Below are 144,179 nucleotides of genomic sequence, written 5' to 3' on the forward strand. Positions count from 1 at the left end.
AGGCATGAACAGGCGCCTCGGCAGTGGGATCCCAGTCTGCTGGGCCTGCCAGGGCCATTGGGTCCCCTTGGGCTTCTGGGCTGAGGGGCAGTAGCAGGACAGCCTGCCAGGTGCTCAACAGCCCCAGGGTGCCTGACCTGTTGCTGCCTGGGATGTTCAAGCCAGACCCCAGGGAGAGAGTGGCACAAGGCACAAATGGTAACTTGGAACACGTTGGTTTCAATTTCAGTGAAGAGGAGGGAGGGAGACATGTGGGGGCACGGAAGGGGCTGTTGAGTGGAGAGGTCTCTGCTGAGCTCCACGGCCAGCTTCCTTGCTAGATGACCCGGCTTGGATAAACGCTTTCATTTCCATCTCCCAACTCGGAATCTACAAAACAAGAAGATCTCTCAGGCCATAGGCCACAGCAGACTGTGGAATCTGCCCTGAAAGGGCATGGCATTGCTGCCCTTCATTCTTTCACACACATGGCTACCATGCCTGGAACAGTCTGGGGACAGACATCTGTAGTCTGGGGCTGGGGAATCCCCAGTCTGACCTATAGGGCTTCCAGCTGGACCAAGGGCAAGCTGCACTGTAAGCCACTCAATGAATGCAACTCAGTCATCCCTGCATCCCGGCACTGCTTGGTACACTAACGTGTGCAGGCCAAATAGCTGGAAGAGACTTTGCCTCCTCTCAGAATAATGTCCCCACATCAATCTCTATTGCCTAGCAGTGGAGGTGACAGGGAGGTGGAGAGATTGAGTTGGGCTTCTAAGATGTCTTTTTGGGTCAATGGCGAGGCAGAAGAACACATAACAGGAGGGTGGAAGGCACAGAGGCATTGGGGTGGCAGTAGAGTCCCAGAGGAGCAGGAAGAGTGAGGGGCTCTCCTTATTATTGGGGAAATCTTGTTCTCAGTGTATTTCTTTTCACCTTGAAAAACACTATTGAGAAAGGTTTCTGACTGATGAAGAAGGGAAGGGAGTTGGGGGCAAGTGACATCCCCCATCCTTACCAGGACCCTCTCAGTGCTACATTTCACCTAATGGAAGCCCCCACTCCACAAGGTGCCCAGTTCCTCACCCATTCTGTGCTTCTTGGCTTGTGTTTGGGGGAGAGCAAGAGGGAGGGTGCTCTGGCCCAGCCGTTGGCCTCATGCCTGTCCCAGTCCTGTCCTCACCTGTCTGGATATCAACAGGTAGTCTTTGTTCCCCTCCAGGGCCTTGGTCTTGGCTATGGTGACAGTCATTTTTGCCAGCTAGAAAGTGTTGTTAGGGGGATGGGTCACAAAGTTGTGTGACAAGTTGGCATGCATATCCAGGGACTCTCTCCAGGGACTCTCTCTTACCTTGGTGCCATTTAGGGCTTTGGTTCCCAAGTTCAGCAAAGGGTGCCCAGTAGGCACCACAGAGCCACCAGGAAGCTGGCACTTGTTGTGCCACCTGGTGTGCCCTGATGTTTTGCCTTTCCCTCCCTGTTTACCTGAACTGAGCTGGGGTGGCAGGTCACAGCTGTGACTCAGTGCTGGCAGCCCATATTAACAAAGTGCCCGTGACCAGGTGAGTCATGCCAGCTTTGGGTGGGGGTGGGGGGGACAGGGAAAAAAAAAAGGTGGCCCAGAAGGACGGCTGGAGGCCTCTGGCTCTGTCTCAGGCTGTCTGGGTTTTTGTCTTGATAATGGCTCTGGTGTGAAGCCAGGCAAAGGCAGCCACTGGCCAGCTTGCCAGGGTCCCTCTCAGTGCAGGGCTTTTTTCTCTGCCTGCACTGTGCCCGGAGACACTGCAGCACTGGGGCAGGTGGGGAGGACAGGGCAGGTGGGGAGGACCAGAATCTGTTTCCAGGGGATAACTGGCTGCCCCTACATTGGGGATAGGACCGGCGGGAAGTGATGGTGGGGATCCTAAAGCTGCTTCTAGTTCACAGAAAAAGATGGCAAGAGTTGTGGCTGATCAGTGGGACCATCTGCCTCAGAGCAGCAGGGAGGATAGAAGGGGGCCCTCCTTCCGCTCCTTGGAGACGGCCTTTCCAGCAGCGCCTACTAAGGATGCTCTTCTGCCCTCCAGAAACGGTAGCCTCCGTGAGGCCTGGCCTTCGAGGCCAGGGTGCCACTTCCCGGTCCCCAAGCCCCGGCCAGGATGGCTGGAGGAGCAGACTGGGCGGCTCCGCGGCTGCCAGGGCGGCAGGTTGCCGCAGCCCGCGCGGGGCACTAGAGGGCGCCCCTGCCCACCCGAACCCTCCGGGGCGCGCCCCGCGCCGCAGGTTCCCGGAGCCGGGAAGAGCCGCGGGCGCCTCCGGGCGGGGCTGGGGAGGGGGCGCAGCTGGGCGCGGCGCCGGGGCCTGCGGTCCTCCCTGCCCGCTGCGCTGGGGCTCGGTGGCTCTCGCCTGGGCCAAGCTGAGCACCCGCGGGGCGACCAGCCGAGGCGCAGAGGCGTTTTCCCCCGGAGGTGGTGCGTGCTGCGGCGACACAAAGGTCCTTGAAAGACCTCACCGCTCCCTTCCTGGCTGCCCGCCCAGGCGACCAGGCCGGGTCTGAGGGCGGCCCCCCGGAGCGTCCCCCGGACCTCGCGAGCTGGAGGGGGCGCTGGGCCCCGGGCCGGCTCGCGGGACTCCGCGGACGCGCGGGGACTCTGGCTCGGTGGGCTCCTTTTGTGAATGCAAGGAAGGGCCCTCCCCGGCCTCGGGAAACGGTCAGCTCGGCTCCCCGGGACTGCGTGCCCCGAATGACAAATTGGCTCTTTCGGGTCGCAGGCTGGGTCCCACCCTGGGGAGAGCTGAGCTGCCTGGGAGGGTCTTGTGGGGTTATCTAAAACATCCCCGTGGCCAGCTGCATCAGAGTCACCGGGGTCTGTGCCTGAAAGAGACATTGCAGGGCCCCGCCCCATCGCCGGAGGGCCCGGGGGATCTGTGTTTTGGGTAAGTGCCCCGGTGATTCTGATGGGAAAGCCAGCAGAGGAGCCACTGTTCTAAACCTTTCCAGGCAGGTCGTTTTAAGATTTCACACCCAGAGAACCTCCTGGGGATCCAATAGTCACACCCACCTCAATTCACTGCAGTGTTTATTCTCCCTCCTGATAGAGAAGTTCTTCCTGAGTCTGACTTTGAGCCCCCCCTGCTTTAATTAAGCACATTTTCTCCAGTCCAGAATGAAATAAGGAACAGTGAGGAGACTTTTCTGGACATGCTTGGAGATCTCTGCCTTTCAGAGACTTTTCTCAGACGTGTTTGCTTTGTTCTGAATCCAGCAGACCCACTGAATTGGGCCGAATGGTGAGAGAATCCAATCAAGCCCTTGCTTGTTTTGAATGCAGTTCCTTTTGGTAACGGCCAAACAGTCCCCACTTCAGGGTTTGGGAAGGAAAATTCCAGACAGGATCCTGAGAGACCCCCCCCCCCCCAGCTCACCAAGTGCTGGATGCTGGAGAATCCCAGCAAGGAAAAGGAAAAAAAAAAAAAAAAACCTTATCTTCCGCCTGCTGATACCCTCTGCCCCTTTGTTGACCCTTCTCCTTGCTTTCAGGATGAATTAAAATTCTTATCTGCTCTGCATCCAGCATACTTGGACTCGCCTTCCTGTTAGCTGCAGTGACTTTCCCAAGCTTTACAGTGTTATTTTTGCCTCTGGGTGGTGGTCATGACTTCCTTCCATAGGATTACGTTCCACACAGTAACAGAAAAGGAGTAATTTAGCAAACACCCTCAAAATGGCAGGACTGACCCCCAAACCTACTTTCATTTTCTTCCGGTCTGGGTTGTGGGTAATTTCTTGTCAACTACGAGAAAGAAGACAATGAGAAATGAATTGTTTTTCTAATGCAATTGTGAACAGATGTACAGTTCCCTAATCTCGAGAATGTCTAGAAACCTCTTACATCACCTTAAAGGGGCACGGAACGGGCAGAGGTACTGAGGGCAGTGTCCATACTCAGCATAGCGAGTCCCATAGCTGCAGCAATAACCTGAGTCACCTTTGCTGTTTCAGGGCTTCTAAATTTGGCGGTGTGGCCAGACTTGCTTCCTTTCAGTGATTGATCTGAATAGCAGAATCCCTCCCTGATGGGCCGAATAGGCTGTGGGGGTGAAGGCTGTACTCACTGGCCACTTGCCTCACCACTAGCTTTTAAACAATCGGTTGTATTATCTGCTCACAGGAAGCAGCAGACCCATCAAGGCCCTGGGCTCTCTCTTTGTTCTGACTTTATGGCATTTTATGCCACAATAAGAAACACTGTTTACTCCGTGGGAGCCCATTGTGCCAGCCTGCAGGGATGTGGGCTCCAAGGCAGAAGGGGCTGGTGCTCTTCCCCTGGAAGAAGAGGGGCTTTGTGACAGGCTGGGGACAAAACAAGGGGTGCTGGACACTGTTACTGGGCAACTGCGTGGCCAGTGTTGAGGCAGCCCTAGTCCCTGTGCCCATGCAGGGGGGGAGGGGCAGGAGAAGGATGGAATTTCATCCAGGGTAATGGGTCCTGGTTACCTGGTAAATTATACACCAGGATCGTGCTGACCTTGGCCTCCATCTTCTGGTTGCCTTCGCCAGGTGAATGTGTCTAGCTAACCAACCCTCACGCTCCACCACAAAAGTTCATCTTGGTGAGCAGGAAGATTTCCTGACTGTGGGCCAAACCTGGGCTTCTCATATTCTGGGTAGATTTGGTCCCTTAGGGTAAGAGTTTCTGGTTTTGTAGAAACTGTGGGAATGGGGAAGGGCCATGAATGGACCAGTGGGATCTGAGGGTTATTTCCACACCCTACCTGCCTCCCAGGCACCATGCTCCCCTCCCCTGCCACCTAGCCTGGCTTTGTCACCATTAACAGAAGACGAAGGGATGTGCTTTCTTCAGAAGACACTGGAATAATCAGATGGAGATGAGACCCAGGCAAGGAGGAAGCCCCAACAGGGATCTCTAAGGGAGCAGGCCCTGAATACTGGGAGGCTCCATGTGGGTGTGGAAGGGAAAGAGGCTGCTAGGCACTTGTGTATCCTGGCAGTGCTCCTTCCAGGACATCCCAAGTGAGGAAAGGCCAGCCTCCCACTGGGCATGTGCAGAGAATAACATCAGTGCCTTCAGCCTCCCCTCTCCCCATACCCCCCCCCCAAGCCCTTCTCCCATACCCCCCATGTGGCCCTCCAATCCCCTGTGCCATTGCAACAGCTGCCCAGGTGGTCTCTTCCCCCACCATCCTGCCCACCCTCCATGTGGCTCCTGCAGTTATCAAACATCCCTGTCTCCTGGCCTGTCAGTCCCAGGCTGGGAACTGTTCCGTAGCCGCCAGAGCCATACCCAGACTCTTCCTGACAGGCTCTCTGCCCACACCTTGGGCCACTTTCTGCCTGCCCTGGCCACACAACTCCTTGACTTTTCTTTGCCTTGGCATATTCCTTGGCACAGAGTACCCTCTCCTTCCTCACCCATTGTCCATCTGCCATCCGTGCAAAGATTTAGTCTATATATTGATCAGTTGACTCGAGAAGTAACAGAAGCAGCATTGCCACCAGGCTCCCAGAGCAGGGCAGACTGCTGGCAGAGGCTGTGACCTGAAGGATTAGAAATAAGGCCTCTGAAACACTGGCTGGTGTCCCTGAAGAGCCTGGCTGGAGACTCTGTCTCAGAGAAAAGGTGGAAGGAGGTGGGTGGAGATGACAGCCCTTCACTGCAGCTAACTCTGCTCTGCACTGAGTTCCTCCTCCTCCAGCTCAGTCTTCTATCATGAGCCAGGCACAGTTTGAGGTGTGTTTCTCTGTCTTTAGACGCTGAGTGCCTTATAGGCAAGGAGGGTCTTATCTCTGTATTCTCAGCATCTAATTTAGAACCAGGCATAGAGTAAGTATGCAGAATTAATGAATATACCTTGATATTGGAGTGTTCCTTTACCTAGAGTACTATTCTCTCTAGGAATTTGTATTATCACTTTCTCTAAAAATATGATTCTGGACTCGCTCCCTGGAAGAAGTAGGTTCTGATTCATTGTGCATTAAAAAGTTATTGAGCGCTGGGCACAGTGGTGCATGCCTATAATCCCAATGGCTCAGGAGGCTGAGGCAGGAGGATCATGAGTTCAAAGCCAGCCTCAGCAACTTAGCAAGGCACTAAGCAACTCAGAGAGACCCTGTCTCTAAATTTAAAAAAAAAAAAAAGTGCAGGGAATGTGGCACTCAGTGGTTGAGTGCCCCTGGGTTCATTTTTTTTTTTTTAGAACCTATCATGTACCAGGCATTTTCTAAGCACTTCTGTGGGATATAGAAGACATAAGAGACTGTGCCCAAGTGGTCAATGAGACCCCAACCGAAACACACCCCTTCTTTCTTTGGCACATTTGTAATCACCCAGTGTTCCTGGAATCCATAGTGTTGTGGACATGGTCAGCAGTCAACTGTGACAAAGCCTGTACTCAGCAAGAGAGACAGGTGTAGAAGTCCTGGCTTTGTCTTCAAATATCTCACATCCTCATTGAGAAGAGAGATGATTAACAGAATTGTTGGATGCCGAGGAAGCCCCAGCCAGAGAGATGCTGTCTTGTCAACTTTACAGCCTCTAGGAATTCGCTGGGCCCCTGGTTCTCTTGCTCAGTTACTCCTTTTCAGTTATTTTATGTCTTTATAAACATGTGAGTCTTGTCTCCTGGCTTGTTCATAAACTCCTCAAAGAAAGGAACGGTTCTGGCATCATGGCTGCCAGCCTTATTCTCTGAGCCCATATTCTCCCCTGGTGCAGGGCAGGGCATGTCAGAGCATGGAAAGAGCCATCGCTACAATTAACACTCAGGTCACCAGGACTCTTAATGAGATAGTCAAGAAGCCCAATTCTCTGGTTCTGGCAGGTAAAAGAACAGGCAGGAGGGTTTCTCTCCCGGCTTTGTACCTCTCTTTTCCTAAATGTTACCCTTGGATTCTGAGTATCTTCTACAGGAAAATACCAAGGCCAAAATTCAAAAGAGTGTGGTGAATATGACAAAATCCACTGGTTTCTTGCTTCCTTGCGGATGCCTCCTAATGGGTGGTTCATACCAGTTCTTGCTGGATGATTGAAGGGGGGGTCTGTCTCAGGGTTTCTCAGGTTAACCGTGAGCTGGTGGTGAGAGGGGAGTGCTGCCTGGCTCTTTCTGCTTCTTTATACCCTGGTCCCTCCTTGCTCCTGGGGTAACGAGGGCCTTCCACAGAATGGCTTTAATGGAAGATTCCTTAGCATCAGTGCTCTTGGGCCTTGGTGTTCATCTGTTGGGTGGTACCATTTGACTTCGTGTTTTGCTTTGGCGCAGTTGGGTGGCTGATGTCCACCACTTTGGCTCACTGATGCAGGGACCGTCTATGACCTATGACAACCCTGGCTGCCTCGAAGCTCAGTGTGCAATAAAAAGTTCATTAAAAAGATGTGGAATCACGAAAATGAGGTTACAGAAATGTTAACAAAGGATCGTTTCCTGCTTCCTGTACTTTCCTTTTCTAAAAAAATGTATTTCTCTGAGGAATTTATGTTACCGTTAAAACCATGGAAGGGTTAAGGAAGGACAGGCCTGGGTCAAAAAGAGGGTGAGATTCCTGAGAAGATATGTTGGCAGAGACCCAGCCTGTTTGCTTACTTGAGAGCTCAGTGTTTAAAGCAGGAACGAATCTAGAATGTGTATGACGGATGGCTTGAATCTGGTATTTTTAATAGGGGTGACTCCCAACAGATCACAGTAGCCCACACCTGAGGTCATGTAAGCCACACCTGGGATCACAGGGCTTGGGTCTCTAGGCATAACTGGTGTGGCAGATGCCTCCTGTCCACTTGAGAAAGAAGGATGAGGAGGAGGAGAGAGGAAGAAAAATAAAGAAAGAAAGAAGGAAAAGAAATTAAGGAGGAAGAGAGGCACATGGGATAGATGGGAGAGCACTAAGTTGGCCTCATGGCACTGTCTGTGCCTTGTCCACTGCCACTCTGGCTGACCTTCTTATCATGACCTTCTGACGTGAGCAGAGGTCAGGATCCGAGCTTCAAGGGTTGTCCTGGGAATCCAAAACACTTAGAACACAGCCACCCTCTGGCATGACCTAAGGAAAGGATGGTGCCCCTGGCCTGTCTCCTGCCTGGCCTGGCCACAGCCAGCCATTTGATGAAGAGGGCAGGCTCCTGGGACCCAAGGTGCTGACCTGACAATGACTAAGTGTTCTAGGACACTTCAGAGGTCAGCCCGTGGTTGACTTTGCAAAGGCCAAGCCACAGAGTTAGTAGTAGAGCAGGCCTCTCCCTCCATATCACCTGGCCACCTAGAGGACCCTGGGCTTCTTGTTAAAGGAAGGGCGGCCACAGATGACCATGCCTGGTAAATACATGGCCATGCCTCTGATAGAGTCACACCAGCATCTTTATTTCTTGGTATCCTTTCTCCTTCAGCAGGTGCCTGCAGGTACACACACACACACACACACACACACACACACGTGCTGGTATAATGTACCCAGGGATCCAAAGCAAATCAGGAAGTGAGGTCCTCTTACAGTCTATGGCTAACCAGATCTCCTGTGGGGAAGAGCCCTCTTTTTCACAGGTCCTCCGTGCTCGGGCAGTGGGCACGCTCACACAGTGCACACCCAGCCCCCACATCATTGCTGGCCTCTATTTTGGGGGACATACTTTCTTATATGATCACTAATGACCACTTAATCACTATATTGTATCACTTTTCATACAGAGGGTCACTGTAGATACACTTAGCAGCTCTAATCTCGGTCCTGACCAGAGTCCCATATCTTACCAAGTGACCGTGAGGACCTCAACAGACGCACATCTAATAAACACATCCCAGAGTTTTTTAGGCCACAGGAGACAGTGCGGGTTTGGGACGAGACTTACCCTCTCCCTTGAGACCCAGCTGTAATTGAGTCTCATGAGTTCTGCAAACCGCTGCTCATACAGGTGAAGCAGCAGCACCAGGTATAAGCCTGAATTCATCAGCTCATTTTGTGCCTAAATATGGAAAAGGAAGCTCGTCAGATCCGTCTACAAGGTATTCATGACCTCAATGGGGGCGGGGGGGGGGAGGAGCAAGACCTAGAGCTGACAAGAAGTGTGACTAGAGCCCAAGTTCCAAAGCAAGGACCACCCTTGGGGAGCAGGGGATGGAGCCGGAGGCAGCCGGGGTGGAGTTCTGTACTACTTCATGGACAAGGTACTGAGAAAGCTCCATTTGGCATTCTTGCTTCCTTGCGGATGCTCCATCCCACCCCATCCCACCCCACAGATACAGGCCGAGCAGTCATGAGCGCAAAGCTTTGTGTCTGGAGTTGTGGGGAGCAGAGGGCAGGAGGTCTCAGAGCTCCCTGCTGGGAGCTGGTCACCTGATGCGGAGGAGAGAGCCTCAGTCACAAACAGCTCTGATAGCAGCCACCCGTGCCTGGTGTCACAATGGAGATGAAAGGAGGAAGAGAGACTGGTGACTGTGAGCTGGGGGAGGGCTTCTTGGAGAAGGTGGCCTTTGACAGTCCTTAAAGGACAAGTGCCGAGGGGGGCTGTTAGGCCTTCTGGACAGAGACCCTGAAGGCCAGCAGAGGAGCGTGTGGTGAGCGAAATTCCCTCCTGTGTAGTGTGGCTGGAGCACATGGGGCGGGCGTCTGCTTTGAAATTTAAAAAAAAAAAAAATTTTTTTGGCACGGGCTGGGAGATGGTGAGGCGTGGACCACACTAGGCAGACGTGAGCAGTGTGGACGTGATGCTGCGTGTGGGGGAACTGCTGGTGTCTTTGAGCACAGGAGTAAACAGGACGAGATGTGTCTTAGAAGTGCCAACTTCACTGCGGGACAATCTGGGACACAGATGCCTCTGGGAAGCTTGGTTTTCCTAGATCCTCTTTTGCCCAGAGAAAGAGCCCCACACCTCAGTTCTGTTCATCTCTCCCTTTACAATCAGGTTGTCTATTTTTTTTTTGCCATGCTAGGGATTGAACTCAGGGCCTTGCACTTGCCACCAAGTGGCATCCCTGGCCACGGTCCCCTTCCGCCAGCTGCTTACCTAATCCCCAGGTGTGTCCAGGCAGGATCTTAGGTAGCATTGGGGACCTCACCTCAGGGCCTTTGCTTGAGCTTTCTTTCGTCGGTCGCTTTCATGTGTCTATTTTGATGCCACTCTCCTGCCTGGCCATGTCTAGAACTTCCTTACACAGCTGTTGCAAATGTCACCTCCTGTGGAAGCTTTCCTGATGAACTTCATTTGTTCCTTTACTCCCTGACTCGTAAACATGTGTCTTTATTCTGGATACCACATCTTGCACTTGTTATTTATTTATTCACTTACTTTGGTCCTGGGATGGAATCCAAGGCCCTGGGCCTATTACACAGTGCTCTACCACGAGCCATGCCCCTTGCCCATTTCTGCTTTTTCCCTGGAGCTTGAAGCAGGTGCTGCCTAGCAAGGTGGAGCCATTAGGCCACAGCGCCCCTGTCCTTGGACCTTCCCCTCGGATAAGTCAGTGGGTCAGTAAGGGAGGATTCCTACTTTGGGAGGAAATGAGGGGAAGGTCCTTTAATCCCTCATCATCCTTATGCCAAGTCCCATGAGTCGGGGGTCTCTGGATGGGCCAGGCTGAGTTCAGGACGTCGCCCAGTCCTGGAGGGCTAAAGTGCCCCACAGGGAGCCAGCCCTTCACGTCACCCTTCAGAACTGTGACTCTGGGTGCGTAGGGTAGCACAGTGTGGACTTGACACATGACCACTGCAGGGTGCCTCCTTCCTGTCACAGCCAGGCCCATCTTCCTGTTCCTATTAGATCAAGGGCGGCTCAGGAAGTTGGGGCAGAACACACCTCTTCCAGGACCAAACAGCGGCCAGAAAAGGTGCGGAAGTTGAGCAAGGATCAATGTGCTCTTCCTTCTGAATCAGGCCAACTCCGGATCTTGGTGCCAACTGGCCTCAAGGTCACTGCCCAAGGCTTCTCCAGCATCCTATGGGCCCGTCTTAAAAGGCTCAAGCCAGCCTGTCCTTAGCAGTTAGACTTCTATTTTTAGCCTTGGTTGTTTTCTGGGCTCTGTTGACCTTGGCCTTGAGTAGGCAGACAGCAAATTGCTTGTTTTCACTTTTCTGTTTCCCATGCCTCCTCCCACCTTCCCTAAGAGCAGGTACCTGCTGCCTCCTTTCAGGATGGTCTCCAAAGCCACCTCCTCTGGGAAGCCTTCCTGCCAGGCCTTTCAGCTCCTTTACCTTGTCCCCTGCTGGCTCTCCTGGCCCTGGCCTCCTGTGAGGGAATGAGGGCTTTCTGTCCAGCCCCGTCTTTGCCAGGGAGCCCTCTGCGTAGAGACACGCCGATGCATAATGGCAAATCAATCAGCTAGAAAATGGCTTGGAAATATCAGGTTTGTCAAAGCATTCAGGGAAATCATTTACTTTTTATGACTCAATAAGGCCTGCAGGCATGCAGATGGGAAAATATCCACTAATGTTTTCTGCAGATAATTTGAAAAGTCACTTCTAGCAGATTGTGTCTCTTCTCTATTCTGTGGGAGGGAACCTGTCGCGTGGTGCCATAAATCTCGCGGCTCCTCTTTACGTGAGCCCTTTGCAGAGCTTTCGATGCTGACACGGCTCGGCCGGCCAATTGGAGCTGGCTTGGTAGGCAACCCAGAGGCATCCTTTCCACTCCCAAGCCACAAGTGGGAGGGACCTGTTGACTGAGAGCTCGGTGGCATTCAATCAGCAAATGAAATAGATTTTGGAACGTAATTTATCGGAACTACTCCTGATCCACTCTCCACTTGACCCAATCACATCGCGCTCTGGTTCCCACGTGGCCTTCCCTTTGTCACCAGCCTGAAGCGTCTGGGAGTGGCAGGAGGGGGTGGGGACATGGGGAAAGGAGAAGGCAGTTGAAGCCGTGGACGCAAGCTCTGGACAGCAAGGCCCACCAAGCAGCTGATTTTCTTTCTTTTCTTCTCTTCCCACCCTTCATTTTCTTTACCCTCCGTTTGGCCAACAGGCTTGCTACCCAGGGGAACTTTCAGTGCCCAGGCAGTGCCCTCGAAGAGCCTGACAGCCTGGCTGGACATTTTGTCAAATCTCCAAATATGTTCTGGAGATGCTCCCAGGTCTAAGGGTGATTAGGTGCCTGCATGTGTCCGAGGACATCTGTCTTTGACTGAGATGGAGCAAGGCCAGGCCTGTGCTTCAAAACAACCACAGCTGGAGGCCCTTGAGACCCTCCTGTGCCGCAGAACAGAGGCAGCGGGGAGCTCATCTCCAGGGCCCAGCGGGCAAGGCCCCGACAGTGCTGCCGGGCAGGTGGGCAGCCTGACGTCACCAAACACTGTGATGCAGGGCAAAGAGTTTTAACTGTGTGAGGCCAGAGTGACTCCACTTATAAGGGGGGACAGTAACCTCTGCCCATTTGCCCTAGGCATTATGTAAATTGAGCTGACACAGGTGGTTGGGGCATTTTACAAAACAAAATATCCCCCAGAGGCAAGAATTCTACATAGGCTTCCCAGGCACGTGGTCTGGGATTGAGGTGTGTGAGGGTGGGGCCCATATCTTGTTGTCACCTCTACTCACAGTGCCTGGTGCGTAGCGTGTGCTCAATAAATACATATGTGGATGGAACGATGGGAGCAAAACCTAGATTTTGCAGGTCCCTTGTTCTGACCCTCCCCTATTGTGTTTATTGCTACTGTGGACTTTCTCATTAGGAAGAAGTGACTGGGTTGGCTTTGGACTGCCCAGTATCTGCAGCCCCATGTTTGACATATAGTAGGTGTTCAATAAATGCCATTTATTTATTTATTGTAGTATTGGGAACTGAACCCAGAGGTACTTAGTGGTAAAGTCGCACTCCCAGCCCTTTCTATTTTTTATTCTGAGATCCCGATCTCACTTAAGTTGCCCAGGCTGGCCCCAGACTTGCAATCCTCCTGCCATGGCTTCCCAAATATCTGGGATTACAGTGAGCACCATTATGTGGGGCTTCAATAAGTGTTTTAAAAGTTGGCTAAAGTCTCATGTTATGTGTATTTTGGCACAATTTAAAAAATTGATACTTGGCCCCATGCCACGTCAATCAAATCAGAATCTTGGGTTGAGCCTGGGCAGTGGCATTTTAATAAGGGGAAAAAAAAAAAAAAGACCTGCAGCTAACAGTTAAAAGCTGTTATCTGGGGAGGTGAACTATGGGAGATTTTTGCATGATTATTATAATCAAAAGCAAAAGAAAACATTTAAATGGGAAATGCATAAGATAAAAGAAGCTCATGGGCTACTTAGTTGAGGTCAAGGGAGAGCCAGGCTGGGCTGAAGCCAGTGGACCTGTTCTGGTTTTGGTTTTGTCCCTATCTTTGTATAGCTAGGTTTGGCACCAGTTACCCCACTTCTTCGGAAGGGAACCTCTTTTCCAAGGAGTGACAAGCATGGAGGGTGGCTGAGAGGCCTGCAGGAGCCATGGCCTGGATGGGAAAAGGAACCAGGCCCTCAGAGGCACAGGAACATGGGGACACAGATCAATCCACGGCCCCCTGGGGGCCACCCCCGCTGGGCTGGTCCCGTCAGAGGGCCTGCCATTTCTGAGGCACAGGCCGAGGTCCGTGGCTCCGTGGGTAGCTGTGTGTTAGACCACAGTCCTGGTCCGGGTGGAGGGTTCTGGACTCTTCTGAGTTGCACTTCGCTTGTGTCTCAAGTTTAGCTCCGACCTGTAGCAAACAGACGCTGTTACCTTCACAACAGGCCACGGGAAGGAACAGGCACAACTGCTGTGAAAGTGTGAGCCCTGCCGTCCTCCGCAGGGTGGGTCTGCAGCACCTTCCCACCGTGATCATAATGGAGGGCGTTTCCAGAAGGCTTTGATGACCTGTCAAGTTCTCACCCAAACTGGTTTTAAAAGCTTTTCTGCTTCCACGTGGAGTAATGACCATGCTGGACGTTTTCCACTCCAGAGCCACTTTCCAGCCGGCACTGTGGCCTGCAGGCTGACCCCGTGGACTGCATGGCTGGGCTCCCTCGCCCTCTGGTTTCCCACTGGGTTTGGCCAGTGGGTTTGGCTGGCAGGAGACCAGGGGGCGGAGGAGCGAGGGCCCGGGGTGTTTTCTCCTCCTGTTCCCTCGCTGTGGGCAGTGGTCTGGCCGCCACCGCTCTCCTCTACTGGACAGCCATCCTGGCCCTGGTAAGCACCCCTCCTCACTTCAGGCCCGGTGGCCTCACTGCTGGTCCTTGTCCCCATTTTTGCCCTTTGTTCAGCTCTCATCACTCAACGCCTTTGAGTGTGCCTGCGTCCCCTCCCTGCCCAGACCCCGCAAAGACAGTTGCTTTCAGATCTTTCTAGAATCTCCACTTGGGGGAAACAGTGAGTTGGAGGGCCTGGGCATGACCCCTGTGTGGGCCAGTAGGTTTGGATTGTTCCATGATGGAGATGGATTCTACTTTAGTCCTTTGTGCCAAAGAAGTTGGGTGTCTCTGTGGCTTTGAGTGGTGGTTCCCATTCCCTTCGAGCCTTCTCTGTGTGGGCACTGCGTCATTCTGTTAGGGGCTCAAGTCTTTTCTTACATCCATCCCTGCAAGGTAGGAATTATCTCCCATTCCCCACAGATGGGCGGGAGAGCTGAGGCCCAGGGAACGGACATAGCTTCCCCAAGTTCACCCAGCACTTTTAGGGAAGGGAATAGGATTCAGGTTCCGATCTTAGTCAGAACTGGCGAGCTTTTCAGCAGGACAGGCTTCCTCAGGCTACATGGGAATGCAAACATTTTTAAGACAACTGGAGAATTTTTCTATTATTGGGTCAATCCTACAAAGATCACTGGTAAGCCAAGGTGGCATGGTAGCAGCAGTTTGGCAGGAAGAACAACGTGAAATGCTTGGGACCCAAAGAGGTCTTTACTAGACAAGGCATTCCCGGGCTACACGGGGTCTGTGATGTCTAGAGAGCATCCTAATAGTGTCCTGGGGGACCAGCCTTACCTGGGCATATCCTCCTTCTCAGGTAGTTCGTGGGGCTTACTTTCTGGAATGATCTACTTTTTGAGAAGAGCCTGTCTACACTCTGGCTGGCGCTCAGCACACCTGGTTCCTTTCAGTGTTCTGACTCAACATTCCAAAGTGTGAGTTACTTTGCTTCTCGTGTCAGACCTTCATGTTTGGGGTTAGGAGTGATGGGAGAGTCTCAGGCCTCAAAATGCTGAATGTATTTTTCAAGAAATTCTTTCTCCTTCCTCCCCGCCTCTGTCCCTCTGATCCTTCCTTCCTTCCCCCCTTTTTCTTTCTGTTCTTCTTTCTCTAAACTTCTGAGGCCCAGTCTTTGCAACGCTGATGTAGCATGACTTATTAAGAGCTTCCAATATCCTTTATTCTTATCAGAATTGTGTTCCTTTGTCTAGCACCTTAGGGTTTAAAAAAAGAAACTGTAGAATTGCCCAGACTCATGCACACTATTTTGATTCAGCTGTCAAAATGTTTGCAGAGGAAGGTCTGGAAGCAGGCTAATAATCTAAAAGCTGAAGTGAGTCCCTCTGAGGGGTGACATTCTGGTTGTTAACAATGGTTTTATAGTTTTAAAATCATGTGCGTTACAGTCATGATTGTTAGTACTTTTTTGGAATCGTGTTATAAGGGGGGCAGTTTTAAGTTATAATGGTAATAGAGGGCTATATTTATTAGATAAATGTTATTGATGGTTATTATGTGCAAGGCACCTTCTGGATCAGAACCATCCAGTACAATACAATGTGAGGCACCAATGCAAACCACATAGGTAATCTGAAAAATTAGAGTAACCACATTAAACAAGTAAAAGGAAATCAGTGAAGTTAATGTTAGCCATGTATTTTATTAACTTAATATATCCAAAATATCATTTCAGTGTATAATTGCAGCTGTGTGTTCCTTAACTTTGGGGATGCATTCTGAGAAATATGTTTGTAGACAATTTTATTGCTGTGTGATGGTCGCAGAGTGGTGTACACAAGCCTAGATGGTACAGCATGCACAGCTGGGCTACGTGGTACGCACCATCACCATATGCTGTTCATCACTGAAAGGTCATTAGGAAGCACGTGACTGTAATCTACAGTTATCTGTGATATTTTACATCCTTTTGGGGTATTAAGTCTTTGAAAAAGTTTTTATTTCTACTTCAATTTTATTTCAAATTTTATTTTATTTTAAAATTTGTTCTAATTGGTTACTCATGACAGTGGAATGCATTTTGACATACTGTGCACAAATAGAGCACAACTTCTCCTTCCTCTGCCTGAACATGGTGCAAAGTCACACCTGTAGTGTAATCACACACACACACACACACACACACACATATATATATATATATATATATATATATATATATATATATATAGTGATAATGTCTACTTTAATTTTGAAGGATAGTTTTGCAGGGTATAGAATTACCACTTGTCCAGCAGGTAAACATCATCCCAGGATAAGCAACCTATGAATTCGAGGTTGGTCAATGTTTTAAATATTTTGCTCTACTTACTTGTTTTCTGGGAAGTTGGATATGAATCTTAACTTTGCTTTATACAGGGGAGGTAGTTTTTCTTCTTAGCTTCTTGCAGGATTTTTTTTCTTTCTCTTTGATTTTTTTCCATCATAAATATGATAAATCACAATTTATTTATTTATTTATTCACAATTATCCTGCTTGGTGTTCTCTGAGACCCTTGGAGTTCTGGTTTGGTGTCTTTTTTTTTAAAGTTATTGGTAGACCTTTATTTATTTATTCATTATTTATTCATACGTGGTGCTGAGAATCGAACCCAGTGCCTCACACATGCCAGGCAAGTGTGCTACTGCTGAGCCCCAGCCCCAGCCCCAGCCCCTGGTTTGATGTCTTGACATTAAGGTGGGAGAAATTCTTAGTTGCTCTTACTTCAGTGATATAATCTATTCCTTTCTCTCTTCTTTTTTGGTATTTCCATTATACATATGTTATCCTACTGTGGTTTGGAGGTAGATTATCCCCAAAAAGTCCATGTGGTCCCCAAGGTGATGCTACTGAGAGGAGATGGAACTTTTAAGAGGTGGGGCCTGGTGAGAGATTCTTTGGTCATCGGGGATCTTCTCTTGAAGGAGACTGTGGGACCCTTGGCTCTTTCTATTTTTTTTTTTGTTTCTTGGTTATGAGGTGAGTAGTTTGCTCCATCAGGTGCTCCTTGCCATTACCATCCAGCACACTTACCAGAGGCCCAGACCAGTGGGTCCACCCTGTTTTGGTCTGGGACCTTCAAAACTATGAGCCAGAATAAGTATTTTTTCTTTATAAGTTAATTATCTCAGGTATTTTGTTATAGTGATGTCAAGCAGACTAAAACATATAACTTTTGTACAATCTGGCGCATACAGACATGGCTACTGCTCCCTCCCACGGCCGGAAGTGTGAAGGGATTTTTTTTTCTGATATTCACTGCAAGAACCTGATTAAGCTCCTGGAGATAAAACTCACAAAAGTGTAGGGACACCCTGATGACTGGTTTTCCTTGGAGTTTCTGACTCTCAGACTGTCCACACTGCATCCGGCATTCACTAATTACAGTTCAGGTCTCTGTGTCCAGCACTGTTCCCACACAGGCTTCTGCTTGTGAGCTTCTGCTCTGGTAAGTTGTGATTCTCTCTCCAATTTTAGGGACAGTGGTTTGTCCTGTGATCTCATTTTTCTTATGTATCTAAGAAGAGTTGTTGATTTTCCAGTTTGTTCAGCTTTTCCTGTCGTCAGGACAGAGCGGTGACTCCTAAGCTTCTTGTATCACGCAAAGTCTTTGAGGTGCGATGTGTGCTGTATTCGGTTAGGGTCTCAGTGTTGCCCCTGAGGATTCACATGTTGAGATCTAGCCCTCAGTGCTGTGGTTTGGATGTGTAAAAGGCTTGCACGGTTGGCAGGTAATAGAACCTTCAGGAGTTAGGTGGGGCCTCGTGGGAGCTCCTCAGGTCACTGGGAGCATCGAAGAGAATTGTGGGACATTAGTGTCATCCTCTTTTTCCCCTCTGCTTCCTGGCTCATGAGGTGAACAGTTTGCTTCACCACATGCTCTTTTCATGTTGTGCTAGAGGCTCAAAGCAATAAGCCACTCAATCTTAAGCTGGAACCTCCAGAACCACATGCCAAAATAGACCTTTTCTCTCTGTAAGTTAATTGCCTCAGGTATTTCATTATCGTGACGGAAAGTTAACTGATACACTGTGAAGCATTAAGAAGATGGACATTTAATCTGACTATATGCTTATGGGTGTGGCCTTTGGGAGGGCATTAGGATTAGATAAGATTGCCAAGATGAAGTCCCCATGATTGAATCCTGTTGGCTTTATAAGAGTAAGAGAGTGCTTCCTGTTACATGATGCAATGTTCTGTGACAGGGATCTGCCAGCAAGGCCATCACCAGATATGGGCCCTTGAACAGTGAGCTAAATAAACCTCTATTCTTTGTTCCCACATGGAAGGGCCATGGCATGCATGGCCTATTTTCTTTTTAAAGTGGTCTAGCCTTGGGCATTTTGTTACAATGTTGAAAAATGTACTAATACAATATACATTTAATATAAAACAACATAATATTTTATATTTTTTGTTACTCTTTGAAATTTGGTGTGTATTTAGCACTTACAAGCATATGTTACAACCACTTTCTCATTAGCCACATGTGGCTTGTGGCTTCTATATTGGAGAGTGTAGTTCTAAATGGGAGGTTGTTTGCTTGAGAACTGGGTGATGATTTTCTTGGGTATAAATTGCCTTCCCACCTGAGGTTAACTTTTGCAGTATTCAAAACACAATCCAAATGCCCCAGAAGTGTTTTCTCCACTCATCCTATTCCCCAAAAGCACACAGTGAGCATTTACTCCGTGCTTAGTAACCTTAGGCGGAGCAGTTCCTTATTGTCCACAGTTACTTGGTATTTAACTGGGGACCATTTCCTCCAACATCCTGATTTTTTTTTCCTTTCTTTTGTTGCTATTAAACTTAAATGACTTCAGCAGATTTGAGCGTGGGGCTTGCCCAGATGTTTTGCTCTTCCTGTGGGTCCACTTGGTCACTAGAGCTGATAGCTTCCTACTTTTGTCCCTGACAGCAGGTGGACATCAACCCAGGATGACCAACACCTCCCAACTCTCCAACGTTCACATGTAGTGACAGACCCTTCTCAGAGAAGTGAGCCAAAGGGACATTCTCAGACTCATGTCACACACAGGCCTTCTACATTCCTTAGATTGGGGAAAGCGGGTCTCTCCCCCTCCTGCACCCCTAACCTGCTGTAGTCTGTGGAGGTAGCGTGGGTGCGTTTCTTACCCGGGATTGCTGATGCTTCTGGTAGAATTCCGTCAGGTTTAAGTCATCCAGGTTGATCAGCAGGCCTTGCTTACACATCTCACAGGTCTTCAAAGCACCCAGATCTGCTCCTTGAATTAGATAAAGAACTCTATGTAAGAGAGTAGATCTTAAGTGTTCTTAACATGCACTCGCGCATGCACGCACACACGTGATCAATTATCTGTCATTCAACCCTGGGTTGGTTTGTGTTGAAAATTTAGACAGCTGATATTTTGAGTTTCAACTTCTGCATGTTATAAATTCTGAGCTTCGGTGACCTTCATTTAAAGTCAGTCATCTTCTCTAGAAAATGACCTTGAATCTGAGATCTGAAAAATTCCCTTTGTAATCATTTATTATGCAAGCTTCATGTAGGTGAAATTCCCATGGCTTTTAAATAACAGGTCTTGTTACTATTTAAATATAAACATAATGGCTCATAAAATTGGAATTGCTACATGGAAGCTAAGAGTCAGGTAAATAAATCAGTGAGGCCCAAATAGATGGCTGAAGCTAGTTGATGGCTTAAAAATCTACCTTTACTGGCACACAGGTGAAAATCCCAACTGAGAAAAGCGAGGGAGTGAGGGGCCATATGTGGGTATTAGTTAAAAGGAGCATCTGGGCCCATCACCAAAGCCTGAGCTCAGCCTCATTTGGAAAAAGAAGAAACATGAGAAGGCTCCTGAATGTCTGTTTTTATAAAAGCATGCAATTTGGGCTGGGTGTGGTGATGCTAGGTTTGTAATCCCAGCAGCTCAGGAGGCTGAGGCAGGAGGATTGCAAGTTCAAAGCCAGCCTCAGCAACTTAGTGAGGCCCTAAGCAATTCAATGAGACCCTATCTCTAGACAAAATATAAAAAGGGGCTGGGGATGTGGCTCAGTGGTTAAGCACCCCTGGATGTAATCCCCAGTATCAAAAAAAAAAAAAAAAAGAAAAAGAAAAAGAAAAAGGAAAAAAAAAAAAAAAAGCCATGAGCATCCCCCAAGCATAGCTGCTGCATTTAGACCGATGATTTACCAGTGTTTATTTTATGCATCAAAAAGCAGAGGACTTACTGGTTATCTGCATGTGTTTACTAATTAGGGCTTGTGCAGGTTTATACCCCAGTTCTATTTCCCCACTGGGGATATAAAGAAATAGTAAATAATAGAGACTTTTAAAGGGTAAGGATGCATAGTAATCCCTTATCTCCATTTTGTTTGCTTGATTTTTCTTTTTTAGCACCATTCAGTGATGCTCTTGGCTACAGAACATCCCATGTGTCTTCCAACCTAATCCTGCTGAACATACTCATACGAGCATCGGCAGTTACGAGCATTTAAGATCATTTTCATAACACATTTCATGGGTCTTTTTTCCCCCTCTCCCTGTGATAGATGTTTAATTGGCTTAAATTTCTAGTAAGATAAAGCATTGTTTGGCCGAGTCATTAGCAACCGAAATCCACTTTTTTTTTTTTTTGCTCTGGACTGAATTCTTTGCTTGCTGCGTGGACATGCGTTTAAGCATCTTGGGAGTGGGCCTGTGTTTCTCATGCGAGGAGGAGAGGCACACATGGAAACAGAGCTGCAGGAAAGAGGCAGTTACTATGATTATCCTGGGTGTTCGCTCTCTAGTTAAATGGTGTGCTGTCCTTGGTGAGGGAGCATGGCAACAGGCCTGGGGCCAGAGCAGAGTGCTAGGTCTCCTCAGTAGCCTGAAATAGTGATCAGAACATGGAAGCAGAGAGCAAAGGGATCTGGCTGTGGAGTAAAGTTTTCAGAGAGGTGAGGGTGAAAGAGCATCTGTTTTCTAATTGAGTTGCTTGCATTGATGCATTGATGAGTCCTTTTGTTTTTTATTTTTTCTTCTTGGTCATTCTTAAAGCCATTTTTAAAGAAACCCATTCTCTGCCAAGAAAAGTAAATCTACTGATGAGGACTGAGATTATAGACCCTCCCCGGGAGTCAAGAGAGGGCTTCAAACTGGATGCGGTGGTGCACTCCTGTAATCCCAGGGGCTCTGGGCGCTGAGGCAGGAGGATTGAGAGTTCAAAGCCAGCCTCAGCAACGGTGAGGCGCTAAGAAACTCAGCGAGACCCTGTCTCTAAATAAAATACAAAATAGGGCTGGGGATGTGGCTCAGTGGTCGAGTGCCCCTGAGTTCAATCCCGACACACACACACCCCTACCCCTCAAAAAACAGAGAGGGCTTCTTACCTGGTTATAAGATCAGACTGACAAAGGCAGCACATGGAGCTCTCTTTATCTGCTATGTTTCTAGAAAATCAGATCAACTCTTTCTCCTTACCCCTGTGGCCAACAGGCAGCTTTGCCTGGTATCTTAGGTGACACCCATCCTCCTTCCCCAAATAAAAGCGTGTGTGTTTGGGGGTCTCTCTCGGGGGACTTTCTGAATTATTGTTGCACACAGCGTCCACTGGTGGACACGGCCACCTTATGCTTGCTGAGCTTCAACCCCTGACCTGATTCTTCTGTCCCCCTCCTCTGGGGAGGCGATCTTAGCATCTCTGCTCAGGTCTCAAGCAGGAGAAGGATTTGGTAAGCAAGTGTTTCCAGGATTCTTCCCTCCCGTAATTTGAAGGCAGCATTTATGAGCAAGAATCCTGGGCCTGGCAATGCTTCCCGGAGAGTGAGCGGTGGGCAAGGCTCTGAGGCCTGCGCGGGGGTGGCTCGGGTTAATTGTATGGGGGCGTCCTCCCCCACCTACCTGATGTTATTTTCACCTTCAGCCACTTCTTCAGGCACTCCTGGTGGACAAACCGCAGGCTTCCCACACAGCCGCAGGGCTCCAGGAGGGGGTTGGCAGGGGAACCCCCGGCTATCTGACAGATGCGACACAAGTCTGCCTCCTCCTCGGAGTCCTCCTCCAGGAGACTAAATGGAAAACACGGCCTCGTGACCAAGAGTCTCCACATTTGCAGTTTCTACAGATACCAGTTCCCAGGGCATTCAGGGGGGAAGGAAGAAGGAACAATCGCCCCACGTCCTGCCTGCCTGCTCCTGGGGCTCACCCTTGGTCACCCTGGGGCTCATTCCTCTGGACGGTGTTATGCATAATCGATGCACAAGTTCTTTTTTTTTTTTTAGAGTGAGAGAGAGAGAATTTTTAATATTTTATTTTTTTTAGTTTTCGGTGGACACAACATCTTTGTTTGTATGTGGTGCTGAGGATCGAACCAGGGCCGCATTGCATGCCAGGCAAGCGCGCTACCACTTGAGCCACATCCCCAGCCCCGCACAAGTTCTTATATTAGGTTTCTTTGTAGTTCTTGAGATTTGTGAGCCCACGGGACCAGCACGGCCAGCACAACCAAGAAGCCGGGGTGTGCTCAGTGGTACAGCCTGCCCCGCATGCCTAAGGCCCCAGATTCCACCCCAGCAGGCAAAACCAAACACCAAAACCAGGAACAAAAACAAAGGAAAGGCCTCAAGAGGGAAGTGCAAATCCAGGAGCCCCTCCCTGCCTCAGTCGCTGTGAGGAGGCTCTGGTGCCCAACATCACGTGCAGGTGTGTAAACTTGTGGGATTCATGCTCAGGGCTTCGGGGCTTGAGGCTGCCTCTGAAATGATGAAGTCATGTGACCTTGGGATGAACTCCTAATTTCCCCAGCATCCCGTTTCCTGTTCTGTAATAGGGGTGAGGGTAGCACTACTGCAGCCGGCTTGGCAGGGTTGGGCAGGCTGGGTGCCTGGTGACGGGGACATTGAACTTCAGGTGCGTCCAGTGCCTGGCAAAACATTTGTGGCCAGAGGTGTTGTGCTCAATAGGTGTTGATTCAGAGAAGTGATGAACCCACAGACCTGGACGTGAGCTCACCAATAACAACTCTTGCCAGCAAGTGAGTCCACATTTCAGAATGTAAGCTGCTGGTGTTTGATAAGATAGAATCAATGGAAATGCAAGCAAAGATATTCAGGCCCCGGAATCTGAATGGTCTGATGGTCACTCAGGTCTGAAGACCACCGATCTAAGGAGTAGGATTCAAGGGCTCTGTGTTTAATTTTTGTGGGGAGGAGGTGGTACTGGGGATTGACTCAAGTGCTTAACCACCGAGCTATATGCGCAGCTCTTTTTATTTTTTCAATATTAAATTTTAAGTCAAGGTTTCACAGAATTGCTCAGGCTAGCCTCCAACTTGTGATCCTCCTACTTTAGCCTCCCGAGTTCCTGGGATTACAGGGGTGCACCACTGCATTTGGCTCTGTGATTAATTTTTCTGTATGTATATAGTTTATAAATGCCTGACTCCTAATGTAAGCTCTCCCATCTTCTCAAAGGTATTAGTGGGAATCCATGGGCTACTACATTTTGAGAAAAATACATACGTTCACAAAAGTGAAGAAGAGAGAGAAAAAGAAAAAGAGGTCAGACATGAAGTCATCACCCCAAAGTGATTGCACACTAATAGTTTGGGGCACTCCCTTCTGTTCGGGGCACACTGTTATTTAGAGAGTTGAGCTTGTTCTTAGGGACAGCAGGCAAAGGACTCCCATGGATCTCCCTTCCCACCCGAATCTCTTAAAAAGATAATTACACAGAACGAATCCACCACAGTGCCGGAAGACCAGCGGGCCAGAAATATTGAAGAATCCTAGGACAATAGATGCAGAGGTGAGGACACTGACCAGACCTGCTTGCAGTAGAAAACCGTGGAGAAGAGCTGACCCAGACAGTCCCCAGCTTGGGGTGCACAAGTTCACGGGCAGGGCAGTTATGAGGGTAACTAGCTCAAGACCTGCTTCAGCACAGAGGGCCGGGTCCTCTGGGCAGCCCAGCAACAGTGCCCGTGCCTGGGCACTCCCGGAGCTGAGTGCTATAGAAAGGGAACTCTCATAAAGCCCTGAGTTTACAGACAAGTTCATGAGCAATCCCGGTCACACAAAGCCTTCCAATCAGGGAAGAGGGCTGCCGAGGAAGCAAGGCACAGCCGCGGGACAACCGAGTTGGCTGCCTCCATGCTGAACCAGCCACTCCTTCCTCCATGGACTGCAGGGATCACCTGTCACATGTGGACCCCAGCAGCACGGAGGAGAGGAGACAAGAAAGAAGAGCCTGCTGACCCTGCAAGAAATGAATGGGTCAGCTAACGGGGGAGTTAGTTCTCAGGAGGATTCCACTGCTCTGGGAAAGGACCAATGAGAGATAAGAAGAATTTCTGAGGAATTAAAAAAATATATATGATTAACAAAATGAAATTCCAGGTGTAGCGATATTGATAGACAAAATGTAACTCAGCTAAAAGTGTAAAGGTAATATTGACCAATCCACCAAGAAAATATGAGCCTTAATGTGCTAAATAAAAGCCAAATTCTTATAAAGATAAAGGAGGATGGGTGAATCTAAATCATATGGGAAGGTTTTAATAAATAACGTTCAGAAATTGACAAATTCAAAAGAACATAATTGACTAGGAAGATTTTTTTTTTTTTTGTACCAGGGATGGAACCCAGGGTTGCTCAGTCAATCACTGAGCCATACCCCAGCCCTTTTTATTTTTTATTTTGAGACAGGGTCTTGCTAAGTTGCTGACAGAAGTAGGAAGAATTTTTGGGGGGAGTGATATCGGGATTGAACTAAGGGACCCTTAACCACTGAGCCAAATCCCCAGCCTTTTCTTGTATTTTATTTAGAGACAGGGGCTCGCTGAGTTATTTAGTGCCTCACCATGGCTGAGGCTGGCTTTGAACTCCTGATCCTCCTGCCTCAGCCTCCCAAACTGCTGGGATTACAGGCGTGCACCACCATGCCCAGCAGGAAGAAGGAAGAATTTTGATGGCAAACTTTTCAAACTGTATTTTACATGTACGTACAGACCATGAGAGAACAGAGGATATGCAACATTCCCTAATGCCATGGCATATTTGTAGATGTTGAATATGTATTGGGGCACAAAAACTGCAGATCACAATGCAATTAAATTAGGATGGATGCTGGGTGCGGTGGTGCACACCTATAATCCCAGCAGCTCAGGAGGCTGAGGCAGAAGGATCGAGAGTTCAAAGCCAGCCCCAGCAAAAATCGAGGCACTAAGCAACTCAGTGAGACCCTGTCTCTAAATAAAATACAAAATAGGGCTGGGGATGTGGCTCAGTGGTTGAGTGCTCCTGAGTTCAATTCCTGGTACTGTCTCCCCACCAAAAAATTAAGATGGGCAATAAAAACTTTTAAAAGAAAGATAACAAAAGGAAATTTACTATAGCAAATATTTTTAAATCCTTAAATTTATAATAAATAAAAAAGTGTATAATTGATGCAGTATTTCAGGCAGATTGACAGAACAGACGTGAAATTGACAGGGATTGTGTGAGCCAAGAAGGCATTTCAGATCAGGAAGGGAAGGATAGAATGAATGGTTGTGGGACAACTGGTTAAATGTAAAAGAAAAACAAAAAAAACAGACATCAGAACCCCACTTCAAATTACACATCAAAATATATTCCATCTGAATTTAAGAATAGCTCTCATGTAGTAGGAGTTTGCTTTGTGCTAGGCACTCTCTGACATAGGTAAGTATCTTAAACCTGCATATTTTGAATTGAACCCAATTCTCAGCACCACATATAAATAAATAAATAAATAAAATAAAGGTCCATCAACAACTAAAAATATGCATATAAAAAAAATCATGGGGCTGGGGATGTGGCTCAAGCGGTAGCGCACTCGCATGGCATGCGCGGGGCACTGGGTTCGATCCTCAGCACCACATAAAAAATAAAATAAAGATGTTGTGTTCACCGAAAACTAAAAAATTTTAAAAAATCATGCACATAAAATATGAAGTAAATAAAATGGAAAAAGTGAAAAAGTATACGCCTGATATTTGGCAGAGCATTACTATTGATTTTCTACAAAGAATGTTGATATATTTTAGGAGGTAAAAACAATATTAACATTCCCCCCAAAATGTAGATAGGAGACAAGATCAGGCAATGACAAATGAAGATATGCAAATTAACAATAAACATGGAAAAAGTTCAACATCACTAATAAGCATAAAATTTGCAAATTAAACTGATTATAATTTTTGGCTAATCATTTGACAAACATAAAAACTAGGGAATTGGCAAGGGTATAGAGAAAAAGGATTTTTTCAAAATGGTGGTTGAAAAAACTCAAAAAAGCTATAGCTATATATTATAATGAATAAGAAAGATTAGCAAAAATACAGAAAATATATGTCAATTGCATTTGTATACACCAACAAAAAGATTTAAAATTATAATTTAAAATATCGTTTTAATAGTAAACAGAAAATAAAAGAACCTAGAGATAAATGAAAAGGCTTTTATCAAGAAAAAAATCACAAAACTACATAAAAGAGGGCTAAGGTTGTAGCTCAGTGGTAGAGTTCTTGCCTAGCATGCATGAGGAACTGGGTATGATTCTCAGCACCACATATAAATAAATAAATAAATGTTCATTGACAACTAAAAAAAATTTTTAAAAACTACATAAAAGACATTAAAGACAAAAGGAGGAACATACCACGTTTACCAAAGAACCAAACAATATCTCAAAGGTGTCAATCTCCCAATAGCCTGTAGATTCAATGTAATTATAATAAAAATCCCAACAAGCAGACTCTTAAGTATATAGTCAAGGAGTCTTTAAAGAATTGCATGGACATGGTGGCTCACACCTGTATTCCCAGCCATACCTGTAATCCCAGCCATACCTGTAATCCCAGCGGCTCTGGAGACTGAGGCAGGATGATCCAAGTTTAAAGCCAGCCTCAGCACTTAGCAAGGCTCTACACAACTTAGCGAGACCTTGTCTCTAAGTAAAATATAAAAAGGGCTGTGGATGTGGATCGGTGGTTAAGTGGCCCTGGGCTGAATCTCTGGTAATGCACCCCCCCACACACCACCAAAAAAAAAAAAAAAAACAAACCCAAAAAACAAGAAACGAAAAAACAAAACAATGTGGAAAGGGAGCCTTTGCACCATCACTCAGCAAAACCAATAAAAACTGTAGATATTAAGACAGTCAGTATTAAATTAGGGAAAGACAAAAAAGACTAATGGAACAAAAAGAAGCTGAATCAGATTCATACGTGTATGGCATGTTGTGCACCACAGAAGAGGCTGTGCAGAGAAAATCCTGGGACGATGGCATGTTCATAGGGCAAAGTATAAAGTTCACCTCACACCACATATTAAAGCCATTTCCCATTTAAATCCACAACCCCATTCACATTGAGTCCTAAATGTATGAAGTGAAACAGATTTCAGAAGAAAATAGGAAGAATGTCATGATGATGTCAGGTTAGGGAAGGATTCCTTCAACAGGACAAGGTACCAATCACAGTCCACAAAGAAGATGGACATATTTGACTACACTAAAATTAGGAATCTCCTTTCATGACGGGCATGGTAATGCACACCTGTAATCCCGCCACTCAGGAAGCTGAGGCAAGAGAAGCGCAAGTCTGAGGTCAGCCTCAGCAATTTAGCAAGACCCTGTCTCCAAATAAAAACTAAAAAGGGAGGGGGGTGGAGATCAGTGGTAGAGCACCCCTGGGTTCAATCCCTGGTACCAAATAAATAAATTTCATTAAAAGACATAATAAGGAAAAAGATGAACTAGAAGGTGGGAGGGGATATTTCCAATATTTAACTTCAAGGGGTTAGATCAGTAGCTAGAATATATAAAGGACTCCTAAAATAAGATACAAATATTCTAAAAAGAAAAATAAAGACTTACAAGTATTTCACAGAAAAGGAAACACAAATGGTCATTTAACATTTAAGAGAGCACATAAAATACCTAACCTCATTAACAGTCATGAAAATGCAAATTGAAGCCACAATATCATTCTATTCCCCTCAGACTGGCAAATTTGAAAAGCTAATCAGCATAAGAATTGTCAAGGATGCATGACTTGGATATTGCGGGTGGAACCATAGATGAGCATTACTTAGTACAGGGGAAGAAGTGCCACCTGCCAGCCCAGAGACTGCATTCCCAGATAAACATCCCAGAGCACTCTTCCCACGTGCACCAGGAGACGTTCACAAGGATGCTCATGCAACGTTGTTTGCAGAAAACAGTAAACAGCCCACATGACTATGGACAGGAGAACAGGTGTATCCACACAACCAAACACTTTGTGCCCCTTGTGGTGAAGGGAACAAACGAAAGCCCCAGATACCAAGGAGGATGCATCTCACTGATGCTGTGAGGGGAAAAGGCAAGTCTCCGAAGAACAGAGATTCCATTTCTACAGAGTTCAAAAAGGGTAGGAATGGTTCTACAGAGTTTAGCAATGCACATACACGTATGGGAAGAGCATGGAGCAAAAAGTCCCAAACAGGATAAGACAGAATCCAAAGGAACCACTAACACAGTGCAGGTGAGGTCAGGGGGTGGGGAGGTGAGGAGGGAGACCAGGAGATCCGGTGGGCGTGGTGCTCTTGAGCACGACAAGAAGGTTCTGTTAGCTGGAGGTGGGCACAGGGATGTCTGGGGCTCTTCTCTCTCTCTCTCTCTCTCTCTCTCTCTCTCTGTGTGTGTGTGTTAAGAAAATTCTCCAAAGTGTATACATATTATATACTTATTTTTATGTATTCATGTAACTAACACTGGAGGAAAACATTTTAACAGTGTTAAGTGCTATTGAGAAATGGCTTAAAATAGCAAAATAAGACATTTTAAAAAACAATATGAACCAATCTTCACTAAAAGTTGCAATTTTCAACAGTGATTATCTCAGCATGATAGGGTTATAGGTGTTTTCCTTTTAAGTCTTTATTCTAAAGTATTTCCTAAAGTGGACACTTTGGAAATAATAAGAAAAATATAAGGTCTGTTCCATGCAGGAAAACAGAACCATCTGATAAAGCAAGTGTCCTGTGAGCAAGAGCTGTTTGATGCATCACCAGGCCTAGAAGTCCATGCATTTAAAATGATTACTTTGAGCCCAAATGCATCGCTTTGGGATGGTGGCATCCAGTGTTCAGACCAGCATGTCTGAAGCTATCGGCTCAGGTAGGTGAGGATGGGTGGGGCGAGGTTTCTTGGCCTTGTTTATCACAGAAAACCGTAAAGCTAGTTCTGGAGTTAAAGAGGCAGAGGAATAGGTATGTGTTCTGTGTTTTGGTTCCCCCTCTTTTTTTCATTTTTAATTCATTGTCAGGCAGTTTTTCTGCTTACAAATGAATATCCAAAGGATAATCAATGGCCCGAATGAGCCAAACCAACAGGCACAAAGAGGGTTCCCATTTCCGAGAATCAATTTCCAGATCTGCAGGCCTAGATTAGGGCACAGTAAACACCTATCATAAATGAAATGGTAGAATTCTGACACACTGTTTAATGATAGCTTTAAAAAGTATCCCATTTCATAGCTGTGAAATATCCCCAAAATCACCTCATGAGAAAGGAAAGATCAAAGGAAAGGGCAGTTCAAAAAAGGTCTTGCTTTTTTCTCTTTTGTGCATAAGAAAGAACACATAAGATGGAGGCAGGGCCTCCCTCAGCCCGGCCCCTCTGAGGACCAAGGTAACTATGGTAACTGTTTGGGAACCATCTTCGGTTTGGAAGGTTCAAATTCTCGAACTGTTGGTTTGATTTGCGATAAGTCCCAACAGGGAGCTGTGAACTTCAAATGCTGAATGGTTCGTTCTCTGGGGAGATAACAACCTTTTCATGAAAAATCCTGGTTCCTAATTGCTGGGGAGACAAGCCAGCCCTACTCCATCAGAATCCATTACATCTAGCCAACTTTCCTTTCTTAAAGTTATGGTGTTCAAGGGAAAAAACACTTTAAGAATACTGAAGATATTGAGCAGAAACACCAAACTTTTCTTTTTTCATACCTATATTCTAAGAGCACCAAAATAGGGACAATTTCCTCAAAGTAAGCAATCATTAATATGTCAAGGAACGGTCTACCTCTGATTTAGATAAAATTCCCATGACACTCTAATGAAAGCAATGTTTATTTCAGCATTGGAAGAAATGGAAAAGAGTATGTGTACTTATATATGTAATTATGAAACTTCCTCACCTTTCTTGCAATTTCTTGAGTTTCTCAGGGTCTGTCTTTATTTCAGTGGCCTCCTTTACATCTGGGAACCTGGATACTGCCATACTGCTGCCATTATCATTTTGATTTGAGAAATCAGACACTGCAAAGAAAGTAAAAGGTATATTTTCTTGCAGGGACCCAGGCACATGCAAGTGACCTTGTAAGTTCCTTCTTGATGGAGAGGAACTAGGAGGATGCACCGGGGACAAACTGCCTTGAGGATCTGAGAAGAGATCTTCTGTGTATAATGGAGCCCCCTGAGGCAGGTTTGTGAAAGTAATGTCCTCGGCTCCCCTGACGTCAAATTCATGTCCAGTGTTTACTGGGTGGTTTTCAGCACTGGCAAATGGATTCCTATTTCTGATAGGGGACAATGGCCGGTGAACATTGAACCTTGAGTTTCCCTCTGAACTTGAGCTGTGACCTAAAGTCGGTGACAGTGACAAGTCTATTGGAACTTCATCTCTCAGAGCAAAATGCATTAATGATCCAGGAGTGTAATAAGATGAATTCATGGAGGATCTCGAAGCTGTTGGTCTAGCAGAAAGTAAGTGGTCAAAAGAATTTCTGGAACTATTTAAATAGTCTTGCCAATCTCTTTCATAATCATGGATACCAGACCTGTTTTCCGCAGAAATGCGATCACTAGGTACATTTTCAGCATTGAGACCACCATCTTGTCTGGGTTCAGAATTGGTGTCCACTGAATGGAAGGGCTTTTGCTCATTTTCACTTCCACCACCGTCACTGTCTTTAACAGACTCCCCATCAGGTAGTTTGGGCTCCTGGAACATCCTTTGCCCTACAGAAAATTGCCTTGTAGGCAATGGCTCCATTAGGTTGCTTATTCTTAATGAGCCATGACTGGGCTCGCTCCTTCTTAAAGAATTACCTCTGCAATGTTCAGGGGTTTCTTCAGAATTTTTATTTTTGGTCTGAGTAACTGATGTCCCAAGAAATCTACTTCTTTTATGGTTGGAGGGAGAACGGGGTGAGCGCATACCAACCAACAGAAGTTCTTCTTCTACACGGATTTCCTCCTCAGTGTCCTCATCTTCTCTTCCAGCATTTAACGATATAACAGAATAGAAATCTTCATCTCGGAACCTAAAGGGTGACCTTCTTGGCCCCCCCATGATGGCGGGCATGAGTGGTGGCCCCAAGGGCTCACTTAGCACTTGAGAACTCTTCATTCCTTGGAAAGTCTGGGTTGGGGTTGAATGTGGCTCATTCTGGGAAAGAGCACTTGGGTCTCCTTTTCTGGCTCTCTCAAGGGTGTTCTCAGCTGTCATCATCAGTGGTGAGGAGGAGACCAAGTTTCTTCTCTCTCGGGTTGGCCTCTTCAGCTTAGTCTCGCCTGCCCATATCAGGGTTTCTTGTTGAACTACGGGATCTGCATGGACAAGAGACAAATTTGTCATGCTGTTAAAAGTGCCCATGCATGAAAGCCCTTTACACCAAGCATGGGGATCCCTTAACCATAAGAAAAAGCCCTGGAGAAGAAAATGTGAATGGCCAAAATGGTAGGAGGTGCAGGAGGAATGCCACACAGCCGGCTTCTTTTGACTGTTGCTGGGTTCTCCTTTGTACCCTTGTGGAGTTCAGGCTGGTTCTGGGGAAATAGGGTGACCCTGAGGATACAGATTCTTTCTGTGGAAACTTCCAGAATAACGATCCAGCTTCAGGCCAGTCAGGGGCGAGGATGGATAAATACTGGTTTTCATTCTGTACATCATGAAGGAAAACCAGCACTCTGGGAGCAACTTCTACAAAAACGACTGATCCTTTCTCATCCAAATTCATCTGACGTACATTTATGACACTCTGGTTTCTCATACAACTTTATAAAAATTTATGAAAAGTATGTTCATTATGGCAGACTCCTTGCGAGGAAGGCTCTAGAATCCAGTGCCCAGATACACTGAATGAAGACTGTGGCCATGCTTATTCCACTTAGTGAAAATTGCAATTTTAAATCTCTCAAGAAATCACAATCTCCTCTCTGTCATTAGCTTCTAGTAAACTCATAAACTCTGGCCATTATAGAATCCCCAACTTCCCCCACCCTCCCGATTTTATAGTAGGAGGAGGAATTTTTATTGGTGAGATCACTTATTCAAAACTTGTTTTATACAAATAATAAATGTTACTTATTGAGGGTGTACTTTGAGTAGAACCATAACTATATATCTCTTTCTCTCTCACACACACTTACAAACATACACATAAGCCTCGCAGCTCTATGAAATACGTTCCATAATCATACCACATTATAACTGAGGACACCAACACACAGGGAGGTCACATAACTTGCCCAAGACATTTCTAATAAGTGATGGAGTGAACATTTGGACCCCAGCCTGTTTGATTTGAGGTTTGTGTTCTTAACCACTATCCTGTATTATCCCTTTAGAAACTGGTTGGACTTCCAATTTCCTTGTGAAAACCAGGATCCAAAGGAATTCATTGTGGTGTGTGTGTGTGTGTGTGTGTGTGTGTGTGTGTGTGTGGTTGAGGGTTATTCACCTTGATGGCATGGGTAGAAACTGAAAGTACTTCTCTGACCCCATTTCTCTTTTTTCCCTCCTGAAGTGAGCCACCCCCGACTCTGCCTGCTCTCTGTTATTCTGTGGATCTGATGAGACTCTGCTGTCCTTATCACTTAGTCTCTAAAGCAGCTCGCCTGCCTGTCGAGTGGACAGGACTTTGCGGGGCCTGGGAAGGTCTGTGATAACAGCTCTGCTGGGGAAATGCAAATCCTTGGAGCAGCCGGCTCAGCCAAGGGCCAAGTCAATACCACTCGCTTTAATTGAGCTGCCTGGCAGGGGAGCCCCGGGCTTCAGAGGCTAACATCCTAACACTGGGTAAGCTTCTTTTATTGTTAACTGCACAGGACACTCACAGACACAGTGCGAATCTTTACTCATCAGCTCTATCAGTTAAACTCTCCTACCAGGCCCCTCATGGGGTTTATAAACCCCAGGAAGAGATTTATCAGCAATTCAAGGACTCCTTGAGCATCTGGCTATGTGTGCACAGGAGTCTGACTTGTTCGCCCACCCCACGGGGCTGATCCCCACTTGGGAGACTCGTGCTTCTACATAACCAGCTGAATTCTTTTTCTTTTTTTTTTTTTTAATTTTTTATTGTTGGTTGTTCAAAACATTACAAATTTCTTGAACCAGCTGAATTCTGATCATTTATTTCTTTCTTTTGAGGAAAAAAGTGATACGAAGGCATCAAAGTCTAGCTCTGATTGATCAGTTTCCATTTTGAATTTGAGGAGGGCCTCAGAAGTTGGCTCACGGTGCTGGAATCCAAGACTTCTGGTCATTTTTAGAACTCACCTCCCTGGCTAGAGGGTGAGGGGCTGCTCCCCATCCCCACCCCCGCTGCCCCTGAGCTCTGAGCAGGGAAGGGGGAGACACCTGGTGGGCTAAAGAATGAGCTGAAAACAGAAATTGGAGACTCAACAGGGGCCATGAGCTCATTTCCTGGAAGCCACTGAGCTGTCATAGGGTGACGGGGGCCTCTGGGGCAGAAGTCCCAGCTACACACAGCACCACACCTTGCTGAGACTCCTGCGGTTCCCAACAAAACACACCGGGGACTGCATCTTCACGTTCCCTGTCACCACAACTGTCTCCTCTTTAAAAATTCAATCAGAGCTTTTCTGGTGTGTATGTGTGTGTGTGTGTGTGTGTGTGTGCATGCGCGCGCATGTGTGTTTCCTAAAGGTGACAGACTGCAGCATTCTATATTTATGCTATTTCAACCCCATTTTTTGGTGTCTATCAAAGAGGGAGCAGACTTCAGGGCTGGGGATGAACACTCCACTTGGTATGCCAGGGACGTGCTATTCATAGTGCAGACACTGGATGCTGCTCTGAGGCCTGCCTGGCCTCCAGCTGTGGCGGGGGGCCTGCCATCGCCAGGAGTTCCAGGCATGTGGAAATGAAACCGGAACAAGCGACTGTCTGCCCTGAGATGATGCCTTTGGTCTGGACTTCCTCGTGTGCTTGACCAAGAGTGTCCTAATTCCAACAGCCATAGACTTTTCATTTTTTCCCCCCTTCTGGTTATAAAAGCGGCCTATGATCACTGGAGAAAATAGAGGAGAGGATGAACTAATCCAAGTCTGCCCATGACTAAGGGCTCAGGTGACCATTGCTCATGTTCTGCGGAGTTGCAGGCTAAAGACCCCTGGTTGTTCCCATCCTGCAGTAATGCTTTGGCTCAGCATTGGAACCATGAATTAAATGCCTTCAGATGGAGGCATTTAATGTGTGGTTTACCTCATAATCCCCGCTATGAATCTCTCCTGTCGTACCCACCTGCTCCCTGAAGGCATTTGAACTTATAACCCAGGCCTCCCTTATTCTAGAGGTTATTCCTTTTAAAAAAAAACAAAATTGGTATGTTTCTGTATATGCAACTGTATGTCCTGCTTTCTTTCTCTAAACATTTCATTGTATGCATTATCTCATGTCATTATTCCTTAATGATAATATGAATGTATCATAATTTGTGAACTCTTCCCCTGTTCCTGGGCATATAGACAGTTTTGGGGTTTTTGCTGTCAACGGATCCCTCTGTGATAAATTTCCTTGCTTGCGCATCATTGACGACACACCTTCTTAGAATAGATTTGTGGGGGTGGAGTTACCAGGTCAAAAGGTATGAACTTTCTAGAAGGTTTTGACACATGTTGCCAAATTTCTTTCCAGTTTGCACCAAATTACCCTCTGGGGGAGGCACAAGAACATGGTTCTCATAACCGTGTCCCCAGCAATCCTTGTCGATAGCATTTGACACAACAGTGCCAGGAAGTATTAGCTCTTAGTTTTACGACCACTATTAAATATTATTTTAAAATCCTTAGCCAAGTTGGCAGGCCACATTTAGCTCACTTGTGAATTTACATTTATTACCTATTAAGGCTGAACTTCTGTTTTAAGTGTTCGCCTATGTGTCTCTGCAAAATTGTTACCCTTCTTCTCCATTTTTCTCTTAGGTATTTTGTGTGTGTGTGTGTGTGTGTGTGCGCACATGTGTGTTTTATTGATTTTTTTCTGTATATTATCTTGGTTACATTTGCTTCAAATCTCTCACTGTTCAAATATCTGACTCTATTCCAATTTATTCAAGCCAAATTAGAACGTGAGGAAAGAAACTAAAGAGAGACTCTAATTGGGGAAAGAGAAGGAGCCCTGGGATAACAACTCAGGGAGTCACAGGAAAATAAAACTTGTCCCCTAGGTGCAGATGGGGGGTTGAATGAGCCCCATGGGTCCAGGAATGTTTCATGTGCAGAGAACGTCAGCTTTCAAATAATATCAGAGTTCACAGAGAGCCACTGGGGAGGTGGCAGGACAGAAACTAACAATGGTTCAGGCCTTCTGTGTGGACCTAATATGTACTGGTGCTGGTCTGTGTATTACTTCACTAAGCCACTTTAACAATAGGGCAAGGTAGATTTTCATTATCCTTGTTTTAAGATAAGGGAACTCTATCCCAGTGTGGCTACATGACCATAAAGGATCCCACTGCCCGGAGGGAGAAGGGGAATTAGAACCCTAGAACTGGGGTCTGCCCTAAAGCTCCTGCCCTTTCTCCTGCCCAAAAGACATTCTGTAACTGGGGACATCTCATTGCTACTGGTTCATGTGTACTTTAATGGCATCTCATTCCAAGCCATCTAAATACTCCATATCTATATCTATATCTATCTATCTATCTATCTCCCATTTAAACACAAAGGCTACCACGTTCATTTAGTATCAAGAAAGTGTGATACTCAGTGGTTTCTCTGAGAGCAAATTTTGGTTATGACACATTGCTTCTCTTGAGTCCTAAGTGAGCTCCTTAGGTGCTGTTCTCTCCTTCCTGTCACTGCAGGGGACTGTGACAGGGTTAGCAGAGTAGATGGCATGAGCCTTTGGGTGCATGCTCAGGACTCAAATTTAGAAAGAGGAGCGTTCCACCAAGCCAGTGTTTGAAATAAAACATATATTCATTTTGATATTTCTTACACACTGAGATCTTGCTGCTATGACTGCCCTGGATCAGAAAGGCCATCTCAGAGATAAACAGTCTGCTATCACGGACATCCATTGTCCTGCTTTTCCATCTTCCCCCAGCTCCTGTCCACTCAAAAACACACCTTGTCATGCTCATGGAGTTATGGGAGATAAAATAAAAGATAAACTCTTCCACTGCTTTTCCCACCAACATCTATTGGAGGAGGGGAAAAAAAAAAACAACCTCAAGATCAAATAGTTTGCTTTTAAAACCTTTTAAGTATTTCACTTTAGGGTATTCTCCATCACACAAAAGCATAAGCATCTACAAACCAGGAAGAATTCATCAGGTGACAGCACAAGTCGGTCCTCTTCCCTGAGGACCAAGGTACGGCAGCCACCGTCCTTACCTGCTCCCCAGAGGGTCTGTGCCTTTGCAGGCAGCTGTGATTTCTGTCTGCTTCTGTCCCCAGATGCTCTTGGGCTGTGCATCTCTGGGCTGACTGTCAATCTCCCCAGGTTTGGCCTCCTCTTCCTTGATAAAATCTTTGGTGCCTGTGCTGCTGAAAGGTGCAAAATCTTTTCAATAATTAATTTTTTACAGGGAAACATCCATATAAAGAATGCTCAAAGGGCCCAACAATGGGGTGTCTGGGGGCGGGTCACAGGAACTCAAGAGATCAGAGTAGCTCTGGGGAAACCTGGTTCCACTCCCTTGTAGTCACATGAGCTTGGGTGAATTTCTTTACCTCTCCAAGCCTCCTCCTGTTACATGGAAATAATACCTACTTTGCAAGACTATGATCACCATTAATGAGCACCCATGACACCTGCAATGCACAGGGGTCTATCCTTTCACTAAGAAGTTTCTAGTTTCCAATTCATGTTTGGATGGGCCTGTCAGCAATATTGTCCAGAAGGCCTCTGGGACACTCAAGGTCCCTTGCTCCCCAAGTGCTCACCCAAATTTGAATCACATATTTTGTACTTGCATATTAATGTCCTTGGGTTGTTTTGTGGCAAACATTACCTTACAGGAAGATTCCAACCTTCGGGGACCATCCACTTTTCCTTGCCCATGTCCTACCCACCAGTGTGCGGGTACAGGAAGCAGTAGCTAGAGTGCTACTGTGGACTGCATTCCCAATGAGCACTTGTTAAAAATTCATATTTGGAATTAGGTTGCTACTTGGTATGAATGTCAAGTTTCTTCTTCACGTGTATTAAGCATCAGTGCACGTGAATATGAGGGAAAGTCGCAGCATTTTCCAGGCACCTCTACAAGTTCTTGGGCTCATAAGGCAGTTAAATTGTGAATATCTGCACTTACTCCCCCAGGAGAATTTGCCTGGCTCATCCCCTTTTAGACAGTTTAGAAGTTTCACAAGTAGATGCAGCCAGCAGGCAACAGGGTAGAGCTGGGACAGGACCTGCTGGCATGTGAGAGCACAGCCCGTCCTGGCATGTGGGGACAACTGGATTCATGTTTCAGTGTGTAGGCTGTGGTTGTGTGAAGTTTCTATCCAGATTCAGGGAAGGGAGGAAAGTTCTCTTTGGCAGACTGTGAAGGCCAGTTTAATACAGGGACTAGGTCCGCTTCCCTCTAACTGGAGGGCAGGCAAAGGGCCCGTGCACCACAGGGAACTTACTAGAGGGGGGGGGGGGCCTCTGGTGGTGTTGAGTCAGCAACAAAGCAAGTTGGTAGGGCCTAGAGAAGTTGTGCCTTGGCCATAAAGGAGGAGGAGAGAGTGGAATTTCTCTGGAAAATGAGAATATATTCTTTGGAGGGAGTGAGGGAAGGAGAGAGAGAGGAAGGGACAGGGCTCTTTGTGGAGGGGGACAGTAGGAGGGGGTCTGGAGGAGGAAAGCATTTTCTCAGCACCCAAAGTTGCAATGCTTGAATCCAGACAGGCCCCATCCCTCAGCTCTCAGAGACCAACAGCGGCTTCTCTCCCCTCACCTGATTGACAGAAGAGGAAGCTGTGGGATTCTCGATGAGGAAGAAACAGAGCAACCAGGGAAGGGATAGGCTCGAGCTCAGGCCAAGTCCTAGCTAGAAGGATTTCACTTTGATTCCCAGCAGAATATTCAAATTCCTCCGCCACACCCACCTCCAGGCAGCAGACCCTTCAACTGCTGGCAGATGGACCCTCTGACTCCGACTCCATCCACACACTTTCAGGAAGTCTCTTTCCCCAGTCTGCACCAGCAAGCAGGTCCTTCAAGGTCTGTTTTTTTTTTTTTTTCTTTGTCCACTGAGTCTGCTTTACTCTGCCTTTTCCAGAGGCCTTGCTTTCAGCCTTTGAAGGCCTTTAGCATTTAAATATTCAAAAATTGCTTAACACTTTTTTTTTTTTTCCTCTCCAAGTAAACTATAAACTCCTTGAGGACAGATACTCTCTCATGGCCAGTCTGTAGGTCGCTTCACACTGTTACACAAGACTAATAACAATGGCTTAGTCTTCGCAGGGCTCCAGAAGATACATTCAATCCCAGCTACGGGGAACTTCAAAACTAGAATCATTTTTTTGATGTGCAAAACACCTAAGAAGGCTTAGGAGAAAAGATTATTTTGTTGTTGTTGCTCAAAAAACTGCTTTCTTTAAAATATCAGATTTCTTAATTTCTAAAATGATTATGTGTCTCCTGTCATTGAGCTCCAGCAAACTGAACTAATAAAGCTGGACACCCAAAGATTATTTTACTAGGTCTGGCAGTGGAGTAGCATTAGGATCCCCTGACCTTTGGCAGTTTGAACCTCAGTTTCTGCAACTGAAAAATGGGAATATTCCTACCTTAAGTTACTGTAAAATTTAGCAATAATATACATACATGACCTAACTTTGTGTCTGGAGCCTATTAGCTGCTAAACCAGTAACTGCTCCTTCTACCATAATGGATACTAATACTTCAAACCGAGGAAAATCTGAAGTCATTCCCATGAGAGAAGTGAATTTGACCAGAAACTTATTGTCATGCAGGCTTTGCAGGTTGAGAATAACTTATTCAGCAGCCTGCAATCCTGTGTCATTCTTATTGATTCTCTCTTCCAAGCCTTCTTTTCTAAAATCCAAAAGGCAAATAGCAATTTTTTTTATTATAATTTGTTCAACAAATACCTGTGTGCCTTTGCTATGCAATGATTGAGGGTTCACAAAGATGAGCAAGACATTTTGGTCATGACCTTAAAGGTTATGATTTAATTTGGCTGCACTGCTCACTTCTTGTCTGAGGTACCCTTTACGTCCATGGAAAGCAAGCTCTTGCAAAACGTTCTTTCTTCTCCATCTACAATCACAGTCACAAATGAGTGACCTTGACTGCATATTTTGCATACATGGATTTAAGAGTTTCAGACATTCAGCAAGCCCACCAAGTTCCTAATCATCTTACCCACATGAATGGTGAACCAAATTTCAGAACTGATCATGGAATGGTGGCAACGCTAATAGTCTGCAGGAAATCTAAGTCATATGTGCCCTAAGAGGTGAACTATAAAATTCCTCTTCAGGTAGCAGGACAAGCCCTCTGCCTTAGAAAAACAGGAAGGAGTTATGTTCAGAAGTTTCATCTCCTGGTAACCCAATATTCTGCATGTCAGTGAATTTGGAGAAGACTGCGTTTTGCTTCAGACAACGTGTAGCCCATACCCTCTTTCAGTATCTGAGCAAAGGGATGCCTCTGATAGCAAAGAAACCAAACAGCTGTTTTGATAAAGGGTATATGCTCCAGTTCTCTTGATAAGCTGGGAAACTGGAATTGATATGCAATAGATCTTAATTGGACCAGGAAAGGAAAAAAAAATGGCAGAAGTCATATATATAATCTCCCTCACAGCTGAGAACCAAGCCATCCAACTGTCTGTGCTCATTCCATGCACTTGATAATGGTTCAGTTCCCTCACACCACTGGGCCCCTACACAGACAGTTCTTGACAGACAAAATTGAAAAGAAAGAGAAAGAGGAAAATACAGTTCCTGCACCTTTATCCTTGTTCAGTGCTACCTTGACTGGCGTCCCTGGTGCTTAGGTGCTGCTGGGATTCCATGTAGGAGATCCTGCTTTGAAAAGGTGATTGCTCCCTTTGGATCATGAGAAGAATTACAGCTTAATTATAAGAGCCAGTGTTGCCTGGTGTAATAGGCAGCTTTCTATATGGCCACAAATAATAGGTCACATCTATTTGCCTATTTGAGTCTGCTGGAAATGTATGTTGTCTCACACACCCAGAGGAGATCTTAATTAAGGCTTCATTATGTACCATAAATATGTTTTATTTTGGAACGCAGGAGGTGGGATTTTTTTTTGGATTTTAGGAAATGCAATGCCTAATAAGTAGGCAGGAAAGGGAATGTCAACACTGACTGAGCCCTTTCATCTGTCCCTCCTCAGCACGGTCTGGATGGGCTTTCAGTTCCAGAGTATGTTTTCACAAGGACCCGCCTGGTGCCAGCCACCCTTTCAGGGCAGCCTCGGTGACTGCTTATTCATATGGCCACGGGTTGAGCAGACACAGAAGAGCCTGCTGGGTTTCTGGCGGTGACGTTCCAGAGAGGGCCAGACACAGGAGTTAAGAAATCAAGAGAGTCTTGAGAGATGATGGGATTTTATTGATCGTTTACTTCTTCTAGGGGAAGCTGAGCCCAAAGCAAGTGGTGGCGCTGTCCAGTCTTCCTGCTGCCCTGCATACCACACCTCCTGGTATTGTTCATGGCATTGTTCTGGCCCCTCTCCTGTCATCTGCCTTCTGGAAGCCTGATGTTCCCCTCTCCCTGACTCCTCTGGGCTGCGTGCCTTGCCAGCGGCGACTTACCATATGAGGTAAATCTTACTGGGCCTTCTGGGGCCCGACACGCACAGCACAGGTGTCTCGGATGGAGTTGGGCAGGAGACAGGGAAGTAGCAGAGGGATGAGGGAGACCCAGGTGTGGGGCTTGAGGTGGTGGGAGTGTAAGTCGAGTAGGTGGGAGGGAGAGCCGGAGGAGTGGAAGAGGAAGAGCACTGGGCTGTTGGGGAGGCTGGTGGCACTAGTGGCAGGAGGAGGCAGCAGTAATTGGTATTGGGCTGCATGGTGGGAGAGAAAGCAAAGACGGAGCAGTAAGGGGAATATTCAACACAGAACAGGGGGTGCTCGCTGCTGTCACCTGCATAAAAGAAAAAGAGCAATCAGGAAGCAGCACCCGCCGGTGGGAAAGGACATTTAAAAAGTCTGAGAATGAATCAAAACTCAAAAATGGTTCTTCGGGGGTAGGAGTGGGGCCTCCAGGTGTCGCAGGCACAGCAGGCCTGGCTCCTGCCCAGGAGCCTCCTCGCCTAGATCTGAGTCACCCAGGAGTTAACCAAGGGAAGTGGCATCACCTTCACACCCCTTTCCGGCCAATAGTCTTGGGCAGACCTGGCAGATGTAGGGAAGTTATTCCCCCAGCAAGTTCCCGAAACATCCTGAGGCAGCCATGTGAAAGGCGCGGTCCTCCCTCGTCCCCCACAGCCAGTCTAACAAGCTGTTCTGGCGGCAGCAGATGGTGGCCTGCAGGGCCTCACTGCCTTCAGGCACTCGCCCCCGGGCTCCAGCTGCCCCCCGCAGGAGGTTGTGGTCATGCCCTGATCTGGCCTTTCTGCTCCAGAGGGGAAGCTTGGGGAAAGAGAAAGCTGCAGAGAGACCCTGGTGGGATCACGGGAGGGGGAGGAATCGAGGAGGGACAGGCAGGTGGACCAGAGAGGTGTCCAAGTGAAATCAATGACTTCAACACTAACCTCACGCTCTACCTGCCAACTTCTCTGGAGGCAGAACGCGGGCGCCTGATGGAGTCATGATTCAGAGCAACTCCCTCATGCCTGCCCCTAGCCAGCTTGGTCACCTTGAGTCCACCGCTTACCTTCTCAGAACCTGTTTCCTCATCTGCAAAATGAGGCGGGTGTTTTCTCTGGCCTCGCTTCTCCTAGGCTGGTGCTTAGACGAGCAGCCATGAACGTCACCTGGGAGCTTCTTAGAAATGCAGAATCTCAGCCCCCCCCCCCCAAACCTACTGTGTCAGAACCTGCATTTTAACAAGGTGTTTCCCATGAACATTAAAGTTTAAGAAGCAAAGCTCTGAGACAGCTGCCCAAACCTCTGGGATGAGCATCTTTGTAGGGCTCCTTCAAAACAGTTTTGCAGAGTCCTGCATGGGAGATTCGATTGCTACTATGGTTAGGATCAGTGCCCTCCAAAGATCCATGTGTTAGAGGTTTGATCCCCAGGTTGACGTAGATAGGTCATTGAGGATGTGTCCACAAAGGGGGTTGTGGGTCCCTGGTCACCTTCCTCTTTCTCTCTTTCACTTTCTAGCCATGAAGTGAGCTTTCTCGCTTCACCACAGGCCCGAAGCAAATCTGTCTACCCCAATCTTGCACTGGAACCTACAAAACTCTGAACAAATATAACCCTTTTCTCCTTATAAGTTAATTATTTCAGGTATTTTGTTAGAGTGTCCTGAAGCTAACTAACACAGAAACTCTGGCTCCGGGATGGAAACAGGAATTTGTGTTTCAGTGAAGCACCTCCTTGGTGACTCTTATTCAGTAGAGAAGTTTGGGAAATGCTGCAGTTAAAATCAGCTTTGATTCTAAAATGAATGGCTGAAATCATTGTAGCCATCCAGTTGAAAACTATTACATGAAGTGGAGGGTCTCAGTCCAATGGAAGGACTCAGGAGTGTCTCTGCCATAGATTCAAGCAGATATAATCTACTTTTCCTTCCTACCTGTCTCCCAGAGTGGTTTACTTCTCAGTCATTTTTCTCTCTGGGCGGTTGTCTTCCTCTATTCTTCCTTTAACTGTTCTTTCCTCCCAAATCTCCTCTGTCACCTGTCTTCTGGCTCCACCCACTCTCACAGGGGAGGAGGCACTCTTGCCATTTCAACCCCCTCTGACTCGCTGAGGCCCTTGGATTCCCTCAAGTGGCAGGAGTGCCCTGATGAACAGCAGACAGGGGACCCGGCATTTCTACCCTCTATCCTTCTTGCTTCTCAAAGACAACACCACAGAAGGGGGCCCACCCTCTTCTTGCTTCCTCAGCCTTGGCAAAGGCAGCCTCCACTGGCTTACTTTTCTGGGTCAGATCCCTGAGATCTCTTTGATTCCTCCTTTTTTTCCCTGATTCCAACTTCCAAGTCACGAGGTTCTGCTAGGCTTCCTTCCTTAACCATCCCTCAAGCCCATGCCCTCTTCTCTATTCTCTCTGCTCTCATTTCTCCCCGGGTCGACTGCAAGGCTGGTCTGGTCTCTTGCAGTCTGGGTCTGGCTGCCCTCACCTTCCCAACTGGTCCCTGCTCCTTGCTATGGCCAGAATCAACATGAAAAATCTGGTCTGGGAGCTGGGGATATAGCTCCGTTGGTAGAGTGCTTGCCTCGCTGGCACAAGGCCCTGGGTTCAATCCCCAGCACTACAAGAAAAGAAAAAAAATCCGGTGTGACTGTATCACTTCCCTGCATAGTCCCCTTTGATAACCAATGCTCCATTGCCTTCAGCATGACATTCAAGGACCTTGGGGACCTGGTCCTATAGAGCCTAAACTTTATATTCTACACTTCCTAATTTGCAGCCTGACTCTATCTATACCAGAGCTTTTCAAACTCACAGGTGCATGTGAATATCCCTGAGATCTTATTAGGTGCAGATTCCTAGTCAGCAAGCCTGGTTGGGGCCTCAGGTTGTGTTTTATTTGTTTGTTTATTCATTTATTGGTACCAGGCATTTAACTCAGGGGTACTTTACCATGAGCCACCTCCCAAGCCCTTTTTATTTTTTAAATTTTGAGACAGGGTCTCAATAAGTTGCCAAGGGCCTTGCTAAGTTGCTGAGGCTGGTCTTTAACTTGTGATCCTTCTGTTTCAGCCTCCCAAATCACTGGGATTGCAGATGTGCGCCACTGTGCCTGGCTTCTGGTTTGCATTTCTAATAAGCTCTCAGGTGATGCTTCTGCTACTGGTCTGGGGTTGTGTGGAGACCCAAGACCCTAGACTATTTGTAGCTCCTTGATGTCTGTCTATCCATCTCTCTCTCCTCTAGGCCTTTGCAAGCTCAGCACCTCCTGCTGGGCACAACTTCCTTGCTCTCCTCGCCTGGTTAGATCTCATCCTTCAGGAGTCTCACCTTGTTCACTCCTTCCCACAGGTTCTCAGGACTTACCTTGGTCAGGGCAAGCACTGCACTGTTTGCCCTGTTGGTGTCCTGGCCGCCCAGGGTCTGTGTGTTTTATCCCCAGAGCCCAGCAGTGAATGAAGGACCAAGTGAATGAGTGATGAGTGGAAAATCCAATTTGCCCTGGTATCATGCACCCTGGGATGGGGAACTGGAGGTGGGGAGCAGCTGAGTGGACCTGTTAACCTCCCCATAGGTACTGAGTAAATGCATGCCTTCTTCTTCAGTGATCAAATACTTTAAGGTTTTTTTATAACTAAGTTATAACACTCTCACATCTCAAACTACTTTGCCCAAGCCTAGCAGGTGGTGTTGGGAGCAGGCTTTGGAAGCAGTGGAAGGACTAGGGCGGGTGGGGGGTTCTACCTTTACCAAAGGCTGATACCCAGGGTCTTAATCTTCTATCTGCCTGGTGAAGTAGCAACACTGTAACTCCATTTTACTGATGAGGAGACTGAGTTGGGAAGTTGCCAGCTCACATTTATAAGGCTATAAAGTGGTAGAGCCAGGATTCTGAGCCAAGATTTCACATTCTGGGCTCCGTGATACCTCCCAGCCCCTCTGTCTCAGAAGCATTTGTAAAAAGGGATTGAGAATCATGAATTTCTGTAAAAAAAATGATTCTCTGTTCTCTCATTTATATTGTTTTGTTGTTTCTGACTTGGGCAGATAGCTTGGACTGTTGTTGGACACCAGTTTGACTTGCTGGGAAACCCATTCATCTTGGCCTTTCAGAGAAAATCTTCAATAGAATTTATTTGCAAGGCAAATTATGAAGATTTCAGGATTTGCCCTCAAATTCCTCTCCCAGGCTGCTCTTTAAATATTTCCCAATCCAAAAGAGACCGCAGTTATTTTAGATTTCTATCTTTTAAAACCCGAATTCACCACTCTCGCTTAGTTTTACAAGAACATGTCTTCAAGATAAGCTACAGTGAGGCAGGATAGGTCTCTCACTCCGCCTGCAAATCTGAATCTGGTTAATGACTGACATTGAACTCAATAATCAGTGAGGATGATTTCAGAACACTTGGCTTTGTTTTAAAGGGCAAGATTTTGGAAGCAGCCTCCCAGGACTCCATCCAGATCCATTTTCCTGAAACATAACTGGGGGTTTCTGCCCAGGCTCCAGGTGAGAGCAGAGAGCAGGAGAGGGCACACTGGCTTCCCATGTGCCTGGCCCTGGGGTCAAGAGCACTGCAGGACTCCAGGAGCCAGAACCCCACAGCACAACGGCCTTTGGATGCCTCTTCCTGTCCTGGAAGGGAAAGAGGAGGCCCCTTTCCAACCCAGGCTGGGGCTGGCAAAGGTCTTCAGAGCAGGAGGGAGTTGGAGACCACCATAGCCTCCCGATCATCCCTGTACCCCTGCATTTGCTGAGCCTGCTGACGGCTCTGCAGCTCGCCAGCCCACATAGAAGCCTGAAATACATGCAACTCTGCGAGGCGTATTTCTCACCCACACCAGTGTTCACTGTGGTTGTGAAGGATCCTGCGTCAGCTACACATCAGACCCAAGTGGGTCTTGACACACTGCCTGAATTTTCCATGTCCTCTTTGGAGACAAAGCATATCTTTGGCTTGGTGAATAACTCCTGATTATTGGTCTTTTTCCATTTTGTGTTATGCTTTGGAAACTCAAAAAGTGTAGTCAAAGTATGTGTACCTGCATTTATGTCAGAGATTTTTAAAAAATACACCTCTGATTTTTGTGAAGAGAAAAAAATAGGGGGGTGGGGTGGGGATAAGCTTTAGACAAGGAAAATAATGTTTTTCTGTACCAAGTGCTGCTTTCACATGGGAGGTATCATAATGCTATAATTTATGTAGTGGTTACAGTGTTGTGTGCTATTCTAATGGCTGAGTGTGCTTATCACTGACTCTTCCTGGCAATCCCAGCAGATGGGATCTCTTTTTATCCCTTCTCCATTTCACAGATGATGAAACTGAGGCACTGAGAAATTACTTGCCAAAAAGTACACAGCAAACATGACATGGGGACCAGAAGGTATCCAAGTATTTAAAAAAAAAATACTGAGGATTGAACTCCAAGCCCTTTTAAATTTTTTGAATACATACACATATATGATTTTTTTGCCATTTTTTTACTAGTACATTATAGTTGTATGTAATAGTGAGATTTGTTGTTAACATATTTGTACGTGCACACAATAAAATAATCTAATTTGGCCAATATCATTCCCCAGTATTAACACTTTCCTTCCCCTTCTGCCTCCCTCTGGTCCCTTTCCTCTACTCCACTGATCTCCCTTCACTTTGCATGAGATCTGCCCCTTTCTTTTTCCTTTCTAGCCCCCACATCTGAGAGAAAACACAGGACCTTTGACTTTCTGAGTTTGGCTCATTTCACTTAACATAATGTTCTCAAGTTCCATCCATTTTCCTGTATATGACATAGTTTTCATTTTTCTTTATGGCTGAATAAAACTTCATTGTGTATATATACCACATTTTCTTTATCCATTCATTTATTGATGGACATGTAGGCTGGTTCCATAGTTTGGCTATTGTGAATTGTGCTGCTATAAACATGGATATGCATGTATACAGTAGGCTGACTTTAATTCTGCCCCCAATTTTTTTATTTTGAGATAGGTCTTGCTAAGTTTCTGAGGCTGACCTCAAACTTGCAATCCTCCTTTCTTAGCTCTAGAGTCAATGGGCTTACAAGTATGCACCACCACCCATCCAGCATTTTAATTAATTAATAAGCATTTTAATTCCAAAGTATTTGCCCATCAACCACTCACCCTGCCGCACAGAGGGAGATAACAAGGAGCATCACAAGTCAACTTATCCAGAAACAGTTCCAGGGAACCATAAACTTAACTTAAACGTGTGACCTCCAATGGACACAAGTGTGAAGAACAGTAAGAATCTGGTGCCTTCTTGGTTATGAATCTGTTTGTGGAGGGCACTCAATGGGCCTGAGTTGCTAGTAGTGATTTCAGGGGTTCTAGAGGGCATGGATTATCATCACAGGTTTATGGTAAGGCAAGCCACACTCCCCAGCTACACTCTTCTTATTTGGGAAGAATCTGGCCTCACACAGTATGGAAGGACAGCTGGCCTGTTAAGTAGATGTCACAAAGGGATTTCACTGTGTTTGATGCTTCAGGTCTGAACTGGAAAGAAGGTTTGGCCTTGCACTGCCAAACTGGGGTGATTCCCGAAATGCCTTAAGAAAAATATTTTTATATGGAAATGAAGAAAAGCAGGCAACTGCATTCAACTAGTGGATCAGCTCAATGTCCAGATAATTCAGGAAACAACTCCTCTTTTTCTGCAACAGCAGAGCATTCACTTCAATTGTCTGCATCGTCACCACGCCCAGCTTAATTTTTCCTGAACAGACTCAGCTTAAATTCTTGCCACAGTAGTGGGCTCTCATTTCCTACGCTAACTGGGAACTCCAAGGGTGGGTCCACACGAGTTAAAGGAATGGACGAGTGGATCGGAACACACTAGCACTTTGCTTTTAGGCAGCTTCTTGATCAATGCAGATCACTGCACACCTGATTTGGCACTGCCATCAATCTCTAGGACTGCTGTGCTGGACAGGCAGCTGGTTCCTGTCTAGCGCATGACTACCGGGTCTTGGATATAGGCTCAGGCCGTGATATGACAGTGAAGCTGGCAGTTTGTAAATACTTCTACTATAAGTGACATTCCTCATTTGATGAAAAAGATGTCTTTTTGCCAATTTGGCTCTCTTGCTTAAACCTTGATGTTTTTCAGTCTGGTAATTCTTCAAATTTGATTTTTCATAGAATGGAAGGTGAATTAATTCACTCTTTTTGTCAGTGCTGTAAGTTCCATATGGAGTTTGCTCAATCTGAAAAAACATCTGTATTAATCAGACACACTAAATCATCAAGTGGGCCTCAGCAGTTCCTTTTAATGTTTTCACTCCCAAGATGACAAAGCAACAGCTACCAGTTTTTAGTAAGAAGGCAAAAAAGTCAAATTGAATGAGTGGAGTCCATATTATTTAAACTTACACTCAAAATTTTGCAATTAAGATATACTCAATTCAATAAATTATAACTTGTATTTTGAAATATTTGCAGCATGACCTCCTCTACTTTATTTTGGCCTTAAGACAGTTGAATTCAGAGCCTAAAGTCTTTAAAGTGAGAAATTAACTGTGGTGTTACTTTTCCCTGATTAAATAAGGAGCAAGAGATGTGGCTTTGCCTGAAAGTACATTGTTATAGAAGTTGAGTTGAGGGCTGGGGGTACAGCTAGGTGGTAGAGTACGTGCTCTGGGTTTGATCCCCAGCACCACAAAAAGAAAAAAAAAAGTCAATTTGGTTTTTACTTCATTATAGCAATAAAATGTGGGTGGTTAATCTGAGTGAAAGCTGACATTTTCTAAAAAATGCATTAAGATTTAACTGGACGGGTGGTTGCATGACAGAAGCTATTTAGGATTAGGAAGTAGCTGTGATTTGGATTTTAATGAATTGCAGTTATTTACGAATTCTTCAGCAGTTAGTTTGGATTCCTTCCCAGAAGGCAGAACTCTCTGCCTAGTTACCCCAACTTATACTGGTTCCCAGAGGGTTCAAGTTTGTCCTATAGATGTTGGCTTTGATGGGAATGAGCCTGAGGGACTCTAATCTTCCCGTTGATTTTAGCACTCCTAGTGCAAAGACCAGTCCGTGATTTGAATCACAGCTAAAGAGTGAATTATTTACCAAACTGCACAAAAAGGAAGGATTTATCAAGTTCCTTTGCTCCCAGAGAGGACAAACACAGGACTGGAGGACTTTATTAGTTTCCCTTTCAGCTATAAATTATGCCATTTGGATGCTTTTGAAAGCTCCTCTGGCCTCAGTCATAACTTAATACCTGGGACCAAATGCCTTTATCCCCCCAAGAAGGGTATAAAGGCAGCAATTCTGGGGACTGCCACACCAAGCAGATAATTGGCTTGAGAAAAGGGCAAGAAGACAGTTTGTTCTGCATAAGTCATGCCTCTTTGACCTGATGGTCACTGCGGAATTTACCATGTGTACAGGATCATTCCCCAAATTGGAATTAGTCACTTGGAAAACACCAGGTTTAACCAATACCACTAATTTGATTGTTGTCATCGTGAAGGCAGGGATTTTTAGATGCTGTGAATTTCAATAAACCAGCCACTCACCTGAAGGGGATTTAGTGGTTTCTGATGATTTCTCAGGTTTCCTTGGAGTCATGGTACTCTTATGTTTTTGCTTGACTGATGTTTGGTCAATTGCTGGAAGTTTGGATTCACACTTAACCCCGCATATCTTGCTAGATGCTCTGGATTCAGCTACAGAATCATCCTCACCAGAACTCTATTGAAAATGAAAGATGTCTGAGTATCAGTGGCCAAGTAGGTCACCTTTGCTAGGTAAAGAAAAAAGAAATGAGGTGAATGTAGGGACCCCCTCCAGCAACGATGCTGAAGCATCTTCCCGTGTTCAATGAGCCCTTTTGTGAGGTTTTTTTCCTTTTTTTTTTTAATGGAATGAGAGTATCAACTTAGAAATAATGGCAAAGTTAATGAGGTTATTTTGTAAAATATTATGAAAAGAAAGAATTCGAGTCTGTTTTGCAACACATCCTGAAAAGAATGCATTTAATAATTCAATGACCAATAAGTAGCTCATGTTAAAAGCTACTATACAAGGAGAGAAAGAAACAAACAAACAGTGCTTTTAAAATTTCTTGAAGTTTGTTATTTGAACTACTTTGGGGGTGGGTGAGGGAAGATGTTCTTTATGTTAATCATATACTTGACGCGGAAAGGAAATCGCGATAGTGTGGTGGAGACTGATTAAATCAAGCCTCCGTTTCAATATTCTGCATTATTGGATGCAGCCTAAGACAGATGAATCTTAAAAAAGTCTCCTCCTTGTCAGTCTTCTATAAAGAAGTCAGCATAAATCTATGCGTGGATAAATCGTGATTCCTGCGGTGTCAGAATATCTCAACACAGCCTGGCAGATGCGATAAAAATTATCCAGGCGTTCAACGGTTTTATACTTTGCCACATTTATACCCACCAAAGAAATGATGGAAAGAATATAAGTGACTATCAAAAACCTGATATTCCAGGGTGATTTAAGTACAGCCTTATGACTTTAGGACCTGGTATTAGCACTGTTTGATGGGCCAGATGCTGTGCACCAGACAAAATCACAAGGGTTCACTCCACCCCCAACTCTAAGGGTGTTCCCCTACATTGCCCATTAGTCCAGTACTGGAAAGCCCTCTGTAAGTGTGGACTTTTGCAGACACAGGCTGCTAAATGAATGTCCCCGGCACCTCCCCAGCGGCTGCAATTTGTATTGATCTTGCTCATTGTCCTCGTGGACAGTCGCGGCATTTTCATTTCACAGGCTCCTGACTCAGGAAAATATTCCAAATAGCTTTGAATTATTGGGTGCAACACAAGACAAACTAAACTCTAAAAAGCCCTCTACTTGTCAGTCTTCCATATGGAAGTCTCTATAAATCCACAGGTAGACAGATCATTATATTTCAAGACAATAAATCATGTTTTTAAATTTAGTGTTTGGATACAGCCTTCAGACAAATAATTATTGTGACTCCATGTATTTTCAGAAAACACACCACCCTCAGATAAAGGGACAGGAAGAGAACAAGACATAATGAATGGATTGTTTTCTGCCTTTTTCCTTTTTGATTGTGTGACTTTAATAGAAATCCTTGAGAACTATTCTGACATGTCTAAGATGAAACATTAGGGTCATTTCTGAGCATGAGATGAGTTCTCTATTCTCAGAAAAGGAAGTGTGGGCAAATTTTAGTTATGATGCCTAAGACTGTCATTGTAAGCGGGTGATGGAAGCCACAGTGCCTGGATTTGGGTCCCAAGCAGAGCAGCAGTGAATATGGGGCAGAATTTCTCCAACACATTTCCCACCCGAACAGCTTGCTTTACTTTAGATGGTCAGGCAGTCTGCTCACCCAGAGGCCTGCACTTCAACCTTTTCTTTCCAGTGGCCAGAAAGGCAGGGCTCCAGGCTAAGAATTTCAACTCCTGCACTAGAGCATCAGGAACAGGAGTCTGCTTGAGTGAGTGGATCCATCCCCATCACCCCCAGCCAGGGCTGGGATTTTTGGCCTGCCCCCAGGCAATGGGGAATTGGGAGGGGTTGGCAAAGAGCCTCTTTATTGGGTGTGTGTTAAGCCTGTGTTTATTCTTCCTTCACCCATTCATTACCTGGAGCCTCCAGAGCACTAAAGAGGTAAAAGAGGGCGTGGCCAATCAAACCAAGCCTGTCAGGGGAGGATGTGCACCTGTTTTCTGTGCACATCCTCCGCCTTCCTGGTTCCAACCACCCTTACTTCCAGGTGGTAATCATTCTTAAGACTCCAGAAATTGCCACCGGAAGTGTGTGATTTGGTCAGATGGAGACAGGAGTCACAGTAGCGAGACCACTAATACTTAGGAATGCACTAATGGATCGTTTGAGGCCTGCCTCATTGAGCAATCTTAAGCAAGGCATTTCAGCTTCTTCTGTCGTCGCTCATGTCCTCGGCCCTCTATCCTTTGGTGAAAACCCACTGTGCTATCTGGGGAGGATGATCCTTGGGTGGGAGAAGTTGTAGTAAACTCATTCCAGCAATAAAATGTGGTATTTAAAACCCAGGCACCTAGCTTCTTAGGAGCGAATCCCACCTTTGGAACATAATAATTGTGTGACTAGTTTTTTTTGTTTTTTCTTCCAAGTCTGATTTTCTCACGTGTGAACAATAATATCTACCTACCTTTTTGTGGTTTCATGAGGATTAACTGAGATAAGATATGCATATAGCACTATGTAATATAACACAGTAAGGGCCATGTAACTGTTGGCTTTTATAATTAGTTATTCACATCCAGCCACCCTTAAAATTAACAAGCTAATTACTAAATACTAACCACCCACGGGTGAAACCAAAGCCAAAGACTTCAGTGAAAAATCCTATTGGAGTTTGCCTCTTCCAAAGAGAGATGGACAGAGAGGTGGGTCAGTTCCTCCACAGCACTCTTGTTTTTCTCTACAGGCCATATATTTATTATAGTCATAAACAGCCAGTTGAAATTCCTTCAGTCTTAAGAAAATATGGTGCATTTTTTTTCAGACAGTAAAGCTCTAAGAGCAAACATTTAATAATATTTAGAAATTATCAAACAAGCAATAATTAAACTTTTTGACTTAAAGTTGATTTTTAAAACCTGTATTTTCCTCTTATAATTTTGAAAATTACAGTTTTCACTTCTTCTCCATATGTTCCTGAGTTGAAATGTCACATGGAGGTGGAGGCAGCAGCACATTGCTATTTCTTTGCGGGGAAGAAAACCAGCTCTATCATTCAGAGTCAAAGCCTAAAACAACGACAACAACAACAAACCCCACCAAATGACAAGTTACAACAAAAACCCAACCTATTAATACATGAATATGTTTAATATTGATAATTTGATAAAAACCTTCATAAAACCATGTTAACTAAAATAATTTATTGATTCAATCCATCCAATTTTTTTCTGGAGTATTGTTATTTTTGTATTTAAGTCTTTCCAAAGATCCCTTACTTTCCCTTCTGGTATGATACATAATAAAGGAAATACATTATTTTGCCCAGGGCTCAGCTCTCTCTCAAAAGTTCAGAGAGCGGGGATGCTAGGTTGTGGCTCACAGTACAGTGCTTGCCTAGCACGTGGGAGGCGCTGGGTTCCATCCTCAGCACTACATAAAAATAAATATAAAGTTATTTTTTAAAAAAAACTTCAGAGAAAGCCAGGTGCAATGGCACACATCTGTAATCCCAGTGGCTTGGGAGGCTGAGGCAGGAGGATTTCAAGTTCAAAGCCAGCCTCAGCAAAAGTGAGGCACTAAGCAACTCAGTGAGACCTTGTGTCTAAATAAAATACAAAACAGGGCTGGGGATGTGGCTCAGTGGTCGAGTGTCCCTGAGTTCAATCCCCAGTACCACCCCCCACCCAAAAGAAAGTTCAGAGAAAGCTGGGGGTGATGGTGCACACCTGTAATGATGGGGCACAGTGGGCGCGAGGCTGAGGCAGGAGGATCACTAGTTCAAAGCCAGCCTCAGCAACTTAGCAAGGCCCTAAGCAATTTAATGAGAATCTGTCTCTAAATAAAATATTTTAAAAAGGGCTGGGTGTGGTTCAATGGTTAAGCGACCCTGGGTTCAATCCCTGGTTAGCTGCCCCCCCCAAAAAAAAAAAGTTCGGAGAGACTTTTAATGGAAAAAGAAGAGGTGTGATTAAGGGACCAGGCAGCAGGAGAGGACTTGGATACGCTGTGATGGTTCAAGTGAGATCTCCTGGAGGGTGGAGAAACAAGGACAGGGGAGTGGGATGCATCTCCTTGGGAATGTGAGGAGCTTTAAAAACTGGGACGTGGCAATATTGAGTGTGAAAGCGTAAGGTGACGATGAACAAGGCTGATCAGAGGATGGGTAGACTGGAGGAGGCGGGGACAGAAAAGACTTGAAGTTATTTTCCAACTCTCTTTGGTGGTTCCTTTCCAAGACCCAGGAAATTGGTTCTGGGCTGGCACGCCCGCTGCCGCCCTCCCCAGGTGTGTGGCTGAGCGCTGACAGACTGACGTGTTTGAAACCCACTTTTGCCGGGTGTCAGCGATGGAAGGCTGAGCTGAGTGGATCATACGATGCAGGGTGGATCAGGGCACGACTGATGAAGAAGAGGGAAGAGGCTAAGGGTAGTGTTAGGCTGGAGCCAGGGAAAGATTGTGTGTTTATTACATTTGAAATAAACTTAGTCCCATGGGATTGTGAAGACCGTGATCAAGGAAGTAAACTTCGGCAGTCAAACTGGGACATGAGACCATGTGACTAGCATTGACTAGGGACCATGTGTGCAAATGAGTATCTTCAGAGTGCTGTCCCCAAAGCCCACATTCAAATTGTGCTGCAAACATAAAAATTGCCTTAGGGAATTAAGGCTAGGATGCATAAATGGCACTCTGGTTAGGATGGATACCTTTACATATCAAAGAAGTTTATATAAAGCATGTTCTACATGGAGCAGTATTGTACATGGAGTGGTTTTAGCACCAAGCAAGTTAAACTTTCTCTTGTCCAGAAAAAAAGTCTAAGAGCAGCAAAAGCCTTCCCATGTTTTGAGGACATTTAGAGGTCACTAGAACTGTAAAATGGAACAATAACAAATAAGAGCAATCAATAGCTTTTTTTTTTTTCCTTCCGGCTTGGGTCTTCCCCCACCTGAGTCCAAATTAAGCTTATTTGTCTTTCCACCTAAGGATGTGGCTGCCAGGGGAGGCTGGTCAATACAGGGTCAACTTGAAAGCTCTTGCTCTTCATTTTGCCACAAGATGCTTTTTGGAGGCAGCTGGGCTGCCGTAGACATAACCATCATGGCATCAGGTTCTCTAGAGAACTCTCTCCTGCTTGCACACTTCTGATTCGCATGCTAGAAGGTTGGAATGATTCATCTGGGGCTCTCTCCTGAGTGGCCTCAGTGATTAAAATCTCCCTAACATTTGGTCACCATTGGGTCTGCTCTTGAAAGTGGAGTATGTGTGGGACTTTAGAACTTGCTTTGCAATTACTATTCATCCCACTATGGAACGCCCAGAGGCAGTGAACTACAGAAATAGCAAGCATGACATACTTTCTGATGCCTGTTAGGTATTTCCTATAATGTACATTAACCATTGGCATGTTGAAGAAGCCACAGTTGACACGGGTACATGCTTTGGGTTTCTCAATACTGGGGACACTTGTGTTCATTGTTCTCCAGATGTCCTAGGAATGGGTTCTGTGTGGTGGGCAGTGGGTAAAGAAGAGTATGTGGGCAGAAAATGGTTGGATTTTAAACATTTGAGCACTAAAAGCTAGTGCTTAGTACCACATCAAAATTTCCCCGGAGTTGGGTATTTTTCAGATATGGTTTTGCTAATATGTATGTTCCCTTCATCTTTATTTGAATTTATAGTCTCCTTTTAAGCTGAGAGGAGACTCTGAGCAACATGAAGGGTTTGGCCTTCCAGTGAAGGTCATCCTTGAAAATGCTGCCAACTCAAAATAAGAGGTCGTGAAACATGGGAGGCAACGAGAAGCACCATATACACCTGCTACGTCTTCAGCTGAGCACCAGGCACTTGCAGGAACATAGAAACCAGAAGCATAAGCTGGGAGACCCAAGTGTAATGCCTTACAAGCCAAACGCAAAACCACACTGAATTAAGTGATAAACTGGGTCAATCCAATGCTCAAGCTATTGAAATGCCTGAGAAAAGATGAGAAGTCAAGAGAGGTTGATGGTATGTGCTGGGAAGTGAAGCATGAGCAGAAACCAGCGATGCCGGAGGTACATGTGAGCCATGTGAACATGGAGTGGAATCACACTGTGACTCCTGGTCAGTCAGTCCAGGGGCCAGAGTAGAGGGGGTGGAGGGAGGGTCTGCTTGCCGGGAGCTCTGAGAATCAATGTGACAGTGAATCAAGTCCATCTAAAGGTTTCTGAGTGAAAAAAAAAATTGCTTAAAGTGGAACCTTAATTTGCTTCTTTTGGAGGAAGAAAACAAAGCATCCTGCAAATTTGCCAGTGAAATAGTCTCTCTGTTGTTTCTTTTCTTTATATATATATATATATATATATATATATATATATATATATATATATATATATATATATATATATATTTGGGCATAATACCTTTATTTTATTTATTTATATATGGTGCTAAGGATCGAACCCAGCACCTCACAAGTGCTAGGAAACGCTCTACTGCTGAGCCACAACCCCAGCCCCATCTCTCTGTTGTTTCAATGGTTTATTTTTTCCATACTTTTTTTTTTTTAAAAAAAAACCTTTGTTTTACTTGTTTATTTTTATGTGGTGCTGAGGATTGAACCCAGGGCCTCACACATGCTAGGTGAACACTTTACCGCTGAGCCACAACTCCAGCCCCTTTCCCATACTTTCTTATTGGTGCATTATAGTTGTAGATGATGATGGGATTTGTTGTTACGTGTTTGCACATGCACATAATACAACCATCTAATTTGGCCAGTACCATTCCCCAGTGCCCTCCTCCCTCTCCCTGATCCCTTTCCTCTACTGATCTCCCTTTGATTTTCATGAGATCTGCTCCCTCTTCTTTTTTTTCTTCCTCTCTAGCTTCCAATCTGAGAGAAAACATAGGACCCTCGAATTTCTGAGTTTGACTTATTTTGCTTAATGTAATTTTCTCTAGTTCCATCCATTTTCCTGCAAATGTCATAATTTCATTCTTCTTTATGGCTGAATAAAACTCCTGATGTATATTTTCCACATTTTTCTTTATCCATTCATTTATTGATGGACATGTAGGCTGGTTCCATAGTTTGGCTACTGTGAATTGTGCTGCTATAAACATGGGTAGGCATGTATTGCCATAGTTCAATGATTTATTTTTTAAAAATCTATTTTTTTTCTTTGTTACCAATGAAATGCATGCTTATAGCAGAAAATTAGAGACAAGCATTAAAAAAAGAAAATTAAGCTGGGGGAAATGGCACATGCCTGTAATCCCAGTGACTTGGGAGGCTGAGACAGGAGGATTCCAAGTTCAAGGCCAGCCTCTGCAATTTAGCAATACCCTGTTTCAAAATAAAAAAAATTAAAAAGGGCCAAGGATGTAGCTCAGTGGTAAAGCACCCTGAGTTCAAGCTCTAGTATCACAATACACCCCAGAAAAGAAAAGAAAGAATATTAAAACACTCAAAAATCTTTTGACCTTGAAATAAAAACTGCAAACGGGTTGGTCTGTATTCTTTAAGACATTTTTTATGACCATGAAGGAGACTACTAGCTTTCTATTGAAATCCCTGCTAAAGCTGCAGGAGTCAAAGCTGCAATGTGGCTGCCCACCTAGCACTGAATTTTTCAGCCTCTTGTGCAGCAGGGCCTCAGGAGGAAGGTCTCACTAGGGGAGCATGGGCGGAAGAGATGTGAGCAGTCTACTTCAGAGAAAATCTCTGGTCTTGGACCTCTGCCTGCCCCCTTCCTGTGAGCTGGAATGGCAGTTTGGAAAGTCACATTCTGAAGACAGCAGCCTCAGTCCCTGGAAGTCTCCATAGAGAAGAGCAGCCTGCCGAGGTCATCCAACCAGGACTGTCATATGCAAGAAATAAACTTCCGTCTTGACTGAGCCAGTGCATTTTTAGTCTCTTTGTTACAGCAGCCAACATTACCTTAACGTGTACTATTATGCGTAGGTATAAAGATGATTTTTTCTTACAAAACAAAATTGCGCCACACATACTGCTTCACTTAGCAATACATTGCAGCAATAGACACCTTTCTATACTTTTTTTCACCCATATTGAGAATTTTCAAATCTATAGAGAAGTTGAAAAAATAGTTTAAATAACCACATTTTTTTTACCTTGTCAATTTGCTCTCTCTCTCTCTCTTTCCTATTCTTTCTCTGAATAATTTCAAAGTGGCCATATTCCAATATACTTTGGCCCTAAATACTTCAGCATGCATTTGCCTACAAAGTCACAATACCATTATCTTACCGAAGAAACTTTAATAGTTTCATAATATTACCTAATATACAGAGCATATTCAAACCCAATTGTCCCCAAGATATCTTTTTTAGCATGCAGTTATTATATCCCTTTCGTCTTCTAATCTAGAATTGTTCTCTGCCCTTTGTTCTTTTTCAGGATTTTTACCATCTAACCAGCTGCCACACAAAATATCTTATGTCCTGAATTTGTTGCCTCTTAATGAAATTCAGGTTAATAATTTTGCATATGAATATTTTATAGATGATGTGGTGTCTTTCTTTTTTTTTTTTAATTTTTGTACCAGAGATTGAACTCAAGGGGTACTTAACCACTGAGCCATAACCCCAGCCCTTTTGAATATCTTATTTAGAGACAGGGCCTTGCTGAGTTGCTAAGGCCCCTGGCTAAGCTACTGAGGGTGGCTTTGAATGCTCAATCCTCCTGCCTCAGCCTCCCGAGCTGCTGGGTTTACAGGCATATGCCACCATGCCAGGCTAGTGTCTTTCTTTGGACAATCACATTGGCAGCCACACTGCTCAGTGGTCCTAATGTTGCTAATGCTGTTTGGGCTCCAGGATAAGGTCAGGATTCTCTAGAACATCCTCCAGTGTAGCCAGCAAGTTGTCTGTGGGTTGATTCTTTGACACTTGCTGAATGGCCTATTTCCAAACAGTTTCTTACCCAATGACTTGAGCATCTTTTGATGTGCTTTGCACTAGGGCAGCCAATGATGATTTTCTAATTCTACGTCTCTTCTACACTTACTAGCTGGCATCCTTCTCTAAAGAAGTTCATTTCCTTCTCCTTTTCCTCTTATTAATTAATTAATTAATTAATAGTGTGGTCTCAAGGATATGCTTCATTTGACTAGCTCATCAAATTTTTTGTTGCTTAGGTTGTGCTAAAACCTAAGGTGAGAGTCTGTTGAAGGTAGCTTTTAGCAAGTCTTTGAGTACTTCTTTGTTTTCTGGTACAATAAAATACCATAGTCTGGGGCTGGGGTTGTGGCTCAGCAGTAGAGCACTTGCCTTGCACCTGTGAGGCATTGGGTTTGATCCTTAGCACCACACAAAAATAAATAAACAAAATAAAGGTATTGTGTCCACTAAAAATATATATATACATCATAGTCTGTCTTGTACTTTATGTGCCTCAGACCTAGAGTCAGTTATTTCTCAAGTTCTGCTTCCTTCTAGTTGAAAGCATTAGGTGTGTTCATTGCCATCGGAGAGGCACTATTTCTAGATCCTTCCACTGGAATGAATTAGAAATATGTATTTAACAAATTATGAATCCACAGCAATATTTCTAATTAAAATTTAACACTACAAGGCTTTCCATTACTTCTGTATTTGTATCTCTTTCATATTTAAAATCTTTACTCCTTAATTATATTTATGTTTATTCGTTTGTTTTACCCTGCAGTAAACATGAAACAATTTCAGAATTATAATGCAAATATGACTGTAGGAATAAATCTGCTAAGTAAGTTTTATTAGTTCTTTGAAGTTCTCTTTGTCTTTAGAATATATTCCTCCTTGTATGAATATCATAATTCTTTTGTTGGTTCCTTCCAACTCTTTGTTATGATAAATACTGTTATGAAGAATATCATTGTAAATTTCAATATATCTCTAGTTATGTCTTTAAGTCTCCAAAGTGGGGATTATATCACTAGATTAAAAGCATCACAAAGATTTGAAATTTTTTTTCTAAATCATCCTCCAAAAATATTGTATCAATTTACATTTAAGATGTATATGAGAATATCAGTTTCTATACAACTTTTCTGTTATCTTTAAAAAAAAAACTTTGTCATGTTTGGAGATGATCGTAATTAAAATTTATTAAACAGATTCGTTCATTTATCTAATTTATTTAAAATGTATATTCTACCTATTTCTAAGAGATGACATAAAGTTGACCTCAAAGAAAATGGCTTTTAAGAACAGAAGGAGAAAAGGCATAAGTCTGTGGTGAAAATACTCAGAACAGTGGTCATCTCCGAGTGGGGACAGGGCATAGCTGGATGGGAGGGGCAGGAATGATCTTCAGAGAGTAGTGGGAACTTGATAGGTGGGGGTTGGTTAGCATGCACATGCATGGTCAGAACTCACCAAGCATTACTCTTTAAGATGTGAATGATTCACTGCAAGTAATTTTTTTTTAACCTCTAAAACAAAACCCGAAAAAACAAAATGAATAATCAAAACCGCAAAACCCATAAACAAACAGGCAACTCTGGTTAATGATGTCCTTGCTGAAGTGTTTAGGGCTGCAGAGTACAGTGGCTTACTATGAAACACACCAAAATACAAGATGGATGAATGGATGAATGGATGGATGGATGTGGAATAAAGCCAATATAGCAAAATGCCAATAATTAATATAGAAACTGGCTGCTAGGTATATAGTTACTGTACAATTCTTTCAATTTTTCTGTGTGTCTGCAGGCTTTCACTGTAAAATTCTGGGGGAAAATGGAACAGAAATATAGATATATAGATATTAGAGATGTAGGATAAACTAGATGCCTTGTGGGAACACTACCAGCATGTGGCTGGGTTATTCAAAAGAATGGTGAAGACATATAGTCCATAATAAACATTTATTACATTAGATTAAAAATTTGTTCCCTTCATGGTATCATGTGGCAACAAGAAACCAACAATCAATACAGGAGTCAATATAAGATAAATTTTGATGCATGCTCAAGACTCTGGGGTTGATTCCCAGCACCACCAAAATCAAAGATAAATTTGAAAGTGGTCTTACACTTGGTGCTTTAGGCTGTTGCACAGAAAAGGAACCTCTCCAAGGAGAAGGCAATGTGTTTTAATCAGCTTCGTTGTCACTGTGACCAAAAGATCTGCCAAGAACAATTAGAGGAGGAAACACTTATTTTACCTCACAGTTTCCGAGGTCTCAGTCCATAGATGGCTGCTCCAAAACTCTGGGCAAAAGGTGAGGCAGAACATCATGGCGCAAGGGTGTGGCAGAGGGAAGTGGCTCAGGACATGGCCACCAGGAAGCAGAGAGAGTGCTCCATTCACCAGGGACAAAATATAAACCCCAAAGACATGCCCCCAGGGACCTGCCTCCTCTAGCCACACCTCAACTGCCTATAGTTACCACCTGTTAATCCATATCAGCTAAACTATAATACAATATAACTTCTCACACTGGGGACGAGAGAATGTGAGTAAAAACAAGATCTTACCCTTTAAGGGCTATATTCTGTGAGTGGAGGTAGATTAAATAATTATTAAATAAGCATAAAATTCCAAGAGTCATAAGTGAAAGGGGGAAAAAAAGAAAATACACAAGACCATGGGAGGAGGGTCCTAATCTAGTTGGGGCAGGGGAGGTTAGGGAAAACCTTCCTGAGGAAGGGACCTCAGCTGAGATCTGAGGCACAGTGAGGAGGCAGGGTGAGGGCTGCAGGAAGCATCTAGAACATAAGAGGATACCAAGCCCGGGTGCTGAGGGAGCACTGTGGAGGGCCCGGGCCCACAGCGCCCTGCTGGTTGCATGATGAGTTTTGGTCCTGGTTCTGAAAGCCACAGAATGGGGCTTCAGCAAGCAAATGAGGTGTAGTGAGCTCCACTTGTTCTCACGGCTGTGCCTGTGGTATGGGAAGGAGACGTGGGGCAGGAGTCAAGCGTGAGGGTTACAATTAGGTTACAATTTACATAATCTAATCTAACCACTGCGGTCACCAAGGGAGCTGGTGCTGCTGGGAAAGATACAGATGGATCAAAAAGACATTGGGAAAGCAAAATTGATAGGAGTTGGTGATGAACCAGAGGGAAGGTGGAGAGGAAATGTCAGATTCCAATGATGCTACATAGAAGGAAGGATGAAGGGTCATGGTGGGAACTTTAGACCTGGGCCTGCTGAGTTTGAGGTGTCTTTGAGGCACCCCAGTAGATATAGAAACAATTAGATCTGGAGATCAAAAATGAACTTTAGGTTGGAAATACAGATTTGGGAAGCACTGGTCATTAACATCTTGACTTTGGCAGTTAAACGTTTATGAGATAACTAGAATACACAGCTTCTTAGGGAAGAAAAGCCTTTGCCATGAAACTGGATGGCAAAAAACAAACAAAAAAATCATATCTTTCTAAAGTTCCACTAACCTGTACCTGAAATCTAAGCAGATCTCTCATCTATGAATGCAGGCAACAAACCACACAAGTAGTATTAGCAGGACCTGTGATTTTTGTCACCAATCACAGATATTTTCGCATCTCATTAAATTCATTGCAGATGTCTCAAAATACCCTTTACGCCCATCACTTGTTATTTAAAGTGTTAATAAGGAAGCACACATATTACTGAATCACAAATTTCTAAAAATATTTTGATGACTATTTCAATAAAAGTGGTTTCCTTTGAAAGCCCGTGTATCTTATTTTATACATTTGGAAATATTATTCTGAGAAAGGGATGCACTCGCGGCCAAGAGGTTTGTGGCACAAAAATAGCCTAAGACCCCTGGTGTAGAGTGGAAGAGAACCGAGCCTCGAGGAATCCCAGGATTCGGAGCCAGCTGGAGGAGGATGAGAAGCAGAGATGAGAGACCGCCTCCAGAGATGAGGGAGGAAGCCAGGGGGAGAGCGGCTTTGCAGATGCTCAGGGGGCAGCATGTGGAGGAGGCAGCAGCCAGCAGAGTCCAAAGCTGCCCCAAGGTCAAGCGCGGTGAGGACGGAAAGAGATCTGCAGCATTCAGGGATGTGGAAGTGGCTCGAGGAAGAGCCATTTCTGTGGAATGAGGAGTGTGAAGCCAGATTGGAGTGGGCTGGGGCGTGAGTAGGAGGTGGGGAAGTGGAGTCAGGCAGTGTAAATGATTCTTCTGGGAACTTTGGCTGTGAAAAAGAAATAAGTGGAGGGGAGTGTGGGATAAGGAAGGGCTGTTCTGTTCTCTCTATCTCTCTCTCTCTCTTTTTTTTTTTTTTGGTGAGAGGCCTTAGATTACGATTACGTGCTGATGGGAACACTCTGGTAACAAGTTGGAGGTACAGGCGGGGAAGGGAGGGACTAAGTAAGGTCCTGAGAAGGGCAAGAGGGTGGATCCTGACACAGGTACAGAGGTTGATTTTAGAATCTGGGTATATGGTGTGGGGTGGAAGAGAAAAGGGATTGAAGACTAGGGAGAAGGAAGGAGGTTTGAGGTGGAAGAGAGTTGGGTAGAGTAACTGGGCAGCATTGAGGAGAGTTCCAGGAGGTTGGTGGCTGTAACCTTTCAGTGACACCATTATTCAAAAAGTGGAGTGATTTTTCTTGAGCAATAGCCAGTGACCAGAATATAGGCCCAGAGCCTGGATATGCAGAGCTTGACGACAGGTGTGAAAAAAGACAAATGAATAAATAGTTACAAAGAGGTAAAGAATTATAGTAGAGGATAGGAAAGGCAGCAGAACACAACAGACACTAGTATGGCAATATGTAAATCAATGGATGTGTAACTGATGTAATTCTGCAATCTGTACATGGGGCAAAAATGGGAGTTCATAACCCACTTGAATCAAAGTGTGAAATATGATATATCAAGAAATTTGTAATGTTTTGAACAACCAACAATAAAAAATTAAAAAAAAAAGAGGTAAAGAATTATGCAAAGAATTCAAACCTAAATTACAGAATTTAGGTTGCTTAGAAAGGAGATACCAGTACAGAGCAGGGTGATCATAGGGCAAAGGGAGAAGAATCCCAATGGAACAGAGATTCCCAAGAGGTCAAAGATGTCACACTAGAAGTGATGGATTCGCAGAGCTGGGAAGTCTAGAGAGCAGTAATGACAGGATCATTTGGGAGTGACATCAGAGGTCAGGGATGTGCCTTGGGGATAGGTGCAGCAGAACAGAATGGAGCAGGGCTCTTGAGAAGCATCAGGAACTGAGGAGCCAGGGTGTGGCTGGGTTATCCAGGTGGTTGCTGAAGTCGGCAAGGAAATCAGGAGATGGGGTGGACAGAGACTGAACTGCTCACCAGAGCCTTTCATTGAATAAAGGAGAGTGGCCAGGAGACTAATGGGGGTGAACAATGGGGGAAGGCCTTGGAGTGAAACAGCATAAACCAACAGAGCAAGGGGAGCCATGGTTTGGGAGCAGCACTGGGGAGCAAGGACTCCCTCCTGCTTCCTGGTGGGGTTGCTGGAGTGGCAAGGAGAGCGCCCCCTGGAGGACAGTTAGGTAGGAACATCATCAGTGAAGAGGCAGCCTTCCCTATGGCAAGGAGTCACAGGGAAGCTCTGGAAAGAGGGCTGACACACATTTCCTGCTGCAGGGAGACTGGACGCTGGCCATTCCCAGATGAGCCTTGATTTAGGCCCTCTTCCTTCCTCCTGGAAAATCCTCCCTGCCTCAGCTCCCCACCTCATACCCAACTCCCCAGATCTTGACCATGAGTTAGGATCAGCTTAAAATCTGCAGGCATTTATTTATATAACATCTTAGTTTACCAACTCTAAACTACCCTAGGGCGAGGCATGGTTTATTCATTACTATATCCCCATAGTACCCAACACAGTGGCTTATACACAGTGATTTATAATTTTTGCATTTTATTTTTTAATTTTGCTTTATTTTTAATTAATAATTGCATTATAAATTTTAATGAATAAAGCAATATAAAACACTGTTTTAGGATGAAATGCCAGGTGTTATAAAATATATTTAGTGCAGGTATGCACCTGAATATTATTATCTCGTAATTGAAACATTTTTAAGTTTTGATATCTGAGTTTTAATTGGTTTTTAACAAGTTTTTTGGTTTTAGAGATTAATTGGAACCATTTTTTAAAAGTACGTAATTTTAATAAAATGTAGTAAACTTGAAATATATGCTATTACATACAAAGAAAAAAAAGATATTTTATCATAATCTTCTCTCATGCAATTTCTGAGCTGCTAAGTCTAATTGACACAGGGAGCTCTTTGGGTCAGAGGCCACCAATTCTTGGCACCAACATTTTCACTGAACAGGGATCACAACTGGTGTTGGTATCAACTCAGCCACATGGCAGAATCACCCTGGTGGAAGGAAGCGGTTGTCTTATCTGTTGAAAGAGGCAGGACACCTTTCTGGAACCAATCACAATTTAAACTGACAGTTGCCTCATTTGAATGTCATGCCCTATTTTTAAATTACCTAGTGGGACTCAGACAAAGTGCAGAAGTAAAGGAGAAATGAAGCACCGCTGGCTTTGGCGCAGGTAGTTATCATTCATTTGCTCCATTCCTACTGCTTCAACCTTCAGACCTCCAGCGGCTGGTTTGCCTGGAGAGGGGCCTGTACCCAGTATGCATCTACAACCTAATCATAAAAGAACTAGCCAGTTCGGTCTGGTGAGTTATCCTGCAGAACATTCAACCACAACAGGATGACCTCAGTTGTAAAGTCCAGGCAAGTCCTGAGTCACCTCTGGGCCGAGTTTCCTCTGTTGACTGAGAGCCACAGCCCAGCATTCTGATGTCTTTGTGTGTTTTGCCTACCTGTGACCAAGGGAACTTACCCAGGCTTGAAGAAAGAAGTCATTTGTCTCTTGGCAGAATGGTCTACCAGGAATTTAGCTTTTTACTCTGGTCACCAGCATTTCAGGGATTTGTGGTTCATAACCGACTAATTTTCAAGCCCAAACTGGTCATTGTCGATTGGCAGTCTCACCAAACCACACTCCTCTCTTGATAATCTCAAAGCCAGGTCATACAGCACTCTCCATTCAAAGTAATGTTGTCCTTTGTCTTCTCTCATGCAGGGTAAAGATCACTATTCTGGCTGTTCCGTCCATACAGTTGTGACTTTCAATATGTGCACATCCCTAATACATTAGGTATCAAGTATTGAGCCCCTATTTCCTGCCAGGTATTGGAAATGTAACAGTAAACAGTGGCATCTTGTGACTACCTCTGAGTCTAAGGGAGGAGGCAGACAAGATGTACCCATGGTAAAAGATGTACTCAGGGGTGTCCTGAGAACACACAAGAAGGGTAAGAACAGCCACTGGATGTCCAGGAGAAGCCCTGGATACTCTTCTTCACAGAGGGCGTGCCCTCAGAGTTGAGGATGTGCCGGGTGTCTGCAGGGGTCAGGCCAACGAGGGCCTTGAGTGCCTTGCTAAGTCTTTGAACTTGATCCCAAAGACCATGAGGAAGTAGTGAAGAATTTTTAATAAAGGACTGTTGTGATCCAATTTGCTTCTAGATAAGATGACCAGAGGAACGGATCTACAATGATCAAGACCAAAAAAAAAAAAAAAGAAAGAAACAAAGACAGGGCCCAGGCAAAGGGAAGTGATGATGGGCAGAGTCAAGAGAGGAGATAAGACAGACAGGCTTTGTGTCTGACTGCTCTGAAGTGTGAGGAGGCGCAGAAGGAAGAGGGGGAGGAGTCTAAGACAACTTGCAGAATTCTGGCTCAGGCAGAAATTAAAATATCAGGAAGAGGAACCAATTTAAGGGGAGATGGTGCATCCAGCATCTTGAGTCTGAGGGGTTTGAGGAACACTGCAGTGAACAGATCAACAGCCAAAATGGAAAACAAGCTCCAAGGATAATTCCCACAGATCCGCGCTTGTCAGAAGATGGGCTGCACATTCCCTCTCCGTGACGCACGCGGCCTGCTCCAGACGCCCTGTGCACAGCTGCCTTATCACTCAGGTGCACCTCGAGGGCGCAGGATCTGCTCTGAAGTCAAGAGGGCGGCTGTGACAAACACCACACCAGGTGTGAGAGATGACTCACAGCGCGCCAGGGCAGGGCCCTTAGCAGTGAGAGCCAGTGTGTGCAGGCGTGACCGCCTCATCAGCGCGCAGCCTGGGGCCAGGGGAAGGAAGGCCCGGCCCCCAAGGAACCTGACAATAGACCCGCAGAAGCTGGAGATTACAAGCATGACTCACAGAACACATATGCCACGTCCCAAGCTGTGGCTGCTTTCGTGACACTGTTCAGGGTGTTAGTGGCTTGACACTGACAGATTAATGGGAGAATAACTCCCTAAGAGCCCTTTGAAAGAGGAGAAGCTAAAGGCTTCACAGGAAGAGTAGGATGGATAAACAGGTAAGGAAAGGAGACATGCAAATATAACCAGGTCACAGGAAAAACACAAAATGCAAATCAAGCCAGCTTTCAGGGACAGTTGGGTCACAGGGAAGCCAACAAGTGCCAGGAGATGCAGTATGCAAAGTATTGCATTGTGGATTCTGCAGGTCCAGCTTCTGGGAAGCCAAACTCTTTCCTGGCTCATGGGTCTTGTTTTGTTTTGTGTTTTAGATTTGACCATCTGGAGCAGCACTGTCCCGCACAACTTTCTGCAATGATGGAAATGCTCTGTGTCAGCACAGTGGAGCACAGCAGACTCTGACCCCAGTGGAACATGGCTAGTGTGACTCAGGAATTAAATTTTAAATTTAGTTCTAATTAATTTAAATGTGAATAGCTACACATGGCATGTTACCACTGGCATTGGACACCACAGTTCTAGACCTCTGCTGCCCTCATGGAGGGGTGGTAGACCTGCTGTTTTTTTTAAACCATTACAGGTTTCATTTTAGAGCCTTTTTTTTTTTTTAATCTCCCAAGTTTGTGTGGATTCTCATAGATAAAACAATTAAAAATGTGTGTGTCAGGAAATAGCCTTCTCCTGAAACTCACCTTGTTTGCTGGGAGGTTCAGGTGACCTCACCGATGTAAACATCACACTGAGCAGGGCCTGGGCCACAGCCAGCTGCTTCTTGGTATCAGGTTAACTGCCTACGCCTCCTTCCAATGTAACCTTGGGTCCTTGTGACCTGCAATCTAAATATTTAGTAGCTTGGTTGCTGAGGGTTCCTATCACCCAAGGAAAAGGTGCTCTTGAAAAACTGAGGGCTGATCTCCATTTTCCTTCCCAACTAAGAAAATGCAGTGACAATATGTTCCAGGGCTTGAGGCGTGTGCATTGGGAACAGTGTCTCTTGCAGCAAGGATACAGGATCTCCAAAGATGAGAAGGACTTGTAGTGTGTCTCTTCAGAGAAGCTTGCTGTCCTCCTTGTCCTGGGTTAATCGTTTTCTTCATCTTCTACAAGGGAATTGGGGCTTCTGTCTCGTCTCTGCTGAGGTTTGAAAGGATGAAAAATTCTGGTGCCCCTGTCAATCACAGCAGGTCCTCCAAGCTAGCAGCAATCCCTAGGGGCACCTGGGAAAGAGGAGAGCTATTTTCTCCTTATATGGAGACTGCTTTGCTTCCTGGTCCCCTAAATTATCCAATTTCTAGTTGGATATGTGAAGCTACTGTTTATTTCCATGTTAAAATTCTGATTAAGCTGTTTAAGAGGTTATCTGTAACCCTGAGAAAGGTCTAAAATTAGGTTGGCCTTTAGAAATGTGGCCTGGATGGGGCTGAGGCAAAAAGAGGAAGAGCAGAAATGATTCCTCTACTGAAGCCAGTCGGAGCATCACTTGCAGGTGGCACTGGACACCGGTGACAGTTTATATGTATTCAAATGTTAGTATGTCACTTAGGGATCTCCCTTATTTTCACAATCATCCCCACAAGATAAGCACAATAACAAGTATCCCCTTGATGGGAAATTGAAATGCTTCGAAGGCAAAGGGTTTGCCTGAATTCACACTGTAAAGAGGGACAGAGCTGGCCTTGATTAATGTTTTTTATTATGCCAAATCACAAGCTGAAATGTATTTAGGAGGTACCACTTTAAAGAACCACTCAGCAGGGGCTTGATAGGAATTGCTTATTCCTAGATTTAAATTAAACACAACCTCTTCGTACCCAGCAGTTAGAGCCATTGGTTGTAGTGAGGAGGCTGTGCCATGATGGAGCAGCCACCAGGGTAAATGTGTTTGGGGACATGCCCACCTCTAGGCAGGTGTCTGGAAATGACAACTTGACACTGGAGCCATCACCTGATGGTAAATGCCTTGCTTGTTCCAGGCTCATCAGAATTGTCAGAATGCGAATCTGAGTTAAGAAATGAACAAGTGATGAAAATTGCAATTCAGGTGTCAAAATTTGGTCCTGGCATGCTCCACATAGTGACAGAATGGTGGAAGAATTTCCATGGAGCAAGCAATTCACTTTCATACTAGCCACTCACTAAGAGAATAAACCTGCCTCCACAAATCAGAGGCAAAATGTTACTTAGAGGTTTCAGCACTGCAATCTCTGGAAAGAAATTACTCGGGGAACTTGCACCAAGGGAGGGGGACTTTGGTGGGTTCACACTGGCTCTCTGAGCAGCTTCTTTCTCCTGCCCCTCTCTGATTGACAGAAGTTTTGGCACTCTAGCTCCTGATGTGACATTCAATACGCTGAGCTCTGGAAATTGGATCTGTCTGGCCTGGTTCTCCTTTGGGAGATGCCAGCTTTCTTGTTTCTTATTTCTTATAGTCTCTGGGAGACTAGGTCCAGGATCTCCCTGGTGTTATGGACACTGAGAAAAAAAGCTTATTAATAAGTTGTGCATTCCTTCAGGAATTGAGATATGGCAGGACATCTCCAGGCTCTGAAGGCTTAAAGACAATCAGATTTCGTAGAAATGTAGGTGGGGGTCCAACCCTAAAAGCAAAGCAGTGAACTTCACTGTGGAAAATTCTGATTTTGTCACTCTTCTTCTTTTAAAAAAAAAAAAAAAAAAATTTTAGTTGTAGATGGACATGGTACCTTTATTTAATTAATTTATTTTTATGTGGTGCTGAGGATCAAACCCAGTGCTTCACACATGTGAGGCAAGTGCTCTGCCACTGAGCTACAACCCCAGCCCACTGTCACTCTTCTTGATGAGACGATATAGCCTTAAAGTCATTCATACAGACAAGGACCAAACCCTTGTGTGTGTTTTTTTTTAATATTTATTTTTTAGTTTTAGGTGGACACAATAACTTTATTTTACATTTATGTGGTGCTGAGGATCGAACCCAGTGCCTTGTGCATGCTAGGCAAGCACTCTACCACTGAGCCACAACCCTAGCCCCATGGTTTTATCATTTGGAAAAAATGAGATTATGTAAGCAATGTTTCACGTTCTCCGATACACCGAGGAATGGTGGAATAGTATGAACACAGAAACTCCTGTCCTCCTACTGTGTGTGCGTGTGTGTATGTGTGTGTGTGTGTGTGTGTGTGTGTTTCTCGGGGTTGAATCCAGGGGTACTCTACCACTCAGCTACAGCTCCAGCCTCTTCTAAAATTTCATTTTGAGACAGGGTCTCCCTAACTTGAAGAGGCTGGCCTTGAAGATGTGATCCTCTTGCCTCAGGCTCCCAAGTTGTTGGGATTACAGGCATGGCCACTGCATCCAACTTGTACTTTAGATAGAAATTACCAGTTCTATGCAATTTTTTCATTATTTTGTGGTGAGTATAAGTGAATAATAAAATTAAGAGTCAGAAAATTCAGACAAATAGTCTATGATTATAGAAGCTATTTCACATAATTACTTCTATATGTATAACCATGTCCTTATTTAGAAGTGGTCTGAAAGAGTGGTTAATTTTTATAGCAGAAAGAAGGAAACCATAGGACTCTGACACCAGCTTGTCCCCTAAAATGAGTAAAGAGGAGCATAAACTGCAAGTCCCAAACGTCCCAAATGCACACGAGCTGCCATACAAACTGGCCCCGACTATGAACATGAATCTTTGCATGAAAACAGAAGAATCCAGATGCCCATTTGTTTAGTAATGCCATTCTAGGAAGATTGCTACACACTACTTGACTTAAAATACTTTAAATTTTCTTATCCGTTCTTGATTTTTGTTTCTAAGTGTAAAAATGTAAGAATTTGTCTTAGAGCTAAAATGTGTTATTCTATCCAAACTGGATTTAATTTTTTGGATTGATCTCACTCCCTAAGTTTATCCAGCAGCAGACATCATATCTAGTCCTTGACTAACAGGAAAAAGCCTTAGCAACATGTTCTTCTTGGAGCTGGCGGTACCGTGAGATGGTCTCCTTCACCTTCAGACTCTAGGCGGGATATTTTGTCCTGTGATTTTATATCCCTTATTAGGGAGTATACATCTCTCCCAGGGATATAGCTACATCCATAAACATCAATCATAGATGTTTTAAAGGTGTCCTTTGAACATTAAATAACTGCAGTTGTGAACACTGTAGATTAAAGAAGAAATCTCAACAAGAATTTGATTGATATCAGGTATCCAAGATCTATCTCAGAGATCCACGCCACTGATATGAAAGAGAGAGAGAGAGTCCCTCCCTCTGGAGTCTATTTCAGGCATAAAATATTAAGTAAGAATTCATAAAAGGCATATTACTCATCTTAAATCAATTCACCATGCTAACAATCAGGCTTGAATGCAGTTTGTGGTATTTAGCTTGTAGGCAGGATAAGTAAAATTCTCAGACAGCCAAGATCTTAAAGATGAAATATGATTGGACAGCTCAGCAGTTCGGAATACCTTCTCTGGGGTCAGCCTGCCTGGCATGGAATTCCTACTTCACAACATACTGGCTGTGAGATCTTAGGTAAAATTTCTTAACTTCTTAGGTGCAGTTTTCCTATCTGTAAAATGGGGCAAGTGTGTGTGTGTGTGTGTGTGTGTGTTAGATACGTATAGATGTGTGAAAATTAAATAAGCTAATACGTATTAGCTACTTAGTACAGTGCCTGGACTGCTGTAAGAACTCACATATGGTAACTATTTTGACTGCTATTATCATCATCCGCATCATTCTGCTAAAAAATATGATATTGTTCCTATTATTTGTTATCATCCTAGATGCAAATATTTAAACAATTGCCAGTTTTTGCATGACGACGTTATCACCATGTTTTTGCTATCTTCTTCCATTTGAAATAAAAGCTAGACTCGAGCATGCAGTGGCTTAGACCCTAAGTCACAAACATGAACGCCCAGTGCCTTCAACTCTTAAAATCAAAGCGTTCCAGCATTTCTGATGCAGATGGTATTTGCAGACCATCGACATTGAGTCTTTTAACCACAGGAAAGAAGAGCAAGCCCTCACCCAAAAGTAGGAAGGCCACACAGCTGGGAAGTGGTGGGTGGTGTCTGGGATGGAATCTTTGGGCCCATGCCTTACCCCGCACCTCTCCCTGTCCTGACCTTTAGGATTCTGTAACATCTCCTTTTTGAGTACATACACACACACACACACACACACACAGGAGTAGGAAACTGCCTGTTCCCCAGAATTCTCCATACCTGTTTGGAAGATGACCCGCTTGAATTCCGGGATCTCTCAAAATCTATCTCTTGCCCCTCAAACTGATCTTGTTTCTTCTCATCCTTTGAGTCTCTTCTGTATTCCTGTCGTCTCAAACAAGCCTAGAGAAAACAAAAAAATGTTTGTTTCTGATTTATGACTGGCTTTGGCAACTTGAGGCTTCATTCTGATTGTGAGGAGCATAAGATAGATGTTATCCTTCTCTGAGGGTTCCTAAAGTGTCGGCTATCAAGTATAAAGACCAGGCATTGCCCTATTGGCCCTTCGCGCAAAACACTAGGTCAAAAATATCAGTCACTGCTTTAATAAGACCAAATAATAAACACACTAACAGGCATTTTGTCAAGATCTTACCCAACACTTGCCTTCTCGAGGAAGGTTATACCTGATCTGCCATATTAGCTTCTCCTTCCATCTCATTCTCTTCCTAGATCCCCCTTCTTGCTACTCCTGTCTGCAAGGTTACCCTCAGTGTGCAGAATTTTCACATTAGAGCTTTGGCAAATGCTATTCCCTTTGCTCGGAATAACCTCCACACAATGTTCCCTTGGCCAATCCTGCTGATCACTAAGAACCAGATCATGGGACATCTTTTTCTCTTTCATTTTCCTGATTACTCCTCTTCTCTGGTATGGTCAACTTTGGTCCAAAATTATTAAATGGAAGAGTCCAGAAATGAACAATTTATGCGTTTTTGAACTGAGTACCATTCTAAGTAGCATGATGAAATCTCACTTTTCTCATCTTGTCCTGTCCTAATGAATCATCCCTTTATTCAGCATATATGCTGCTTGTCTAACGATTACTGTGTAGCTATCTCAGTGATCAGAACCAATGTGGTAACATCAAAGTGCTTATGTTCACGTGACCCTTATTTTACTTAATAACAGTTCAAAGTAGTGATGTTGGCAATTTTATTAAAGTATATTGTTAAAATTATTCTCTTTCATTAATTCCAGAAATAGTTTTGCTAAGTTGCTGACAGTATTGTCAGACTTATGGTCCTCCTGCCTCAGCCTCCCAAGTAGGTGGGATTATAGGCACGTGCTACTATTGTGCCCCTCTTATTGTTATTCATCTTTTACTGTGCCTGATTTATAAACTCAGTTTTATCATTTGCATATAGGTATCAGGGGAGAAAACAATATACAGGAGTCATTGTTATTTGCAGTTTTAGGCACATATTGGGGACTTTGGGCTCAATCTCTTGTAGATAAAGGGTGACCCTTTATCTTAATATTAATTGAACTGCATTTTGGCTTTGGAAAAAAAATACCAATCCCTAAATGCGAAATAATAAAAATAAAATAAGCAACAGAACTAATTCCCCCCCCCATTTTTCTTAGCAAAATTCAAATAAAATCTGGTTCCAAATCTTTCTCCTCTAATAACTAGGACTAAACAAATTCAAAGATATCATGTGCTATGAAGATCTCAGCTGACATTTTAAATAACCCCAAAGAGTAATACTTTAGGAGTATTTTCTATACTTGTAGACCCAGTGACCTAATTCACCTTTGCCCTTTAGGGTCAAATCATCCACTGTCACAGAGAATGGATTTGGTGTGGGATCAACAATATTGTTACTAAAGTAGACCTGCCATATCCTGCTTCCTAGACAGGCTGAGAAAGGAAAGATTTCTTTTCCTTCTGTTACAAGAAACACTTTCCTCTGTGATGTGTTATGGCAGGACTTTCCAGAGTTTCATGCCATGGAGAAAATCTAACATTATGCTACAAGGTTAAGAATAGAAATGACCTGATACTAGCAAAACATTGAGCACCTGCTCACACTGTGCTTCTCAACTGAATCACAGGTAAGGCCCTGGCCTCCAGCTCGTCCCCAGCAGCCAGATGGTCACCTGCAGCAGGTGGAATCCTGGATTCCAGAAGAGAGATGGAGTTGCACCCCGCCTTGCTTGGAGAGGGAGAACTCTCTGAAATGACTTTCTTTTTTTTTCCCCCCTGTCCCACTGTTTGTCTTATTTTTTAAAAGTAATGTCATATAGATAGTAAATCATTGAAATAAATAACCCGATAGTGTTTGTTTCATAATGTAAAAAAAAGAAAATGCAAAGAACACTAGATAGTAACTATAATGAATAAGTTAAATAAACAAGAAATGATAAATGAGCCAAAGCAAACGTAAAAGAAATCTGAAGAGCTTGATGAAGTTCAATGAAATATGAGCCACTTTTCTGTCCTTTTATGACGTCTGCCAACCAGAACTCCTGGGAGTGGGATTTCTGGCATGGAGTGTTGTTTCCCAAAGTGACAGATGTCTGTGTCGCCTTAACCTACTGATATTAAAGGCTGAAAGTGGAGGAGCCAGTATGAGCACATGCACGTAGGACCACGGCAGATTTTGTGGGATGAACAGAATTCTTGTGGGCTGAGTGTTTTTTGAAAATTCTCTCCAAGAATGCATACGACTTAAATATTTCTTTACCAAAAGGGAGGAGGGATAGATGGACTTGCTATACTGAAAAGCATTTCCCCCGCCTCTGGTTCCTTTTCCCTCCTCGTGTAGATTAGCAAGAACAAACCAGCGGCAAGGTCGGTACTTGATAATTTTTATCTTGAGATGACCAGCAATCTTTCTGTGTAAATCAAGCATCAATCCTCTCAGTCATAGCTCTGCTGAGAAGGAACACGGGAACAGAGCCACCAGACTTCTGGTCCTAGAAACAAGCAAGAACCTAGCCATATTTTCCCCAGAGGGCTACTTTTCTTTGTATTTGTAAATGTGAGTGATTTTGGGTCATTGCTGTTGACAAGATCTCTATGGTAGGGATCCTGACGTGACCAGCAGAGGGTGAAACCCACGGGTCAGGAGGAGGAACGGATTGGCAATTCATAACCTGTGCTTCTATCGTCCTCCCCTTCTATTCCGTGTGTCAGGCCTGAGATGGCTATAAATAAGCTTCTGCTGTGTGGCAAGACCATCAGAGGGCAGTCTTGAAATGGAAGGCTGCAGGTGACTTCTTTCTTTCTTTCCTTCTGGGGAGAGCCAGGGCTTCCTTCTTCGCTTCTCCTTTGGTAATGTCCCCGCTCGGCTGCCAGCCCACCCTCTGACGACAGCACAGGCAGTCAGGCTGCCTCCTGTGCAGAAGCCTCCACCATGGGGGCAAATCACAGAATGTGCCTGTCTGCCTGTGGGGGACAGCGGGGGCTTTGTGACTCACTGTAACTCAATCCTGGTAAACACCACGAGCCCCAGGGCTGCCACTTTCTAGCATTGAGAACTAACTCCATTGATTGTCAGCTCTCTCATCTGCAAGACTGTTAGGAGGAGAGCGGGAGGTTCTGTGGGTAACATGGGAGCAGTGACTGGCCCATGGTGAGGGTTCCCTCAAAGGTCCCCCTCCCCTACGTCGTCAGGTTTTTAATTGCTGTTTTCAATCCTATTTCCTGGTTTACTTCTATTTCCAAAGTCAGCCTTTGCCAAAGCGCATGACTATGATCTTGGCCACAGAAGAAAGAGCCTTTCTGTCCGGGTCTGGGGCTCATCATTGCTTTTCTGCCCTGTAAGTAGAGCTCTGTTTCCCTGCCTAGAGTCCCCAGACGGCCCAATGAGCAGCTCCTGCTCTCAGTCACTTGGGGTCACATCGTAAACCACTTTTTCTTTGGCATTACAACTTTCTGAGCCTGCAGTTGTGCTCAGAGATTCTTTTTTTATTATCTGTCTTCCCTCTTTAGTCACCAGTGGGACTCCTGATGACTTAAGAAGCCACATGCCACAGGAACACTTGCCAGCCACATAGCTCTGGTGTAAAAACCATCCTGAAAGTGATCTGGCTTTACATCTCTGTCAGTAATGGCATCCACAGGGCTATTGTTACACTAACCCTGGAGGCATTTGAGATGTGGCCATGGCCACTGCCTTCAATTGCTGCTGCTTTGTTGTTCTTATGCTCTAATATACAAAACCCGGGGACTGGGATTTAATTATCATTGATAACATTCTTGAAATTCATTCATTTTAAAAGGTTAAGAAACTGAAGCCATTAAAAAGTTTGACATGATAGTCTCCTCATAAATAAATTAATAAAACACGCATCTCACAGGCAAGCTGGGGAGAGAATCTTTTCCCTGTTGGAAGGGAAGTTGAGTGACAGGTCGTGTATCCTTTATCTGGATGTTGGGGACCAGAACTGTTTCAGATCTCAGATTTTTCTTCTTCCAGATTTTACGGATTTTGTGTATATTACAGAATGAAATGTCTGGAGGATGGGGCCCAAGCCTAAACAAATTCATTTATGTTTCATCTTTACCTTATATTTTATACGATATTTTTAATAACTTTGTCTATGAAACAAATTTTTCTCATGTGGAATTTTCCACTCTTGGCTTCATGTTGGTGGTTCAAAAATGTTTTGTGTTTTGGATTTTCAGATTAGTGTTGCTCAACCTGCATCTGCTCTCGAAACTCTTGCCACCTGGTATAAAGTCACCTATCATGTCCATGAATAAATCTATATCGTCACGTCTAGCTGTTTGATCTGCACTTAAAAGAATCAAGATTCTGAATAAGGGACATGGGATGAAACCCATTTGGACACATTCAATGGATTATAGAAAATTGTTCTGAAATGCCAGGTGTAATCTTTCCCTCCTGCTTTCTAGTAGACATTAATGGCTAAATTCTGCCTTCCCTTTACATAAACACATTTGACCACAAGGAAACACACACACATACACACACACATAACTATGCAGCATGAACACCCTTGAAGAAATAGAGCCAAATTCTGAGATGGCATATAATTATATACTAGTTTACCAGATTCTGAAATAGCATGTAATATGCCAAATAGATGTTTGTTCCCTCTTGTTTTCTCAAAAGGGTCCCACCCAGCCACTGAAAGGAGTAGTATCAAAATAACTCAGGGTGGGTTTATCCCTCTTCTCCTGCTGCTAGCACAGAGACCTGAAAAGCACTGCTAATTTGGTGCATACCAACCCTTAGCATATTTTAGGATGGAGCAGGAATAGTTTACCCTGGAGGTTTCTAAGGGCTTCAATTTGAGCCAGTTCATTAAAGGCAAGTCAGGCACAGGAAGGAATATGTGGCAAATGTATATGATTTGGGAGTCACACCTAGTTATTAGGTCTTACACTATTTGTACACCCTGAAACAGGGAATCCCTGGTGTCCCGAGCAGATGGCTGAACTGAGAGAGAAAACAAGGATTTCCACAGTTGGTAAATGACGACCAAGCTCATCAATAACTATCCAACATCAAGTCTCAGAAAATTATCTAAATACATATAGGTCATATGTGGGCCAGGTTACTGAGGGGTCACTAAAGTCATACAATAAATTCTTTTCTGGGGAGGGTTGTGGGGGTACCAGGAATTGAACTCAGGGGCACTCAACCACTGAGCCACGTTTTTATTTAAAGACAGAGTCTCATTGAGTTGCTTAACACCTCGCCATTGCTGAGGCTGGCTTTGAACTTGTGATTTCCCTGTCTCAGCCTCCTGAGCCACTGGGATTACAGGCGTGTGCTACCGCGCCTGGTATGTAATTGAATCTTAAACCACTACTTTAAATACTTTTTGAAACAAAGCATAGACTGAATCATATAACTAAAAAAAAATCAGTGCTGTTCCCTTTCAAGTGGTTACTATCTCTGTACACTCACTTCAACAATACACAGAGCATCTTTTCAAGACAACCGTACTCATTTTTTTGCAAATCTCTGGATAAGTGGGATTGAAAATGCTAAAAGAAAAAAAAAAGGTGAATTTGACTCTTAAGAATAGTCACGGGCTGGGGTTGTGGCTCAGCGGTAGAGCACTCACCTAGCACGTGTGGGGCCCTGGGTTAGATCCTCAGCACCATATAAAATAAAATAAAAATATTGTGACCATCTACAACTAAAAAATAAATATTAAAAAAAAGAATAGTCACAGGTCAGCTGGATCTAAGTCTAATAAATAGAGTTGGTGGCCAAGTTAGGTTAATATTGACTTTAGCGAATGACAGGGCCCATGGTTCAACATAAAAGAGACTCAGCCCTTGCCCTTAAGGAGCTGTTGTACATTTGCTCAAAAGATAATTGTAACATAATATAGAAGAGATATAAAAGGGTACTATGGTATTGGGGTGATGGGAATGTTCTAAAACTGATAGCCCCGGCTGCAAACTTGGTAAATTTACTAAAAATCATTAACAGTTAAAACAGATTGAATTTCATGATATGTAAAGTATAAAGGTTTTACAAAATTAAAAATAAAATAAAACTACTATGAGTACGTCTTGTAAGAGTACAGAGGTTTCCTTTAGTTCTAAATTAAAACTATGATCCTCACCACCCTTGTGTCAAGAGAGCGAAGTGCAAAGGGGAAGAGGAGGTTGGGGGTGGGGGGGGCGGTGTTGAGGCTGGGTTGGTTTGCTCAGGTTCTTGGGTCCTGGGCCTGCCTTTAAGTGTGGCAAAACACTGGAAAGATTTTGTGTATTCCAATGGCCTAGTCAAATGCACAGCTTAGATTTCAAGAAAGCAATCTGAAAGATGATGAGAGAGATCACAGAGGCAAGGAGATGGGTTATAAGGTTGTCATAATAATCTTGGAGAGAAATTGTGGAGGTTGGAACCACAGTGGTGGCACTAGGATAAAAAGGAAAACAGAATGTCGCGAGCTCATAGGTGAACTCGGCTTGTAACTGGTGGGGTGTGGGTGGAGGGGAGAGGAAGGAGCCAAGGCAGGCGTAGGCCACAGGAAACTTGGCCAGGAGTGGACACGTGGAGTACAGCTGTCCATCATACAGCTGGCTCGTTGAACAGGAGATGCCTATGTAACTTCCAGGTGGAAATAACCAATAAGCGAGTGAGCATATGATTCTGACACTTTGGGCAGGCTCCTGTCTACAAGTCGTTAGTGTAAAGTAGAGGTTGTTCTTTGGGTCATAGATGGGAGATGCATGAGCAAGTCTAGATAGTCAATGAGGAGAAGGGAAGGTCAAAGACAGACATGGGGCCCTGGGTGGGAGAGGCTGGAGAGCAAAGGGGTGGGACCAACACCTCAGCTGGTCCTTGGAAGGAAGGAGGTCACTCCCCGGAGACTTGAGGGTTACAGTGTTAATAGGTTGGGTGCGTTCCATGTGCTGGTCTTGGGTTTTTCATTTCGTTTCTTTGGTATGTGATATAAGAGGGAAATAGTCAGAAATTAAGGCAGTTGGAGGTTTGAAGAGTGGAAAGGTTTAAAATAGTGATGATAAGAGGAGGGACTGATGGCAGAGGAAGGGTGCTGAAGTGAGTCTCCCCTCACTCTCTCTTTCCCTCACTCCTCCTCTTCATCTAGCAAGACGTCTGTTCTGTGGTTTCCTGGGTCGGGCCACTTTTTGCCACCTCCACAACTACCAACCAAGTCACCATAATCTCTCTCCTAAATTTCCATTTGAGTTTCACCATGAATTTTTCTGCTTTTTCTGTTGCCCCCCAGGGGTGCTCTTTCACTGAGCTACATTCTCTAGCCTTTATTTATTTATTTTATTTTGAGGCAGGGTCTTGCGAAGTGGCCCAGGCTGTCTTTGAACTTGTGATCCTTTTGCCTCAGTCTCCCAGTAGCTGGGATTATAGGAATGTGCCACCACCATGCTGGGCCCAAAGTGATCTTTTTAATATGTAGATCAGATCCTACTACTTAAAACCACTCAATAATTCTCACCGTGTTAAGAATCACATCTAAATGCCAAGCTTTGCCCTGTGAGACCCAACACGATCTGCTCCGATGAACTTCTTCTGCCTCCTCATTACTTCCTCTCGGGAATATCTTTCAGCCACTCTGGTGGGCTTTTGTTTCTTCCAGTGTCCCAGGCTAGTTCCTGCCTCAGGGCACTAACACTCGATTTTCTTCTACTTGGGAGGTTCTAGGCTCTTTCCCATCATTCACTTCTTTGGACAGTTAATAATTTGAGATACATCAACTTAAAAGAGGAAAGGCTCACAGTTTTTGAGCTTTCAGTTCTTGGTCTCTCGGTCCCATTGCTTTGGGCCTATGGCAGCACCATACAACATGGTAGGAGTGCATGGCAGAGGAAGTGGGTTCACCTCATAGCAACTGGGGAGAGAGAGAGAGAGGGAGGGAGGGAGGGAGGAAGGGACTGGACTATCCCACAGATTCCACCCCTGAAAGGTTCTACCACCAACAGTGTCAAGCTGGAGGCCCAAACCTTTAATACACGGGCCTTTGAGGGGTTATTCCAGATCTAAACGATAGCAGTAGTTAAAACTGTCTTGCACATTTACTCATAGGTGTTGTTCCCCCATGCCTAGGACAAGAACTCTGGGAGAATAGATATCTCATCCAGCACATAGTAGGCCCTTGATAAATACTGGCTGAATGAATGGAAAGGCAACCCTGAAAACCCAACTGAGATTAGAAAATAAAGCGACAATGCCTCCAAGTTACTCGGTTGTGTGTGCTTTTTCTTCAGCAGGGACCACAGAGTAATAAGATTGTTCTCCCTATGTGCCTGTTCTAGAGACAATCTCAAAAAGTATTTCCACGCCCAAGCCAGGTGGCAGAGGCATCTTTGTGAGAAGGAGATGGATTTCTAGGGTGACTGGTTCAGATGTTTACATCCTTATTTGTTTTCCAGAAATTCCCTGGATTTTATAGTTTTCTTATATGTGGGCTGGCAAGTTGTGGGAGGAAATTGCTGACTCCATTTCCAGCCCCAAAGTGAAGCCATATTATACAGGTGAAATCAGGTTACTGCGACAGGTTTGGTTTCCTTGGTGACCCAGGAGGTTCGGTTATATTTGAAATTACTAAGGAGGAGAAGGGAAAAAAAAAAAACAACTCAGAATGGCAGATCTTTATTCTTCTTAGGGAAGGAGTGCTTTTCCATCCTCCAACAAGGCTGAGGACATGGCTCTTGATTGGTGAGGGCTGACCTCCGGCAGGGGGATGACTGACACCTTGTACAGCTCCCAGAATCCCACAACCCAGTCTAGCAAGTTTGTCCTATGCCAGCCCCTGGTAATTGCATCATGACCCCTAGGGCTCCTTTTCTGTTTTGTTTTTGCATGTAAACACCGTAACCAGGGAGACCAACAGTTAGCTTATTGTAGAATATGTAACCACCCTTCTTCTGACAACAGAAGAGCATGTTATTTTATACACGACCCAGTTAACCCTTTATAGTCTTTTTTTTCTTGGTTTGTTGAAACCCTGATGTCTTTTGTTGTTAAGGGCTGTGTGTCAAATGCTGCCCTAAATACTCTTTATCTTGTTTCTTTTCTATTTTTTTTTTTTTTTTTTTTTGGTGATGGTGTTGTGAAATGGACACCATTGTTCTCCCCATTTGACAGATGAGGAAACAGAGACTCAGGAAGGTGTAGTGATTTTTCATGGTTACCCCCTGTGGAAACGATGACTGAGCATCATAAGCTGATACTCTAGTCTGCATACTTGCCAACACTGTAAGAGAAGGTGAAAGACACTCCTCACTTTCCACAATTACCTGATACTCAGAGTCCCCCTTGTGTTGCATGTCCTGCAGACACTGAACATCACTGACGAACTTCTGTCTGTCCTTTACTTCATGCAACATGATTCTTAATTCCTGACCTGCATATAAAAGAGAAATAAATGTGCTGTGACGGACTCCTTTGTGACTGCCATGTTTGGATTTATTTTCCAGTAATTGCTTTTATTCTCTTATTAATCTAATCTCCGTTGCTTGAAAGGCACAGATGCTCCTTTCAGGCTGAAGGGGCTTCTTGTGTTGGTGCTGAAGCCCGTATAGCTCTCCTGGTTCTGGGCATAAATAATGCAGCCACATTCATCAGCTGGCCTCAGTGAGCCTGTCCTGCTTATTCACAGGGAGTGAGGTTGAGTGACACACGGATTCAGAAGCACTTCTATAATGTGACAAAAAAGGAAAACCCCCCAAATCTAGCTGAATTATCAATAACCAAGTCATAAATCCCAGGTTTCTTATATTTATTTACATAACAACCATTTTACCCTTATTCCAACCTAGGCACTGTGCTAGGTACTGGGTACAACCACCAGCCACATAGACATGGTTCCTGCCTTTGTGCGGCTTCTAGGCTAAGGTGGAAAACTGACATTGAACAAATGAAATTTAACTGCCAATAAGTGCTATGGAACAGAAGTATGGGGTTCTTTGAGGGAGTGTTATGGGGTGGGGGGGCATAACCTGCCCTGGAGGGGTCAGGGAACACTTAGGAAAGATACTGGGTTTGATAAGGAGTGAGATAAGCAAGAATTGGAACAGAGAGGACAGCAGGTATAGAGGCTTTAGGACACGAAGGGGCAGATGCAGATGAGGAGGGGCAGGGGCAAGGGAGGAGATTCCAGATGCAGCACCAGAAAGGCTGGGGGATTGGCGAGAACCAGCTCATGTGAGTCCTCGAAGGCCATGGTTGGAAGAGTCATATGAAGCCTTTAACAGGTTCCAATCTGGGGAGTAAATGATTCGATCTGTGTTTTTAAAAGACCTCTCCAGCTGTAATAGGGAGAATGGTTGGGGGTGGAGTAAAACATGGAACCTGGAAGAGGTGATAATAACCCAGATGAGGTAAAATGGTGGCCAGGCTTGGTTAGCCAAGGTTGAGGGAACAAAGAGGAGGAAGGAGAAGAAGAAAAAAAGGGAAATAGGGACAGAGGGGGAATCATAGCTCCTACTTCCAGCCTCTGGAAGTGCCAGGCACTGTTCTGAGCATTTACACACATTAACTTAGTCAATCTGCAGGACAATGCTGAGAGGCAGGCACTGTATATTTCTGTTTTGCAGGTGAGGAAACTGAGGCACAAAAGAACTTGCTTAAGTAACTTGCTTAAGGCTACAGAGCTATTAAGTGGAAGAACTTGGATCGGAACCCAGAGAACCTGGTGTCAGTGTCCACACTCTTCACCGCAACTGATAAGAAGGATGTTCAGGAGAGAAAACCATCTGGACTTGGTGACTGTAGGGATGGGGTGGAGAAGGAAGTGTCGAGGAACCCAGGTCACTGGCTCAAGCTAGCTGGCCGGGGGACCAACACTCCGTTCAGAAAACAGAGGAGCAGCACTGAGAAAACAACATGGAGTTTAATGTGTCCTGGCCCTTCCGCAAGAGGAGATGTCAAGCAAGCAGTTAGATGCGGGACTTTGAAGCCAATTAGGTAAAGATGTGGGCAAACGATGACTTAGGTTAAAGTAGAATGGAGACCGAAAAGAGAAAATGGACACAAAACAAACCTGTGACAAACTCTATAATTTGAGGAACAGGTGGCCAAAGAGAAGCCCTTGTGAAGAAGCCTGGGAGGCCAGAAAACGAGGTTGGTGCCCTTTCTGAGCTCTCAAGGGTGTGTTTTGGGGAGGTGGTAGCGAATAACCCTGGTGAGAGCAGTTAGTAAAGGGACAGCTCTGAGGATAGAGTGCAAACAGGAGGTAAGGAAGTAGAGGATTTCAAAAAGTTTGGTTCTGATTGGCACGGTCAAATTCATGACCACAATATTAAAGCTCACAAAGGGATAAAATGGCACTGTTCATATTGAGATGGGTAGACCTCACCTATAGGGTCGCTGAAGCCCCTACAAGATTCCTGTCTATTGTCCAGTGATGCCCTTTCATTTATTTCTACACACATTTTTTTCATGGCCATGGTGTGACAGGGCCTGCTCTAGGCTCTGGGTAGACAGGCTAAAAGAGACATCCTAGTCCTCAGTGTGTGGCCTCTGTGGCCTTCCCAAATGCCTCAGGTTTATTTAGTCATGTAGATACTGGCAGAGTCAGGTTGTCCCTGACTTGTGGTGACCCAATGTCTCGTCTGGTAGTTATGAAATCTCTCAAGTTTTATTGTCTACCTCTGAACAATAGGAAAAACTTTCGCTGGTCCTCAGGGGAAATAACTTTCTCTCAAGTATAGAATGTTGGTCTTTGAGAGTCAGAGTCTGAAACTGCAACCCAACATTTAGATTCCACAGTCCAGAGCCAAACCAAATCTTATCTCTCAGCATTTTTTTCCCTCTGGTACTCGTTATTGAATCCAGGGGCACTGGATCACTGAGCTACACCTACAGTCCTTTTTTTTTTTTTTTAATCTTGATATAGGGTATCCCTCAGTGCTGACGCTGGCCTCCATCTTGAGATTCTCCTGCCTCAGCCTTGTAGTAGCAGGGATTACAGGTGTGAGCCACCACATCTGATAATCTCTCAGCATTTTAATAGTCCTTCATGAGACTAGATTTTAAAGGATCACTTTTCATTTTTCATATAAATTTGTACCTGCATAGAATGAAGTTCTGTTCCCACTCTTTTCAGAAAACTATGGTATTAATAAGAGAGAGAGAGATCCCTGCTGCTACTGTTGGGAAGAGAAGCCTGTCTGAATATTAATCAGTCAGAGAACACAAAGATCATAATGAAAATATATTAATGGTCACTAAAGAGGCACATCCCAGAGTCCAATCAGATGGTTACAAAGTTAACATAGCAAAGTCAGCTATCATGGTTTTAACACAATGTTATTTTAAGGAGGCCTCTAAATCAGAAGGCATGAAATCACTTTGTCTAAAGAGGCAGGAAGTAATGCTATTGAATAACTTGCTAGGTTACTTCTGACTTCACAATCACCTACCAAATAAAGGACTTTACAATTGCCTACCAAATTCTCTCTCCACCCCCACCCCAAGTCTCCATTACACTGTATTTGGAAGCATCATGGTACTACATGTAATTACTTATTTCAGTTCATCAAGACTCTGTGAAATTAGGGCTAGGGATGTGGCTCAAGCGGTAGCGCGCTCGCCTGGCATGTGTGCAGCTCAGGTTCGATCCTCAGCACCACATACAAACAAAGATGTTGTGTCTGCACTAAAAAATAAATATTAAAATTCTCTCTCTCTCTCTCTCTCTCTCTCTTTAAAGAAAAAAGAAAGACTCTGTGAGATTAAATGATACTGTAGGCACCAAGGAAACAGACTGTAGAGATTGTCCAAGGAGATGGTTGATTATCTCAGGTTAGGCAAATATTCTCCCACATTCACTTGAAATTCATACCATACTGCAAGTTTGAAAAACTGATCAGGATGAATAAGAAACAGAAGTAACTGTATGGATATAATCCCACAGGAGAAAATCATGGGGCTCAGCTTTGTGGGCCTACTCAATCAGATGGCCATTTGAAGCCAAGAGTTTTTCATCAGCAAATACAGACAGGTGGGAGGAGTGGAAGACAATGATAATAAAAATGGCCAAGGCATATGTTTCTAAAATAGCATTCCATATTGTCTTCTATTGCTCACCTTTAAGCTGCTTCTCAATTTAGAATCCACTCATGGTTATGCATACTTCTGTTTTAAATCTTTCGTGATAATGTACTGTGTCAAATTTGTGCTTTAGAAATCAGTGAAGAGGCCATGTTAAGTAGTGGGAGGGAAAGAGGTAGAGGGATAAGGGAACTTGCCTCACTGAAAGCAAGAGCTAAGGATTATTCTTGGCCTCCAAATTCTACACATCTGTGAAATTTCAATAAGAAAAATTCTAAGACCTTTCTGACACACAAATTTCTCTTTAGTGTAAATTTCCAATGAATTCAAACTGGGTCTCCTTGAATAAGGAGAAGAGAATTTGATTGCAGAATAAATTTTTAAAAAATTTCTCTCTCTCTCTTTTTCTCTCTGTGTGTATATGTATATATGTATAATTTTTAGAGAATTGAATGATTTTATATATATGACTATATATAACATACTATATATAATATTATATATGAGTTTTTACATATATAAGGAGTCCTGTTTGGTGGCCATGTTTATTTAAAAATTATTTGAAAGGAGACCTTTTTAATAAGCTATTTTGCTGTTTTCAGCTTATAATATTATTAGAAATATCATTAAAGTTGGTTTCAACAACTAAGCAAGCTGTAAATTTAACCTCTTCTTTGGCTGAAGCTTCCTTTAAAACAAAATTTAAATGGCAATTTTAATACCTGGCAATCAGATTTATAAATTCCCTCTTTTCCACAATTGAGTGCCTGGAAGAAAGATTTCAGATCTTAATTCAACCTTTTTCACAATTAATTTGTAATAACAAGAATTGCAGGATTTGTTTCAATCTTAGATTTACAAAATAATATTAGAGTTTTTAAATATTTTAACTTATAAAAATGTCTTGATAATAGGGGTTGGGTTGTGGCTCAGTGGCAAAGCACTCGCCTAGCATGTGCGAGGCCCTGGATTTGATCCTCAGCACCACATAAAAATAAATAAATAAAGGTATTGTGTCCAGCTACAACTAAAAAATAAACAAATTTTTAAAAAAGTCTTGATAATAAACAACAAAGTTTAGTGATTTGTGGCCAATTTTCCTAACTCCCTGAGTACTGGGATCGTAGAGAAAGAGGAGTCATTGTTGGGAAAGGCAGGGAAATCTTTTGACTCTTCCTAGCCAATTTGGTATAGGAAATCAAGGTGTTGGGGGCGGGTGGATGAGGGCGAGGAAGGAGCTGGTTGTTCAAGGCGGCCACTTTACATTTTGCTGTTAAACTAAGGGAGATGGGCCATCACATTTTGACGATCAAACCCAGAGAGACTCAATGTGTAACTGGGAAACTTTGGGGACGTGGGGAGGGATGCCACAGGTTTGACAAGCCCATTGGTGCTATCATTAATACCAAATATCACCAATATACCTTTCCTGGACTTGCAGGTTTGAGGAGGGTGCAGTGAAGTCACGTAGGTGCGCAGGGGCTGCCTGTGCGCAAATGATCAGACTCCCCAAATCAGTGCTTTGGAGGCTGGAAAAAAGGGGGTGGGGCGGGGGCCATCCCCAGGAGGGCGGCCCTGTTATCCGGAGGCCCTACCTCCCTCCAGAATCTTAGAAGTACCTCGCTTCCCACGGAGGTCTGGGCTTGGCGGGTCAGTTACCTTGAGAGCCTACACTTTGTCTCCTAAAGGGGCCAAGGAGCGGATTCGGCGGGCGGGTTCAGTGCAGAGGGGCTGCCCATCAATTGAACTGGGGCTGGCCTGGGCTTCTCCTCCTCCACTCACGTCTTCCCTCCCGCTTCCTCCTCCACCTGGAGGCAGCCTTCCGCAGAGCCTGCCCGGCCTTTTTAGGGGCGGTGGCGGTGGGGTCGGCTGCCTAGCGTCCTTCCGTTTCCTTGGTAACCGGGCCTCTGCCCTCCTCGCGCTGTGATCCTTGCAGCCCGTCGCGAGCGCAGGGGGTGGGGGGCGGGGCGGGGCGGGGCTGTGGCCTCAGAGGTCCTGAGCCCACACGTGGGCGCCCCGCCGGTTGCCGTGGGAACCTGGAGGGATGCAGTAGGGAAGGCAAAACGGTGATGGTGGCAGGAATGCAAGGAGATGATCGAGGAGGAGGCTCTCTGGCTTTGTCTTGATGTCGGAGCCCAGACGCAGATGTAGAGGCCCTCACTTCTTCCCTGAAAGGGTCCAGTGCTTTATCAAGAAGGAGATTAGAAAAGGAGAGAGGAATTTTTTTTTTTTCCAAATGAAATAATATAGAGGCCATACTTGGAAAGATACTGTAATCTTGGAGGTGGGGTTCTGCAGGGGAGCTCCAATAGAAATGCTGTGGTCCAACATAAAAACGAAGACATAAATAATTAAGCAGAATGGACACCAGAACTCTGGCCTCTTGGTTATCAGTGGTCTTCACCGACCTCCTAAGGAAATAAGTGCTTGGAGCCTTAGACCAGTGCCCACGGTCTTGGAAGTAAAGCACCTGAACCTTTGCTAGTTTTACTGTTTTTCCAAGGTTTATTTCTGTATGTGGTTCTCATGGGCAAAGAGGACTCTTGCATTTATTTTGCATATTTAGGCTGTCAGTAATTTGCCAGCAGATGTCAACTTAGGACATTTTAGATTGGATGGAGGAAAAAAAAAAAAAAAAAAGGAGACTAGAAATTCTTTGACCTTTCACCAGAGCCCAGAATCTTTATGTGACTGTGGATCCAGAGTCTTCTCTACAATCCCCATATCCAGGTGGTGACCATGTCCTCTATAGTCCTTCTATTCTTGTCACCACCCCCTGATTTTTAGCTCTATGACCTCTTAACTAGATTATCATGAGGATCTCCTAACACTCCCCGGCTTCTGTCCTTCACACACTATTCCCACCATTTTCTCTGCCCTAATAAGCATCAGAAGTCTAATGTCTTCTGACCCTGCTAAGAAACCCTTAAAGCATCCTCTTTGTGCAATGAATTCTGAACTTCTGTGCATGACTTTCCCATTTTTCTCCCCTGGGCTTGCTTTCTAGGTTTTTGTCCTTTAGCACTTCTTTACTCATACTTTGGCCAGATGGGACTCTATATAACACATTGAGTCTTATTTTTTTGTCTTCACATCAACTTCTAAGACATATCCTGAGCTGAACAGAGTCTGGACAAAATATACTTAGATGAAGTCTTGGTTTTGGGCACTTTCTCATTTGACCTTCATTGGTCACCCAGAAATCCTTACAACCTTTCCAGTACCAGTAACCCCACCCACACTTTGTTCTTGTTTTCAGCTCTCTAGTGTCCTTTATTAAAACATTAACTAAGGACTTAACCTCAGATCACTCTCCATGATCTTTGCCTTTCAAAGGCAGGTATTTAAAAATATACCAAGTTTAAGAAACTTTGGCTTGAAACTATAATAGTCAAATGATAAGGAGCTTGTTCTGTTGGAGCTATGGTGTACCTCAAATAAAAAAATGATGATAAATGATTATTATTAATGATTAACAGGAGAAAGTTGAAGCTCAGATGACCATGTACATAGGAGAAAAACCAGAAACAGCACTCAGAAGCAAGACCCCCACATCTGATATCTTGATGTTGCCCACTAGTAAGAAGAAGCACATGGTACTTATTGGACTCAGCTTTCTCTCCTTCAATTTCAAGATCTGCATAAAATAAAACTACCTGCATCCAAAGATTGCTGTGAAGATTGAAGGAGAGAAGGCAAAACATTTAACATTATGCCTCACACATAGTAAGCACTTGATAATTGGTAATTTTTTTTCCTAAAGCATATTTTAAGATTTTATTTAATGCACATGAGTGTAAACCATAAATATTTTTTAAAATATTTATTTTTAGTTGTAGTTGGACACAATAGCTTTATTCTATTTATTTATTGATTTTTATGTTGTGCTGAAGATCAAACCCAGGGTCTTGCACGTGCTAGGCAAGCACTCTGCTGCTGAGCCACAACCTCAGCCCATAAACCATAAATATTTTAAGATTTAAAAATATCAAGATTTGTAGACATCACTTCATCTCAGTTTTAAACTCTTGTGCACTTCACATGTTTTTGAAAATTAAGTTCTATGAAAAGAATCATGGTGCCCTTGAAAGAGAGTGATAGAACCAAAGGTCAGCCCATTAAAAAGCTATAGAGCAATTCCAATTTAAGTGGTTCATGAGTAAATTTAACCTTGGCATGTAAATTACAAACAAGATTAGTTATGGATTTAAAAAGCAAAGTGCTAAGGAAGAGAAATAGTAAAGTGAGGAAGAAAAGCAATTCCAGATTGAGGAAAGGATCCTACTTGTACCTGCTGTTTTGCATGTGTCCCTATTAAATGATGAATAAGTGAAGAAAAATATTAAGACTTCAGTAGACAGTGGATTCTAATAAGCTATATTTCATGTTGGCCAGTAAGTACCAGCAAGTTCTTTTGTTGAATCTAAGAGTCCAACCAAGGGCAGCTTCAAGTGTAAAAATTCAGAAGTAGACTGAATTAAGTTTCAGAATAATATTTTTTGAGGAAAACAGTTAATTCAATATGAAAAGTTAACTTTCCAGAGAGGTAGTTATCATTAAAAGCTTCCCAAGGCTTCTAAGATTGGGATATCCCCCAGAAACCTGGTCCAGCTACTCAGTTGAGCTGGAAATACCCACCCTCTTTTGTTCACCTCATATTTAGGGAAAGGTGTGGGGGGAGGGGCTGTCTAATTAGGTCTCTGACAGTAACTAATCAGGAGCTCTTTTACAAGGGCATAAAGCTTCACATCAAATGGCCTCAGAGGCACATGGCCTCCCTCACAAACAATTTAAACATGGTCATTTTGATCTTGAGCCACACATGACTGACAAGTTCCTGTTCTCATTGGTTGAGGCTAATGTAATGGTCTTGCTTTCAATCAGTGCACCTGACCTGAGCCATGGCATTTGTTTGCAAAAAGAATTTCCAAGAGTAGCTTTCCTGAGAAGGATATTACAGGCATGCTAGTCCTTGAGCACTCCTTGGGTTCTCTTCCAGCACAATTCTGTGCAGGGAATTCATCTGATTCATTTTTAAAAAACTGACTAATGACTTATGGAGTATGCTGTGGGCTGTTATAACATTCTGCATTCACCCCTTAGCTATAGTTGACAAGAAGGGGTATGTGCAAGATGATAACCATTAATTAATGGTACCCGTTAAGAATGATACTACATTGACGTATTAAGATGGTTAGAGAGCTTAGTAGGATGTTTAAGGTGAGCATTGGTATGTGTGTATGTGTATATGTAAACATACACACACACACACACACACAGAGTCTTCTCATTCTCTCTTGGTGCTAGGGATTGAACCCAGTACCTCATGCATTCTAGGCAAGCACTCTATCACTGACCTAAATCTCCATTCCCTATGTATAATTCATGATGGAGGTCATCAAAGACCCAGGATTTGGGTCTTGGTTTTGTAGGATCAGATCCATTTTGTAGGATGGATCCATTTTTGTTAATTCAGAATTGATCATTTTAGGAACTGATTCCAAAGACTCCCCCTCAGCAGAAACTTTAATTTGTCCTCCACCTGACCAGTTTATTTATTTTTTCATCCCAGAGAACAAAGCTGGCAAGCTGACCCTGGCCATGTACACAAGGTGCTTCCTCCCCATGGAAAATTATCCCCAGGAGCCTGAATTAAAGGAGTCTGTGGTAAATATTGAATTAGATCACAGGGAATTGAGTATTCTTAAGGGATTTATCCAGCAGGTTAAGGAGACCTTAAAGAATAAGTTTCCTACCCTCCAGGGACATTTCAGTCTGCATAACTGATTTAGATTGTTCACCTCAAAATTTTTGGAGACTTTACCATATTTATGTTTCAGATAGGTGCCTTCTTGCTTGACTTATGGGGACATTTTTCTTCTATCTATTGTCTTAACCATATAGTCTGGAGTTGAGAAGACCTGGGTTAAAATCCCAGCGGTGGCACTTGAATTAATAAGAATTAATAAGATAATGTAAAGTTTCTGGCATGGACTTGATACACAGTAGCTGTGCAACAAATGGTATCACTATTTTTTACATTATATACATAGATTTAATTCTCCTTGCTGAGATCTGAGGACACCCCAAGGAACATCTCCCACAAATTTATAAAACATCTCTAAAGCCTTATTTCTTTCTTAAAAGGCTAGTTGTGTTTAAACAATATCATTGTGGTTGATTTTATATTATTTTTTTAATCCTGAGTTTCAGAGTGACTTTTTCTGACCTCATCCCTAATTGTGAGGGTGTATTCAGTTTGGGGCTTGCAGTCAGTCATCCAAAAATTAAATGAAATTTAGTAATGTCTGTTGGGCTTTCAAAGATCAGATATTTGAAATCCAATTCTTTTGTGGAACAAAGTAGACTCTGTTAGAGATTGGCAAACTCACTATAATTAATTTTTTAAGAAAGCATGCCCTTTGGGAGATGCCTTAGAATTTCCCTCACTTGGAATTGTTGCTTGTCAATTGTGCTGTTTTACAAAGAGGGGGCAAACTCATTAAAGTCTTTGGATCCTACAGTGCTGAAATATTTCTCAAAAGTTCAAATGAGCTTTGATTTCTTTATCCACTTTGGAAGCTTCAGACTTTTCAAAACCTTTCATTATGGCAACTGATGCATCTGATATGATATTGGATGTGATTATAAGAACTTTAAGAACAGAAAACATACTGCATTTTTAATTTCTGAAAAACTATTATCAAAGGAAAGAATTGGACTTCTGTCCAGAAGGAGTATCTGGTTTGTTTGGACTTTGGATCAACTCAACTTACACAAGTTTGGCCAAGAGTTGAATCTGTGGATTGACTCTCAACCCTTGAGAAAGATGCAGCCTTCAGAATCCATGATGGCGCCGAGAATCCCACATGACCATAGAGCGTGATTTCTAGAGAAATAAATACTCAGGCCAAACCAAAAACATCCTTCTCATCAAGAATACAGGGAACATGAGCACTGAGCAACTCCTGGACCTTTGTGAATTCTAGTCCATGACATTTTATTTGGATAAAGGTGCACAGCAAGTGAGGATGATAGTAGCCCTACAACCGGCAGGCCACATAACAGAGCAAGGGCAGCCTCCTTTCTAATCACCCATTTTCAGATGGTTGAAATTCTGGAGGTTTTGCTCTATAAAGTAACCTCTGCATTCACAGGAATGGAGCAGGTCCCCCTCCCCCGTTGATGGTACCACACAGATGAGCATTTGTCCCTGACTAGAATATTTCCAATGTCTGCCCTCTTTTCTCTTCAGAGTGCTTTCCTCTTTCAGTTTTTCTAATGACAGAAGAAACATCAGATAAGATGCAAACTCCAATTTCTTTTCTTTTCTTTTTTTTTTTTTTTTTTTTTTTTTTTTGAGGGGAGATTGAACTCAGGGCACTTAATCACTGAGCCACACCCCCAGCCCTATTTTGTATTTTATTTAGAGACAGGGTTTCACTGAGTTGCTTAGTGCCTCGCTTTTGCTGAGGATGGCTTTGAACTGGCAATCCTCCTGCCTCCACCCCCCCCTACCTTCAAGCCACTGGAATTACAGGTGTGCACCACTGTGCCTAGCTCCAATTTCTTTAAACTGTCGTTTCTCTTTGCTTCTGTCCCATCCAAGGATGACTGTTCACCTCTCCTTCTGCTAGGCTTCAGGTCTTCACAGGCAGCAGGACCATTTCAAGGCACAGGTGGGAGCTAGGCTTGGAGAGGTCAGGAAGAGGAATCACAAAAGCAAAGATGGGTTGTTGGGGCTTGCTGCCAGTGCTCAAATCAGTGAATCTGGAATATTCCATCCATTTGTTCAATCAGCAAATAATTATTGAATAGATAGTAGGTGTCAAGGACAATTTTCGTGTAGACAAATCAGTAAAGATATGCTGATGAGTGACAATTAGTGCTTGCTAATAGGGTACAGTGATGGAGATAGCAGTGGGGAGATTGGGAGCATTTTTGGTCAGAGTGGTTTAAGATGGCTTCTCTGTATAAGACCCAAAAGATGAGGAGGAGCCAGTTCTCTGAGTGTGCAGAAAACAGAATTGGGAAGGACTTAAGGAGAGAGAAAGCTCAGGGGATTCAAGGAAATGAAAGGAAGTCAATGTGGCTGGAAGACCATTGTGAGGGGGAAGGTAGATGAGGAGGCAAATTATGGCCCCATGATACCCAAGTCTACCCCCCCACCCTTTTTGTCACCAGGGATTTAACACAGGGACACTTAACCCCTGAGCCACATATCCCCTCCCCTTTTTATTTTGAGATAGGGTCTCACTAAGTTGCTCAGGGCTTACTAAGTTGCTGAGGCTGGCCTTAGACTTGTGATCCTCCTGTCTCAGCCTCCTGAGCTGCTTATTACAGGTGTGAGCCACCATGCCTGGCCCAACTCCACTTTTTGAGGAACCTTCCCAATGCCACTCAAGCACATGCTTGTTGATTGGATAAGACAAGAGGACCAAAAATAAGTCAGCAAAGCTGTTTCTTCTTGTTCTGAGAAATGAACATGACCAGATGTCCCCTATTGGGCAGCATATCCTGATTGTTAACTTTCAGGCTCTCCTTAAAAATGCATTCCCTCATAATGTCCCTTTCTGATGTCACACATTGAGTCTCACTCCTTTTACCCGCCCCTTTGTTCCTCCTTTGAATTGCACCTTTCCTCCTCTCTTTTCCCTCCCCTCCTTATCCCAGACTCCCCTCTCTTCTCTCTCTGCCTTTCTCATTACCAGTCTGTGTTACTTGCCAAACCACAGCTCTTAGATTTCTATTTTCCCAAACAAATTTCTTGGCCAGTTTTACAGACTTTTTGATTGGGTCTCTCTTTGGTCAAGTCCCTTCTCTGTCTCCCTCACTCTTCCCCACTCTTTCCCACCCTCCCCACCTTCCTCAGCCTAATTCCCAGGTTACAAGGTTTAAAAAAAAAAAAGTCAACAGGAAAAAGTGCTCTTCCCCTAGCCCTGTGGAAAGCAGACGTGAAGGTGCCACTTCATGCCACATGGGTCTCCCATCCTCAGCACAGTAGAAGGCAGTTCTTGAAACCCAGACGGAACAGAAGGTATCGCTGTGCAATGTCCCTTCTGTGGCTTGCTGCGCCCTCTGAGTCAGGATAATGAGAGAACATTCTTAAAACATGACTTAACCACACTCAGTCCTCAAATTCCTGGACGTGTGTGGAGCGAGCTCCCCCAGCAAGCCCGAGCACAGGCGTGGGGCCGGCTTGTTAGCTCCTCCCAGAGTTGCTGTCTTCACCAAGTCACCTTCCAGTCAGTTACTTTGCATTCAAATAATGTTTTTAAAACATAGCCAGTCTATCTGTCCAGGAGGCACACTGTGGGGCCTCTCCTGATGGTGTTTTTATAGCTTCATAGCATAGTGACTGGGTCTCTGCCTTGGGGTTTTTGGGTCCCTTGACTTTACCCTTTAACAGAAAATTCTTGTCAGAGGGGAAGAGAGAAACAAACAAACAAACAAACAGGATACTGTCCATTTCCAGAATAAAGCAGTAGCAGAGAGTCACAAACGATTGCGGTTTGTCCTTTATTTCACCTACACCTGGAGTTGTGTGTGTGTGTGTAATACAAGACTGAGTGGATTTTAAGAAATTAATCTAACTGAAAGATGATTGAATTACAAAGGGAGGAAAAAGCATTCATTTGGCATCACATGGGGTCAGAGGCCACTGCTAATGCAATATTTCATCAATTGACTCATTGCTATTCTTTCATTGATGTGATTTAGTTTCTCAAATAGCTCTTATCATGGCAGGCTTACATTGCACAGACGCCTTATAACCATTACAGTGTGTTTACTTAAACATTTTAAAAGCAATTTTAAATATAGTTGTGAGTGTGTGTGTGTGTGTGTGTGTGCACGTACTCTTCCCCAGAGAGATTTTACAAATGTTCAGACAAGGCCTCTGAGTGAACACTGGGACAAGTGTTGAATTGATACACTGCGATGTCCTTCATGCATTTCAAAGAGCTTCATGCAGACTAATGTTAAGCTGTTTTCATACCCATTGAATATACCATTCTCTCTCTTTAATACACTGAAGAAACCAGAGGACAAAGAGTCTCCCTGTGCTCCTTATCCAAGGCCACCCAACTGTTGCTGGAACCTTGAGCTTTCCGAGTGCCAGGCGCCTACTTGCAGAAGCCTATCACAAATGCTGGAGAACAGTGGTGGGTCAGTTTGTTAAAAAGTACGATAACCCTCGGATCGTGGGGAAAGTTTTGATATACTTTGTTTTTATTTGTTTGATGCCAACCAAGTTATCCTAATGGTCTTTCTCATGGAGACCCACTGAGGCTGGGGGTAAAACAGGAAGGAAGACACATGGGAAAGGGCCGAGGCAATATTTTGGCAGCCTCTAAGTGGGTATGTACACACATGGGTGGTAATATTTTCATGCCCCAACCTGCCCTACGCCTCTTCCCCTTCACCTTTGTTTCAAAATGTTGTGTCTAGTGTTTGGAAATGCAGGCCTAGTTTGATACATAGATTTGCAACTTCTTTCACCCTGAGATCATGGGCAGGACCATAGCTCCTCTTGGTACCCCGCAATGGGCCGGGAGGGTATACTCCCGCTTCGTTCATCAAATGCGTATGAAGCATTTCAGGGCCAAGTGCTGTGTGTCACAGAGGACTCAGATAGTCTTTGCGCTTGCGGGGGAGGAAGGAAGGTAAACAAGACCATGGAGTCAGGTCTACAATAGGGTAGGTGTGGGCCTGGGGGAGGGCGAGGGAAAGAGGAAGCCGATGGAAGGGCAGGTTCTCACGGGGAGGACTGGGGAAGGGCCTCGGAGCCTTGCTGGAGGGCCGTCGGTGGAGCCCACGGGTGCGTCAGTTCCCCGCTGGCGCGTCAGTTCCCCTCTGGCGGAAGCCTTTCTCAGCAGGGCCAGACACTGGCTAGACCTGGAGCAGGATGACGTTAGCTGTCAGCTCTCTCAGCCTTGGCGTTGGCGTCCTTTTCCTCCCTCCTGCACGTTTCTCCCCCACCCCTCTGGAGGAAGGTTCCGAACACTTTTATCTAGAGCTTCTTGGAGAAGCCACATAATCAATATTTATCGAATTGATCTGAAGAGTATTCCCAGTGAAGCATAAGTGACTAATCCCATGTGCAGCTGGGAGCTTGCTCCTGCACCAGGCCTCAAAGCTTTAGTCCAAAGAGCTGCAATGAGCTAAGGAAAAGAGTTTCCTGAGAGGCTGGAGGCTCCTGGCACCCCTGATCCACATATTCTGGACAGTTGCCTGCTCTTTCTGCACTTAGAGTTGGCCCTAATTCCAAACATTCAATCTGACATGTTTTCCCCTCCCTGCCCTGTATTGTGGCTGCATGATAAGGCCCCGGGTGGGGGCCTGATAACTGCTAGTCTCAGACCTTTTGGCTGGAAATCTCCCAGGACTATAGCAACAACTGCTTCCCAGCTTTGGAGAGATTCGTGATGGAAACACAATTGCACCAAATGGGACACTTTGATGATGTCCCCTCGAAATGCCCCCATGAACTTTGTGTACCATTTGTAAGTTTTCTGTTTGAGGACAGAACTGGCTAAGTGAGTGTGTGAATTGGGGGGGAAATGTGGGAAGAGGTAGATGTGTTGAAACAATATTCCTAAAGTTTGGTGAAAAGAAGGGAAAGTGGCCACTTGTAGTGTTCCACTAGGATTCTCCCCAGAGCCATATCTAGGGATACAGAAGTGTCCTATAGGCATAAGTACAGTCAACCCTCCAGATCCACAAATTTAGCAGGCATGGATTCAAGCTCAGATGGAAAACATTTTTTAAAAATGCATCTGGGTCTGGGGCTTAGCAGTAGCACACTTGCCTGGTGTGAGTGAGGCACTGGATTCAATTCTCAGCACTACATATAAATAAAATAAAGTCTATCAACAACTAAAAAAAAAAGAATGCATCTGTATTGAATACATAGACTTTTTTCTTATCATTATTCCCAAATAATATAATAATTATTTCCATGACATTTACACTGTATTAGATATTGTACATAATCTAGAGATAGATGATTTAAAACATTTGGGGGGATGTGCATAGGATTTATGCAAAGACTATGTCATTTTATACAAGAACCTGAGCATGTGTAGATTTTGGGAGCTGAGGTAGGTCTGAGCACCAATCCTCCAAGGATACCAAGGGACTGCTCTATTACTTCTGATTAGTGACTCTCCACCCAGTGAAGGCTGTGGAATTTTAGTCAGTCCCTTGGCAATAAAGGCTAGTAAGTTGACTGTTCATCAACCCTTAACTTAGTCCATGAGACTGTCTTTAAAAACACAGGCACACGACAAACTTCAACTAAAGTTTCAGAAAATGGACACCTCTTGGTGCTATCTAATACAATGTGAGCTAACATAAGTACTTAAAATATTTTTTGTTTGTTTATTCAAGGCTGGCCTCAAACTCCTAGTCCTCCTGCTTCAGCCTCCCAAGTAGCTGGGATTACAGGCATGTTTCACCATGCCCAATTTCAGTAATTTTACATTTTCTAGGAATCATATTTAGAAAAGTAAAAACGAACAGGTAAAATTAATTTTAATAATACATTTTGCCAAACTCACTGTGTTAAAACATCGGCATTTCAACATGAAATCAATATAAAAATATTAATGAGCCATTTTACCTTTTTTTGCACTACGTACATAAAATCCAGTGTATATTTTTCACTTCCAGCCCATCTCTATTAGGACCAGTCACATCACAAGTGTTCAAAAATAACATATGACTGATGGCCACCTTATCACACCAAGAAGCTCTTGGTATCTTTTAAAGGACAATGATTAAAATAACTTCACTGGATATAATTATTTACAATATGGGAATCATAATGTCTTGGACAAGTGATGACTAAGATATGAATGTGGAAAGTGAATTGAAGAGGTTGGGTGGTAGGATGTGAGCTTCTAACCCAGAATTCTCTTAGTTACTTACTATGGAAATGAAAAGTTATGCCCCCCACCCCCACATGCATGTGTGTGAAATGAATGTTCTTTGCTGGCAATCTGACATCAAAGAGCCATTAACAGTACAAATGGCTGTTCTCCTGGCACTTGGTCCCAATCCACTGAGACCACAGAATTGGAGGATGGGAAGAACCTTTGAGGTCATATTGATTGATGTCTCTCCTTCCTCTCTGTATTAGCATCTATTAGGGAACATCAGGAAAATACTGATTCCTTGGATTCAAACTCAAGGAATCAGATTGAATTTTCCTGGAGTGGGCCTGGGCATCAACATTTCTTAAGTTCTCCAGGTGACTCTAATATATGATTTGGCAGAAACATCCCCTTTATTATACAGGTGAAAAGACAGAAAGTAATGAAGATAAGTGACTTGTCTAAGGTCCCTCAGCTTGTTATAGGCAGCGTGGGGGCTAGAATACAGGTATTATTCTTTACTGCATCTCACATACAGAGAGACATTACCATAACACCTCTGTTGAGGGCTCATTTTTCCTTTGTGATCCCAGAATTACTCTCATTTTGTCTTGTGATACATTCCCCAGCTCAACTTTGATTGAACATAAGCTTCAAGAAAGGTCTCTGACTCTTATTTCCAGAATATCTTCAGAGCAATGATAATTTGATGTGATTCTGATCAGGACTAAGGCTCTGAATGCCTCCCATTCAGGTCTAGCTGGGATCTGAAACTATACTTCAGAGTTTTAGTAAAAGAGATAGGGAGGGACCCTGAGGGGGCAAACACTTGAGTCTGACCAGTTCTTTCTTTGAGGCTCAGCCAGAGAGACTCATAAGCCCAGGACACCACGTACACATATCTGAGGGTCAAGTGGGTAACATGGGTGAATAAGGTAGGCTGGGTATGCACCCTGGCCAGCTGAAGGAGTTGGGACATAAGAGGTGTCCCTTATGAGGGGAGCAGCCTCACCCTGCTCCTGCTTCTTCTTGCCCTGGGAGACTATGTAAGTTCAGTGTGGTCAGACCTCTGAATTGCTCAGAAAAGTCAGAGATTTGAGGCTTTGGTTGTCTAGTTTGGTTTGGTTGTTGTTTTTAATATCCTGATTTGTGAATGTTGGCAACCAACTCAATTTTCAGAAAAACACTGTAAAGGTCAAAGAAAGCTGACACATGAGCTGTATTCTGCCCATAAGTCCTCAGAGTGCAACCTTTGAGATAAGCTTAAGACTTCTCTATATTCATCACTGAGCTTTATTGGCTTCCAAAATGTTGGCTTAACACCATCATACTTACTTTTCCCCTGGACCTTGTGTGGGTGCCAAAAGTGAGCATCAGTACCAGAAGGAAAAAAAAAAAAAATCACATGTAGTACCACTTGGTTCCCCTTTTAAAAATTTGTTTCCTCTCTATTCAGGTTACTATTTCTTTTGGGTGTGATACCTATGAGGTGTCATAAATTTTCATGATGAAATTGAAACTGAAGCTCATTACAGTTCACAAGATCTAGTATAATTTATTTTTAAGTTCTTTTTGAGCATATAATGAGTCAGATTTACTAACATCACCATGAGATAGACACTAGTTCGGCTAAACATGGCTGTATAAGGAGAACTGTTTGCATTCAGTGTAAAATGAAATGCAAGTTCCATTGTAGCACTGGGGCAACCTCTTAGCCAATGAGATGATAATGAAATAAAAATCAGAATTACGCCAGGTGTGGCGGTGCACACTTGTAATCCCAGTTGCTCCGGAAGCTGAGGCAGGAGGATTGTGAGTTCAAAGCCAGCCTCAGCAACTTAGCAAAGCCCTAAGCAACTCAATGAGACCCTGTCTCTAAATAAGATATTTAAAAAGGACTGGGATGTGGCTCAGTGGTTAAGCATCCCTGGATTCAATCCCCAGTACAAAAAAAAAATCAGAATTAATCTTGCATGCATTCTTCATTTCAGAAGAACACACCTTTGATAAGTATATAGTGTGCCACTGAAAGACCTTGATTTGAAGTAACCTAAGGTATTAATAATAACAGTTGATGCTAAATTACCTTTTAGTCTGAAGTACATATCAAACAAAATATACATACAGGTTTTTGTAAAGCATATTAGAGATTAGAATATGATACAAATTCCATTTGCTTCTTGGTTATTCTCCCTATACGTAACCTTGAATTTTGCCACAGTTCTTTTTTTAAATGTAAAAGCCCTAAAATTAGAATGTGTGCTTGTGAGAATCTGTTTCAGGTATATTTCCGTGAGCAGTTCCACTGTCCTCAAATAACCAGAGGTGGGTAACAGTTTCTGACATAAAAGCTGGAGGGAACAGGATTAAACAAGAATTAGAGCGATTTTATTTTCTGTATCTAAACCTTCAAGTCTTTGGAAAGCTGCTTGGCTTCTATTTTGAGCCACGCTGCCCACATATCTTAACAACAGAATTTTTGCATAATTTTGCTCTTCCTCTTTTTATCTCTGTTTGGGTGTATTTATTATTTTATATGTGATGATGCAAAGCTTCGTTAAAAGGTCCGTTTATATTCTTATCTGCGAGGGGATCGAGCTGCTTTCCTCATGCTGTTTATAGAACCCCTGCTGTAATATTCAGATTTGCTGGCAGTGGGCCCTTCCTAGCACGTACATATACATTCCATTCCCTCGGTGGCTCTATTTATGGGAGTCTATGTGATTTACTCAGGACTAATAAAGACAGCGTGAAAGGATGGGTCATGGATTTATCCATCCCTGGAATTTTAGCACTTTCAGAGAGAGAGAGAGAGAGGTTTATCTCGTGTTCTTTTTCCTCCCTCTCTCAATTTAATTAAAACAACAACAAAAAAAGCATTGGTCCAAATGAGTGACAGTTGGCAGATCTGCATTATTCAACTGGAGGGACTCCAGAGTTTCTGATGCTTGGAGATGGACAAGTAATTACCTCCTGTCTGTGACTATTTTCTACCAGGCTAAGCCCAATGTTTATTGTAAACTATCTGCCATTAAAAGCTGTAATAGCAAGCCTTATGTTGCCTCACCATAAATTTGACTTCACTGTTTTTTTATTTACCTTCATGTTTTATTATATTCGTTGAAATGTTTCGTTTTAAAGAAAGATAACAGAAGAATGAAAATTGAACAAATTCCAAATTCATGCTTGAAAAAAGATATGCTTAGCATACATACACCCGTCAGCCCTGATGGCCCCTTTCTGGATACCAGAAGCTTCTGTGTAATTATTAGATATATTTGCTATTAGTATATCAGTTGTTAAATGGTCCAAAAATAACCTAAAAAAAAGTTTAACCAGACCACAAAGACCAAGAGCAATGGTTTTTGGGCTTGGAACCCCTTCACATTCTTAAAATTTCAAAGACTTTAAAGAGTTTTTGCTTGTGTGGATCATCTCTCTCAATATTTACTGTATAAGAAATTAGAAATCAGATATTTTTGAATGTTCACTTATTTATTTAAAAACAGTGAACAATTGCATGTTAACATGGATAACCTTCTAAAATATCTGTTGTAATATGTTGCTTTGGTTGAAATATAGGAAGAAAATCTGCCCCTGCATATCTATGTAGTTGGACAAAGAGAGTATTTTAATGGTCTTATCAAATAATTATGGATATTCTTCTTTAAAATCAAAACCCAAAGTTGATAGTTTCTTAAAGATGAGTTGCAATGCAGAATCTGGGGGGAAAAAAGTGGACTATTTTTTTGATGGTGGTGGTATTGGGGATTGAACCTGGGGGTTCTTCATCCCTTGGCTCACCCCCAACATTTTTTTTATTTTGAGACAGGGTCTTGCTGAATCACCAAGGCTGGCTTCAAACTTGTAATCCTCCTTCCTCAGCCTCCGGAGTTGCTGGGATTGTAGGTGTACCAGCATGCCCAGCTAGACTAAACGTTTTTGAGCAGTTTTAGGTTTATCAAAACTTAAGCAATTGGGCTGGGGATGTGGCTCAAGCGGTAGCGTGCTTGCCTGGCATGTGTGGGGGCGCTGGGCTCAATCCTCAACACTACATAAAAATAAAAATAAAAAAATAAAGACATTGTGTCCACCTAAAACTAAAAAATAAATAAATATTAAAAAAAAAACTTAAGCAGATAGTATGGGAAGTTCTCCTAAGTCCCTCCCGACACCAGCACCCTAGGATTAACATCTTGCATTAATGTGGTATATTTTTTATAACTAATGGACCAATTTTGATATATTATTTTTAACATAAGTCCATAGTTTACATTAGGGTTCATTCTTTCTTATACAGAGTTCCATAAGAAAGGACAGGTGTATAATGGCATGTATCTACCATTACAGAATCATACAGAATATTTTCATTACTCTAAATATCCCCTGTGCTTCTCATAGTCATCGCCTCTCTCCTTCCCCAGAACTTCTGGCAACCACTGATCTTTCACTGTCTGTATAGGTTTGTCTTCTCTAGAATATCATATAGTTGGGATCAAGCAATATGTAGAATTTTGAAACTGGCTTCTTTCACTAGCAATATGCATTTAAAATACCATTATGTCTTTTCATGGCTTGATAGCTCATTTCTTTTTATCACTGAGTAATGTTCCATTTTATGAATGTACCATGGTTTTGATTGTTCATTCACTTTTTGAAGGACATCTTGGTTGCTTCCAGTTCAGGAAAATTATGAAACAAGTTACTATAAACATTTGTGTGGGCTTAAGTTTCCAACTTTTTTGGGTAAGTACCTAGAAGTATGATTGCTGGATCAAATAGTACCAATGTGTTTAGTTTTGTAAGAATTTGCCAGAGCTGGAGTTGTGGCTCAGTGGTAGAGCATTTGCCTCGCATGTGTGAGGCCCTGGGTTTGATCCTCGGCACCATATGAAAAATAAACAAAATAAAGTTAAAAAAAAAAAGAATTTGCCAGATTGTCTTCTAAAGTGACTGTACCATTTTGCACGCCCACTAGTAATGAATGAGAATATCTGTTGTTCCACATGCTTGTCAATATTTGGTAATGCTAGTTTTTTGGATTTTGGCCATTCTGATATATACACAGTATCTATTTCTCATTGTTTTCATTTGCAAGCCTCTAGTGACATATGATGTTGAGCATTATTAATATGCTTAGTTGCTGTCTGTATATCTTCTTTGTTGAGGTGTTTATTTGGATTCTTTGCCCATTATTTAATTAGGTTATTTGTTATTGTTGAGTTTTAGGAGTTCTTTGTATATTTTGGGTACTAGTCCTTTGTCAGATAAGTGTTTTGAAAACATTTTATCCCAGTCTGTGGCTAGTCTTCCCATTTTCTTAAATCAATGGACCTTTCATACCAGTATAGTTTGGTACTGATGCTGGGTTCATGCTGAAGCATCAGAAGTTTAACCCATTATCGTTTATGTGACATCAGTGAGAATTTTAACACAGAGAAAAGGCAAATAACATCTTAGTATTATTGTGAAAATAGTTTTAATTTCATTACACATGCCTAAAACTCATGGACCACACTTTGTGAGCCATTGGCTTGAAGCAAAGACAGCCCATACTACTCCTTTATTCAAGTCTCAGTAAGATTAAGTAGATCTTAATAGAAATTAATAGAAACCTGAGGTTTGCAAAGGTGAAATGTTAATTTAGTTTACTGCAAAGAGGACTTAAAAGGCACATGAGAGAAGTTGGTGTTCTGATTCACTGGGCAGAGTCAATTATGTTTATGTTTTTGTCCAAGTGATTCTTGGCAGAATGTAATTTTTATTTTTCAATAAATAGAGAGTCTATGTATAAATTTATTAACTAAAGTTTATAAACTTTAATGAATGTCTCTCAGTGGCCAGTTTGGGAGATAATGCCCAGTAATGGGCTTATGATAGTCTTATATACACAAACAAGTACATGGAGCCCTAACTTTTTCCTTTCATTTCCTAAAGAAAAAAACATTCTCTTTTTCTAGTGTATTTTCCTATTCCTTCCATTAAGCATAATAATAAACCCTGATATTATGTATAGAACAAATATAAGACTCTAAAAGATAGAAAAAAGAAAGCAGAATATTTGAGAACCTCAGAACTGAGGAATATGGGCTGGGGTGGTGGCTCAGTGGTAGAGTGCTCATCTAGCACTTGAGAGGTGCTGGGTTCAATTCTCAGCAACATACATACACACACACACACACACACACACACACTCACTCACTCACCAAAGAACCTGAGGAATAATATTGCAGTGAGTTTCTGGATTTTTATTTTTTACTCCCAGACATGGAGTTGAAGAAGCCAGCAAGCTGGGAATGCCAACAGGAGTAGTTAAAAATAACAACAATAAAAGTTGCTTTCTTTAGCTAAAGGACTGGGAAAGGGGTGGCCTAGCAAGATAGGAAAATTTTAGTGCTATGGACTGAATTATGTCTCCCCAAAATGAATATGTTGAAGCCCCATCCCCTAATGTGATGATGTTTGGAAGTGGGCCTTTGGGAGATATTTGGGGTTAGATGAGGTCAGGGATGTGGCCTCTCATAATGGGATTAGTGGCTTTATAAGAAGAAGAGCGACAGATTTTTTTTTTGTCATGTGAAAATGCAGTGAGAAGGTAGCCATTGGCATCTCAGGAAGAGAGAGCCCTCACAAGGAACCAAATTGGCTAGCACCTTGATCTCAGACATCCCACCTTCTACAACTATAAGACATAGTATCTATTGTTTAAGCTACCAGACCATTGTATTTTGTTATAGCAACACAAGCTGACTAACATATATAAAAATTGTTCTAATCTAATTAAAAAGCATAGAAAAATCTCTGGCCCTCACCCATGCCAGAAACGGCTGAGTGCAGAGCCTAGAAATCTACCCTTCTGAGGCTATGATGAAGTACCCACCATGAAGAGCCTGGACTTCTGCCACCAACCAGCAGTAATGAATTGGCCCTCCCCATCCCTGCTGGACTAGAAGAGGATTAGTGAAGAATCTTGACTTTTACCACCATCCAATGGTAACAAGGCAATCCCCACCTCAGTGTCAGTGGAGGACATCTGGGGAGCTGGAATTCCCTCCTCTGCATATTCCCTCTCTTCTCATCAGTGACTCTTCTCATCAGTGATGAGAAGTGCTATTCAGGTATAATATAGAGGCTGAGTGGGGAACCAAGACTTTTACCTTTCCCTGGCGATAGTGAGGTGGTGTCCCCCTCCTCTGCTGGAACAGTGTAATAACTAAAAAAGAGAAAGACAAACAAAAATAAAAAATAAAGCAAATGGGTAAAATAAGATCTGTAGACTCATACATAATATAAAAATGTTCAGGTTTCAACTGAAAATTACTCATCATATCAACAACCAGGAAGATATTAAACTGCATAAGTAAATAAAAAGCCAATCAATTGATGCCAACATCAAGATGACAGCCATGAACACCCTAGAAATGAATGCAGAAGTAGATAGTCTGAGCAAAGAAATAGAAGATATAAAGAGGAACCAAATGGAAGTTTTAGAACCTAACAATACAATAACTAAGATAGAAAACACAGTGTTTGGACTCAATAGTAGAATGGAGGAAACAGAAAAAAGATCAGTGAACTGGAAGGTAGAATAATAGAATTTGCCCAATGTTAACAATGATTCAGAAATAGACAAAAAATGAGCTGAAATTCAGAACACTGTGGAACTATAACAAAAGATTTACATAGTATTTTTGGAGTTGCAGAAAGACAAGGGGAAGAAAGTGAGAATAAAAAAGTCCTCAAAGAATCAGTGACTGAAAACTTTAAATTTTTCATAAAAGATATAAACCTAGAGAGTAAGAAGCTGAGAAAACTGAAAACAGTTAAACCCAAAGAAATCCACTCCAAGACACATCATAGTTAAACTTCTGAAGACTAAAAGCCAAGAGAAAAATCTTGAAATTAGTCAGGGAAAACATTATTTAAATGATAGTGGATTTCTTATAAGAAATTATGGGAGTCTTAAGGAAGGAGTGTGATATTTTTTAAGTGTAGAAAAAAAGAACTGTCAAACCAGAATTTCTATACCCAGTGAATAGTTCTTTCAGAAATGAAAGGAAACCAAGATAGTCTCATATAAATGAAAACTAAAAATCTGCCACCAGCACACATACTCTAAAAGAATGGCTACAGGAAATTTTCTAAACAGAAAACAGCAGAAGAAGGAAATTTGGAGCATCAGGAAAGGGAATGATAAAAGAAGGATACTTGGTACATCAGAAAAAACAAATAATTAGTAAATTAGTAAACAATACAATCGTTTTCCCATCTATTATTCAATTAAGAATATTTTTAGTTCTAGATGTTTATTTCATTTATTTATTTTACGTGGTGTTGCAGATTAAGCCCTGTGCCCCATACATGCTAGGCAAGCACTTCAAAAAAACTTTTTAATTGTTGAAGTACAAATGATAATTTTTTGGTATGGTTTCAAATGTATGTAGAAGAAATAGTAAGAGAATTGTATTATAAATGGTGGAAGGTAAAGAGATATAAAAGGAAATAATTTTTCTATATTGCACTTGAAATATAAAAATGATACTGTGTGAGTTATTTATGTATAATGCAATATCTACATCAACCACTTAAAAACCCTCTACAAATAAATATATTCTAAAACAACACAGATAAACCAAAATGGAATTATTAAAAGTGTCTGAGTAACGTATAGTAAGGCAGGAAAAAAAAGAGAAATGAAATATAGAACAAACAAGAAAATAAAAAATCAAATGACAATCTTAGGATCCAATATATCAATAATTGCATTAAATGTAAGTGGTCCATATACAGCAATTAAAAGGGAGATTGACAGAAATAGTTTTAAAACATGACCCATCTATATGCTGTCTATAAGAAACACACTTCAAATATAATAATGTAGGCAGGTTGAAAGTAAAAGGATAGGAGATTCAAGATGGCAGATTAGAAGAAGGCTGCCTTTCCAATTTCTCTGTGTCTTGGGGTTCAAACAATGGGAGTATTGCTTTTCAGTAAGATAGGTGAAATTGGGAATTCACTGAAATTCACTAATTCAATTAGAGTCTCTAATGTACTCTAATGTAGACAGAGAGTACATTAGAGACTCAGACATTTTGATGCATTGAACAAAATACAAGAAAGAGTTCCTTGGGTACAAGCTGGTTGTGGCAGCGGCAGCAGCACTGGTTCACTGCAGAGGGGAGGAATAATAAAGAGAGAGAAATACAAGGGGCAAATTTGGCATGGAAAAACCTGCAGATCAGAAAAACAGTCTGATCCAGAGGCTTCTCAGTGAACTGGTGTTTGAAAAGTGCTCTGTATTTCTCAACTGGCAAATGGAGAACTGAGGTGGGAGCCATCTTGAGGAGGTCACACAGCAACTTTCTGTGTGGTAGCCCAGGAGATCACAGCAAACATGGCCATGCTGCCCCAGCAAGCACGTAAGTGTGGCCTAGGGTGTACCTAGCAGAACGTGAGTGGAACAGGCATAGAAAAGACTGTACCCAGGGGCATTCAAGTCAGACATGCTTTCCCCTTGAGTCCATTGGCTTATGTGATCAGGTGAAGAGGATCAGGAAACTCAACAGGTGAGCATCAATGCCCGTGGGAGAATAAGGCTAGGAAAGTGTATTTGTGGACAGTGGAGAGTGTGAGACCTGTGGAGGATTGGCTTCCCTGCCCCACAAGTAGAATCCATGGGAGCTCTCTGAGGTCCAGACTCCAGCAGAGTTCAGCATCTGCCTGGCCCTAGGGATATATTGATCTGATCTCTCCAGAGCAGATACCACCCAATAAATTCCCTAAGGCCTGATTAGACATACGCCCCAGCCACAAGAACTTCCCTCTTAGAATTCTGCAGCCGCCCCACCAAGGGAGTGCATCTATCTGACCTGTTTGGACAAAACTCCCATTCTGGTTCCACCCGAGAAGGGGGGGTGAAAGCTATTTCTACCAGCTTTAGGCTGCAGCTGGAAGATTTGTGAGCAACACACACACACACACACACACACACACACACACACACAGATTAACAACACCCAGTTCCTGCTCTATCTTTCTCTGTATAGCCCAATGGAAGAAGGATTGCTAGGCATAGGCAGTGAATGTCCATCCTTGCAGACAGTTTTGACTACCTCAGTGGGAAAAAATTCTTTCACTTTCCATGAAGAGTCTTTTCTCCTTTTTTATTTTTGGTGTTCTTGCTTTGATGATTGGTTCATGGATATATAAAATAACTATATATACATACATAATTGGTGTATACTATATATTACATTTAATATATATTTTATACTATATATATAGTACAACAGTTATGTATTTGTTCCTTTTTTGCTGTTTTATAGAATTTTTTAAAACAATATTTTTTCCATGACTTTTGAGGGTTAGGGCTTTTGGGTTGTTTTTGCTTCTCTTTGTTCTCTCTCTCTCCCACCAATAGTTGAATTCTCTTGTTCTCACTTTCTCTCTCCCTTTACTTTTTTCTACCTTTCTCTTCCTTCTTTTATAACCATCACTTGCTGTTTCTTCTGCATTCTCTCTGTTCACATTTTGAACATTTAAACTTTCTTTTCTGTTCCTATCACATTTTTATTTCTCTTAATAAACTGTATTTTTATCATCTTTAAAAGCTATTTGGTTTATATAAATCCTGCCTCACTATTTATGTTGTTGCCGTTATTAGTACTGTGGTTGGCATTAGTTGATACCAGCAGCTTAATGCCAGATCTAGTTCATGGCAGTTTAATGTTTGTGCTGTTGGCAATTGCTGACCCCAGCATTTTCTGTTTTTGTGGTAATTAGTGTACTAGATGTCCTAGTAGACTCGGGTATTTGCTTTAATGCTATATACAGTTTGCTTCAGTTGTTGCTATTGTTTACTCCTTTTCTGTGAGGTGCTGGGATACCTGCAAATACAGGAGCACTGCAAGTTGAAAGGATAGAGTCTCTGCTGCTGAGCTAATCCCAGTCAAAAGTTGAGCCCCCACTTGCTCAACACACAAATTAATCACTCTCAAACTTCAGTGATACTTTAATGCAAATAACAGAGGAGACAAAAATCCCAAACTAATGACCAGAACCTAAGTAGGAAGAGCAAGTGGGGGGCCCTCATGTCCCACTCACAAACATCCATTTTTACAGCAAAAACAGAGAGAATTAACACAAAGGCTGTGGATACCACACTTGTTAAAGGTCTCAATATAGATCACTCTGGACATTTTGGCAAAATAAGGTTGTACCCTAAAAAGGCCCATGTATAAAAGTGGAAGAGAAATCTATCCCAACAGATGCATAAAAGTCAATACTGGAAATAAGAAATATTTAAAAATGAGGTAACCTGATACTTCTTAAAGTTCATAATTCACCAGCAACTGAGTACAAAGATATTGAAGTGGATAAAATATTAAAGATTTAAAGAATCATTATTAAAACAATCAATTAATTCCAAGATAACATAAAAAAAACAACTGAATGAATTATGGGAGTCAGTACAGGACATGAATAAGAATTCAGTAAGGAGACAAAGATATTTTTAAAGAACCAAATGTAGTAGGGGCTGGAGTTGTGGGTCAGCGGTAGAGTGCTCACCTAGCACATGCGAGGCCCTGGGTTCGATGCCCAGCACCACATAAAAAATAAATAAAACAAAATAAAGGTATTGTATCCAACTACAACTAAAAAATAAATATTAAAAAAAAGAACCAAATGGAAATCTTGGAAATGAACAACACAATAAATCAATCAACACAATAAAATGTTCAGTTGAAAATCTCTCTAATAGAGTAGACTATGCTGAAGACAGAATCTTAGAAGACAAAGTGGCCAGACTTGAATATTCAGACAGTATTAAAGAAAACAGGGAACCATGACCAGCATATACTAAGAGACCAAATTTGAGAACATTGGAATTGAAAAGGGTTGTGAGATGCAGGCTAATGACATATACACCCTCTTCAGGGAAATAATAACAGAAAAATTTCCAAACCTTGAGAGTGAGATGGACATCCAGATACAGAATGCCAATGGCAAAGATCAGAAAAGATCTTCCTCACAACACATTATAATTAAAATACCTAACAGATAGAAAAGGATAAAATTTTAAAAGCCTCAAGATAAAAATGTCAGATCATGTCTAGAGGCAAGCCAATTGGAATTACTTTTGTGCTCTTAGCACAAACTCTAAAACCCAGGAGGACTTGTAATGATGTGTTAAAAGTCATGAAAGAAAATAACTGTCAACCAACATTGCTGTGTACAACAAAGCTGTCATTCAGAATTGTAGAAGAAATGAAAACCTTCCAAGATAAGCAGGAACTAAAAGCATCCATGACTACTAAGCTGGTGTTAAAGAAGATACTTAAAGAATACTTAACAAAGAAGAAATAAAAAATACACAGAGTTCACAAATGGACACATCTCATCTGAAGAATAGCTAAGCAAATGAGAAGCAGGACCAAAACAAACATTATAAATAAGTCAAAATGGCAGTAATTAATAAACATCTCTGTATAACACCATTGAATGTAAATGGTCTCAACTCTCCAATTAAAAGATGTAGGCTGACTGGGCATGGTGTCACATGCCTGTGGTCCTAGAGGCTTGGGAGGCTGAAGCAGGAGGACTGCAAATTCAAGGCCAGCCTCAGCAACTTGGTGATATCCTCCGCAACTTAGCAAGACCCTGTCTCTAAATAAAATATTAAAAAAGGCTGGTGATATGAGTCAGTGGTTAAGTGCCCCTGGGTTCAATCCCTGGTATCAAAAAAAAAAATATATATATATATATATATATATATATATATATATATATATATATATAGGCTGGAAGAAATAAAAATAAAACCCAACTATATGTTGTTTTCAAGAGATTTTCCTTTCAGGGAAAGACAGCCATACAATGAAAGCAAAAGTACAGAGAAAATGATATACCATGCAAATGGAGCTCGAAAACAAGCAGGAGTGACCAGATTATATTGTTATATTGTGTGCATGTATGAATATGTAACAATGAATCCCAACATCATGTACAACTATAATCTACCAATAAAAATATTAAAAAATAAAGTAAAACAATGAAATAATCAGAAGTGGCTGGATTAGTGTAAAATAAAGTAGTCGTTGGAGCAAAGAAAATTTCCAGATACAGAAAGGACCACTATATAACTATAAATGGATCAACCCACCAAGAAGACATAGAAGTCTTAAATGTGTATGCACCAAATAACACTTGTTAAATATCTGAAGTAAAAACTAATACCTTAAAGGATATCTATAAAAATACACAATTATGCACTTCTCTCAAAATTGTTAGACCAACTAGACAGAAAATAAGTGGAGTATTACTAAAAAAAACACAAATGACTACCAAAGTATAATCATCGTTTATAAAATACTCTACCCAACAACAGCAGAAGACATAATATCTCTAGTGCCAAAGGATATGTATCAAAATACATCATATCTTTGGCCATAAAATAAACCTCAATAAAATTTAAATTATTTAAATCATGCACAGTGTGTTCTCTGACCACAATGGAGTGAAACTAGAAATAAATAGCAAAGAGATAACAGGAAAATTTCCAAACAATTTGAAAAGTACAAATACACATATAAATAATACAGGAGTCAAAAAGGAAGCGTCAAAGGAAGTTTAAAAATACATTGAATTGAGTGAAAATGAAAATACGATGTGTCAAAATTGTGGGACACATCTAAAATAATGCTGAAGAGGAAACATATAACATTAAATGTGTACATTAGAAAAAGAAAAGAAAAAACTCTCAAATCAATCTAAGTGCCAACTTGAAAACTTGGTAAAAGAAGAACAAAACTAAATTCACAGCAAGAGGGAAATAATAAAGAGCAGAAATCAATAAAGTTGTACACAGAAAAACAATGGGAAAAATCAATTAGCTGAAGAACTGTTTCATTGAAAAGATCAATTCAATTGACAAGATTCTAACAAGATTTTAAAAAATAAAAAATAAAGAAGACAAATTATCAATATCAGAAGTAGAAAAAGAGAAATCACTGTAGCCTCTGCAGACATCAAAAGGATAATAAGGGAATATTACAAACAACTCTACCAATATAAATTTAATAATTTAGAAGAAATGGACCAATTAATGGAAAAACAAAGTATCACAACTTACCCAATATGAAATAGATCCTTTGAATAACCTTAACTAAAAAGGAAATTGAATTTATAATTTTAAAACCCCCTCAAAAGAAATCTCCATGTCCAAATTGTATCACTGGAGATTTGTATTAAACATTTAAAGAATTAAACCAATTCCATGTTACTTCTTTCAGAAAATAGAAGAGGGGGGAACACTTCTTAATTCATTTTATAATGTAGTGTTACCCTTATGCCAAAACCAAAGACAGCATGAAAAAGAAAACCATAGACTAAAATATTCCATGAATATAGACCCAAAATTCCCAACAAAGTATAAAATAAGAATGCAAATAGAATTCGCAATATAAAAATAATATATACCAAGAATGAGTTTTATTACAGGGATACAAGTCCAGTTTATTATTCAAAATCAATAGTCACCTAACTGACAAAATAAAGAAGAAAGATCACATAATAATATCAGTAGATTCTGAAGAATCATTTGATAAAATTCAATACCCATTCATGATTAAAAAAATAACTTCCAGAAAAACAAGATTAGAGGGTGAATTAGTCAGCTTTCTATCACTATAATGAAATGCCTGAAGTGGCTAACTTATAAAGAGAAAAGGTTTATATAGTTCCTAAAGCTTCCTCCACCTCCTAGTAGCACAACTCTGAGAACCAAGTCTTTAACACATGGACCTTTGGTGGATATTCCACATTCAAACTATAACAGAGAAAGACTACCCAATGTTGCAAAATCCTACAACTAATATTATATGTAATTGCACAAAAGTAAAATTTCCCCTATAAGGTAGGCAAGAATGCCTACTTTCACCACTCTTATTGAACACAATACTAGAAGCTCTAATCAGTACAATAAATAATATATTTATTTATTTATATGTGGTACTGAGGATTGAACCCAGCACCTCACATGTGCTAGGCAAGCACTCTACTGACATGAAATGTAAAATTTTTAAGAAAAAAATAATTGGAGAAAAATCTTTGGAATTCAAGGCTCTGCAAAGAATTCTTAGACTTGAACTAAAAGCATGTTCCATGAAAAAATTAATAAGCTTGATGCCATAAAAATTTAAAAATTTTCCTCTGAAAAGATCCTGGTAAGAGAATTTAAAAAACAAAATTAGTATGTGTGTGTGTGCATGTGTGTGTGTATATATATATATATATATATATATATATATATATATATTTTTTTTTTTTTTTTTTTTTAAGAGAAAATATTTGCAAGGCACATCCCCACCAAAGAACTAGTATCTAGAATATAGAGAGAACTCTCAAAACTCAGCAGTAAAAGAAGCAAACGTTCAGTTAGAAGATGGTGAAAAGCCATGAAGAAGACAACACAGATGGCAAATAAACACACGAAAAGATGTTCAACATCATCAGTCATTAGAGAAATGCACTGAAAACCACCGAGAGATACCATGACATGCTTATCAGAATAGCTAAAATAAAAAATCATGACGACACCAAATGCTAGCAGGAACATATAGAAACTGGATCCCTCAAACTTTGCCAGTGGGAATGCAAAATCGATGAACTCAACAGACCCTGGATGTGTCTCCAGAGAATTGCACTGAGTGAAGAAAGACAAACCCCAAAGTTTATCTACTGTATAATTTTATTTATATGACATTGTTTTGGTTTGGTTTTTAAGAGACAGTACTGGCCTTACTATATTACCCAGGCTGGTCTCAAACTCCTGGGCTTAAATGATCTTTCCATCTCAGCTTCCCAAGTAGCTGGGATTTTAGGTGTGGCCTATAATTCTTGTATGATTCTGGCCCTATAGGACATTCCTGAGATGAAAACTATAGACATGGCTTAGTGGTTGCCAGGAGTTAAGGGAGAGGGTGCTGAGAAAGAAGTGCATGTGGTTATAAAAGGTTAACATGGGGAATCTTTGCAGTATGGAAATGTTCTGTATCCTCAGAGACACAATTTTTTTCCACATTTTTATTGGTGCATTATAGTTGTACATAATGGTAGGATTTGTTGTTACATATCCATACATGCACACAATATAACAATATAATTTGGCCAATATCTTCTCCAAAGATCCAGATTTTGACAGGGAGGATCACTCAAAAGGCATACGGCCAAATCATGGCTGGTGGGGGCTGATACGCAGGCTCTGTCTGAGTTCCTTACAGCACCCACATTCAGCCTGGCATGAAATTATGGCTGTGTTGACAACAAGAACAAGTCTTATCCCTTAGAGTATTTACAGATGGGTTAGCTTAGTGAGAGTGTTGAATTACATACTAAGGAGTTTGGTTTGTGTTTTGAAGGCAAAATGTGACTATTGAAGGACTTTAAGAGTGGTTCTAAGATCAGATTTGTAATTTTTAAAGGTTATTCAGATTTGTCCCAATAATGACCTTAATAGCAAAAGAAAGTCCCAGATCACAGGTTGTATTCTGTTGTCAGATCTCTTTAGTCACCTTTAATTTGAGATATTTCCTCAGAGCTTTCTTTGTCTTTCCTGAACTTGAGCTTTTGAAGAGTCTGGCTATTTATTTTGCAGAATGCCCCCTGGTTTGGGTTTATCTGATGTTCCCACCTGATTATATTCCATTTATGCATTTTGACAGAAACACTCCAGACACAGTGCTGCACCCATCTCAGTTTATCACAGATGATGTTGATGGGTTTTGTTACTTGTATTAATTTGGATCACTTGGTTAAGGTGGTGATTCTCAAATTTCTTTTTTGCAAAGTTATTATTTTTTCTTTTGTAGTTATAAATTTGTTATTTCTCATGGATAGATACTTTCAAACAATTATAAATATCTCACTACTCCTCAGATTCTTACCTTCTAGTTTTTGTAACGCTTAATGATTCTTGCTTGAATCATTTAATACTATGATAGGTACCAAATAGAATTTTTCTACTTCCATTATTTATTCTCCATCCATTGGTTAGCTTTCTTCTATAAGGCTCAATTTTCCCTTTCCTACCTATTTATGTACATACACACATAACACACATGGAGAGAGAGAGAGAGAGAGAGAGAGAGAGAGAGAGAGAGAGAGAGAGAGAGAGAGAGAAGCTCATGTATTCTTATTTTACTCAATGAATTGGCTTTTAATCTTTCTGCATCATGTTTTAGGTGTTTCTCTTAAAAACAGCATATAGATAGATTTCTTTTTTCTATACTGACTTTTTTTTCAGTACTAGGAATCAAACTCAGGACCTTGTGCATGCATGGCAAGCACTCTAACACTGAGCTATATCCCAAGCCCTGATTTTTTTAATCTTAAAAGTGTGAGTTTTATTCATCCATTTGAATCATGAAAAGAATATTTAAAGATTTATTTCTACCAAAAAATGAAGCCAACTTATATGTACCAATATAGAAAAACGTCTTAGATGTAGAAAAAAAATCACAGAGGAAGCGTGTAAAATATGAGCCTCTCTGTTGGTGGCAAAGGCTATATGTATGTATAGTTCCATAGTCACAAAAACTTCTAGAAGGTTACACAGTAGTGGTTAACATTGGTCACCTCTAAGTTGGCCTAGAGATGGGGGTCTCCATATAGCTTTATGTACTTGAATTTTAGCATCTGTGAACAGGCGTTTCTTAGCTCATTCAAAGTCCCAATGTCTGCTTGATAGTTCAGAGCGTATAGCACCGACAGACAGACACTTGCTCTGGGGGTTGTACCTGAGGCTTCTTAGAGGGAACTCCAGGTTGGATGTCATGAAAGTACAGCCTAAGGGGGTCAGGGAAGGACATTTGAGTGGCATTCTGAAGTGAGGCATCTTGGCTTCGTGGAAAGAACTTGGGCATGGATGTCTGACAAGGCTTGATTCGAGTCTCTCGCTACTCACTAACTGAACTTGGGCAATCTTAGGCATTTCTACAATTTCCACAGGATTCTTAGGAGGATTAGAAATTTTGCTATGTGTGTAGAGCACTAAAGCAGTGCTGGCACAATGTTCAACATCTTGGAGGAGTGAGTAGGTATTAACAAAGGGAAGAAGGCGGCCAAGCAGGGATGGTCATCACTCAGAGGAACAGCCTGTGGTTTGCTGGGTGCAAGCCTTGGGTACTGGCCTGGTGGGGAGTGGAGAACGACCAGGACAATTCATAAAGATCATTAAACTCCAGGATAAGAAGTCTGGTTGTATTTTGAAGGCAAAGGGCACCTACTGAAGGATTTTAGGTGAAAGTAGTTACAAGGTCAAGCGTGTAATTTTGAAAGGTCACTAATAGCAAATTGAGGGGCAGACTGGAGAATTCAAAGTGAAATTAGGAAAGCCATTTGGAAGACTTTTGCCATAACACTTATCTATGGAGGAAGTAGAATCTTAACACCTATTAGATATGACAATCAAGAAGAAAGAAGGGAAAAAGCCCGGAGGTCTTTGTCTTAAGCACCTGTGCATATGGTGGCCAGTGCAGGCGGACAGGTAGTGGAATAGATCCTCAGGAAAGGAGTGTAGTGCTGGGTATGTTGAACTTAAGGTGTCTTTGATACGTGAAAGTGGTCACTTAGTAGTCTTCTCAATGGGAGGCTGAAACTCAGAAGGAAAACTGTGCTGGATTGAAATTCTACTTTGTAAGTTCAAGAGAGGATAGATGGCTAGAGAGGCAACGATTATTTGGGGTAATATCACGCATGACAGGGTTATGAGACGGGGTGGATTACTCAGTCTTGAAGTTCTAAATAGAAGGCTGATTAGCAGTTTTAGTGTCAACAATCAAAACCAAGGGCTTAAGGATGATACCAGAGGGCCTTTGCTCAGGGTTATGAATGGAAAAATAACCCAGCGACTTTGGATGCCTCCAGCAAAAGCCTCAAATGTTTTGTGCTTTCAAGGACACTCTTAATATGACAACCACTGAAATCATTTGGCAAGTGGTAGACTTGATCTATAACTGACAATTACATTATTTGTTCTGATTACAGAGCTAAAGATACGAATTGGAAAGTAGCCAAGAGAAGCTATTTGCCACATTAATGAGAATCTCAAGTAAAATATTTGCAATCCCATATTTGAAACTCTGGACATGGTTTGTTAAGAGTTCATAGCAACATCCTTATGAGGAGAATGAGGTAAGAAGATCAGAGAAACATTAAAGAAAAATTAAGAATCCAAACTTTTGCCTTCACATCCTTTACTCTGTGCCCGTGATAGGGTGAATACAGTTGCTGTGAACAGAGAGATGTCTTTCCAACCTGAGCCCCAGATGTGAGCCTTTGTCATCCAAGGACACCCTCATTGTCTACAGAATATTAAATGAACACAAATGTATGCTTGTTTTGGAGCAAAAACACCCAAATCATGTACTGTAACTTTTTTCTTTCTTTCCCCCCTTTTCTTATTTGCCAATTTCTCTTCTTTCTTGTCTATGTCTTGTGCTTAATCGGCCATGGAAGGAATTTGCTTACTCCACTGTCTAGCCCTGTTCCTTCCATAGATGGCTAAAATGACTGCTGACTCTTGATTTAAAACAGTAATTAATTAGCGCGCGCACGCACGTGTGTGTGTGTGTGTGTGTGTGTGTACATGCACACTCACACATGCATTGTTTGTGTGTGTGTGTAATAGAATTTCCTCTGACATTTTTGTTTTATGAAATAAAATATTGCATGGAGACTAGTGTAGAAAACCAATTTAAAAACTATATCAACAGCCACTAGCTAAGTACCTAGGATGGGAAGTTTGGGTCCCATCTGTTAAGCCATCCCATGAACCCTGAGGCACCCTCTGAGACCAGGTTTGAAACCCACTGGTCTAAAGCAGGGTGTTGGGATAGAGACCAAGAGAACAACTTCACAAGAGTCCCCAAGGGGAGTGGCACCACCCAAAGTGCCAAGGAGCACAAGGTTAGTATGTTACTGACCTGGTGGCTTAAAAGACCATGCTGGGTGGGGAAGGCCTTGAGGAGGGAAAGGTAGACTTGCTTCCTGGTTAGTCAAGTGAATCCAAGGTTGCAGGCCCAGTGTTTTTGAAGTTTGATCAGCTCTGCTTCATGCCTGCAGGCACACTCAGGTAGCAGCTAGATGTTCCCCCCAGATTGGCTATTTGTGAAGGATTTAGAGGAGGAGAATTTGTAGGACTATATGCAAATCCATCTCTCGTACTAAAAAATAACTATTCGAACTTCAAAACAAAGAACATAATTTGTCAATGATGAAAAGAGGATTCTTTTATATAGATGCATTTCAGATGGCTACTGGACATTTGAGAAATGATTATGAAATAATGCCAAATACAGTAGTTGATTCTAGTCCCATCTTAACCCCTTATTGACTGTCTATAATGATGACATAGTTATTCTCAGCCTTCATCCTATTCTTAAGACAAAGTGGGGACCAGTCAGACAATATATCATCTATGGTCTTGAAAGTTTTAAAGCACATGTGATCACTCTTACCCAGAACAGAATACTAGACACTTCTATGGCACCATAAAGACACACTGCCCAGCCCCTTCCTTCCCCTGGCCCTCAGAGATGCTAGATCACCTATCTGGCAACTAGAAGGTAGGTTTTTTTGAACAACTTGGAGACTTCTATTCCTCTGGGGTAATAAGCCTAGTTCCTTCTCTCAATCTAGTTCTTGGTTGGATTTTCTTATGCAGCTTCATCATGATTCTCCAAACATCTGGGCTCAGCTCCTCCAAAGCTACTCTCATTTGACACTTCTCTCCCCCTAAGAGTGCCACTCCCTCCTTTACCCAGGGCTTTTACTACCTGCCTGGACTTGGATTGGACTTGCTCCATCTAGTTCCCTACCACTCCCTCTTTTCTTCCTCTCTGCCTCCTGGCTGCTGTCCCTGGACAGGATGTCCTTCTCCCCTCTCCTATAGGAGTATAAACTACAGAGTCATTTGGAGAGCCCATTTCTTTATCCAGCAATGATGTCATTGCTCAATAATCTGTTTGTGACTCTTCTCTCAGAGGCACATTATTTTGATTATCTTCCATAACTATATTGCAGGGATTGACTTTTTCCAAATGGCCAGACGTTAGTCAGGGTCAGGCACAGTGATGAAGGCTGTGATCAAATGTGACACCACCATTTGTGTTGCTAAAGTAATAAGATTATCTTCTTTTGTCATTTGTAACCTGGACTCTCAGAAAAATTCCACTAGACTGTAAGTCTGAGGCCAGGGGCTACGTTTGTTGTACTTATCACTTCATTTTTAGCACCGAAAAGAGCTTGGAAAATTGTAGATGCTTAATCAATATTTGTTGAGTGAATGAAGAAGATGTCCAAAAATGTCGGAGCCGAAGCAGTATTTATGTGGACAAACAAACGACCTCTCAAGGTCACATTCATGGGAGAACTCACTGGCCGAACACAGAAATCCTGATTTTGCCTTGCCTTGCATGGAAATATACCACTGAAAAGTTGCAAGCCCAGAGAGTTAGTAACAATTAAGTCAGGAATGTAAACTTTGGGATCATCTACATGTTGGAGCCATGTGTGCAGATGTCACTCCTAAGGGGACCGCAGCAGAGTCAGATGGCCAGGACCACGTGTTGAAGTCTTTCCATTATAAATCATTATTGCCAGAAATTAAAAAAAAAAATTTTTCCTCAAGTACAGTTTGGGGCTTTAGATTTGTTTTTCCCTTCATGTGGTAGAATCACATCTGGACATTAGATATATTTCATCCCAAAATAGCATTTATCCAACTTACTGTAGCTTGAGGAGAGAAATCTTTTTTTTTTTTTTAAGGCAGATTCTGCTTGTAATTCTCTGTAGTCTTTCATGGCTCACTGCCATTTAATAGAAAAAAGGGATCAAGAAGAGCATATGTGTGAGTGTGTGTGTTTGTGTGTGCAGGAATACAATAACATTATTTTCATAGACTGACAAAAAAAAAGGTAACTGCTTTGTCATTCTTCTTTTATTCATTTATTCCTTAAAGTTGTCACTGATCTTCCAGGTCATGTTGGTAAGCCCTGAGCTCAGCACCAGCATGAACTCCATTGGACTCTTAGTAATTACTTCAGAGCCACAGAACATGAGTTTGGGGATTTCTTTATCTGTCTTCTTATAGACTGGATTCTTTTTATTATCCTTGATTGTGTCCTCCAATCTAGCTACTATTTGGGGCTTAGAAAGAAGGAAGAGAAATGAAAGAGGAGTCAAAAATAAGAGATGAAAGAAAAAAGAGTAGAAGGTTAAAGTACCAGGCTTGGAGAACCCTTTAAAGTAGCTTGCACACATTTAGAGGCTGAAATTGGAATGAAATCTGACTGAAGAAAAATCAGCAGGCCGCCTTTTGTACCCAAGGGACTGACACTAATTTAAGTAAATAAGAGTTGGCCCTGGAAGGGACAGTTTGCAAATAAGGAAACTTTTAATAGTTAATCCCAGTTTCACATGCATCAAGGTCCTCAGGAGTTCTGGAAATTTTTACCTTCAGGGACAGGACTCTGACCTCTCTTGCTGTGTGGCATCTGGCCAGTCTCCTGGAGGAGAGTGCTTTCATTTCAACTGTGTCTTTTTCTTTTTCTCCCCCCCACCCAGGAAGGCACATCCTACCCATTTTCTTCTACATGATGGAGATGATTCCTGGTTTCCTGTTCAAAGTACCTTCCAACCAGAAGTAATAGGTCTGACTGGTCATTCTTATCATGAGCAAATGTCAAAGTGGGTTCCCAGCCTTCGGTTAGTATAGCCTGTGCTTGGAGTCCTTTTCTGTATTATGGGGAGGGATTGGCTGGATGCCATCCTCATCCTCTAGCCTGTGACCTTCCATAGAGGTATGTAAAATAGCAGAGGGGTTCCAGGGATACAACCTGAGCTATAGAATGAGCACCACCGCCTGAGCTATAAGCGATTCAGTCTGGGACCCTGAGATCCTCAGTACCTCGTCTTTAACAAGCTTGCTAGGATCTGATCTGCTCATGCAGATGAGCTTAAACACACCCACTCAGAACTCCTCGCCTAGTTCGTTAACACAGGGTCCTTCAAGTTCCTAAGCACATTCTGCCTGTTAAATCGTTTCCAGTATTAGCCTGGAGATTGAACCTATTGAACCATTTTCATTTGTGAGTTATTTTTATAGATTTTTTTCTTCTGATCCATCTTGGCATAAATGAAACAACAGGCAATATTTTTTTTTTTAAAGAGAAGACTCTCATTGGAATACAGTTATTTGCAACCTTCATTTCTTAACTATAAAAATTTAACAGATATGCATCATGGGTGGAATGAAATTAATTTTTACCACCCACAATAGTTCATTAGTGAAATAAGGAAAGTATTTAATGGATTTGTGCTTGATGTGCCTAAAATTATTTCACCATAACAAAAGGTCTTGAAAGACTAAGAAAAAGTATGATGACAATTAAATTGCCTTATCTGAACGGTATTACTGTATGGAAGGAAAACAGTCTTAAAATAGCTCATTGTAGAGCCAAAAAAGAGATGGAGAAATCCATAAAGGAAGTACAAAGGTACTGCACATGGAATGGAAATCTTTTTTAAAATACCAACCCAGTACTTGTTCTTTGCTTGTAGAGTCCCAGATTTTAGGATCTTTCATGCTTCCATTTCATTTTTGTGGGGGTTGTGGGGGTGTGACTTGCTTCAGTAAGAAACCTAAGCAAGCTTTATTTCTCGACTTAAAAGAAAAAATCTTCATTCTTCCCAAATGTACAGTAAAGCCTTGTATTCTTCATATCTTGAAACCTACTAATTAAGAATTTGACTACTACTCTCCATTAAAAAAAAAAAAAAAGCCAACAGGGCAGAAAGAAAGCAGGAGGGAATCTTTTACAAGTAAATCATACCCCCCCAGCCCTTTTACTAGAGCACCTCCTGTATCATGTGAGAGATAGAGGGGGGTCTTAGTGGCCCTCTTTTACAGATGAAGAAAAGGAAGCACGGAGAGGGTGAATGATTTGCTCATGGGCAGCCAGCCAGAAATAAGAAGCGAATCCTATCCAGCGCCTTCTGTCACGGTAGCATCCAAACACCAGTTCTTGCTTATTTACTGCATAAAGGCTTGCCAGGGAGGGCTACGGGACAAATCCATTTTTAGAGCTATTAGTCTCTATTAATGCATCACACTGAAAGCAAAATTCCTGTAATGTCCTCTGATGCAGCTTTAAGGGGGGTGATGTTTTGATACCATTTCCTTTGCTCTTCTTACCAGGCCCAGGTTTGTGCAGCTTGAAGATGTTCTCCCTCAAGTCCTGCTGCAAGGCGACAGGTCACCAGCGGCCTTCATTGTCCAAGATCAAAGAACGGATGAGTCCAGCTGGTGACCCTCCTCAGGGTGACCCTCCTCTGGGTCCCCGGAGGCTTGTTTGCCTAAGCCTTACCTTTCCCTGATCCCCTCAAATCTGAGAGGAAAAAGCAAGAGATGAAACACAAATTCCTTTTTCATTATCTGGTAACATTGTGCCAAAACAACTGTTTTCACTCTTTTGGTATTCCAGCTGATTATGTTTTTATTTTCTGAAGTTTAAAAAAAAATTTTTTTTAATGATAAATGGTTACCTTTTGGAGGGTCAAGAGAGATGCTGGTGCAAGATCTAGGCTTCTGTGCATGTCCTGCCTTTGCATTCTGATTGTTCAGTGCTTGACTCTGTGCTGGCCCGAGGTAATCGCGTAAAGTGGTGATATCTAATCTCTCTTTCTGCCTCTCTTGGCATTCTCTCCTTCACTCCGTGCCAACTCACCTAGACGCTGAACTGGGCTAACAGGGCTGACACTAGGTGAGGTGCCTTGGGCATAGAGCTTAAAGGGGCACCAAAAAAGTCAGTAATCAAGATGAATATTTTTATGCAATATTTAAAAATTTAAATGAATGCAAAAAATCCACGATAAACAAAATATCAACATTTAAATAAAGAGGACCAGGATTACTGATTTTTTTTCTTCATCTCAAGCTTCAATATGGTGTGGCGTGGTTCAAGAGTTAATATCCAGAAATAAAATGGAACAAGGTGTGTGTGTGTGTGTGTGTGTGTGTGTGTGTGTAACAGAAAGAGAAAGAGAGAGATAAAGAATCATAAAGCCAAAAGAAAACTTAATCCCCAAAGGTTAGTCCAATCAATTTTACAGGTGAGGAAACAGTAATTAAATGTTTTGCCTTCAGTCACAGAGATTTTTAAAAAGAATAAAGCTCAGATTTCTTGAGTATCAGCCCTGTGTCCAGTCCAGCAGGGGAAGTGGAAATTCCCCCATCAGAGGCAAGTTCAGAGAATTGGTTAAAATCAGGCCATAAAGACTGAGTTTTTCAAATAGGTAAAGATCCCAGAGCATATGCATAATCTTTCTTTGGATACTGTGCCTTAAAGATTCCAGAAAAACAAAGTGTGACCTAGAGACCCAACCACAGCATCTTTAGGCACCCAAAAGGTTGCAGGAGGCTGGGGGAAGGGGAAGGGTCTGTGGATTGGACTCAATTGCTATTCCAGATTCCCTGGTGAGATGAACTTGGCTTTGGACCTTGGGGTAGATACTCACTAGCTGGTACCCCTTCCTTTCTCATTGGCTCTGCTCATCCCTGGTGACTTTCCCTGGCTTGGCTTTTCCTTTACTTTGCCCTGAGGTTTGGGATTTGAGCTTTGGTTACAATTGAGTCTGAGGGAGCTCTTTAAGTGACCCAGGCAAGTCCCTAGGGCTTGACAAGATTTGGGACCAAAGCACCAGTTAAAATGAGTGCCTCTTAGTCTCACTTTGTCCTTGTAAGTACAGGTTCCCCTGGCAACCTGGAAGGGAAGTGTAGATGATGGAGGGAAGGTGTGGGTGCTCCCGGCCCCAGGTCCAATTCTGTACCATCTGCATCTCAATCTATGCATAACTATCAGGATCCCCTTTTGACAAGACTTAGAACACAGTCCAGGTTTGTGGTGATGCTGCAGATCTTGTCCTCCTGGCTCCCTCCCCGTTCAGATCTAGAGGAACAAAGACTATTCCAACTAAGCTTGAGGGTCTGAATAAGGCAAAGGAGAGCATCAGGCTGCTGTTATTCCAAATTCAGCTCTTTATTTGTTTCTTATGGATTTTGCTAAACTATAGATCCCAGGGATGCCAGGGATCTGGTTTAAGAGGTCCAGTGATCAGTTCTACTTAGGGTGATCAACTCAACCAAGGCTGCTTGAGATTTTCCTGATTTTAGCACTGAATGTCCCAAGTCTCAGAAACCTTTTGGTCCCAAACTACCACAGTTAATCAGCCTAGCTCTAGTGACTGGCATACACACTGGGAGCAAGATGTGATCTCTAGAGTCATTATGGAGGTGGATGCTTGACTTTTTCTCAAAAATAGAATGGAACACCAACATGTAGAGGAAAGGAGATGAACTTGCTTTTCAAGTTTGGGGATATGAACTCCAGTAAAACCTGTCCCTCAGCCTCTGGGAAGAATAAAATGCTTTTGGCCAGGGTCTGTAATCTGAAAGCATAAGAATAAAGTTACCACTACCCCCATGGCACTTGGGCTGCAGGCTGAGGTGTCTGGTGAGGACCCTGGGTAATAGACAAGCACTGACACTGGCGACAGGCAGACTGGATAATCCTGGACACTTGATCCCTGTCACCACTGGAATTAGGGCAGAGGGACAGAGGCAGAGATACCACACCAGGCCCAGGCTTTCAGAATAATGCTGCAACCATGGAGTCAACAGGCCAAATTTGTCCTCAGTGCTCAGCATCTCTCCAAAACTGGTAGAGAAAATGCCAGAGGTGTATGATCCCGGTCAGCACACGGTAACACACTGAAATCCACCCATGCCTAAAGGTTTAGGGCATATTTATTGGGACAAAGAATCACTACTATGTATGTGTAAATAAACCTGGTGACAAACTGAGACCCACATCAGTTATAGCAAGAAACATCAAAGTGCTCCCAATGCAATGTAGCAGTCTCTTACCTGGATTTTAGGAAGCAGCTGTGGAGAGGAAGGCAGGAGAGAGAATGAGGGTTGGAAAGCCCATCTGAGTTATCTTTTCTCCTCTAGTGTACACACACACACACACACACACACACACATTTCCACGTGAAGTCCCCGATGAAGCCACAAGTGCAAGCACAGTGAGTACATGTCTGAGCAGGACAACGGGTGCAGGTGTGCAGCAGCTCAGGTTCTTCTCAGCATCTGAGGTCTCCCTGAGTAGTTTCCACTGGACCAGTTGACTCAGGGAGTCAAAAGGCTCCACTTAGCCTCCAGTCATCATTTCCATTATGCTGAGTAAGCCAAGACTGGAGAGGTTCCAAAGGGCTCGCAGGCTGTGGAAGGATCTGCCTCGGGACTGAACATAATTATCTTATGTGTGATCATGGAATGGGTAGGATGAAAGGATGAGTTGGGTTTAGGTAGAAAGAGACAGGCAGGAGGAGGTAGAAGAAGAGAGGGCTCGTCACGGACTCCAGTCAGAGAGCTGAGTTCCAAGAACAGCGAGTGGACACAGGTATTGTCTATTGCTCACAGTTACTGTCTAATTATGTCTAATGATGCCTAACTCCCCCAGCACCCACCCCTCCACTTTCAGATTACAAGCTCATAAAACAGGACTGTGTCTTCTTCGACACAGCATCCAAGCAAGTGCTTAGCACAGTCCTTGAGCATCTTAGGTATTTGGGACCCATTTCTGATGACAGTTGAAGTAGAATTCTAGAACTGATTCTAGAAGAAAGGAGATTGGGACACTTTTGGTTGCAAGACAAGGGACTTTTAGGGCATATTCCTTGGGGCAAAGAATCACTACCACGTTTGTGTAAATAAACCCAGTGACAAACTAAAATCCACATCAGTCATAGCAAGCAACATCAAAATACCCCAAATGCAATTACTTAACATGCTATGAAGCTTTATGAGTTATATAAGACTTTTTCATCCAGATCTTCCTTGAGATCATGTACATCCTTCCAACTAATACGACTTTATCTTTTTTAAAAATAGACCCTAATTCCATGTCAATCAGAATGACCAATTCAGATAAATTAGAAGGGCTTTTGATTTGCAGCCTCTCAGGGTTGCACAGACTGGCTCCATAGCATGGACAGCTGATGGTTAGTACTGGTCAGTTGCTGGTGGCTGGCTTAAGCCTTCAGCAGACGACATTTCATCACTCCTCTTTCCTTTAGTCCCTATTACCTTTTTCCTGCTCCCAATTTCTATTCTTCTTTCTTTTCCTTTTTGTTATCCTACCTTACTATCCTATGCATTGCCCACACACCTGTTCCCTTTGAGGTGTTTCTATCCCTGCACATAGCTCTGTCTGCCCTTCCTCTACCACATCAGCCCCCACAGCTGGATGCCAATGGCAGCCAGTTCCCACTCTTCCTGAAACCTGATCACACAGCTTTTCCTAAGTCTGCGAAGGACTGGACAACCACCCTTTTCTTAGTTGAACTCATCTAAGTAAATCCCTTTTCTTGCAACCAAAGGTGTCCCAATCTCCTTTCTTCTAGCATCAGTTGCAGGTAGACCTTCCAGTGCTATCCAGGAGAACCACTGAGCCAGGTTATAAAAGGACTAATATTCACACTGCATGCTATGAAACATCAGAATGTTTGGAAATGGTTGAATTTTCTATTTTTTACTGGAATGTCTTTTGGACAAGGCTCTTGGGCTTCGTTTAAGCACCTTGTTAAGACCATTAAATAAATTGTGCTGTATAAAACAAGGAGGATTCACACTGGTATTGCCACTAAGCCCCTACTTATATGGTAGGCTTAGCTAGGCATAGGTGATCAGGGATTTCTTTCTTTTCTTTTTTTAAAGAATGATAAACATATAAAATTGGAAAATAAAGTGGACTTTATCTCCCTAAAAGGAATAGCTGCAGAACAGCAAACCCCTTTTCTATCTGCAGAAGGGAATTGTGGCAAAAGAATAGAAGCTTTACGGGGAATTACTGGTATTATCAAAGGCTTTTCAAAAGAGACTTGAAATGAATAGTTGTGTGCTGGTTTTATTACTGCTTTGCAAGTTTACATTTTGTTTTTGTATGGCATTTTTCTCCCCTCTATGAGATGGTTGCTAGAGTTGGAGAGCAAATAACCTTTATTGTGTTGAATTTGGGATTGAACATAATTATCTTATAATTTGGGTTCACCGTGCCATTTTTGACAGTTATACTATGAGCTTTTTGAGGAAAATCGAGCCCACATGCTGTAAGCTGCTTCCTCTCCAGTTGCCCTTCAAGTTATGATGTCTCTGTTCTCTTTCTCCCCTTTCCTCTGCATTGGGACAGCCTTAGGACCAGATGCTGCAGAAGGCACACCAGATGACCCAGTGTGGGCACTGCCAAGCGAACAGCATTGTCTGTTCTGAAGACCCTTGTCCCCAGTCAGTGTGTGGCTTCCAGGTAATTACATAGATAGGAATCTCAAGGGATGCTGCAATTGGTTATCACTCCAGGTACGTGGCATTGTTCATCCCAGACGGACATCATGGAAAAACAGAGTTTTTGCAAATCAAGGTAATGTTTCTAATAACCTCTGGGATCTTTTCAGAGATGTTTTATTTTCATTTCTGACTGGTCCTTAGTCAGCAGCACTTCTTAGCTAATGTAGCCCATGGCGTTTCTCTAAAGGAAGGTAATGAGCTGCAAATAAACTCTTAAATGCATCAGGGAACACACTGCTTACAGAAATCCTTCTTTTAAATAATATTTTGTTCTCTGTTCCTTCTTATTGCCCTAGGATATGTTTGGGCTCCCCTAGAAGCTGACCTGAAATAAGGGTTTAAGTGCACACCATTTAGCAGAGAGGTGAGGTCAGGAAACACCAGTAGGAGTGAGGGGAAGTGATACAAGGAAAGGAAGGAAGTGAATAAAAGATTTGTCATCAAGTAAGTTACGGCTTTGGGCAGGTGGGGCTAAATCCTGCTGGGGATCCCTGGGAGACAGGGCAGAAGTCATACCTCAGAGTTATACCACCTGAGGGCGAGGGAGCTGGGGATTTGTATCCCACCTCCCTCAGTCACTGAGGAGAGCTGCTTTTGGTTAGGGCTGAGTGTTAATCCCCCAGACTTCCTGCCTTCTATATGGGCAGGAGTTACCAAAACTCTATGACAGTTCCCAGGTAAAGAAAGTTCTGGATGAAGAGATATACAAATGCTGGTAGTTGGAAGCCAAGCCAACGCGTGCTAAAATGTAAAGGCGGAGAGGCTGTGGGCAGGATACCAACAACAGCTGCTGCACTCAATTTCTCAGAACACATGTGAGGAAGTAGATTCTCCACTGCTCCCAAGAATCACCAAAACCTTTTGTTGTTGGTAAGGTTCTTAGAGACTTACGATTAGGAGAATGATGTATTTTTCCTTAATATATTTTCTTTATGCAGAAATACTAGGAAATGGAACCCATGGCTACAACAAAAAGATTAATATCAAACCTTTTCTATCATTTTCAGCAGATGGTGATTATAGAAGCAAACAAGTTCAGTCTTTATTTTTAAGATGGTCTGAATCCATCATCAGTGAATTTTTGGGTTTAGCATAGACTTGCCCCTTTGATGCATTCACAAAATGCCTGCACATGCCTGAGTACCTCATGGACCATGGTGTAGCAGATTGGCCCTCTGAGAGTTGTCCAGGTGGGCAGGGGCCAAACAGAGATAGGTGACACTGTCTTTTATTCCTAGGCACCAGCTCCACACACTGACAACTGAAAAGCATGATTAAATCCAGGCACCCAGATTCCCACGACACACCCATTGAGTCCTGCTGCTCTCCTTATTCCTAATGGCACTCTGGCAGCTGAACCCATCATGCCCCATTGGTCTCTATTGTTTTTGCCAGTTGATAAGCCTCTCTACATTCCTAACATAGCATCAGAGAAGGAGCTTGGTGATGAGGAGAATTAAGCCCATGGAGTCTTTGTTGTGCACAGAGTTGAGCTGAACCTCCCTTGAGATGCATATTGCTGAACTGGCATCCTGGCCGCACAGACTCTGGCACAGCTCTGCACTGGTCCTGCCTACGTGGCAGCCCACATCTGTGTCCGACCCATTGACCATTTTGACTTTGACTCCTAATTCTTGTTCTTGATGTCTAATTTGTGAAGTTTCCGAGCTAGAAAACAACTTTAAAGATTAGTTAGGCAAACCTAATTTAATGATAAGGGTCCTGCATTCCAGTCTGGTTAAGTAATTTGCCCAGAGTTAAACAGCTAATGAAAAGCTGGACCCAGGGGACAGAGCCACGCTTTTCCCACTTCATTGCAAGCAGAATCTCTCATGGGATGCAGTGTACATAAATGTTTGGTTTCATAAAGTTTTTTGAATACCAGCTTAAGACAGTGCAAAGCACAATGGGAATTTTGAAGAACAAGACATGCTCTCAGTGATGTAGTAACAACTACGTGATATAGAGAAGAGTTGTATTTTAATATGTGGGTTCATATAATAAACTGGGGCACACACCCTGGACATCATGTTCGGTTAAGACTACTACCACGGACAAGAAATCCAGTGATCCAAATCTGTGCTGGGACTTAGACTACCAGTGGGTAGCAGAAGAGACATGAGATGGAACATCCATTTACAGTTAGGATAAAGGCATGAACTGTGCACCCCATAGCTCCTCTGCCCTGACCAAGATGACTGTGAGGCCGAGACTGGCTGCCTGGCAAGTTGATGCCCTGTCATGCTTCCCTGCACCTGCAGCCACTTCTTGGCCATGCCCACTTGAGCAGGCACTTAATCCTTCCAAGATTAAATTTCTTCATCTCTGAGATGCTATAAATAACATCATCTTTAGTGTTGAGTGACAATGAAGACTAAATCAGGTACCACGTGAAATTCTTGGCATTCAATAAATCTGTGTTGTTATTGTCATTGATTTCCCCAGTTGCTACCTTCTGCACCAGCCCTAAAATAGCTCCTTTTCCTCCATCTCTTTGGCAGAGTTTTTCTATTATTATATTCCCCACCAACTCGCCTCTCACTAACAATTTTCTCCCTCTGTTCTATCGCATTGTCTGTAAGTGCCTTGCCCCTGGCTTCTGGCTCTCTTTCCCTTCCTCTTCCTAATTCCCCCATCTCCACTCCTTTCTCCCTTGTCTTGATTCTTCTTTACACTTCCTGTTCATTCCCCATCCCCTTTTCTATTTTGTCTATTTTCTTATAATGTATGCCCTTCATCCCAACCCCTTGCTCCTCTCCCCTGGACGTTTATCTGGTCCCATTCTTTGCTACTCTTTACTTCTCACATTCATCTTTCTTCTCTACTTCTCCCTTTGGTTTCCCCAAGCTGCCCCTTCCTAGGCCCCAGAACTCTCCCCTCTCTTGTCTTCCACATGCAACTAGGAGCTCAAGCCCCACCCCCAATCTCTCCCATTTATGGTTTTTATCCTGAAAGTGGACTTGGTTTTGGAGGTAGGCAGCCCTTGAATTAGCCACCAGTGAATGGTCCCACCTCCTGATATTCATGTCTTCATGTAATCCACTCCCCTTCAGTACAGCTGCACCTTGTGACTCCATCCTAACAAATAAAATATGGCAAAAATGATGGGATGTCACTTTAAAACTGAGATTTTAAAAGGCTACAGCTTCTGCCTTGGGTACTCATTGGCCATGAGGGGAAACAGCTGCCATATCGTAAACTGCTTGATTGAGAGAATTAGAGAGCAAGGAATACAAGTCTCCAGCCAAGAGTCAGTGAGGACCTGAGACTGGCCAGCACCCAGCCAAGCTGCCAGGCTGATCCTCCTGCCCTGGAGCAGTGAGATGCTGTGGCTCCTCTGACATCTTTATTTTACCTTATTTTTAAAATTTCTTCTAATTAGTTACTCATGACAGTAGAACCTGACATCTTTGTAGCCTCATGAAAGATCCCAAGTCAGAGGTTCCCAACTAAGATACTCCTGGATTTCTGATCTGCAAGAATTATAAGATAATAACTGTTTATTATTTGAAGCTGCTACCTTCTGAGGGAATTTGCTATGGAGAAATATTAAAAATGGAGGCTCCTTCTTTACAGACCATCCAGAAATTTTTGTCTTCTTGGCCTTGAGAAAAATCACTTTCACTCTTTGGGTCTCAGTCTCCTTGTGACCACTTGGGGTTAGAGTCTAATGTCCTCTCCTGGAAGTGAGAGTCAGTACTCCAACAAGGCATAACTGTTCTATTTCCCACAGGAATCCCAGCAAAACCTGCACCTCTGTGTATTTCAAGCTCCACATCTTTGCATTTGCCTCACATTTTCCACTCCTATTATCTGAAGTCTGTTTCTAATTTCTGACAGAATTGAAGTGGCCTATTGTTGCCTTGCTCTGCATGATATGCCAATTTCATTTTGGAGTCACGGCTATTGTCTTTTTCTCTGCTAACCTCTCTTGTTTTGCAAAATTCCAATAGAACGTGTGAACATAGAGAGTTGCCCTTGTGCCTGATCTTGGCTCTGTGTGGCCCCCAAACAAGGGTGGATGACAGACAGACAGCCTGTCTGCCACCAGAGGCATCTTTTCTTGCTTAAAAATTTGCTTTTCCAGATTGCAGACTCCCTTCCAACTCCTTAAAAAACTGGAACACATTAAATAAAAGCAGAACTGAAATTGGATGGAATGTCTCAACCACTTAGATTCAGACCTCTCTTTCAGGGGGAGCACGTGAGGAAAGGGTCAGGGCATGCTCACATGGGTAACGTAGGGGGAGAAGATTTCCATACCTTTCTCATACCATTCAAGCCTTAAGCAGAGACAACATATTTTTTCTTAAGCAGGGCCTGTAACCCACGATCCATCACTTATGTATGGTGTCCATGGCAACCAGGCAATGGTATGGGATCCCTTCTCACTGGGGAATTCCTTTTATGGCTCATTTCCGAAACCAGCGTGGCCAGTACACGAGTCTGCAGTTTCCCAGTTGCTTAGCAACCAGCTCCTATGCTCTAGTCACTAGGAAAAGCAGACAGTTTTCTTTTTTTTAAGTACTTGTCGTCAGAATCATATGTTACATTCTCTCTACTTTGTCTCTTTAGAATGAAATAATTAGTGTGCGATAAGGATGCGGGAAAGGGCAACTGCTCCCTGTCGTCTTACCTCCACTGCTCCTGAAGGCCTGATGCAGCAGGGAGAGGGAAGATGCTACTGTGCTTTCGGTTGGTAATTAAGCAGCGCGAGCCATCTGCACATTGAAAGCTCTACATTTTTAACGTCTCATGGGGGCATCAAATATGTCCTGGGCCAGCAATCTGTGATGCCTTCCCCCCTCAAACCAGAAAAGCCAAATTTCATCTACAGGTGTCATTTGACCATGTCCCCAGGGCTTACATTCCTGCGTCAGTGGGTGGGTGGGGTTGGCTTGTTGCATTTTGGGGTAGAAAGGCCCTTGGGTTACCCCAGTGGTTTTCATCCGGGTTGGTTTTGCCTCCTAGACGAGATTTTGGCAAGGTCTGCAGACATTTGGGGCTGTCATCCTGTTTGGGAGGGAGGTTATTAAATCCAGTGGGTAGAGATCAGGGAGGCTGCTAAACATCCTACAATGCAAAGGGCAGTCCCCCCAACAAAGCAGTCTCTTCCCACCCTGTCAACACACCAAGGTTGAGAAACCCTGAGTTAGAGGAATCAGAATATCCATCTGTTTCATTAAAAACCAGCTCTTCAACTATTTAGGAAAAATGTTGACAAGGAGGAGGCAGGGGCAGATAGATCATTCAACAGACATAATTTCAACCCAAATTACTCTTTGTAGAGCAAGGAAGCTCAAAGCTCCTCCCAACAGTTTAGATTTAGCAACAGTGTTGAGTAGAGAGCCTTTTGGTGTTTGTGGCAATGGAGGTAATACACAAGGTGACCTTCCTGGAAGGAAGGAGAATAGGGTTGTATAGTCCTCCCTGCTTCTAGAGAGGCAGCCTCAGCATTAGACAGATTCACATTCTGGGTCTATTGCCTGTGCACTATGGGTTTTTAAGTATTTTACATGATTTCCCCAGACTCAGTCTTTTCAACTCTAAAATGGGAATTACAGTAAAGGTTGTGAAAACCACATGACGGAACACATGAAATGCCCACGACATCAGTTCTTCCCACTCTCCTTTTGGTCTCAGCCCCAGCATTCCAATTGTCCCCTCTCCTGCTGAGTCCTTTGGACTTTTGAGGCAAATGACTGAGGTCATTTATTCAGCAATGAGAAGAAAAAAAAATACACTTTGGGAATTGGGGCTTTTAGTCTTAAACTAAATTTTGGCACAAGGGGCAGAAAAACCTAAGAAGTGAGTGAATGAGAGACAATATTACATGGATCAAGAGTAGGCATGGGGGCTGGGAGGGGTGGCGCATGCCTGTAATCCCAGTGGCTTGGGAGGCTGAGACAGGAGGATCATGAGTTCAAAGACAGCCTCAGTAACAGTGAGGAGCTAAGCAACTCAGTGAGACCCTGTCTCTAAATAAAATACAAAATGGGCTTGGGATGTGACTCAAGTGCCCCTGAGTTTAATCTGTAGTACCAAAAAAAAAAAAAAAAAAAAAAATGTAAGCATGGGATTCAAGACCCAGTTCATCATTGACTAGCTGTGTGTCACCTTGAGCTAGCTGCTTATCTGAGCTTTGCTTTCTCATCTATGAAATGGGGGGAATTATTAGATTGTATAGTATTATTGTGAGATCTGATCTCTAACACAGGGTGGGTACCAGGTAATATCACGATACATACATTCATATAAGCAATCTTACTTTTTAAAAGTACTTAAAAAAAAGTAAGTAAAGTCAAGTGAGATCCAACCCCAAACTTCCAGTGATACTGAGAGTCAGGCTAAAAACTAAGCATTAGGCATATGCAACTGGGCCGCTATGAGCTCATGCACAACAATCCCATTTCCCTCAGTATAATGTGGCAGTCCCAGCCATCACAACATTAAGCAAGTTGTTTCCAAAAACACCTATTTCTATTTGCAGCCTATGATACCTCTTGGGGGTAATGAGTTCCATACATTTAGTTTTTATGTGTTTTTTTTTTAATTTTTAATTTTTTTTGTGTGTGCTGGGAATTGAACCTGTGTGTGCTAGACACTCTACCACAGAACTACACCCCTAACTCCTGAGTTCCACAAATTTAGTAACCATTTTTAACTGAGAAAATCTCCAGATGCCTGTTATTTCTAAGAAGCTGGGTTTTGGTCTATTTTCACATTATCTGTACCTTTCACAAATTTCCTAAACAATCATATATGCCTTGTCATCCTGTAGCCTTCATTCTGGCCTCCTACAGGAACCCCTAAGTCCCTGGATCATTTGAAATGCCTCGTAAATCCCATTATTTCTTTCTTGAAATTCATCCATCAGAACTGCATCTTCCAGTCTGTGTTTAAAACAATAGGAAAATAATGCTTTCTTTGTTGTTTCCCCTTCCTTATTTTTCCCAACAATTTCCAAAAACTGGTCAACCTTTTGGGGACAGAGTCTTTGCTGCATACTCTTCAATGGGTCCCAAGTCCCTTCCTGGGTTACAACAGTTGGTTCAGAATGGCACAACTCGTCTTCTGTAGGTCATCTTGTACCTTTTCTTCCTGTCTTGCTCTTGTTTCTCATTAAAGTTTATCTGCCAAGGCTTTGCCCATTCACCTAGCTTCATTTAATCTCCCCACAGCTGGCTTCTTGTTGAACAACCTAACAGACCCCCAAAGCTTAGAGATTTGACTGCTTCATCTAGATTATTGTGCAATCCCACCCAATTTTGCCCAATCAACTAAAGCTCCTTCCAAGTGCAGCTCTAAACATGTCACTGCTAAGATTTCTCCCCTCCACAGGAGATAATTAAATGATGTTAAATATAGAAGCTGCTTGCTCATCCCTCCGAAGCAGATTTATAGAATCTCACCTGGAAGCCACCACAACTGGGAAAGATGGCAGGAGGATGTTCATCAAAACACGCAGGAGCCCAGCTTCTCAGAAGATAGGACGCAGGTGCCTTTGTCTCTGAGTAAGTGGCAGGAGCCAGAGCCACAGTGACATCAGGCTTGGGAGCTGCCTGAGGTGGGACATGGAGAGATTTACCAGGAGGACCAGAATTACTCAAAGTATGTACAGGTCAGAGCAGTGGCACAGAAGGAGTCCAGGCAGGCTGGGGGGGAGGGGTCAAGGGGCATCAGGCAGCAGGTCTGGGATCCAGGATGACAGATGGGAGATTCAAAACAGAGCACCCTTAGATCCCTGGAAGGAAGACCAGGTTTTATTCGAGCAGTTAAAAAAAAAAGTCCAGAATGTGAGAACCATACAATTTGTCTGACTAAAAATGGAGGGTCCTGAAGGCAGAGCCTTACAACAATAAACCGGGGGAAACAGGGAGGGAGGGTTTGATGCTTTCTTTGGGGCAAATAGTTTTCTCCCTATACCTGCAAAAATATTACAGATCCTAGATCAGTCAGCTGGCCAATTAGCAGGTCATGCTGAATGTGAGCTCTGTGACTGATCCCACAATGCTCCAAGAACAACATTTCTTTAAATTTGGGATTTTTGCAAACTACAGATCCTTCCTGGAGAGTCACAGTGAACAATTGCATTTTAAAAGTTCTGAAGAGTGGTTAACTACTTACTGTTAATTCAGTGTTGCTCAGATGTAGTTGACAACAGGATCCAGCAGGATACTTTGTTACCTAATAACTAGGAACATCCTGTGGACACACCTTGAGAAACATTGTTCTAGAACATTTTAATCTGGCATTCCCAGGCCCTTTACAACCTGGGCTTGCCCTTGTTTCCCAACCTTTCCTTCCTTTATTTTCCTACATCCCAGCCACATGAAACTCCTCCCTAGCATGTTCATAGGACTGCTGGTGGGAACAGAAAGTGTGGTGGTGAGGTAGGTTCTCTTCTCAACACTCAGGCCAGAGATGGCACACATCTAAATCACCCGCTGCTAACCCGTACTCCTCCTGGCAAAAGGACTCGTGGAAGACAACCCTAGAAGCCTTCTCTGTACTGTGCTTTCAACAGTCACAACCAGTGGGTTAGGATTAGTGTGAGACGGAAAATCCATTTGTCATCCCAAGTGAAAGTTAGGAGAATGTAGCACACTAACCTGGGAGCCGTTGCTACTACAAACCAGCAACTGCCCATAACAGAAAAGAGCAATTAGCAAAACGATTCATTATACTTTCATGTTCCGATCTAGTCTCAAGGCTAATTATTTGTATAATTAACATGTTACCAAATGCAAATAATTGATGAGCCTGATTTCTTGGAATGCAACATGAGACTTGTGAAATGTAAATAGCTGTGAGTTACTAACAATTTTCCTTTACTCAGGCTTTCTGTTAGGTCAGAGCCTGTACATTAAAGAAACAATATAAGTCAAATTCCATTGATGTTAAAAATAGACCCCCCCCCAACAAACACACTATAAGTATATTTAAATGTATACAAAAAGCACTGGCTTCCAATCTCACTCAAACACTTCCTAGCTGTGTCCCCTTGGGCAAATTACTTAATCTTGATTTTCTCAAGTTACTTATAGATCCAAGTTTCCAAATTCACCAGATAAACATAACAGCACCCCTCACTCAGAATCTTGTGAGATTTAATTGAGTTAACACCTGTAAAGAATACACAATAAACAAGAACCACTGTTTTTATTATTATATGCATATGTACATATTATGCTTTTATGTTGATTAATCATTGCTTGGATTTTTTTTTTTTTTTGACAGTAAAGAAACATTAGGAGGGAAGGGAATGTCTATAGATCTCTCTGCTCTAATACCATCTATGTGCTTCTGAAAAGATCTTGTTGTGTGCCCACAGCCCATTAAAAAATCGCAGGACTTGTAGGAAACAAATGTGGCTGGAACAGACCACTCAAAACTTATGCAACTTTGTAACAAAAATTCCCACAAAAAAAGCCAAAATTAATAAGATGTTAGATCTATGAAACCTCAATTTGCACAAACATTTGCCCGCTGTATCCCAGTCTTGAATTCTAGGGCTCCTGCTACATCCCTGGAGGGATAGGTCTTCGAGGCCATTTGCTTCTAAGAGGGACACATTTCATCAAAATTAAACATTCAGTTTAAAAAGGAGCATTCTTTGCTAATCCATTCTTCTAAGCACAAAAGGAAATGTCTTCCCAGCTTCCTTGACTGGACGCTTCTTTTCTCCTCTTGACAAGAGGACAACACAGTGGTTCCTAAATTCACTAAATCAGTCACTTCCTGAACCAAAGAAGGTAGCTCTGTGTACTCTCAGCTTTTCCCTTAAGCCTTTCACAGAGTGTTCAGGTTGCTCTTATCAAAGAGGTAGCTACTGTGAGAAAGCTTGTCCCCGGATGTTTCAAAGCATTAGCATGCTGGGGGAAAAATTGCGTAGGAACCAACATGACTACTCTGTTTATCAGTCTCCCTTTTACCAATGGCTGTGAGGCCATTCATACTTAAAATATGTTGTAGCAAAATGGTTTGTATTGAACATCTCCTACTGGCCAGTTGCTGTGTTAGGACCTAAATATAAACCATGTGATCCAATCTGCACAGAAACCTAACATGATAGGTATCCTAACTCCTGAGGCTCAGGGACATGAAATAACTTTTCTTGAGCAAAGGATTCCTACCTGGAGGCTACCTGACTACAGAACTCCCGTTCTTTGAGGTCACACTATGGCCCTGAGAGTGGATGGAGGCAAAAACAAACAAACAAACAAACAACAACAAAAAAAAAAACCAAAACAAAACAAAACAAAAAAAAGACAAATATCCCTAGCTAGTGTAATGAGCAAAGCCTCATTTAATCTCATTTAATGCTCACATTATTTCTGTTATAGGAATTATTACCACCACCTTATAGATGAGGGAACCCAAGCCCAGAGGACTTATAACCAAATGGAGCCAGAGCCAGAATTCAAACACGGGCCTGCATGGCTCCTAAACTGTGGTGTTTTTCCCTGATCTGAGTTACGTTTATGTCTTGATGGTTTTTTCAAGACGTAAGGTCTTGGTGAATCTGCCTGCTAGTTCTCAAAAGATCTAAGAGTGTTGGACATGCCAATTCCCCCATTGTCTCTTGGGGTAAATTTCACAGCACACACACATACTCACACTCCCCACACACAAATGCACATTAACATACTTGCATACAAATACACACAAGCACACACCACAAATTCCACAAATTCACATGCACCCTCCCTCAGGCACACAACCAAATACACGTATGTGTGCGCACACACAATGCTACTGGCAATCCTAAAAAGTGTGATTTATCAAGCATCTCAGCACATGCATTAAATAAAAGCATCTCCTTTGCTTCAGTGTTTATGTATTTTTTTCTTTTTGTTTTAAAAATTTGCCTTTTAAACATCTCAGAAGAGAATTTGTGAATACATAGAAAAATATTACCTAGAGCCTAATAAGAGGAATTTATTAGCTGAAATATCACTTATTGATTTTATTAGTTATTTGCTTTTTCTTTATTAAAAATTAATCAGAAAGACATATTAGTTTATTTTTAAAATACATGATAATGTGGAGCTGGGGTTTTGGCTCATTGTTAGCGTGCTGCCTAGCATGCATGAGGCACTGGGTTCGAGTCTCAGCACCACATACAAATAAGTTAAAAAAATGAAGGTTCATCAACAACTTATATATATATATATTAAAAATACATGATAATGTATTTGATTGGCAGAATTAATATTGTCAAAATGGCGATACTACCAAAAGCATTATACAGATTTAATACAATTTCTATTAAAATCCCAATGACATTTTTCATAGAATTAGAAAAAGCAATTATCAAATTTATTTGGAAAAATAAGAGACCCAGAATAGCTAAAGCAATCCTTAGCAAGAAAAGTGAAGCAGGAGGTATCACAATACCAAACCTTAAACTATACTACAGAGCTATAGTAATAAAAACAGCATGGTATTGGCACCAAAATAGACTTATAGACCAATGGTACAGAATAGAGGACACCGAGACAAACCCACATAAATATGGTTATGTCATACTAGACAAAGGTGCCAAAAACATTCACTGGAAAAGAGATAGCCTATTCAACAAATTGTGCTGGCAAAACTGGAAATCCATATGTAGCAAAAAGAAATTAAACCTCTATCTCTCACCCTGCACAAAAATCAATTCAAAGTGGATCAAACTCTTAGGCACTAGAACAGAGACCCTGCACATTATAGAAGAAAAAATAGACCCAAATTTTCACCAGGTTGGCCTAGGATCTGACATCCTTAAATTCCTAAAGTGCAAGAAGTAAAATCAAGAATTAATAAATGGGATGGACTCAAATTAAAAAGCTTCTTCTCAGCAAAGGAAACAATTAATAAAGTGAGGAGAGAGCCTATAGATTGGGAGAAAATCTTTACCACATCCATCTCTGATAAAGCATTAATCTCTAGGATATATAAAGAACTCAAAAAACACCAAAAAACCAAATAACCCAATCAATAAATGGGCTAAGGAACTGAACAGACACTTCACAGAAGAAGACAATCAATCAACAAATATATGAAAAAGTGTTCAACATCTCTAGCAATTAGAGAAGTGCTAATTAAAACTACTCTAAGATTTTATCTCACTCCTGTCAGAATGGCAATCATCAAGAATACAGGCAACAAGAAATGTTGGCAAGGATGTGGGGAAAAAGGTACACTCATACACTGTTGGTGGGACTGCAAATTGGTGAAACTATTATGGAAAGCAGTATGGAGATTCCTCAGAAAATTGGGATTGGAACCATCATTTGACCCAGCTATCCCACTCCTTGGTTTATACCCAAAGGACTTAAAATCAGCATACTATAGTGACACGGCCACATCAATTTTTATAGCAGCTCAATTTACAATAGCTAGACTATGAAACCAACCTAGGTGTCCCTCAATAGATGAAGATAATATAGATAGAAAAAGAAAATGTGGAATATATACTCAATGGAATATTACTCAGCTTTAAAGAAGAGTAAAATTATGGAATTTGCCAGTAAATGGTTGGAGTTGGAGAATATCATGCTAGGTGAAATAAGCCAATCGTCCAAAAAAAAAAAGCCGAATGTTTTCTCTAATATGCAGATGCTAATTCACAATAAGGCGGGGGGCACTAGGGAAGAATAGCATTACCTTACATTAGGTAGAGGGAAGTGATAGGGGAGGACGGGAGGGGATGTGGGGATAGGAAAGATAGTAGAATGAAACAGACGTTAATACTGTATGTATATATGTGAGTGCATGACCAATATGATTCTGCAACATGTACACTCAGAAAAATGAGAAATTATATCCCATCTATGTATGATATATCAAAGTTCATAAATGCATTCTACTGTCATGTATAACTAATTGAAACAAATTTAAAAATTTTTTTTAATTGAAAATTAATCTCTTTTTTCTTTCTTTTTTTTTTATTTTTTATTGTTGGTTGTTCAAAACATTACAAATTTCTTGACATATCATATTCCACACTTTGATTCAAGTGGGTTATGAACTCCCACCTTCACCCCATACACAGATTGCAGAATCACATCAGTTACACATCCAATGATTTACATATTGCCATACAAAAATTTTTTTTTTAATTAATCAGGGCCTGGGGTTGTGGCTCAGTGATAGAGCACTTGTCTAGCACTACGAGGAGCTGGGTTCGATCCTCAGCACCACATAAAAATAAATAAGATAAGGGCATTTTGTCCAACTACAACTAAAAAAATTTTTTTAAAAACTAATCAGAAAGCCATATTAGTTTGTTTTTAAAATACATGACAATGAATTTGATTGTTACCAAATTATAAAATTTAATGCTGGTCTTCTTAGGGAAATGTGAGACCAAACTAATGATTGATGTTATGGTTTGGGTGTGAGGTATTCCCCAAAAGCTCACATATGAGACAATGCAAGAAGTTTTCAGAGAAGAAATAATTGGGTTAAGGTTCTCTTAATTAATTAATGAATTCACCCAATCAGTGAATTAATCATCTGATGGGATTAATTGGGTGGTAACTGAAGACAGGTGGGTGGGGCATTGGGGGTGTGGCTTTGGGGTATCTATTTTTGTATCTGGTGGCTGGAGTCTGTGCTTCCTGATCATCAATTGAGCTGCTTCTTTGTGCCACACTCTTCCACAATGTTGTTCCTGGACCCCAAGGAATGGAGCCGGATGTCTATGGATTGAGACCCCTGAAACTGTGAGCCCCTAAATAAACTCTTCCTCCCCTACAATTGTTCTGGTCGGATCTTTTAGTCCAGCTGTAAAAAAGTTGACAAACAATTGATTAATGTTTGTTAATATTGTACTTTCTGGGCAAGGAAAACTGTTCTCATTTATAAGTTTCCCCAAAACTCATGGATAAGTTTATTTTAAATACCCTTTGGGTTAAGATTACCTAATATGAGGTGTGGTAAAAAATTACAGGCACAGTGCTGCAAGCCTGTAATCCCTGCATCTTGGGAGACTGAAGCAGGAGGATCACAAGTTCAAAGCCAGCTTTAGCAACTTAGTGAGGTGCTATGCATTTTAGGGAGAACTTGTCTCTAAATAAAATTTTAAGATGGGGATATGGCTCAGTGGTTGTTCCCCTGGGTTCAATCCCTGGTACAAAAAAAAAAAAAATTGAAAACAAAAAATGCAGGTTGAGAATGAAGAGTCCAGAAGTAGACCACTTTTATTTGGCCAATTAATTTTTTGACTAATAATGCCAAAGAAATTCAACATGGTAAGGAAAGCTTTCGACAAATGGTGCTAGCACAACTGAATATCCATATGGGAAAAATAAACCTTAACGTCTATATCATACAGAGAAATTAAAGTGGGATGGATCATAGACCTAAAGTAAAAAGATAAAATACAAAGATTATAAGAGAAGGAGTAGAAAAATAGCTTCAAGATCTTAAAGTAGGCAAATATGTCTTTGGTGGGACACATAAGGAAAACTCATATAAAATAAAAATTGATAATTGGACTTCATAAAAATTTAAATCTTTGCACAGTAGAGTATAGCAGTAAGAAAATGATTAAGTAAGTTGCAGACTGAAAGAAATATTTACACATCAAGTATCTGATAAAGAACTTATTCTTACAATATGTGAAAAAAAAAAAAACACTTAAAACTCATTAATGAAAAGCCAGGCAACCCAATAGACAATAGAGAAACCTGGGGGCGGGTAAAGTTAGAGGAAGAAAGGGCGGTTGGGAATGGGAAAGACTGTAGAATGAATCAGACATAACATTCCTGTGTTCACATATGAACACACAACCAGTGTAAGTCCATATCATGTAGAACTAGAAGAATGGGAAGTTATACTCCATGTGTGTATAATATATCAAAACACATTCTACTGTCATGTATATATAAAAAGAATGAATACAAAAATTTTTTTAAATGGAGGAAAGATTCAAAGAGACACATCAAGAAACTGCAAATCAAAACCACAACAAGATACACTTCACACTCAGTAGGAAGGTGACACTTACAGTAAAAAAGACAAATGTTAAACACCAAGTGTTGGTAATGATGTGCAGAAATTGGAGCCCTTATACATCGGTGGTAGGAATGTAAAATGGTACAGCTACTTTGTAAAACAATCGTGTAGTTCCTCCTACAATTAAACAGTTATCACACAATCCAGCAATTCTACTCTTAGGTATATACCCAAGAAAAGTGAAAACATTTGTCTATACTGGTACACAAGCAGGGAAACACAAATTAAAACCATACTGAGATAGCACTAAATACTTACTATGAGGGCTAAAATTATAAACACTGATGACAAAATCTTGGCAAAGATATGGAGCCACCGGAATTATCATAGACTATTGCTACAAGTGTAAAATAGTACAACTGCTTTGGAAAACCAGTTGGTAGTTTGTCACAAACTTAAACTTACACCCATCCTATGACTTGAGTTTCCAATTGCAAACTCTAGATACTTTCTTAAGAGAAATAAAAGTGTGTGTCCACAGAAAGTCTTGTAAAAGCTTTGTTCATAATATTCTCAACTGGAACCAGTCTAAATATCCATCAATAGGAGAATGGATTTTTAAAATTTTGGTATATTCATGCAATGGAATAACACTCAGCAATAAAATGAAACAAATTACTGATGTATGTGAAACCATTGATGCATCCTTCATTATGCTGGGCAAAATAAGCCAGATACAAAATGGTACATACAGATTGTATGGTTCCATTCATGTGACAGCCCACCATAGGCACAAGTAGTCTATGACCAAAAAACAAAAATAATCAAAACCCATAAAGTAATAGCCTGAAAGAGGGATAGACTGGAAAGAGACACAACAGAACTTTCCAAGCTGATGGACAGTCTGAATCTTATATTGGTACACAGTTGTCAAAACTCATTGAATTGGCGTGGCATGGTGGTGCATGCCTGTGATCCTAGCAACTCAGGAGCCTGAGACAGGAGGATCATAGTTCAAAGCCAGCCTCAGCAATTTAGCAAGATTAAAATTAAAAGTTAAAAATTTAAAAAAGAGGAGTTGGGGTTGTAGGTCAGTGATAGAGTGCTTGCCTAGCACATGTGAGGCACTGGGTTCGATTCTCAGAACCACATATAAATAAATAAATAAATAAATAAAGGTCCATCATCAACTAAACAAATAAATACATAAAAATAGGGATAAAAATCTTAAAAAATATTTTTTAAAGAACTCAGATGTTTCTCAATGGTAAAGTGTCCCTGTGTTCAATCTCTAGGACCAAAAAAACAACAAAACTCATTGAATTATATAGTTAAGATTTGTATCTTTCATATATGTGAATTTTACTATATGGAAGGAACACAA

The 144,179-nt window shown here is 42.7% G+C and overlaps 1 protein-coding gene across 2 annotated transcripts; it reads right to left on the reverse strand.

Moving 5' to 3' along the window:
• Positions 1–316: 316 nt before the first annotated feature.
• On the reverse strand, positions 317–81,843 carry Marchf10 (membrane associated ring-CH-type finger 10). Of its 2 annotated transcripts, none has more exons than XM_027946336.2 (10): positions 81,754–81,843; positions 72,258–72,380; positions 49,665–49,839; positions 36,720–36,869; positions 30,269–31,682; positions 21,967–22,133; positions 19,233–19,342; positions 8,820–8,933; positions 3,713–3,755; positions 317–369 (listed from the first exon to the last, which is right to left on the reverse strand). In XM_027946336.2, exons 1-10 carry the CDS (start codon positions 81,841–81,843, stop codon positions 317–319), a joined length of 2,439 nt encoding a protein of 812 aa, XP_027802137.1. The 2 variants fall into 2 exon arrangements, with proteins under 2 accessions (XP_027802137.1, XP_027802134.1); XM_027946333.2 differs by having other exon boundaries at positions 36,720–36,864; positions 49,654–49,839.
• Positions 81,844–144,179: the final 62,336 nt, after the last annotated feature.

This window comes from Marmota flaviventris, chromosome 17 (assembly GCF_047511675.1).
Source record: "Marmota flaviventris isolate mMarFla1 chromosome 17, mMarFla1.hap1, whole genome shotgun sequence".
Classification (NCBI taxonomy): Eukaryota; Metazoa; Chordata; class Mammalia; order Rodentia; family Sciuridae; genus Marmota; species Marmota flaviventris.

Bases quoted from the DNA above. Each gene is read 5' to 3' on its own strand.
- Marchf10 (XM_027946333.2), bottom strand. From the start codon at position 81,843: ATGTTGCATGAAGTAAAGGACAGACAGAAGTTCGTCAGTGATGTTCAG. The intron at 8,934-19,232 runs GTAAGAAACGCA...TTCCATATTTAG, and splicing joins AGAAGCATCAGCAATCCCGG to GCACAAAATGAGCTGATGAA. The intron at 370-3,712 runs GTAGGTTTGGGG...CTTGTTTTGTAG, and splicing joins CAGACCGGAAGAAAATGAAA to ATTCCGAGTTGGGAGATGGA.